Below are 141,842 nucleotides of genomic sequence, written 5' to 3' on the forward strand. Positions count from 1 at the left end.
ATGCGGATGACGTGAGTATGTTAGAAGAAAATTCATGAACTATTAGGAAAAACACGGGAATTTTACTTCAAGCAAGTAAAGAGATATGTTCCGAAGTAAATCCCGACAAGACAAAGTATATAATTGTGTTGGAAGACCTCAGGGAAAAAGATATTTGGGGAGGCCGATACATAGCTGGGGGATAATATTAAAATGGATTTGAGTGAAGTGGGATATGGTGGTAGGGATTAGATTAATGCTTCTCACGATAGGAACCGATGGCGGGCTTATTTGAGAGCGGTAATGAACCTTCGGGTTCTTTAAAAGCCAAGTGTACTTAGATAAACTAAGTATAAACATTGCAGATTTTGATTATTTGTTCAAAAAAGGAATTTCAGACGCCAAAGTTAGTCACAGATCGATTATTTAGTCCTGACAGCTCAGCGACGCGAAAGAAGGGAAGTAATAGGAGGAGTGGGGAGAGTTCCGGAGTAGAGATAGGGCGAGCGGTCGATAAAAGCAAGCGGGTGAATAACCCAAACACCCCTTGGCGTAACTAAATGGACCCGCCTGTCCCACGCGCACATCTCCAGCAACTGTCAGGACTAAATAATCGTACTGTATGTGGCTGTGGAAAACCGGTCATGCTCCAACCTGGGCACCTCAGATAGAATTAATTACACTCGCTAAGGTGAAGCAATAGGTGCTACTATTTACTCGTATGCACTGCAGCGTTCCTACATGTTGGATTTAATTTTCTCAAATAACTCAAATTTCTCAATATATGATAATAATAATAATAATAATAGTAATAATAATAATAATAATAATAATAATAATAATAATAATAATAATAATAATAATAATAATAAGTTTTTAACCTGACAGAATTAAGGCCAGAAGGCCTTGTCTTACACTTGATTACTGCATCAGATTTAAGTACCTAAAAATTTTTTAGTTGAAACGTTGCAAATATTATAATTTTAATGAAGTTATGTACCTTATGACAGACGGGTCCCGTTTCGATACCGGTGTGGTATCATCTTCAGTGTCTTTCCAACTACTGCACTGCTGCTTGGTGCCGAAACGGAACCCGTCTGTCGTAAGGTGCATAACCTCTTTAAAATTATAACACTTTTAACGTTTCAACTAAGAAATTTTTAAGTTTTGAACAAATGTTAACGTGAACAATAAACAACGAATGAGATTTAAGTAATAACATATTATTATCAAGTTAGAAACAAATACGATTTACATATTAAAATCAAAAAGACACAACTGAGTAAAATGTATGTAATAAAATAAAAATAATGCACTGTATCCCATAATATTTAAGTGTTTAAACTCATCACAAGATATTTTTCTAATTTATATTTAAAATAAATCGAAGTTCTGCAGCCCTTCACTTATGCGTCAAAAAATTCCAACGGCGAAAAGTAGCAATAGTGAGAGAGTTCACTACTACGACTTCAAAAATACTGATACACGAGATCATCCTGATGTAATTTTCGATAACGTCATGTCATGTACGCTATGATTTAATTCCAAAAAGAAACTCTCGGAACAACATGTCTATCAGAGTATCTTGAATCCCCTATTGTTTCACAGACCATTCATTAATAGCACGTCAATCAAACTTCAACTGTTGATTTAATCCTATCACAAGACAAACACAGTGTGATAGATTTTTAATGGCAGATTTATAAACGCCTGTACGGATTTGAGTTACAAAATTGACTTAAAACGGGATGGAATTTTGGATTTACTAAACAAGTCGTATACAATTCTCATTTTACTGAAGTCATTAAAATAGTCCATATTAGTGTATTGTGATGCATGTTGTTTATCGATGTATGCTGGATTGAAATATAAACTGCATGTAATTTCACAAACAGTAACAATAGAGGCTTGTAACACAGCCCTTGTTTTTCATTGTGAATATGTAGTAATACCGGAGATTCGAAAAAAATTACTACACTTCTAAATCGTATAGCAAAGCAGACAACTATAATAGATTTTCTGTAATAAAATTTAAATAAGTTATTAACTGTATTATTTATTTATTTGTTTATTTATCTATTTATTTATCTATGTATATATATATATATATATTTATTTATTTATTTATTTATTTATTTTGGTGTAGTTAAGGCCATCAGGCCTTCTCTTCCACAACACCAGGAATACAATTTATATACTTGCTGAAACATTAAGTCTTCTTAATATCAGACTTCTGTTCACTTCTTAAGTTCGAAAGCTTTCCCCACTTCCGTTATAAAAGTTAAAATATCAGCGTCATGAATGTGGCACATATTTTCTCATATGTTTTGTGATTTCTATGGCAATTGAAGAGTGCGCGGGAAAATATATGACTCATATTTCTGTTAATGGTGAGTTAATGACCTTATTCAGTATATTACCGCCAAATTTATTGTTGTTCCTACTGAAAATGAAGGAAAGGATACCTGTATCAGTGGTGATAATTCTCCTTTTCAATAGGTTTGATAAGAAAAACAATAAAGTATGGAGTACTGCATTAGATAATGACATCACAGAATTGTGATATCCATCTTTTTCCCATGTACCCTTCAATTATTTTCTTTTATCGTGTACCTAATGATAATTTCATTTCTTCAACTATATCTCAAGACACATACTTAAATTGAGTAACTTCTTGTATATGCAAAAAGTACGGTAAAACTTTGTTCTATTTTTAGCTGCATAATAATAGTTATTTTTTCAAGATCGTGTTTTTACAGCTATTTGGCAGAATTTGATAAGTGTACATATAAACTTTGATCTTAGAATTTGTAAAGTGGCAAACATTGATATGTTGACATAACATGTTTGCCATCTGCTATTCCGGAAACGTTCCGAGTTAAAACGTGTGTCTTTTCACTCTCATCAATGCAAAATAATGGTTAACAACTGTTTGAAATTTTAATTTGTTTTGTTGTTAGGCCTTGAAAATTATAAACTTGTTTATACGGAAATCTTCTTCATAACACAATACTATACTGAAATAGATCCATTACAGTATATTTATTGTTACTTAGTTTACATTACAGTGCAGTTTTGTGAAGGCTTTGGAATAATATTGCTTTAAATTTTCAATGTAAAATATATTTAATTTGAAATTTAAAAAATATGATCGTGCAAAAAATGTTATACAATATACGTTTGTGAAGTGCAATACAAAATCTCGAAAACTGAAAAAGTCGCTCTGCTCGTTTTTCAAACTTTTTCTCGATTTTGTAAAAAGCACTTCTAAACCTTGTATCGTAATATACTATTACGACAAAAGTGTTGAAAATGGCACTTCATTTTGTGAGTAGAGATGCTTCTGAAAAAAGGGACCGCAGGCCGAGTGTAGCAACCCTACGAAAAAAAAAATATATTTTTAACATGTGTGTCGGACATTACTTTTTAGACAGTCGTTCAGAATGCCTAAATACATTAGATATCTAATTTAATACTATATTTACATATGACACGTGTAGTTGCAAAATCAGATACATAACTTTTTTTTCGAAAATGAGTTAATGTTATATTTCATATCTTCATATTATTATACAACTCCTATAGCACTGTTATGCTCCAAAGCCAGATAAATCACATGGATTTGTATGATGAGAGAATAGTATTGGTTGCAAATCCTTGGTTCCTTGGAAACGTTTTTCCTTCATACTGAAAAATTATGTTTTAGTGATGTATCTGGTTTTGCAACTAAACGCCTCATATAGTAGTTGAAAGTCCAGAATATGCTAACTCACGTAAAATGTATGAACTACCGTTAGATATTGATCAATATGAAAAACGTTGTATTAAATACTGTCTAGTGATAAATTAGAATTGATATTAGAAATGTGGATGTGCACAGCATTTCCATATGAACTTTTGGGCGGATTTTGTTAATATTCAGTGAGCAGGGTTTATTCATATTTAGTGTGTACAAACGAAATTAACTTGGAATGGTTCACGTGAAATATAATCACATTCGTTAGAAATTAACGAGTTTCTACTGGACAGAACGCAAAACTGTTTAAAATCAATTTCTCGGTATCAGAAATATTGAAATCAAGTACTATTTTTGTGAAAATATTTTATAAAAGTCGACTATTATATGCATGTAGGTAGGAAACAAGTTAGCCGTGAATTTTGTAATTACTTAATTAGGAGAAAAACAATATAGGCCCTAACTATAACCAAAAAGCCAGAAACTAAACACACTAGAACAATACGAAATATACAAACACACACAAACACACACAAACACATCCAAATGAAATTCTCAACACACAACTCAATTTCAGAACACACATACTCTTTGACTCCACATTAAGCTACACAAACACACCCCCACAGGAAACAAAACAAAAGGCGCCAACACCAGCAACAACCAGTTCTGAAGAAGGTCAATAACAGACCGAAAGATGTTAACAAGGTACGATAGAATTTAACACGATACATATTCCGAAGTGATAGTGTTAAAAGTTGTATAATCAAAATGTATAAATAAGATATACTCGAAGCTATAATTGTTTTACCGCTACGTATGGTGTTAAGGTAACCCTATCTTCCTACTATTCTCTTCCTACGAGCAGGTCTTTAACTGCAAACCCAGCATTTCCCTCTCTTGCTTTCCTCTTAATCTCCCCATATAATACTTTCATGCTGTCTATCAACTGATATCTTTTACCCCGAACTCTTGCCCCGTTCACCATTCCTTAAGCATCGCAAATTAACAAATTAGGCCTACACCAAAATAATTAAAACAAAAAAATAGAGTAAAAAATAAAATAAAATAAAATAAAATAAATAAAAAGCCAATCACCGCACTCACACACCTACTGGCACTTATGCCAGAAATAGTGTCATATACAGTATGTATATATACTGTATATATATATATATATATAAATATATATTTATTATTATTTATGTACAATGGCTGGAGAGGGCATCCTGCGCGTATAAGACCCTAAAACGGCCTCTGGCTCAAAGTCAGTAAAGTCAATAAACATCAACACAACATCCTAGCTATGTCTGTACAGTGGAAATAAAAAAAAATAAATAAATAAGCGCCACTTATTTCAGTGACATTCAAATTATACAGAAAATGTATTATAATAAGCAACGTAATACAGTATTTATTATTTTTTCTCAATGGTAAATGGATCAGCTTTGCGCCAGAAATAGTAACGCCCTTCCTGCGAGTCCAAATTATATTTTTGGAACTGCAAGGATACCCACTGCTGGAGGCTTTGGATTCTCCTGTAATTGTAATGTTGTAAAAAATATACTACACTAATCCGATAATGTAAACCATATTATACACTCATGATTGTACTCGGAAAATATTAGACCTAAACATGCGGCGGACCAAATAATTGTCACTTTCAATAACAGAGAGTAAATTGCATAGTACAGACAATTTAAATTTTAACAATGTCATTAACACCCCATAAACTATTATTAAATCACACAAACAATATGCAGTTATAGAATCGTGCTTTTAGAAGTGAAGTAACAGTTTTGAATAACAATTACAATGCGAATATTAAAATGTTACAATGTATAAAAATAGAATGTCAGACACAAGTTTAATTTTGAAATTTAAAGAAGAGATTCAAAAGAAAACGAAACAAGGTTGACAAGTCACTTACCCGTTTTCCAACTGACTTACAACGAAGGCGACTAGCCCAAAGGGAATCTCACAAGGAAAGCTCACCAAGTGATAACGGATTTTCACAACGATTTTTCCCCCCAAACGTTCCATTTGAAACAAAAAACTTCCCAACAAATTAATTTATCTGGAAAGGACCTAGCTTTCTAAATATGATTTTTTTCAAAATGTTCAATCCAGAACTGTAACGGCTAATGCATACAGTGATATGAAGCGTTCAGAGCCATAGTGGGCCAAGCGCCATTTATTAAAAACGGAGAAAGCAAGGGTTAAAGTTAAGTGAATACCATAGTTTAATGACGATTGACATATCATTTAGTCTGAATGTGTATACTTTATATTACTTGCTATATATTTCCATTGAATTATGGTAATAACTTGTTTTCTACGGTTTTAGTAAATGGCGCTTGGCCCACTATGGTTCTGAACACTTCATATGTGCTAGACATATCAGGCAATAAATCTCATCTAGCTGCATATCGAACTGTCAAAATCTTCTTAATAAGTTATGAAAATGACATGACAGATACATGATATTCATGAAATTGACTTTAGAACAGTATATGAAGAAATTATAAGGAAATATAAGCCTACCCGAAATGACTCACTGTACTGATCACAGTCGTTGAAATCTTTTTAAAAATGCTCAACACACAGTGGAACTTTGCACCACAAACATTTCAGAAAAATACGTTTCTCCTGGCTTAATTGGTTCATAAGTGGTGCCTTATTGGTATCACTTGTAAGGTTCAGACCTGTCTTCGAACAGTTGACTAAACAACAACAGTCGGCTTTAGAGCTGTTCTATACATCAACGTGAAAACAGAATTCTATAGAAGTGACGAATTTATCAGGTTTGTAATCAAGGTACCCGATTTTATACAAGCCACATTTAAGCATAATTATTTATTAATTCTGGTAGCGTTAAGGCCAAGAGGCCTTCTCTTCCACACTAACAGAAGTGGAATATACATTGAAACAATAGGAATAACAAAATTAGTAAAACTAATGGTAATACTTAAATATAAAATCATTATCATGCAACATTAAGGAGCTTACATGTAATGAAACAGTGACTAAACATGATACATAATTAATTACAATTTATATCCTAATTCTACTTTATAATAGGCTGAATTGACAATTTATACAAACACACAGAATAACCTATAAAAATCAGCTAACACTCACGAATCAATTCCATGTAAAAGTAAGTAATTCTTAATTCTCAATTTACATATCTAGGAGATGTAAAACTTATTGCAATTTTATCACATTGTCTCTCTGATGCAATATAATATTCGTGCCTAGCAACAGAATACTATCAGAGAAATTCTGAATGAAATTTTTCCAAAGCCTAAAGCCATAAACATCAAGAGGCTGAGCAATCGAAGTTGTGTGCTTTGAAATTATTAACACTTGCACCGTTTTACCTTCTGGAGTTATTGTCTACCTTCCACATGTCTACCAAAAAAATGCTATGATCACTGTCAGATGGAAAGTACACTTCTTGAAACCACTTGAAGAGGTTCGTTTTCATAAGTTTCTTTACTTTTGAGGGCAATGCATAAACATTTGGGGTCTTAAACATTTTCTTCTTCACGATGACAATGTAGATATGAGACTTATGAATGTCAAGCGATTATTTTGAAAAAATCATATCTCGAAGACTAGGCCTTCTCCGGATGTAGAAATTTATAGAAAGGTTTCTTATTCCAAATGGAACTTATGGAGGAACAATCGTTGTGAAAATACATCACCACTTGGTCAACCATCCTTGTCAGTTAAAATTCAAATATCTTCAAACTTTGACAAGAAATAGTTAAGCGATAATTAAAATTGGAGAAAAGATAAAGTACAGCGACATCATTTTGCTTTTACTAACATTTTTAATATTAACCTGGCTATACCGATGGATCAACGCCGTTTGTTACCCCCTTCCACGACTGGAGTTCGATGATACAGGTGTAATATACAAACAAATCACTTTATTAGGTATAGGAGGGAAGAAAAGTAGTTCATCCATTTTACAATAAGAAATATCGCGTTTTTGAATTTGATCATTTTCATTAGGTTTTTGTTTAATCAAAATACAGTACAGTATTAACAATGAGTGTTTTCACTCATGAACTGAGCTGACCATGTGGACGTATTCATTATGCAGTGTATATTATACTGTCTACAACACATTAGCGTACAATATAGAGAATGAAGTTAAATTGAAAAATAATCATGATATGGATACTTAAACACATTTTTGAAAATGGTGGCCGTTCATTTCGATACAGACTTTAGTTCTAATGTGCATATGAACGCACTATAGACTACTGTACCTAATAACAATTACCAGTTTCGTCCTTCGTACTAGTAACTCATGTTGAAATAATTCTGTACCTACTCTATAAAAGAGTACCTTACGTACTGTAAATTCAATCTTCACTTCTGTCCGATCTCAAAAGATAAAATTACTCAGACATACTAGCTACTGTCCATCCAAGTGGTTATATTGTAGGGTCGTAGAAAGGGAGGAAATCATGTGACTGTTAATTACTTAACTCTTCTATTTAAGTGATTCTAAAAAGTTGCATAATATTACGCAGACGTCCAATTCCTAACAGAAATTAATGTTCTCAGAAAAGAGCTAAGACAGCCCAGCCACTAGCTGGCGAATAAAAGCTGGTGGGGGAAACCGGGATACGACGTAGGCAAATGGACGATAGTACCTGTGCGAAAATGATTCAATACTGAAAGCTCTTTCGTCACTGGAAAACGCGAACATACTTTTGGAACGTACTGTTTACTATGACCGTAAGGCTACTATGACTGTATATGCGGTCTTGGATCTGTGTGAAGGACGGTTGAACTTCATTGGTAGAAGGAGTGGGAGTGAAGTACATTAAAAAAACTCAGGTACAATAAAAATTGAAATAAAAATGAAATGATGGCCCTGTACATGAAGAGAGTAAATAGATTAGTGACCTAAAACGGTAAAAAAAAAGAAGAAAGTTTTAATACTTACTTACAAATGGCTTTTAAGGAACCCGAAGGTTCATTGCCGCCCTCACATAAGCCCGCCATCGGTCCCTATCCTGTGCAAGATTAATCCAGACTCTATCATCATACCCCACCTCCCTCAAATCCATTTTAATATTATCCTCCCATCTACGTCTCGGCCTCCCTAAAGGTCTTTTTCCCTCCCGTCTCCCAACTAACACTCTATATGCATTTCTGGATTCGCCCATACGTGCTACATGCCCTGCCCATCTCAAACGTCTGGATTTAATGTTCCTAATTATGTCAGGTGAAGAATACAATGCGTGCAGTTCTGCGTTGTGTAACTTTCTCCATTCTCCTGTAACTTCATCCCGCTTAGCCCCAAATATTTTCCTAAGCACTTTATTCTCAAACACCCTTAATCTATGTTCCTCTCTCAGAGTGAGAGTCCAAGTTTCACAACCATACAGAACAACCGGTAATATAAATGTTTTATGAATTCTAACTTTCAGATTTTTTGACAGCAGACTAGATGATAAAAGCTTCTCAACCGAATAATAGCACGCATTTCCCATATTTATTGTGCGTTTCATTTCCTCTCGAGTGTTACTTATATTTGTTACTGTTGCTCCAAGATATTTGAATTTTTCCACCTCTTCGAAGGATAAATCTCCAATTTTTATATTTCCATTTCGTACAATATTCTGGTCACGAGACATAATCATATACTTTGTCTTTTCGGGATTTACTTCCAAACCGATCGCTTTACTTGCTTCAAGTAAAATTTCCGTGTTTTCCCTAATCGTTTGTGTATTTTCTCCTAACATATTCACGTCATCCGCATAGACAAGAAGCTGATGTAACCCGTTCAATTCCAGACAATCCTGTTATCCTGAACTTTCCTAATAGCATATTCTAAAGCGAAGTTAAAAAGTAAAGGTGATAGTGCATCTCCCTGCTTTAGCCAGCAGTGAATTGGAAAAGCATCAGATAGAAACTGACCTATACGGACTCTGCTGTATGTTTCACTGAGACACATTTTAATTAATCGAACTAGTTTCTTGGGAATACCAAATTCAATAAGAATATCATATAATACTTCCCTCTTAACCGAGTCATATGCCTTTTTGAAATCTATGAATAACTATGTACTGTACCCTTATACTCCCATTTTTTCTCCATTATCTGTCGAATACAAAAAATCTGATCAATAGTCGATCTATTACGCCTAAAACCACACTGATGATCCCCAATAATTTCATCTACGTACGGAGCTAATCTTCTCAAAAGAATATTGGACAAAATTTTGTACGACGTCAACAAAAGTGATATTCCTCGAAAGTTACCACAGTTGGTTTTGTCCCCCTTCTTAAAAATAGGTACAATTATGGACTCCTTCCATTGTTCTGGTATAATTTCCTTTTCCCACATAGCAAGTACAAGTTTATAAATTTCGCTATATAATGCACTTCCACCCTCTTTTATTAATTCTGCTGGAATTTGATCGATACCTGGAGACTTATACTTTTTCAGATTTTCTATCGCAATTTCGACTTCTGAAATCGTGGGTTCGGGTATAAATGGCTCAGCAGTTTGTATTTCAATTTCGTCCCGATCATTTCTATTTGGCCTATGTACATTTAGTAGTTGCGCAAAATAGTTTTTCCATCTGTTTAGGACTGATGGAGAATCTGCAAGCAAGTCTCCATTCTCATCCTTGATCACGTTTACCCTTGGCTGATATCCGTTCTTAAATTCCTTTATACCCTGATATAAATCTCTAATGTTTTTATTCAGAAAGTTTTAATAGGTTATTTAATAACGCTGTATCAGCTGTGTGATTGTCTGGTGTCATTAGCCATTCTGATTGTGAAGAGATACTTTGGTGAGATGAGACAAAGATTTTCCGAAAAAAATTATTGTAATCATCACAGAAAAAACATCATTTCTTGGGTAGAATTTCTTGTAAATATTTCTATCTATTACGAAATCTTTACCTGAATGTTTTCTCATTCACTTGAGTGATGGAACGGTAATAAAGGAAGTGTGAGTGCTTCCAGAAAAAACTTCCCCTGACAGTATCCTGACCACACAAAATTCAATTTCACATTTTCGTATTAAATAGCGATTTTTATTCGAAATACTTTATACCTCAATAAATTGATGAGCATTCAATTCATATTATGAGATACAAGAGCAATTAACAGGTGCGATAGTCCTTTTGGAACACATTTCCTGATGTGTTATAAAATTAAGACTGTAAAATATAAACTTCAAATACTTTCAAATTTGTTAATTCTTCTGTCATTCAGTATTTCCAATGTCTTGGAATAATTATTGAGTGACGAATGTAGTCGAAAGTCTCTTTGTCTAATCCTAGACTTGTTCAATAGCCAATTCTCTATTTGTGAATGGGTTCCTAATGGATGAAGTGGGATGGGTTTGCGAGTCAGCCGTTTTATCTGTACGAGTAATTGGACCGAGTCTGTTGCTGGCAGTACAGTGTAAGGTATTATTTTACACTGGAAATACCTTAATTACTTTCACAGAACTGTAACCTCCCTTTAGATAAATAGAAATCCAATTAAATTAATTTTAGTTCGGTTTCGGCACGTGCAAGAGCCAACTTTTAGACCTAATTATTCTTTGTCTAAAACATAATTATAATTATTGAAAACACAAACACAGTAAAATTCTAATAAACTTCAAAACAAACTGTTTCGCTTTCTGCATTTCGAAATTCAGAAAGTAACGCATGCCTTTAAATAGTAATAATTATACATTATTGTACTTTTTAATACATAAGAAGGATATTTTCTTGTAAGATAATCAACGATTCCAGGTGTATATTTATTTACATGATTTAGAAATTAGTTCATTACTTGTAACATTATTATTGCAGTAATTTAAAGAAAACTCTTTATTTTATTATAAACATATTATGAAGGGTCCACGGAAACAACATGCTAAGTGACTTTTCTTAAATTCTTCAGGGGAGCATTTCTTAACTTTAATACACTGATAAGACACTACTAGTTTACCTATCATTCAGTTTAAGCTGCCATGTTACAATGCAGACTTTTTGCCATTCTGATTTACTTGAAAAACGGTTCACTTTATGAGCTAGCTGATGGGACCAAAAGACAAAAATAAACAAAAATTGACTTGGCATGTTCTTTCTGCGGACCTTTCATATTCATTTAACGTATTTATAAAGTAACATCGTGACATCATACCTTACACCAGTTACACAAATCATTTTACCACATAGTGATACAATGCTCTACGTCACACATTCCATATCACGCATTATAGACAAATTACATTTTACATGTCACATCATGTTTCACACACCACAATCCCATTAAATATCACATTATATCAAGTCACAATTGCATTACATGCCACACGTCACAATTACATCACATATCATACGATCCAATTATTTCACAAGTTATAAATCACAATTATACATGATTTATCACAAAATACAGTTATTTTACCTAACAATTATATCAAATATCACACGTCTCAATTTCATCGCATGCTATAGGTTATTCGATATCTCGCGAAACTTATCTGCTAGTCAGGGGAAGAAAAAAGTGGACTGAGAAGCTTCCCTTCCTCGCTACGTTCCTCTCGTAGCAAGCGTACTCACTTACCCCCACCATAAGATTCTTACTATATGCTACGGCACACGCAAACATTTGGTTTCACGTGATAACAAATGACCTATACATATCAAAATTTCACCAAATGTTGCACGTCGGAATTACATCGTCTGTCACAAATATGCTATATTTCATAGGCCTACATCACAAATATACATGATACACGTGCGAAATGTTACATACCATAATTAAACTCTTTGACGCATTTTACAATTACATCACGCATTAAATTATTATATCACATGTCACACTGTCACTATTATTACATCACAAGTGACAGTTGCAATATTTCACAGAGTAGGTCTCGTTATATTATGTCAAACCACATCACTCACTCATTTCAAGTTAGTGTTTGACCACCGGCGTAGCTCAGTGGGCTGAGGCGATTCGAAGTTGCGCTCGAGAGTGGGTTCGATTCACGCTTGGGCTGATTACCTGGTTGGCTTTTTCCGAGGTTTCCCCAACAGTAAGGCGAAAGTCAGGTAATCTATGGGAAATACTTGGCCTCATCTTGCCAAATACCATCTCGCTAGTTAATACAGTGTTGTTAAATAACCAAGTAAAAAAGAAAAAGAAATTTAGTGTTCGAGAAACAAAGTCACACTACGATTTTTCAATTCATTAGTGACATTTTTGTCTCTAAAAATAGTAAATTTGTTTCAATTCAAAATTAATTTTAAAATAATAAATCTCCGTATGTAATGTTGTTCAGTAAACAAATATTTACTTTAAATTCTCTGCGGTGGGCACTGTGAAATAAAAATTATTTTTTTTATGTAACACTGGAATTTATTCAAGGAAATTACAATCATAAGAATAATCAGTCAGTTGACAGTTTCTTACTGAAATATTCCTCTGCAGATGTGAATATACATTCCTGAAATGATTTTCTCTTGCCATATTATTTCTCCGTTGTTCAAATATCGATATATGTTGGTTTCACCATTTGGGATCAGTCTCTACTCTTTAATTATTTATGAGTAATTCCATATTTAACATATTTTATGTAACTCTGGAGATTACTTAAAGAAAGTGATGTGATAAGAAGCCAACAACGAAGCAATGATGGAAAGAGAAAAGCTGTGAAAACCAACGTACTTGAAATAAACCTATCACATATCGTTTAAAGATTAAAAAAACCACTAAAATGTGATCTAACATGTAAAAAGAATATAAAAAATAAACACTAATGTTTTTTGAAATAAAGTTTTCGAAGCGTGTAGTATAACTTGACAAATAGTCTCACGTATTTTCTGCTTTTGGAAGAGCAAAATGTATCCACATGCTACATTAATATTAAACGATATCATGTTTCTGGGCTGGTGCTGTACTGAAAGTTTAAAGGGGTTTCCAAGCATAAATGTAAGGTTTCAATGTTGGTTACGGCAGAGTTTCTAACAAAGTAGAAGTTCGCAGTTTATTGTAATGTGCAAGCAGGTATCATGTACCTTTATGCACTACTCGACTCATTGTGTTAGTGAAACCCAATAAGTTTCAGCCGCCATGAAACCCGAATGGTAGAGTCACTCAGATATCCTGGAGTGAACGAAGGTAACAAAGTCAAAATGTTGTCTAAATTCAGTAGGCTATATGAAGGGTTCAGAACCATAGTGGGCCATTTACTAAAACCGTAGAAAACAAGAGTTAAAATGAAGTTATTACCATAATTCAATGGAAATATATAGCAAGTAATATAAAGTATACACATTAAAACTAAATGATATGTCAATCTTCATTAAACTATGGTATTCACTTAACTTTAACCCTTTCTCCGTTTTTAATAAATGGCGCTTGGCCCACTATGGCTCTGAACCCTTCATATGGTGAAGTTACAGGTACACAAAACTAATCAATGATAAAATATTAAGGCTTCCAATTTTATTCTTTCATATTTTTCTGTCATGGTACTAAAATAACGTCAACAAAAGCTGTGCTTTATGTGGTAAGCTAAAGTATGAATAATGAAAAAATAGACGCTCAGGTAGGCGAAAAATTACGAGGGAGGATCGAAAAGTAATGCACAACAACTTTTTATGGCAACATATTTAATAAATAAGCAAAACGAAATAATGCAGAAAAAAGCTACAGGTTTTACCTATTTTTCAACACAGGAACCAAGTCTCTAGACGCATTTCCCTCATCGTGACACCAGATTCAGTACACATCTTTCATAAAACTCCGTTTTCTGGGCGTATAACCACCTGCGCACGACTGATTTCACTTCTTCATCCGAACCAAAGCGTTGGCCTCCTAGGAATTTTTTCATGGCTTCAGAAAATCAGCATCATACACCTCAAACATTTCCCTGTGGATTTCATTCGGACGTTTTTGTTTTGCTCAGAAAAAACGAACTATACCTCACTGGTCTTCACAAGTAGACAATGCTAGTACACATTCCATCTTTACTCAGTAGTTACCGCTCGTTCCGCCAGGGTGACACCTAATCGAGCCATTACTGTCTGTAGCGCAAGATTCAAACTATCTATCTGTCAACTTTGAACGTCCTAACTAAAATAGTATACCGTAAAGAAATTGTTGTGCGTTGCTTTCCGATCCTCCCTAGTATAACGTCGTGTTCAAATACCGGCAAATCCAAATGTAATTTGTTGTTGCTAGAGATAACATCTGGGTAGCTTTTGTGGGATTCTACTTTTTCTTGTCATCAGTCAATCATTTTTGTCGTAATAATTATTAACTTCTTGATGTACCGGTAACGTACACCGAATTAGTTCCCACTGTGTACCACAGGCAGTATATTGATTGATAAAATGTGATCTACTACTTCGACGAGTATTTACTTAAGGGAATTCTTGGATATCTAATCAAAATGAACGTAATCGAAGATGGATAAAACAGCATATGAAAAGTAATAAATGATTTTAAATGTCATACAATATGCATAACTCTCCGACTACATCATAAGTTTCCAAATAATGACGAAGTTAAGATAGTGAAAAGTGAAATAAATATTCGCGTTATAAATATTTATCATGGCACTGATTCTCCACGCCTTATTTATACTAACAAGATTTTGTTTTTTCTAAATCCTTTAAGAAAGAAAAAAGTTCTGATCTTTTGGCAAAGATCACATCTTCTTCTGAAATGTCCAATTCCAATTCTAGGAGAGATGCAAAATACAATTATTTTTTTCGTAAATATTTAATGGTATGAGTCAAGGATCGTTTTATTTGTTGCAAAGAGCTATATTTATGTAAAATCAATAGTAACAAGTATACTTACTTATTTACTTATGGCTTTTAAAGAACCCGGAGGTTCAATGTCGCTCTCAAATAAGCCCTCCTTCGGTCCCTATTCTGAGCAAGATTAATCCAGTCTCTACTGTCATATCTCATCTCCCACAAATTCATTTTAATATTATCCTCGGCTCCCCAAAGGTCTTTTTCCCTCTAGCATCTCAGCTAACACTCTATATGCATTTCTAGATTGGCCATTACGTGCTATATGCTCGGCCCATCTGAAACGTCTGGATGTAACGTTCTTAATTATGTCAGGTGAAAAATACAATGCGTGCAGTTCTGCGTTTTGTAACCTTCTCCATTCTCCTGTAACTTCATCCCTCTTAACCCCAAATATTTTCTAAGCACCTTATTCTCAAACACCAGTAACAAGTATACAACGATGACAATATGAGTTTGGTGACTCAGAAGTCATCAGACACAAACTTGTTCACCGCAAAGTCCATTATGACTAGGCTCCTGGATCGAAGTCGGCTAAGTCGTGACAGAATTTGTTGTGGACAAAGCTAACGTTTCAGAAGGTTCATTTTCCATTTTTTTTTTCTATTTCTCATTTCATTTATTGTATTCACAATACACAGCAAACAGATGAATTCAATTTACAAGCATAAGTTGAGCTTTACAAAATCGTACATTTCATATCGAGGGCGAGCTAAAGTTTTTCTGTATATATTATATTTTATGTTACAATTATTAGCAAAATAAGTCGACCTGGTTGGCGAATTGGTATAGCGCTGGCCTTATATGCCCAAGGTTGCGGGTTCGATCCCGGGCCAGGTCGATGGCATTTAAGTGTGCTTAAATGCGAGAGGCTCATGTCAGTAGATTTTCTGGCATGTAAAAGAACTCCTGAGGGACAAAATTCCGGCATATCCGGCGACGCTGATATAACCTCTGCAGTTGCGAGCGTCGTTAAATAAAACATAACATTTAACATTATCAAAATAAATAAATAACAAGCACAATAATTCAATTTACAAGTATAAACAATCCATCAGTTGTGTAGAAGGTACGAGTATATAGAAATTTGCTTAATTAACTCTCTCTTGGGACACTCTCTTTTCCTTCTATCATTCCAGCAACACTCGCCACCTTCCCCTCATTTCATCTATAATCTGAAATAGTAAAAATAGGCTGGGGTGAAGTCTTGGGTTTAGTGCTTGTTCCCGATGCTGATATAGTAAGGGCTTGGGGCTCCGGGTCCCTGGAACTTATCAGGCTACTTGTATGCGGATGGGACCTGACTACATCAGAGGCTGAGGCAGAATAACCCACTACTCAGCATCGGCTGATCAGGAAGGGCTTGCACTCCGGGCCCTTGAGACTTATTAAGCTACTCGTCTGCGAAATGGGACCTGGCTCTATAAGGAGTGAGGCAGAATGGCCCATAGCGGCGGTTTTACGAATGCCACTCAGGCCAGCTGTCGGACCAAAGTGTACCTAGGTGTACCCAGCTCTCGTAAAGCCAGGCCAATGACACTTGCTGTTTACTTACGAAAGGATTGCGGACACCTGTTTCCCAAGCTAACTACGCTACCCATTTCATTCTCAACATTAAACCAATATTCCTGCCAAACTGGTACTTGGAGTTAATTGAGAGAGAGAATTAGTTGACAAAGACATAGGATGTGTGGTTAAAACTGTTAAGGGGGGAAGTACACCATTGGCCTGTAAAAATTTAGTGAAATTCATTTGTTTTATATCTCACCTATTATAAAAGCTAAATGAACAAACCTTTTCATGCTTAATTTACATACACTACACTTTATAAAACACTAATCCGAATATGAAAATAGATAATAATAAAATTTTTTTAAACAATTCAACACTGAAGGTAAAGGCTAAGAAAAAAATATTTCTTCAAAGGAATAGGTAAAATATCCTAGACTATGTTGTAGATGTAGGTCTTTAATATCCCAGTAAAAAAAATCATGCAGATATTTAATTACTTGTAGATTTTATTATGTAAATGCTTTACGGTTGTAAAAAGAATTATGCAAATTTGACATTATTTTACAGGTAATTATTAGCTAGTTTTATATTCTGAATAGCGTTTTATAAAGTGTAATGCATGAAAAATTTTGTTCATTTAGCTTTTATAGTAGCTGAGATAAAAAAAATGAATTTCACTACATTTTTGCAGGCCAATAGTTTACCCCCCCCCTAATATAGCTCAGAGTTATCCTCCGACCCATTCGTCTTTTAGGAAAAATTAAGATAGAGAATATACTTCTATCATCCTTGTGCTTGTTTTCATGCGATCTATCACTCCCCGGCCTTCATTTGTAACTAGGGTTACCATGAGAAGAAATTCTATAGGAGGACATGGACTCTAAAACAAGAGGACATTTGCTGAAAAAGGAGTTTTTAAAAATTAGTATGAACAAAATTAAAGATAAAAACAATGGCTCACCTTAGTCAATTTTCTCACTAGTTGCTGGTTCAATATTACATCTGTACCCTAATTATCGTGGAGCCCACTTTGTGCACAAGAGCCTGAAGAGACAAACTTCTATCTTGTACCAAATAACTACGGAACATGTCGTTGAAATTATATTTCACCATGATGATACCTCTGCCTGTCTCCGTTAGAATGCGATTTCGTTCTTTTTTCCATTGAGCAGATATCAGGGAAAATACACACACACACACACACACACACATACACAAACACACACACACACACATATATATATATAATCTATCACAGAATAAATATTTTAATTATCTCATTGATGTTATTATTATTATTATTATTATTATTATTATTATTATTATTATTATTATCATCACTATTTCTTACCAATGTTTATTATTGTCACACTAACATTACTTATCCAACTTTCATTATTTACTTTCATGTTGTTTTATGGTCTAGATATTAATGTAATAACTATGTAACCAATTGTATTCTATTAGAATTAGAGTCTGATTGGGAGGAAGAGAAGGCCTACTGGCCTTAGCTCTGCCAGATTAAATAAATAAATAATTATTAATTATTATTATTGTGACTTGGAATAGATAAATAGAATAGACATACTTTTAAGAATTCTGAGACAGTTTCAGTGATCGCAGAATTATTGAAATTGAAGAATTTGCACCATTGTTCATATAAATTTAAATCTTTGTCCAAATTAACTTGATTGGCATATCTTTGTACACTAAAGAATGAAATTGATAAAATAGCTTATAATCATGAATAGTGACATTTTTAAAGTGTAAGAATTCAATGCATGTCAATAGCTAATCATATTTTATGTTTTTTATGTGCTCCAGCATCAACTACTGTAAGCAGTTAAATTTTTTCATAGGTTTTCACCATTTGTTTAGATATTCTATGCATAATATCGCACATTAATCAATATTCATATTAATTCTAGTTGAAATGCGAAATGCCGGACATTTAAATTTTTTAAATGTCTGCTGGACAGGATAAAATGATTAAAAAAGATGACATGTCCTCCTTTTGCCAGACGGATGGTAATCCTATTTGTAACATTTAATATCCGCTCTAGACATGTCATGTTTCCAAATTTCCATCCAACTTTTTAATGATCTTCCTCTATTAGGTGTTCTAGTGGACTTCGTTTTATTAACACATCTGTCATTACATTTTTCTTTAGTATATCTACGAATTGGTGAGGTAAGAACACAAATTCATATTGTATGTATTTATTCACACTGCAATGGGTATATACCCGGTGGCAGTGGTAACTAATTACACTCAATAAAGACAATAATAAACACAATTAATAAAAAATACAATTAATAATAATACTAATAATTAATACTAACAATAAATAATAATAATAATAATAATAATAATAATAATAATAATAATAATAATAATAATAACAGGGAACATCCTAAATTAAATGAAGCACGATCGGTTAAAATAACATTTAAAGTAAATCTAATTTGTACCTTAAACCTATGTTCGAACTAAAACCCACGAGTAAGATATGTTCATATCTGCACAAGTACCTTTCAACACTACACTCATTTCGATGTCAACTCACTCACTGCACTGGAACTACGACACATTTCACTGATTCTATCCTGATTTCACTAACACTTCAAAAACATTTCACTGTTCAAATACTTTGCACTGTCACTATAAACTATAAAGCTTCACTGACAGGAACACGTTTCACTTACTCAACACACTTCACTGACACAACATAATTCTTCACTGATAAAACACTTCAATAACAAAATATCAATTACACCCTTTAAATACTGTGTATAATTATCGACTATTAGTAAAGTCCTTAAGCCTATTTTTAAATACATTTTTGGTTGTTGGTAAAGCCTTTAGTAAGTCTGCAGGTAAAGCATTCCAGTCCCTGATAGTACGATTGGGAAAAGAAAACTTTCCAGTGTCCGTCCTCTGTCTTCTTTCCCTCAATTAAATTAAAAATTAAAAGAGACTATTATGTGTCATGGTGATTTACGTAGCCTATATTGTATTCAATAATTACTAGTTACTTCCTACGCTCTGTAAATCTCAATCCTTCGCATTAATATGTTGATTTAATGAAACGCCGGATTTCCCGCAATCAGTCCCTTGTCCTGCTGAAGGCATGGATGACACGTTCATTATAAGAGTTTCCGATGTTACCATGGAAGCGTTACTGCAACGCCAGTCGTTGATAATCTTCCTAGTGTTTGTGATTGATTATATATCAGTGAGATGGGTGTCATACATCACGTGAGCGACCAGTGATGTATGACAGCCACTCCGGCACCCACTCACTCACATAGCTAACTAGATAAAAGCGCATCCCTCCCTGCAACTGACGCCAACAAATACAAAATGTTACTAAAAGTTGGAACGTCTCTCCATTCCATTTCTTTTATTTCCTCTTTAACATTGTTTTGCAAAATAAATGGCCTGAAATGGTTTATTCGTAGTTCTGCGCCGAAGAGACAATGCTAACATAAAATGGATTTATTACACTAAACCCATCACCGTAAACACTGCATCCTTTACAAGACAAACACACATAAATTCGACACTCCATGCCAGAAACAAGCAAAAACCCTCGACGATGATCGTATGCATTATTTAAACCTGCTTACTTTCAATAAATTGGCTCAAATGGGTGAAATTAAAACATCTAAAAAATGAAGCAAGTTAAATACCAATGTATAATAAAACAGAAAAATTGATCACTGAATTGCAAGTAGAAGGCTGAAGAAACTTGTTTTTTACTAACGCCGTACATAATGACGTGTAGCCATTTACTGCACTACCTACACTTCTGTAGCTTTGACCTAGAAAATCGAGCACTAGTGCAGTATTTATCACCTACAGTAAGATTATTTAGTCTTGACAGTTGCCGGAGATGTACGCCTGGGGTCGACCTGGTTGGCGAGTTGGTATAGCGCTGGCCTTCTGTGCCCAAGGTTGCGGGTTCGATCCCGGGCCAGGTCGATGGCATTTAAGTGTGCTTAAATGCGACAGGCTCATGTCAGTAGATTTACTGGCATGTAAAAGAACTCCTGCGGGACAAAATTCCGGCACATCCAGCGACGCTGATATAACCTCTGCAGTTGCGAGCGTCGTTAAATAAAACATAACATTAACATCTTTGTACGCCTGGGTTAGGCGAGTCTATTTAGTTACGCCAACGGGTGTTTGGGTTAATCACTCGCTTGTCTTCGAAGCGATCGGATGTCATGCGTGCGGTAGAGCGGTATGTTTCTAGTACAATTAAGATTTACTGCATTCCTTTACCGACCACTCGCCCTTATCTCTACTCCAGAGCTCTCCCCACTACTCCTATTACTTTCCCTCTTTCGCGTCGCTGAGCTGTCAGGACTAAATAATCGGTCTGTACCAGCTGGGACATGGGAGTGCCAAGCTACTTGGAAATGGAGTACGAGTCTCATGATTCCGGCAGTTACTGTGTTGCCACGTCTGATGAAATCGTCATAAAGGATGGTGAAAACTATGTTACGTCGAGAGTAGGTGACAACACTGGAGACACCGGAGAGAAATTCACAAGGTGATAATGACGAGTTGGGACTTAGGGGCTGTGTGAAAGTCGGTCAGATGATGTCAGTCGATCTGCAGTAGTGGTTCGCATATTTTCCTCGTCATCAGAAGTTTTGGCGCATCAGTAATTCTGCTTACGGCGAAATGAATCTAGTGTCCGGTGGCGAAAGTTACCCATGAAAAATTTGGTTCTTGCCATGGAAATTAATGAACAGGAGAATCTCCGTTAGAAAATCATGGCAGTAGTACGAGTACAAACAAACTGGATAATCCAGAAATTATTTATGGAACGATTGTGACAATTCATAGTACGCCGCAGTGAGTTTTGTTTGCAGGTGAATGGAGAACAATTTGAAGAATTGTTGTAATTTAAGAAACCAAGTTCCAATGTCTTCCTTATCAGTTTTTACTAAGACAGTTTAATCACTGGTATAATGAGCATGTCATTGTCTGACATAAAATGTTTGCCTTGGCCTCTCAAATTACACTGGTCAACAATGATTTTGTTAAATGTACAATTTCCGCTATTTGTTATGTAATGTCACCTGCTAATTCCAAAAATAAAGTCAGAATTTTTCTACCACCCTCCATTTTTTCTTTTTTTTTTTTTGCAATTTTAGAAAAATTTATTTATTTTTATTGCTATATACAGTCCTTAATTTGCTAATGGAAAGACAATATTTCAAATATTTCATTTTATTGCTTTAACAATTTACCTATAACATTAGATTACTATTACCTGTGAAGTCAGAATTCATAAAAATGAATTTTATTCCACATAAGACTGCAAGAATTAGTATTAATTCTCAGTTGAGTTGGAACAAGTTTCATAACCCGTGTTTTCTTTGTCCTAATTTTAAAAGTATCTTATAAAGTGAAACATACCTAGAAATATTGTGTAAATCACAAATAATTTGGTTACGTTTGTGATTAATTAACTTTGAAAGTACACAGGCGAATTTTACTGCACTAGTTAAAAGAGCTTACGAGTGTTCTTTTGATTTCAAAATAGATGAGGACCCCTGAAATCTGTTGTGCTCCATGTAATTCTATTAGCCTAACTGGTTGGCTAAAAGGATCCCGTCATATGCCTCCTTCAGTTCCAGTTCAACAGACTGTTACTTTCTAGCAACCACAGATCCGAAGATTACAGAGAACTTGTAAGCGAGCTGATTCAGAACTACGAGTATAACGTGATGAGGTGTCATGTATCTTTCTAAATAACTTCTTGGATTCTCATCTACAGTCTTTTTTCTTTCCTGCAAACCTTTGGGTAGTGAGCGACGAACATGTGGAGCGTTTTCATCAGAATTTTTCTGAAATGGAAAGGCGCTACCAGGAAAAATGGAGCCCAAATATTCTGTTAGACTACTGCTGAACACTCAAAAGAGATGTTTCTCAGGCGAAGTATAGCCTAAAATCTATTTCACACACATTTTAGGTAAATAAATATGATTTTAGGTAAAATGTTACAAGGTATCAATGCTAGAATAGTCTGAAGTACATTTTCATATAATTACTCAAAAACCCTGAGTGATAGAAAAATTTTGAAAATAGAGCTGAAATCAGCACGAAAAATGCTATAATAATCGCCCATTCTTTATCTTTTAACAAAAAATATGTTTAATTTTGTTGACCAGTGTTATTTGTGTGTTGGATTCTGAAACATTCTGTTTATAACCAGTGTCAAAACATCTGTCGCAAAGAATTTAATCCCCCTTTAAAATCCATCGCCTTCGGTCGGACTAAACCCCGAAATACTAGGATACAACAGCAATAAGGACGACTAATAATAATTAATTGAAATCTATTACTAATTTTGACGAAGAGGCAATGTTAAGGGAATAGTGGAGTAATGGTAGAATGAAGATGAAAGGACAAACCAAATATATTTCCTGAAACCGTTTTTCCCAATTCAAAACTCACATGATCTGCTGAGAACCCAACTACGATCCCATTCGGACATAAGTCAAATGTTTGAGCTGCAGTTCAGTCTTTCGAAAATGTCGTGAACATATTTTCCACGAGAAGCTTCTCCGAAGACTCAAATATTTGCAAAGACTTAGAATAACAAGTTCCCATGTACGTAATTTAATAAACCATCACATAATACTAGTACAGTGACAATGACTTCATTATCCTAAAATACGATCATGTCAAAATAATTTACAACAGCAGTAAGTGGGGCGTAAAGAAACATTTTTTACTCAACCTAATCTCATTACTTATTCAACGGAATCTCAGCTTGGGGCAAAAAAATCGCTTTAGAGTCAGGATATCCAAACCTCTTCAAAAACAAACCATTTTGTTTAGCTTCTCTCTTCTTGGCTACTTAATGGCGTCGAGAGCATTCGCAGAGCGGTTAATGGAACACTGAAGACTAAATGAAAGTGGTATTCAAAATTCCTTTTGACTGCACCTATGCTATCCGGTCATGATCTGTTATTCATTTATTCTATTATTTTATATAGATATTTTCAATTTGGCATTTCACAATAACAAGTTCATAAAACAATGCACAAAGTGACAAGGCTTCATGGAATTTCTATAATTGCGTGAAATATTTTGGATATTCGTGATTATTATTGTGACCATGGTTGGCATTGTACGGATGTTTGGGATTTCTATTAAAATTTTGATATTTATTTTCGTTTCTCTCTTTATACACCCGCATTTGTATTTATATCTATATGACGCCAATGAGTTATTTGAAACTATAATAAATAATAATACAGTAAAACCTAGGTTGTACAGGAAGGGCAAAAAGTCTCGTTAACCCCTATAAATACCTCAAATATAGACTACACAATATTTATGTAATTCCGGTCATAATGTAGACGTGCATACACTTTATACTAATTGTGTGCCCTAAGTGTTCGAAGGGTCAGTATGTCCTCCATCATTTATAATAATTTATTTTAGCTGGCAGAGTTAAGGCCGTAAGTCCTTCTCTTCCACTCAACCAGCAAAAAATATTAATTAATTTATTTATTTATTTATTTATTTATTATTTTGCTAATAATTGTAACATAAAATATAATATATACAGAAAAACTTTAGCTCGCCCCTGAAAGAGTAAACTCGTGCTCAGGGGCACATTCCTGAATTGAAATTAATAATTATACAATTCAATTTGTCTTATGTCTGCTGTGCAATTATAGTATATAAATTTAAATTTACGATTTTTCAATTTTTATAAAATCCATACATAACTTTTTAAATTTAATACTAGAACTATTAGAATTGACAAGATTAGGATATTTAAATATAAATTTGTTATATATTCTTGGGCCTAAATTACTACTATGATTAAATACTGTAACAGTGTTGCATTTTGGTTCAAACAATCTTGAAGAATTCATACCGTTTGTTTTCATAACTATGGGAATACAATTCAAAATTATTTCGATTCTTATGTATGAAATTTTATTAATACAATATAATAAATTTGTCTTACGTTAAGTACATTAAAGTCTAGAAACAAATTTTGAGATGGAAAGTCAATAACTTTATGAAGACATATTTTAATTATTTTCTTCTGTAATAAATACAGTGGATTAAAATTGGATTTAAATGAGCTACTCCATACTATAATTCCATACATAATTACCGATTGAAATAAAGTTAAATATATTGTACGTAATAAACTTATTGACAAGTAATTCCTCAATAAAACAAAATAATATACTATTTTACGTAATTTACTTACAAGCTACAAAGAACACAACATTTTAATTTCGATAAAAGTTACGTGTATATAAGAGTTACTTATGAATTGAAGAGTAAAATACTATGATCTATTAATAAACAATGAAATACAAATTGTGTAGCAGAATGAACTGAAATACATAGAATGAGCCACTGGCGTGGCTCAGTCGGTTAAGGCGCTTGCCTGCCGGTCTGAAGTTGCGCTCGGGCACGGGTTCGATCCCCGCTTGGGCTGATTACCTGGTTGGTTTTTTCCGAGGTTTTCCCCAACCGTGAGGTGAATGCCAGGTAATCCATGGCGAATCCTCGGCTTCATCTCGCCAAATACCACCTCGCTATCACCAATTTTATCGACGCTAAATAGCCTCGTAGTTGATACAGCGTCGTTAAATAACCAACTACATAGAATGTTAATATATTTCAAATAATGTCAGATAATAGGAAGAGATTATTATGAGACAATAGTGAAAATATAGCGCTATCAGGATGCATGTCTAAAAAAAGAAGTTACCATGTAGTCAGTGACCGTTTAAGTCGGTATAATTAGAATGAATTGCTAAGAAAGTTATCCTTTAAGCTCTTTTTAAAAATGTTTATAGTCTCGGAAGCCCCTAATAATTTGTGACAAGGAATTCTATTGTCGCGAGACTGTAAAACAGTGGTCGTCAGCACTCGCTGAAATGTGCAAAGGGTAAGCGGTGCCGTTCCGTGTGCCCCGTCGTGCAGCAGGAAGAGATAGAGAGCATACTCGCTTGCAGCTACGAGTGCACCATGGTGCACTGTGTTTTCCGCGGGTAAGAGACGTTAGCCCCAGGCTGCTCTGCGCTGACGACCGCTGCTGTAAAAGATGAGGAGTAACAAGATGTTCTATGAAGAGGCATCTCCTCCCACAAAATAATGCGTCGTAAGGTTCAGTGTGACATTCGTCTCAGCATTGCTGGTGTATTCTGTTGGAAAGCGCGTCGTACGGCGTCGTAGCGTTCCTGCGCAACAATGCTCTTGATGAAACCCCACAGCGCATTATCACAGATTGTGAGGTCAGGACTGTGAGGTGGCCAGTAGAGAGGAGCTGGTAAGATGGGTGACTCACGGAAAATCCAGTGTTGTGTAAACCAGTGACAATGCGCTGTGGAGTTCCATCAAGAGCACTGTTGCACGGGAACGGTACGACACCATTGATGTGAAGGATTCCTTGCGACGCGCTTTCCAACAGATTACACTAATAATGCTGAGGCGAATGTCACACTGAACAAGTAAATGTCTTATAGGAAAGAGTATATCCTTGGAACACCACTAGATAGACACACATTGCGGGCTACCCTGGTTGTGCGAATTGATCATCATAGCACATGGTCACCGCTGAGAAAAACAGGATAATGTATTGTAAGGAGCAAACACGCAGTCCCGTGCCCACGCAGAATGAGAAGCGCGTACGCAACCCTCCTATACAAGGCGAACAAATTTCACAAATTTTTTTTATTTTATTGGGTTATTTTACGACGCTATATCAACATCTAGGTTATTTAACGTCTGAATGAAATGAAGGTGACAATGCCGGTGAAATGAGTCCGGGGTCCAGCACCGAAAGTTACCCAGCATTTCCTCGTATTGGGTTGAGGGAAAACCCGGAAAAACCTCAACCAGGTAACTTGCCCCGACCGGGACTCGAACCCGGGCCACCTGGTTTCGCGGCCAGACGCGCTGACCGTTACTCCACAGATGTGGACCACAAAAATTTATGTATGACAATGTCTTACAATAAATCTATAGTAATGGTGCTACTAAGACAACAATCACTAAAAAGTAAAATTGTAATTCAAGGCAGCTTTAAGAACAAGTCAATAGGCTATAGGCTATATGTTACCGTTAAAACCAGAAATCCGTCAAGACTATTTCAACCAGTAAAAACTAGTTTAAAAATATAGATAGAAAGCCAGTTTTCGTAAGATCTAAAATCAATGACAGGTTAGGTTTGGTTTATTTAGGGTTTTTGTTTGAAAAAAAGCCTAAACAAACCAAACCTAACCTGTCATTGATTCTAGAACTTACGAAAACTCGTTTTCTATCTACCTACAATTGCTTAAACTAGTTTTTACTAGTTGAAACTGGTTTTGACGGATTTCGGGTTTTAACGATAATATATGAGCCGTTCAGAGTAGAAGTGGTGTAAGTCAAAAATGGGTAATGAGGGTTAAAGTAAACATTCTGTAAAATACAGCCCAAAGTAGCAATTAATATTGAATTCACTTAAACTATTAGTAGTCAATGGATAGCATGAATGACATATTAATTGCTACTTTGCACTGTATTTTACAGAATTTTTACTTTAAACCTCATTACCCAATTTTGACTTACACCACTTCTGCTCTGAACGGCTCATATAAAAGCATCTTTGGTGTTGTATATTGTGTAAGAAGCATAAAGATATTCACATTCAAATCACAATATCTCTAAAGTTATTTGACTCGTAAAATTGAATATTTAAAACCAAATCATGTAAAACAAACTACCAAACTAGGCTGGTTATTCTTACAGACGAACCGAAACTTTAACTAGAGAAAACACAATGTATTTGCGGAGAAATTGCTGATATTTACGGCCATCATGCACTCAGCTGTGCGAGGAGCAAGGGCCGCATTCCCAGACATACATCACTCAATGATATCATTAAAAGATCACTGACTTCTTGTGGCATCCCGTCTCTTTTGGAACCACCAGGTAAGTTATTAGTCGAGCGGATGGTAAACGGCCCGATGGTCTCACCTTAATTCCATGGTCTAGAGGAAAATCTTTAATTTGGGACTCCACTTGCGTTGACACTCTAGCTCCATCTCACTATCCGAATACCTCCAGACGCGCAGCATCTGCTGCTGAATTAGCCGTGAAAAAAAAAGTCAATAAATATGCTCATCTTTTAGACAATATCTTTGTCCCCTTTGCTGTGGAGACTTTCGGTCCTTGGAGTCATGACGCTAAAGTTTTGGTATCTCAAATCGGCCAAATTTTGATCTCCATTACCGGTGATCGTCGTTGCACTACTTATTTGCGTCAACGTTTAAGTATTGCAATTCAACGCGGAAATGCAATGAGCGTTTTGGGTACTCTTCCCGAGTCCAGCCCTTTGGATGAACTCTTTCTCTTGTAAAATTTATTTAGTATTCCGTAAGTAAATATTTATATTTAGTTTTATATATGTATTATTATTAACGGGATGATAGTGTCAAAATTCAGTGTAGTGAATGTAAAATTTGTATAGTATTCTCTGTCATTTAGGCAAACTGCTGTGGCATAATAGTACATTATGCAACGAGGCTATAATGATAGTAATTAAGACGCAAGTATGGATATTTATGAAACGAGCGCAAGCGAGTTTCATAATATTCATACGAGCGTCTTAATTACCATTACAGCCAAGTTTCATACGACTTTTTATGCTCGACCATATTTCTAACTTGAAATTATTCAGACGTATACATTTTATTTGTATCTGACAAGATCGGAAGTGACCTTGTTCTAGGTCGTGAATTGTGAGATGTGCGCATACGCGAAAGTATTGATTTTTTCCGAGGAACAATAATGTCATTGACCTTGATGTAATCCCGTTAAACTTGATATAACCTTGATTATTGAATTCGACATTGAAAAACGAGATGACAAATTGAATTTGTTTGAGTATTATTTACAATTAACGCTAATTATTATAGTAACAGAACATAACCTTCTGCGACAGTATTGGATTTCCAGCCTCCGTGACTTTTCGCTAATTCTCTTTCGATTGCATATCCGAGAATAATCGATACTTGCGGTTTTATAACGGTACAAAGCTGACTTGTTATTGGCTGAACACCTGTAAGCTGAATTGTCATTGGCTGAACACCTGTACTTTAATGAGTAGGTGTACTTTAATGACATACATTAAAGGACTGCTACCAGGTGTATAATTACTACATTTCGGCATGGTCGAGCATAAAGAATGTTAAAACTAAAGTTATAAATTAGGAGTCTATCAGGAAAATGCCAAGTAATTAATGGATAAAATAATACTCGTATGTTATTTCTGTACTTATTAAATAAATTGTAGAGATTTGAACAGACTAAATTTAACACATTTGTGGCTGTTGGAGTATTTCTTAGGGGTTTCCTTTTCCGTTTGTTAAGCATGTATTATATCATTCCGTTATCACTATTCTTTCCATAGCATTTACTGCGATGTCGACTGACATCGCGGGGAGAGGGCTGGACTAGGGAAGAGCGAGTTATCTCTCGAATCCTGGATACTCAGAGAAGTTTAGTTCAGTCAGTTGGTGAGAGTTCGGAATGCGCCTGGCTTTGAAGGGGGGAGGCTAGTAGGCCTACAATAAACTGCAAACTAGTTGGCTCCCGGATGAAAGTTTCTGTCATGTAAACATAGTCGGCTCCCGGTTTTGGCGAAGATAAAAAAAGTTCCCTTTGCCTTCTTTCAGAGTTGTCCATCCGTCCATCCTAGTGTGGCTTACAAGTGATTACTAGCTAGTCATTTCGCGGACACCAGGTCGATTTCCGGAGTAGAATGGAATCACAATTCTGGTGGGAAAGGTCCAGGTCAGTCGCGGCTCGTGGTTTTAAAATTGAGGAAGGCTCTAGGCTGAAATTTAATGGCAAATTTTCAAGGTCTCGAGCATGAGTATTTGTTTATTTATTTATATTTGTTTAGTCGTGTATTTCCGTAACTGGGAATTTTTAACAATAAGTTATTATTATTATTATTATTATTATTATTATTATTATTATTATTATTATTATTATTATTATTATTATTATATACAGGGACATCATTTTATTTTTACTTACATTTTTATTATACCTGAATTTCTGAATGTACTTCACTCCGACCCCTTCACTAATGTCCTTGCTCCCGTCAGACACACAAACTTACGGCCGCTGTTGCATTCAAAGTCTTCAAGCAGTGAAGTAAACACTGCAGTGTATAGTGTGTTTCAGAAATATGGTTGCGTTTTCTATAGAAGAAAGAACCTATATTAATAATATCGTACTAAAAATTATATTCAAGAAGCGATAAATTCAATTTCATAGAATATGCTTCAAAATGTTTTTAATAATATGCGTAAAGAATTGAGGCCTGCATTGTAATGAACGGCAACCATTTTCAGCAACTTGTTTAAAAATTCAGATTAGCTTGTTTTGAATTGAGGTGGCTAGAAGCAAAGGAATGCTAGTGACATTTGTAATAACATGAGTTAAGTGCATCCAGTGTAAGCTAAAGTATCTAAAATTTTAGTGGCAAGGGGATATTTTAATCTCATCACACATTAAAATTTAAATAAAAATTTCACCGATTTTACGAAAGCTTAAATATTTAAACCCCATTTTCTCAAAAGTAACTTACAGTCCTTTACTTATGAGCCCCTCAATTTAAATGCACTCTCTATATTGTATGTTAACATCAATAATTAATATGCTAAATAAAGTAGACATTACATAACGAACATAGCCGCCTGAAAAGTTGAGTTTTTGAAAAAAAAATGTTACTACTCTACTGTATTTTGATAAATTCCATAAAAGTGATGATCAAACTGAAAATCGTAATATCGTATTTCCCTACAACATAAATGGATACACTACTTTTCTCTCCTCCTATAGCTAGTAAAATGATTTGTTTACATATTGCACTAGTAACATCAGACTCCTGTAATGGAAGGGGGCAACAGTGTTTCCGAGTATAGCCAGATTAATGTTAAAAATGTTGGTAAAAATAAAGTGATGTCCCTGTATATATAAATATAACGGGCACCTGACTTATCTTCATTTATTTGCTTGTAGACGAAATCGGCCCTTCTCTCTTTCGATATATTACACACAATTCAGTGTTCTCAAACACTCGCAAAAACGTTCTCACAACCACAAGTTTACAACCACATAAAATACTGATACGCAAGCCAAAACTAATTCCCACGTTAGAAATTCCGTTGTGTTGTTTTTCCTCCCCTGACGGAGGTTTGAAAAACTTTCACTTTATGGGATACCAATTGTATCAACGAATAACTAAACGACTCCTTCATCTTATCATCACAATGTTATCCTAAAATGCCAATTAGGCCTATGGCCTACCGTAAAATGAATGAGAGAGCAAACACGTAACCTCAAGAATGGAGTGTTAGACATCGTTTCTTTTCTCTTCTCCAGGAGAGTTTTTAAAACGCAGAGATAGAAAATGTTTGCAACGACTCAAAGCGTAGATCTCTACGCCTTAGCTGTACCCTTATTAGCCAAACTCCACTAGGAAACCTCCCCGTCCTGTTTCTATTGTGCTGAAGGGACAGTGAAAGTTTGAGCCTTTATTACTTATAACCTATCTCAAAAACATCTCTCGGTACCAACAGTTCCAAATATATTGACCGTTATTAACGAACGAACCGAGTAAAATTTCGATGTTTCTACTCTATTGAAAATCTTTATTCTATTATTAAACACAAATAAATGTGAAGATTTTTTAGGAGATTTTTATAGTAGCGGCTCCGCCTAAGAGCCTTTAACTACGAGCCGCTACTGGTTGAGGTATTATGATTTTCCCCCCATTTCGTATGCCAGTTAGATTAAACACTTGCAAAACTCTGATTTAACAGTAAGCGTCATGTTGAAAACTATCACAACGGTCTTACAATGTGTACCGAAAGGAAAACGAGAAAGCCCTCGGTAGAATGATGAATTTCTTGTGCCACCCTCTGGTAGAGTTAAATATTTTATTTTATGTCCGTTTGATGTGTGTGCACATTCTCCCTGTCAAACACACTCCCTATGGAAGAAAGATCAATCTCCGCTCTCCAGCTGGGAATGCAACCCGGTGATGCTGGATTTGTAACGGTGTCGATAAGAAAAACAGACAATTCTTACTAGCAACTACGACTATGGGTTCGCCTCTGATGGATGACTACACTGACAATATGATCTGCGGGGCTTTAGCAAGAAGTAACTCCGTTGTCATGCGATTCTCTAGGACAGTGATTACTGAACAAGTGATCTTTGACATCAAATATCGTCTCATTTTCACAATAGATCAACTATTGATCAGATATTTTGTATTCGACAGATAATGGAGAAAAAATGGGAGTATAAGGGTAGAGTACATCAGTTATTCATAGATTTCAAAAAGGCATATGACTCGGTTAAGAGAGAAGTTTTATATGATATTCTTATTGAATTTGGTATTCCCAAAAAACTAGTTCGATTAATTAAAATGAGTCTCAATGAAACACACAACAGTGTCCGTATAGGTCAGTTTCTGTCAGATGCGTTTCAACTCACTGTGGGCTAAAGCAAGGAGATGCACTATCACCTTTACCTTTTAACTTTGCTCTAGAGTATTCCATTAGGAAAGTCCAGGATAATAGAGAGGATTTGGAATTGAACGGGTTACATCAGCTGCTTGTCTATGCGGATGAAGTGAATATGTTAGGAGATAATCCACAAACGATTAGGGAAAACACGGAAATTTTACTTGAAGCAAGTAAATAGATAGGTTTGGAAGTAAATCCCGAAAAGACAAAGTATATCATTATGTCCCGTGACGAGAATATTGTACGAAATGGAAATATAAAAATTTGGAAATTTATCCTTTGAAGAGGTGGAAAAATTCAAATACTTAGGAACAACAGTTACAAATATACATGATACTCGGGAGGAAATTAAACACAGAATAAATATGGGAAATGCGTGTTATTAATCTGTCGAGAAGCTTTTATCATCCAGTCTGCTGTCAAAAAATTTGAACTTTTAATTTTGTTACGTTTTTGTTAGATTATGAAATTTTCAATGAATTATTGACAAAGTCTGGAAGAAAATGTCATATTACAGCCTGATCTATACTTACTTACTGGCTTTTAAGGAACCCGGAGGTTCATTGCCGCCCTCACATAAGCCTGCCATCGGTCCCTATCGTGAGCAAGATTAATCCAGTCTCTACCATCATACCCACCTCCCTCCCTCCAAACTACGACTCTGACTCCCCAAGGGTCTCTTTCCTTCAGGTCTTCCAACTAACACTCTATATGCATTTCTGGATCCACTCATGCCCGGCCCATCTCAAACATCTAGATTTAATGTTCCTAATTATAGATTATTAGATTCCGGATTTTAATGACTTTGCATCTATTTTATGATACAAGGGCAATGCTGTGTTGGAAATAAACGTGACTCATAACATCTCGAGTGAAATTAAAGCATTTTTATAGGTTATTTGTTTTGAATTTTTTTGCTATTTTTCTAGAATAAGGTATTTTTTGCAGTTTTTTGCAATTTTAAGATTATTTTTTTAGTAAAGATTAAAGTGTTTGTCATTTTTTGCTAGTTTAAACGCATTATCATCAAAATATTAGTGAAAACCAATTTCCAGAATATTTACATCTAGCATTGTGAGATGCTATTTCATATTTCACAAAAGCTTTACTGCTTTCCACATATTTGGAGACATAATTTCTTAAGGAAGTTTAGACATTAGCATTTGGCAAAAAAAAGTAACCACAGGACTATTCAAAGCATTAACAAACGAATGTATGGTGTACCTTTGATAGAAATGGGTGGGAGCATATTAAAAAGTACCATCAGCCAAAATCATGATGAATTCATTATTCATGAGAAAATTAGACTTGTTTTACAAGTTATTAAGACAATTTTACTGTTGCCGTCCACATAGGAACTGTGTGTAACTACATTGTCAGCGGAAGCATATTATAAGACTACTTCACTGGAAGAAGAAACGGGAGGAAGCATTTTACAAAGTATCCTATAAACTGTATGTTTTGAGGCTTTCTCGGTGTTGGTTCGCAAATATGTTTTCGCGGGATATCAGCCGAGTTAAGATTTTGGAATGCTCCAAGCTTTCGACTGCTATCTCTGCAGCCATCTTCAGGGAAGTGATGTCCGAACAGAAAGTCGAAAGGTAATATAGATGTTAGGCTGTCTCAGGTGAAACGGGATTGGTTGGCGGATCGGCTAATCCGGGGCCGGGAATTGTCATCTCTCGTAAGCTCCGCCCCTCCCGGAATTCCTGTGTGAAGTTTGGCGGGCGGCGAGCCCTGTTCCGCCGGTTGGAATCGGTTGCCGTCCTCGGTCCGTGATCTTCATGACCTTGATTGTAAGAGGGCCTAAGTTGATCCAAGGTATCCTATAAACTGCCTGCCTCAACGGACCAATTTCAGAAAAAAAATATTTAGAAAAAATCTCAGAATTATATTCTTCACGTTCGGCCCTAATCAAATTTAAGGGTTTTGTTTATAGCCTACTTAAATCAATTCTTCAATGATACGAGTATATGATATTTTTAAATGTATTAGTTATGATTAAATGCTTTCAAAATGCACACAGTTATGTAGAACTCTAAAAGAGCATTTGTTTATAAAATATTATTATGTTAAGGTCTTTAAAAGAGCATTTTTTTTAAATAAATTTGCTATAATGCTTTAGGTTTATATTGAAGCCACGCTAATTTCCTAACCACTACAAAAAAAAAAAAAATCAAAAGCGCTGCTGTACACTACCACTAAGACTAGACAAAGGCACTCTTTGCCTACGAGATAGGCTATAGTAGAGTACACCATACAGCGTTGCCAAGCCAAACATGTTGAATTCTGAACGTGTCAACACCAAAAGAAGAAGTGTGAAGAAATGAAACCTATGTCCTAAGGTGAAAAGCAACGAAATGAACTGCATCGAAAAAATTTACATCTAATGTTTATGCAATACGTGGTATGAAATATAAAATCAAAATATTTTATCAGTCATGGCATGTCGTGATAACGCGATGCGCATGTGCTGCATTCGTGTCCTTGGGACTGAGCAGCAAATGGATTTCTGTTTGCTTTAGATGGGAACTTATTTAGTTCAATAAGAAGTTCTGTTTCATTTCAATCTGTAATTATAAATAATGACACATAAAAATTTTGTTACCATAGCCATTATAGTCAGTTTTTTAATCAACCCCCCCCCCCCAGAACGAAATTCTGGCTGAGTCACTGATATTACCAATAATAATAAATCCGTGGCACTATAGCCCATGAAGGACCAAGACCGACCAGCCGGCTGCTGACCTCACATCCACATGCCGAAGCAGAGGTGGACGATCATCTAACCAGAATGGAGGTATCGTATGGTTACCACGATGATCCCCCCCTCCCCGGCCATTATAGCTGGTTTTCTAAACCGGATTTTCGCTACCTATCGTAGCTCCTCAAATGCATCACTATGCTGGGTGGGCACCGATCCCATACACTGGCCGAAATTTGATGAAAAAATTTCTTCCCCCATGAGGACTCGAACCAGCGCACATTCCGTAACGCGAGTCCTAGGCAGGATGCCTTAGACCACGACGTCACGGCGCGGAACACCAACAATAATGCTTATTATTATTATTATTAGGCCTACTACTACTATAGTCGCGACGCTGTTATTCCCGGCGTGACTCCTCTTCTTTGCTTACACCTTAGGAAGTGAAGGCTCTATAAAGTCTAGGTAGATAATATCGTTCGTCATTTTTGTTCTTTCTTTGCCTAGATACCAGACGATGAATCTATTTGCCACACCGTTAAACATTATCATGTCGTAGCTCCTATGATAATAAATCAAACACATTGTAATTGAGCAAATAATTGAGCGGCAAATAACGTCCTCGTGTGCTTTCTGCGAACGCCAACGAAAGAGCCAAAATGGCGGGCGATTATATTAAGTATTTATCGAGCCTTAAGAAATGAATAACGTCTTCATCAGCGAATCACAAGACGCACACGTTTAAATATAGCCGACCTGCAACGCGATTGGCTGCCGGAAATTAGAACGACGGGACTTTACATTATTGTATTTCACGTAGCGGGAGTCGCACACCCTGTGTTCCCTTAGTGTCAGGTTAGATGCTTCTCAAAATTGGGTAGCGAACAATCACCCAAGTATACCCCATTAAACCTGTATAGGTGAATTAATTTTTCCAGCCGTTGGCGTAATTAAAGACTTCATTTTGCGTTCGCTTTATGTGTTAAAATCTGCTTTCTATCAGAAAGGCGAAACATGCCTGGACCTAGCGGTCCTGCGTTCGGTCCCTGGCGACGACTACAAAACAAAACTCTGCTCTGAATCGAGTCAGGTATGAAACATTGGAACAGCTCAACATTACCAGGTGGTAGTGGTGGTGGGTGACCTTTGGCCTACTGCACGTGAGGGGGTAAGAGAGGGAAGTGGAAAGAGAGAGCAGCGCCTCCGCGGATCGAAGCGCCGGCGCCTGGAACTAAATTTCCTAGTGGTCCAGCCGAGGTTCTCCAGCAGCCGTTATGCTCGCTGGATGGTGCTGGAATATCTCAGAGTACAGTGACGATTGTTGGGTCGACGAGTCGAGAGGGGGTTAGAGCGCCGACGGGAACCTATCAACCCCAGCACAGGACTATCCCCACCCACCCACTCACTCACTAACTAACCGCGGGAAGGGGAATGTTACAGGTGGTTCTTTTTCCTCAGCTTTTAAAGTCCTATTGTAATTCGTAGCTGAAGTTCTTTTAGATCGGAATATTGGAGAGATTTATCGGATCGTTATGGAACCTTGCTTACATTTCGAGCGGCCGTTAAGTGTGTTTAAAGGTGTTGAGACAATTTCAGTGGACTTGAACGGTTTTGGTTTTCTATCAGTTTTGTTCTACGGTTAAAGTGTTGCATAAGTGATTCCGGTTCAAATGTGTAGAAACAGGTAGAAAATAAATATAAAGAGAGTGGGGTTACTTCAAAAGTTAATACTTTGAGTGTACGACCCGCCTGTGCATATTTGATGCGTATTTTATTGCATTTATTGAAGCAATTTTTACAGAGTGATTAACAGACCTTTAAAATGTGTTTGTCATGTAATCTATTCACGAACGGCATCTTTTGTTTCATATGGTAAGTTTATAGCTATATCCAATACTAATTAATTCGTTAAGGGTTGTAATATAAAAGTAATATGTTAATTATCTTTTATACATTTTATGATTTATATAAATATGAAAATATGTATTACCTCGGGTTGGAATTTGGTACTGCAACTAAATTAAAGCATCCTCTTAAAATAAAAAAATACATCCATTAAATCATCAGACGGCGAGGAAAACACATTCCTACCTTATTTCGCGAATAATCTTAAATTGAGGTATCAAGTGTATGCATTTGGGAAACTAAGTTTTAGCTTTGTTCAGTAGACTACACTTTAGTATCTGAAAATTATAAAATTTAATTTCATAATTTTAAATACTGAAACTGATATAGATTCTACGAACAAATTTAAGTTATTTCCCGAAGTTTTATGGACTCGAGTATACTTATCTTGATTTTTTTTAAAATGTTGATTCATCTTCGTAAAAACTGTATTGTCCTGCGCTCAATTGATAACATATTAATAATTATTATAAACAAAGTGAAAATTGTACCGAAAACCAATGTTGGGTAAGGTTATTTTTATGAAATACATTTAGTCTTAGTCTCCAGGTGGTACTTTCAAATAATAGCAGCTTATTGCAAAAGTATGTCTTCACTCGAAATTTTTATTAATAAGCATTCTTGTACATAATATTGTACTACTCATTTCTAAATGAAATATTTCTCCACAAAATCGGTTTTATCTTCTTCTACTTCTTCACGAGTTTAAAATATATACTGAAGTTTAGCATAACAAGAAGCTATTATATAAAATACGATACTATTAAATATTTGTGTAAAAATAGTTGAATATTTAATTCTTAAATAAACTGAAATATATATTAGGCTGTATTTAGTCATGTATTCTCTTACGTGATTGAAAAACCAATTCTTTAAAATCACCAAAATTATGTTACCAAAATTTAAATTTTTCTTTATGCAAACATGCAATTACAGAAATATTTAAAAATGAAAAAGAAAGCACGGACAAATTAATACAAAATTCAACTGCTTGTTTCTAAATGCAGTATTGAATTGTTCGCGGTATCATAAACTATATGACAGGAATGGACACCTCATCTGCCCACACTTTTCCACAATTGTCTGGGCGGGATGGACTGACGGATTGGCGGGGGGGGGGGCAGGGTTTGGTGCGGTGACGTCATCTGTCAGATGTGGCCGTTTTATTGGATCTCGGATTCTCTGAATGGCGGCAAAATGCGGACGAGAGGGTCTCTGTGGCAAAGTTGTGTTAAGTACACAAATACTTATCTAATTGTTTACATGTCTGCCTCAAAAGGTTCTCTGGAGGAGATTCTTACAGTTCCTTCATTAAAGTTCAGCTGAACTGTATTGGTTCACCGTAGAATAAATCCACGAACGCTACCTCTTTGTTCTTCAACAGTTTCGAGTATGACTAAAATATCCCAAGTTTCGTAGCATGTTATTCATTCATACTTAGGGTACCCACAGACCCTTGAGACGGTACTTTCCACTAAAATAACAGATTTTAACATTTTAGTATTTTATTATTCCTTTGGTATCTATAGCTTCCAAAGACGTTCAGTTTATAAACAATATTTTATATTAAGAGAACAGAATTCGAATTTAGGAAACTGGAGGCATATGCCTCTTCACAACATTAGCTACCAAAAATTCATTTTAGCTTTCCTCAATGATTGATTTTTTTGCAATTTCATAAAATAAACACTAAAATTTACTTATAAAACTGTGAGATACGAAAATTAAGGCTGGTAAAAGTATATACGTTCCCAATCGAAGAAACGTACAGTTATAGCAACGGTGCAACTAATAACATTGTGAATAATAAAAACTTTTTATACTTTAAGCTTAGATACGTCTGAAATAATTTTTGTAAGTTCTAGAGCGTGTATTACAAAGTTTCAAACATTCTTTACATATATACATCTTGATAATACAACTTTTAACACTATATCACTTCGGAAAACGTATTATGTGTCTTTCACGTGTTAAATTTTACATTACCTCGTTAACATGTTTCAGCCTGCTACTGGCCATCTTCAGAACTGGTTGTTGCTGTTCTTGGCGCCTTTTGTTTGTGTTTCCTGTGAGGTGTGTATACGTACGCACAACACACCCTCACAGTAAACACAAACAAAATAAAACAAAATGCGCCAAGACCAGCAACAACCAGTTCTAAAGATGGCCAATAGCAGGCTGAAACATGTTAACGAGGTAATGTAAAATTTAACATGTGAAAGACACATAACACATTTTCCGAAATTTTTTGCATATTTAAGGACTTACCAACTTACAGTAAATCTGTAATAATAAAGTTAAGTTATTTCCAATTTTGAAACGTTTTATTAAACATTTTACGTACCCTCTATGATGTTGATCTAATTTCTTTCGCGAATTTTTAATTATTTAACCATGGGTAGCTCATTATAATTTTCAATAGAATTAGCCACTAGTATATGTTATGTCGACTGTTGTAATTTTCTCAAAAGATTTTATTAAGCGAAAATTATTATGTCATTAAAAATTTTCATTATATTGTTCTATATATAACTCGTGATGAAACATGGAGTGGACCAAATTTGCATTTCTATTTTCTTACCTTAATAATTCACGAATATATGACAGCAATCGCGTATTATTAGATCAACACGAGGTCAAGTATCTACTTAAAGCAACAAAATAAACAGGGTTTCCGAGAATGAATGGTGGGGTTTTATGATCTCTCTGTGAAGTATGCATTATGTGTAATGGATTGAAGGTGCTTGTAATAAGTTCAGTAACTCAGTTTGCTTTCACGTCATTGCTGCGTATCTTACCAGATTTCTGTCATAATAAGTCATTCTTAAGTATTCCTAAGACAACACAGCACAGTGTCGGAAGAGATTGAAATTATATTCCTATAACATTCAACGCTTGCTATAAAATCACAAGATAAGTTTCTTAGGGCTGAATTAACTGCTACCATGCTACAAAGAATTGATAATGAACCAGAATTTCTAGAGAATATTCTCTTCTCCGATGAGGCCACGTTCCATGTAAGTTCCTGTGTTAATCGGCATAATCGTATAATTTGGTGCTCGGAAAAACCACATGTGATACACGAACACAACCGAGATTCTCCTGAGGTCAACGTTTGGTGTGACCTAACGTACGACAAGATTTTTGGTCAAATCTTTTATGTTTGAGACAAACATCAACTCCATTGCATACATGGACATGCTACAGAATTTCCTACGAGTATTTCTTCAAATCGAGCAAATGCAAATAGAGTTGCAAATCATCTTTAAACAAGATGGAGCACCGTCTCATTTCGCAAACCATGTCCGAGAAGAGTTAAATCATCGATTTCCAGACCGATGGATTGGCAGAAATGGGCTCATTCCAGATGACAATCGAGAGGAAATTAAACGCAGAATAAATATGGGAAATGCGTGTTATTATTCGGTTGAGAAGCTTTTGTCATCTAGTCTGCTGTCAAAAAATCTGAAAGTTTAATTTATAAAACAGTTATACCGGTTCTTCTGTATGGTTGTGAAACTTCGACTCTCACTTTGAGAGAGGAACAGAGATTAAGGGTGCTTGAGATTAACGTTCTTAGGGAAATATCTGGGGCTAAGAGGGATGAAGTTACAGGAGAATGGAGAAAGTTACGCAGAACTGCACGCATTGTATTCTTCACCTGACATACTTACGAACATTGAATCCAGATGTTTGAGATGGGCAGGGCATGTAGCACGTATGGGCGAATCCAGAAATGCACATAGAGTGTTAGTTGGGAGACCGGAGGGAAAAAGACATTTGGGGAGGCCGAGGCGTAGATGGGAGGGTAATATTAAAATGAATTTGGGGAGATGGAATATGATGATAGAGACTGGATTATTCTTGCTGAGGATAGGGACCGATGGGGGGCTTATGTGAGAGAGGCAATGAATTTGCGGGTTCCTTAAAAGCCATAAGTAAGTAATTAGCCAATAATTCATTTATTTTCGCGGTATTAATTAATATTGTCAATAGGGAGGGAGTGAAAGAGATTGATTAAATTAGATTTCACAGTCTGCAATCTCGGTGTACTGTTTTTGAGCGGAGTTCAAAATTAGCGCCAGCGAGGCAGATGTCACGCACTACAATCTTATAAACTGTTCCAAAGGACAAGATAATTCGTGGAACCGTGTAGAACAAGAAATTCTGTTTGGAACTTTCATCTACTTGGAACTATTGGAACAGGTTTCATTTCGAAACAGTTAATTTGTGTAACAGTTTCGAAGTAACAGTTCCAGGATTTTTTACCTCTCTCTATAAAATACTGTCTTTACTCTTCTTCATCCTCACATATCACAATTTTTCATCATCATCATTATCATCAACAATGTCGTCATATTCTTAGTCATCTTTATTGTTATCATTATTCTCGTACTAATAAAAATCTACTGGAACTAAAGAAGAGACTAGTGAAGTACTTTATGTGGAGTTTGGAATTGTATGGGGCAGAAACATGGATATTACAACAAAGTGAAGAGAAGCATTTGAAATGTTGGAGAAGCTACGTATTTTTTTCTGTTTTCTCTCTTTTTTCTGAACCAGTATAGTAGCACTCCACCCGTTACATTTTCCCCCCACGGAGGAAGTAGTACTAAAATTTTTATCGCCCCTGAAAATAAAGCACCCTAACCAAGTTCGAAACCGGAAACCGCGAATTCAGATACAAGCTTTACTGCAAGTAACGCTACCCGAGTGAAACAGTGGCCGGAGTGGAGTATACGGAGAAGTGGAGTTTTCTTTGTCTTTTCAGAAACGAGATCTCACGCGACTGAAGTGTGTAACATGTAATGTTCTCATCACCGCAGTCAATTTCCGTCATCAAGGCTATCTCGGAACTGTGAAGGCATACAGCACCGCGCTCGGCAGTAAAATAAGGAGGGATTTTTTTACGTCTTATCGATAGGAGAGAATTCTATTTTCATATACTGAGAATACATATCCCATTTCACATGCAGTCTCCCTTCAAAATTAAATTTAAAATACATGACGGCTTAAAATAATGTATATTTCCAAATGGAATACGATAAACATTTAAAGACTATTATTTAATAAATTTAGATAGTATTATTTATTGACATGTCACATATGAAATACAAAAAAACGCCTGTTTATTGCATCCAAAAATAAATGTATTTCGGCTATTGTGATACGAAAATTGAGCAAAAATTATTATTATTATTATTATTATTATTATTATTATTATTATTATTATTATTATCATCATCATCGTTGTAATCATCATAATTATAACAATAAACCTTCACGATTCTAGACCAGGTGGTCCATTTCGTCACACAAAATAAAATCACCATGCATTTTAAAAATATTCCTAGTCCTCCCTTTCCTCCAGGTCGGTAATTAAACATTTGTAAATAATTCTGTAGTCATTTATTTTTTAAGATATTGTATCTAATTTTGCTTGTAATTTCTGATTCTTTCTAAAATGTATCTAATTTATAATTCTTGTAAAATTTCTTAATTCCTTTCATGCTCTAACAAAGTGTACCCAACTGTTTTCCTAAACAATTTCATCTCTCTAGCATTTATTCACATTAAATCTTGTTTACTAAATGTCTAACTATCGCCATCATATAGAAAACTTGAAACTGCAAAGGTTTTGCAAACTTTATATCTCGTTCTTTTATGAACCTGATTCGTTTAGAATATTTTATTCAATATGCTCAATAATTATTGGAATTTAATTAGCTCTGTGTGGAATCATTTTAACTTTCACACGGCGAACGAACGAACGAACGAACGAACGAACGAACGAACGAAGTTAATTTATTGTTACACAATTATACAAACTCACGCACACAAGATCCTTCGCACGAGCCTATACGGCTATAACTATGCACAGTTTCACACGACAACTGACAACCTAGATGTCCTAGATAGTCAAATCCATTTACTTGTTCCAATATTGTATTCTGTACTTCTATGTTACTTCATATAGGTTGCTTACCTAAAAATGTTATGGTTTTAGATTTCAAGGATGAAATATTCACATCAAAATCATTTTTAAAATTGTTTAAAAAGATAGGTCTCTAAATCATCTTCCAAATTACACAGCATGGCCATATTGTCTGCATATATTTAATAATATCTTCAACTTTTTCTTATAGCTTATTATAATCCCTTTAATATATATTTACTGCATTCGGAAACTATTACATTATTAAAAGCAATTTTACTTCCAACATCTTACTTTGCACTAGTGAGATAGAAACTGGAATATGTGTTGATAGAGTATCTGTAGTTTGGAATTCTCATAAATGATCTGGCTCCAGGAAGACTTATGAGAAAAATTGCTGTTTCTTCAGTGTCACAGTAAGTTTATTCCCGACATAAAAAAATCTTGACGCTCTCTTTTGAGTCAAGGTCTTCAAAGAAATACAACTTGTGATTACTGACGAAGAATGTTACTTTAAGAGTTCCCATGAAAGTCACTAGAAGTGTCAATCTTCAATGCAACACAATTTTTAATCTCTTTTCCCGATACCTAGGTGCTTTAATACTTTAACTTATACAGTAATAATTATGATTCCTACACATCTTAAATACAAAATTTTCTTAATATAATAGCAATTAGTTGCTTATTAATCACTGAATGTACAGGGACATCATTTTATTTCTACTTCAATTTTTATTGTACCTGAGTTTTTGAATGTACTTCACTCCCACCCCGTCTACTAATGAAGTTCCAACTCCACACAGAACCAAGACCGCAGATAGTAAGCAGTACTGAGTTACTGAGTATAGTACGTTCCAGAAATATGTTCGCGTTTTCCAGTGACGAAAGAGCTTTCAGTATTGAATCATATTTTCGCACAGGTACTGTCCGTTTGCCAACGTCGCATCCCGATTTCCCCCACCTGCTTCTGCTCGCCCCTCTGTAAAAGCTGGGCTGTCTTAGCTCTTTTCTGAAAACATTAATTTCTCTTAGGAATTGGTCGTTTACGTAATATTATACAGCTGTTTAATTTAACTTAAATAAAAGGGCCTCGTTAAGTAATTAACTGTCACGTGATTTCCTCCCTTTCTACAATTCTGCGGCATAACCACTTGGACGGACAGTAGATAGCATGTCTGAGTAATTTTATATTTTCGGGTCGGGCAGAAGTGAAGATTGAATTTACAGTACTTAGAGTAGGTACAGAATTATTTCAACATGAGTTACTAGTACGAAGGACGAAACTGGCAATTGGAATTAGATGCAATAGTCTATATTGCGATAATATGCACAAAAGAACTGAAGCCTATATCGAAATGAACGGCCACCATTTTCAAAATTGTGTTTAAATATTCATATTATGATTATTTTTCAATTTAACTTCTTTCTCTATATTGTACGCTAATGTGCTGTAGACAGTATAATATACACCGCATAATGAATACGTTCGCATGGATAACTCACTTCGTGAGTAAAAACACTTATTCTTAATACAGTACTGTACTTTGATTAAAGAAAAACCTAATGAAAATTATCAAACTCAAAATCGCGATATTTCCTAGTTTACGTAAATGGATGAACTACTTTTCTTCCTTCCTATACCTAGTAGAGTGATTTGTGTTTTACGCCAGTATCATCGAACTCCAGTCTTGGAGGGGGGAGCAAGCAGTGTTTCCGGTTCTCTAAAGGTATAGACAGATTAATATTAAAAATGTTAGTAAAAATAAAATGATGTCCCTGTATTTTGTTGCTACTGTAACAATCTGTACTATCTTAAACCTACAGATAAATTTGCCTAAAGACTTCTGTCAAAGACAAGATTATTTTACGTGCCGTACATCTACGATACGGGCCTCCCAGCTTTATTTCCCTCCCGAATGAAGCCTTGTTAATTATTTTATCGTCCTTTAAAATATGTCACTCCGGACCAGGTTTAAAACCGTGAGACTCGAATCCAACGGTTGTCATGGTAATTGCGAAGCCATCGAGGACCACCATACTAATTACAGAAATAATAGTAAGATAAAAAAGGTCTATGTGCATGGACACTTTTCTATCCTTTCTAACAACTTCTATCTTTTTATTTAATTTCTCCAACATTTGTTAAAATACTCGTATGTAACAAGTCATTAGATGTTGTTTACGTAAGGAGTGATTTTTAGTGGGTTATTTTACAACGCTGTATCAACATCTTAGGTTAATTAGCGTCTGAATGAAATGAAGGTGATAATGCCGGTGAAATGAGTCAAGGGTTCAGCACCGATAGTTACCCAGAATTTACTCACATTTGATTGAGGTAAACCCCGAAAAAAAAAAAACAAGGTAACTTGCTCCGACCTGGATTCGAACCTGGGCCACCTGGTTCCGTAGTCAGACGGCTAACAGTTACTCCACAGGTGTGGATAACCCAACGTTTAAATAGGCATATACTGAGGAAATGAAGACGAATTTGAAGTTTCTTTTTATGTTCGTTCTAAAAAAAAAAAAATGAAAGGAGCAATGGAGGTTCTTACAGGAGATAATAGTTTGTTGTCTTTCCATTGCTTGTGATGAATATCAACCGTCCCGAAGAGTGATTCTACATTCGTCTACACGTGAACAAAAAACGAGGGCCTAGAAGACCATGTTGCTCGTTGGGATCGTTACAACTGATTAAACCCAGGATCACTTTTTTGCTCGGCTGAAGACTAAAGTAGAACTAAACTCCGAAATGTTGTGAGATATTCAACACTAGAAATGATAGAAGTCCAAGTTAAACCTTATCTGTTCTTTATTATTTTATTGACTTAGTTCTACAGAACAATTTCAAGGTAAAGATTGTTCCGGGGCCGGGTATCGACCCCGGGACATCGCATAGTGCACGAATGCTGTACCGACTGAGCTACCCCAGGAACTATACACGACACCGTCACAATTATTCCCTTTATATCCACACAGCTCAAATGGGCTGACAAGACGCCAGAAACCCAACTTTGAGTGCATACAATTCTGTGTGACTTAAATTGTGTCTTTCTGTTAACGTACCTACAGTCAAGAATATAATATGCAAATCTGGCTTTCAGATAGAAGCTTCTGTGAAGCAGGCTTGAATAATTTCAAGGAAAAAACTGTTCCGGTGCGGATATCGATCCCGGGACCTTTCGCTTAGAGCACGAATGCTCTACCGACTGAGCTACAGATTTCTACAGAGTTTGTGATTTCTATTTTCAAGAGTCAATTAGAAAAGAAAAGTAGTTTCTTTCATACGGTTAACATAATATAGGGCCTACTTGTTATTTTTATATTCACATTTAATTTAGATATTCAATCATTAGTGCCCAGTAGTTGATACAGCGTCGTTAAATAACCAACTAAAATAAGTCATTATTATTTATTACCTATTATTATCATTATTATTATTATTATTATTATTATTATTATTATTATTATTATTATTACTATCGATCGTACAGTGAACAAACATTTTTGGCATAATTTATAATTATGAAGCTCCATGATAGCTGTCGTTGTAGTTTAATGTACCACCTACGAAAATTACATTTATCTATGCTAATGTGATCCCATGGTCTTAGGTAACAGATCTTGATGTCATAGAGATCTTAAGTCTCAGGGGTTCCACCGAGAAAACATAATATCACGACAAAAATATTAAATTGTAACAACACACGTTAAATGTTATATGTAATATACTGTATATATATTCTACGATCCCATTCTTCCAGATTTTTTAATTTTGAAAAGTCACAAGACTCCCACTTTCGATGATATCTCTAACTGCCCTAATACCTGACCCACGAATATAAAATACACTGTCATACATAATCACTACTACAAATCCCAATGCAGTACTTTGGCATAATATTGCAGATGTGTCCGACAGAAATTACTGGAGAATTATGTTATTCTTCCAATCAGTGTCGTTGCGATAGTCATCGATAGTCCTTTCAAAGTGGTAGGGGCCCTATTAGAAGGAACCCTATATTTCCATAATTTCATCATCATCAATAACTTCAAGGTTTAGGCCGATGGCCTGTTCCGCCTGCAGAATTTTATCCATCAAACTGGTCTCTCCAACGTCTCTTTGGTCTTCCCACTCGTCTTCTTCGTGTAGGTCTATAACACCATGTTCTGAAAGGTATCCTGTCGTTGGGCATTCTTGTTATATGGTCGTACCAATTATTTCTATATTTTTCAATTATAGTTATTACACTCTCGATATTCAGTTCTCGACGTATATCTTCGTTTCTCTTATGGTCCTGTAGTCTAAATTCTGCTAGTGGCCTTAAGAGTCTCATATTTCCATAATTTAATTTTATTAATGTTTTTATTAAACTTGGACTCACATTTTGTGAGAGGAACAGAGGTTAAGGGTGTTCGACAGTAAGGTGCTTATGAAAATATTTGGGGCTAAGAGGGATGAAGTTACAGGAGAAGGAGAATGGAGAAAGTTTTATTGGTTATGTATTGATAGATGGATTTATTGAGTAATATTATACATACAAATTTTATATTATCATAATTTTGTCTAATCCAATGCACGGGTCTTCTGACCGTACGTGCTTTGTACCCGAAACAAGTTCTCCTTTGTAGGTTACACAACACAGAACTGCACGCATTGTATTCTTCACCTCACATAATTAGGAACATTAAATCCAGACGTTTGAGATAAGCAGGACATGTAGCACGTATGGGCGAATCTATAAATGCATACAGAGTTAGTTGGAGGGGAAAAGACCTTTGGGAAGGCCGAGATTTAGAATGGGGGATAATATTAAAATGGATTTGAGCGAGGTGGGATATGAACTTAGGGACTGGATTAATCTTGCTCAGGATAGGGACCGATGGCGGGCGTAAGTGAGGGAGGCAATGAACCTTCTTGTTCTTTAAAATTCATTTGTAAGTAAATAATGTTTTTATTAAAATTGATATTTATCTGCATGATTTAAGGAAGAGGTCACTTGGATTTGTGTACTTGTTAATAAATCAAGAGATTTCAAATGGTGACTGCGGGACTTTCCAAAAATCCATATATATCGCTGTAAACAGTACAGCACAAAATAATATCGAACAAAATCCACTTCGAGCTCTACATCTGCAATGGAGAAAGTTGCCTTCATTGTTCAATTCTCTGCTCCCTATCTGTCTCACACACACGCACACAAAATGTAATATCCTTATGCCCTAAGAATTCACATTTGAAAGATTCACACACAATACCACTTCATTTGTCAATGTATAAAAAGAAAGATAGAAACTCCTAAGGCTGGTGGCAGGATACAGTCTTCCAGGTCATAAACGAGATACTAAGGTAAAAGTTAAGGTAGAAATGTAGGATACACCACTTCGCAGCATTTGTAGCCTACAATCACTGAAATACCCTCCTGGCTATAGGAGTATATCACAAACCTCGGGGCTGTCTGTTACAAGTCTCGAGGTTCTATGTGCCATAGAACTCGGCCTGTCACTTAGCTAAATCCTCATCAAACCCTTTCTAACCTTATTATGAACTTCGGTGTACCACCTGATTGTTGTCAATTAGTGTAATTATAATGGTACACCTGAACTTAATATTAAGAAATACAGATCTCCTGGTAACAGAAGAGAAACTTTTGTGCGAAGATACGTAATATAAACAGGCCTATGTGTTCAGAATTTCACCAACATGTTTATCGCAAATACTTCATAAATATAAACTGGAAGAAGATGAAGTGTTGCAGACCAAGAAGGAAATGGAGTCACCAATTTTAAACCATCTTAAACTTCCCGATATAGTAGAAAGAATAGGCGTAATGGCGTAGACAGAGATGTTAATGATGATAATGGAGAAAGAAAATATCGCAAGAACTCATGTTAAGTCGAGCATTTTGTGTTTTTCTAATTAAAAAACTAACAATATTTCAAAAAAATAATTACGTTTCATGGATATCATTCCAGGATGAATTGACTCGTAGGTAATTAATATGAAAAGAAATTAAGAAACAGCTGTATGCAAATGGTCAGTCAATGAAACAATCTTAGAAACTAATTTCTAAGGCTGAAAATGTGTATTTTCTTTTAAATGAACAGTATATTTATGCAGTGTCACAATACTAATTTAAAGTCAAAACTATAATAATTTTGTATAATTCCATTGTTCGATCTAAATTAGAGTATGCTGCGGTTATCTGAAACCCAGTTACTAACAAATATATTGTTACTAGACAAAATTAAAAATAAATTTCTAAACTGGTTATATTATAGACTTTATAATAATTATCCTACTGATGAGAGCTATGCTACAATTCTTCAACATTTCCATTTTACTAGTTTGCAAAATAGTCGAAATTGTCAATCTTTAAACTTTCTTTATAAAATTATTAACAATAACCTGGACTGTGTTGGTTCATTTTATTATATAACATTATATACACCTAAGTTTAATAAAAAATTTCGAAATTTATTTTTCATACCAAGGACAAATACTGAATCGTACAAAAATTCCTCAGCTTTCCAAATGTTAACGATAATTATACAATAAACTACATCGTCATCCAAATGTTGATATTTTCAATATGAATTTCTCTAAATACAGAATTTATTTGTTATCATATTTTACAGAATATTGTTGTTAGTTAATTTGAAGCTACTTTCACACCTTATTTTCAATTTATCTTTCCTTTCTTTGCTTTTTTCTATTTTGTTTCAATTTTTAATAAGAGTATATTTCCTTTTCCTTGTTTATGTTTTATAAATTATATCAATTGTCAGTCTTGAACATTGTAATTGGGCTTTGCCTGTTATATTCAATGAATGAATGAATGAATGAATAAGTGAATAAATGAATGAAAATGAATAAATGAATGAAAAATGAATAAATGAATGAATCCATTAATAAATAAATAAGTAAATAAATAAATAAATAAATAAATAAATAAATAAATAAATAAATAAATAAATGCTGGCTGTTTATATTTAGTATAAAGAGGATACAAAAATATGGAAGGAATTTTGCTTGAACTTCATATGTAGGTATAATGATGACCGTTCTAAATCATCATCATCATCATCATCATCATCATCATCATCACTTTTGCCACAATAACTATTTTCTATTTTCTTGAATGTTACTATGACTTTCGTCATTTCACTCTTGCTTCATACGTTATAGTAGGTACAGTAAAGGTACATTTAATTGAAAAATAAACATGTTTAAATAGAGTAAGAAAGTGTCCTAATATTGTACTGTTAATATTTTCATTCCGATTCGTTATGAGATAATTCCCCAACGTACTGAAACCGCGAAACAATTCAGCATTGCGACATAATGGATGCTAATTTATCCGGCAGAAAGCGTACAAACGTGGAACGAAAATGAAACCGGAAGATTAATATTTCAAATTATTCCACGCCACTAATACTCAGCTACTTGAAATGAACAACGTCAAAATATAAATAGCATTAAGCCTCGGAAATATACAGCTTGTCATTTGTTTGCCCAGCTTCTACATTTTATGTTCCGTCTGGAAAAAAATAAATCATTTCGAAATTAACTTATAAAATAATAGTCTATCAGAACAGTCATCTTAATAAATACAGTTAGTTATTTTACGACGTCTTAATGAATACAGACTATTCAGTTTAGTCTTGTGTGTTGGAATCGACTAAATAATGCACTCCTTCCAATGTAACAAACTCAAGATCTAACAGTATAAATATACCACCGGCATAGCTCTTTCGGCTAAGGCGCTTGCCTGCTGATCAAGAGTTGCGGCCGGGAGCGGGTTCCATTCCCGCTTGGGCCGATTACAGGGTTGGGTTTTTTCCGAGGTTTTTCCCAACCGTTAGACAATGTCAAGTAGGCGAATCCTCGGCCTCATCTCACTTACTGAATAAAGAATCCACATACAACTTTCCCTGCTGAGAATCTATAAGTTATGAATTTTAATTCGAAAATCTATTAAAGTATTTTATTGTAAACTTGGTAACCTAGAAATATATTCGACTGTAGGAGTATAAATATCTTCAACTACTTGTAAAAGGTTCGAAAATAAAAGAGAATACTAAAATTAATAAGGAAGAAATCTCAGCGCCGAGAATTTTGAACCATTTTTACTCATCCCGCAACTTCCTCGACTTAATTTTTATTCACACTTCTTTTTTTCTTTCTCGGGTAATCGCAAGGACAAATATTTCAATCAATGGACATGCCATGAATATTTATGAGAGAATTAATCCAAGTTCCACCGAGAGTGAGAACAGAGTTGCCTGCTGATACTTCACTGGAGAGGTATTACACGATCTTATGGAAGGATATAAAACAACGTGTGTCACATTTAATGTATTCATTTGTTAATTTTCAGGTGATTATACCAGTTGTTAATTTGCATATCGGATGGATTAAATAATTTGAAAGTTGTGTATATAAAAAATTTAATTACGGAATTTGTGGCAAAATTATTATAAAGCTTAAGCAACTCTGGTCTAACAGTTCTGAATATCTATCGCTCACATGGACATGTCAATTTGGTTTTCTCCTAATATTAAACAAGTATGTAATTCTGGCAGATGTTTCATCGTGTGTTCTTTTACTGTTTATTTTTGTTCTTCTTGTCCTTCTCCATTTTTTTGTATTTCTTCCTACTTACTAGGTGGCTTAAACATTTTACTATTTTGGGTTCACATGAAATCTCTCAATCCCTTTGTAAATTTTCGAACACATCACATGCCTGATCATTCGTATTAAAACTCGACTTTAAATGCCCAGGTTTTTATTTTAGTACGAGGTGAAGCTATTTTCCTTTCGGAGATTTTAGAAAATATCGCAGCATACTTAATACTATAGATCCGTCGCTCTTATTTCCGGCAGCCAATCACGTTGCAGGTCGGCTACATTTAAACGTGTGCGTTTTGTGATTCGCTGATGATGACGTTATGGATTTCCTAAGGCTCGATAAATACTTAATATAATCCCCCGCCATTTTGGTTCTTTCGTTGGCGTTCGCAGAAAGCACTCGAGAACGTTATTTGCCGCTCAATTATTTGCTGAATTACGGTGCGTTTGATTTATTATCATAGGAGCTACGACATGATAATGTTTAACGGTGTGGCAAATTCATTCCTCGTCTGATAGCTCTGCAACGAAAGAACAAAAATGGCGAACGATACTACCTACCTAGACTTTATAGAGCCTTCACTTCCTAAGACGTAAGCAAAGAGGAGGAGTCACGCCGGGAATAACAGCGTTTCGACTATAGGTTGCCACTACACAGACAATGACAAAATATCCCCTAAAATTTAAAAATATAACTGCAAGTTACACGTTTCATTACATCATGTCTAATAACTTCCATCTAAAGCAGCGGTTATCAGCAAAATGCATCCTCGGGCTAGCGTCTCTTACCCGCGGGTATGATTTCTTCCTCTCCCTTCTGCACGACAGTGCATATTCCGATACACTCCTTATCCGTTACCGATTTCAGCGAGTGCTGACGACCACTGTTATAAAGGATTTCACTGCTCGTTTGTCTTTATCGGTTACTTTGCATAGCTTCATCAAATGCACGGTTGTATGGAGCCGACGGAATAACTAATAGCGAGATGGTATTTCGGCAAGAAAAACACGATTGCAAACTAGTTACATGATTCCAAATGATAACTCGTACACCACACTTGCTTTTAATCGGTTATTTAACAACGCTGTACCATTTACAAAGTTGTCTAGCGTCTCAGTAGTATTGGTGATAGAGAAATGGTATTTGGAAAAATGAGCCCAAGGACTATGTATGTATGTATGTATGCATTTTTAAGTTAGTTATTTAACGACGCTGTATCAACTACTAGGTTATTTAGCGTCGATGAGGTTGGTGATAGCGAGATGGTATTTGGCGAGATGAGGCCGAGGATTCGCCATAGATTACCTGGCATTCACCTTGCGGTTGGGGAAATCCTCGGAAAAAACTCAACCAGGTAATCAGCCCAAGCGGGGATCGAACCCGCGTCCGAGCGTAACATCAGACCGGCAGGCAAGCGCCTAAACCGACTGAGCCACGCCAATGTATGTACTGTACTCCAACCACGAGAAAGTCTCCAGGGAATGAGAGGGAGTGGGGTGATGCTGTGAATGAATGTTGGTGTCATAAGATGTCATAAGGTCACACACGTGGGTACTCGTATCTCTATTGGCTAAGTCTCACAGCACAAACAATAACACTGATATACACATTTTTATACTATCCTAGTTACAAAATTCGATCACGGTTAATTTCCTAGTCTTTAATCCCTCCATACAGGAAATAACATATGCAGGAGAGTACATGATTTTTAAACTGACGTTATAACGGTAATATTATCTATCTACTTCGCTCCAATAGATGACGCAATAGTAAGCACATTCCTTTCACGGTGTATCTCCTGGTTGGAGAACAGTATGTATGTATGTATGTATGTATGTATGTATGTATGTATGTATGTATGTATGTATGTATGTATGTATGTATGTATGTATGTATGTATGTATGTATGTATGTATGTATGTATTTATGTATGTATGTATGTATGTATGTATAGTATTGAAAATGATTAACAGTATGCTCTGACGAGGATAGGAGTAGTTAAGAAAAGAAAGGGTGAGGAAGAGGAACATATATAAATATTCATAATAATTCAATTTATATTAATGTTGCTAAATGAATATAAACTACCTACAAAATTCCACACAATAATGCTTTACTTTGACAATTTGTAAGTTTTTGTGTCACCTTTGGTAGTTGTATATACGTGCGTTTTGTTCTTATTCCATACAAATAGTAGATCTAACAACAAAAATAACTTAAGTATTCCAACAAATCTAATTTTCATACTCGATTGTATGTGTTCTCCCAATGTCTGCAGCTCTTGACCTCTATAAAGTACGACTTCTTATTGACTTTGACGTGACGTGAGAAGATTTATGCATTTTCGTGCAAGAATTGAGGTAGTTGGAATAGTCAATACATGAAGTCTGAGACTAGTTCTTCGGCAGCAAGAGACTGTACATCTTTAAAACAGTTACACATTTATCTGTCCAAATTAAATTATACCAAAAAGAAATAGATTTATCCTATTTATTAACAATTCGCTGTAATTGTTACAAGTTAATTTTAACTACAGTATTATAACATTTACAGAAGTACAGAGATATGTCGAAAAAATACTTTATTTCTTGAATAATAAATCTGAATTCATACACTTCATAGATTAATAGAAGATGTACAATAGGGTGGAACTAAAGAACTCTGTAAAGTTGTTAAAACATAAAATCGTACAAAAATTTTTTAATGTCTTGATACAAAATAAAATAAAGTTAACAGACTACATATAACAGTTTACGACGAAATATTAAGACTTATCCACTAGGGTGAAGAATGCTACAAGACAAAACGTTAAGAAGAACAAATGGTAAAGAATTCAAAATGAATACGGATGGGATAAAATAGGAGGCTAAATACATTATTTGTGACGAAAATGAATTACTTCCAAAAAATGTAAAACTCTTCACTAGAATTAGATAAAAGTTGCATTAACGTATGTTCTAATAACAAAATGCTTGACAACCAGGTAAACGCTAATCAGATATAAATTAAAAAATGGGAAAATGGCATTCATTGAATATTATGGACTATAATTACTTAGTCAATGATGCTAGCAATCAATGCTAATTAGAACAAAAAAAAACCAATGACAGAACAAAGGTTAATAAAACCGATGTATATTTAAACGCTGTTATCATGAAAACAGGTGGCTTAACAAAGTTAAAAACTTCTAAACGAAAGCGTGATTTCTATTATAGGATTAAAGATTGGCACTGGAAACAAGACAATAGAATTGCTGAAAATGAAAATTATACGCAAAATTGTTGACACTACAAAATTAAATTAAATTAAAAGTGAAAATGCATAACGATGATACTGAATCCCAAAATACAGCTGAAAATAATTGGATACTAAAAGGTAGAAGACAATGACCGATGTATACAATATGAGTGGAAGCAGATTAGTAAAAATGACAGGAGCCAATTAACTCGAATTACAATAAAAGAAATGTACGTCGATAAAAAACTAATGATTCTCTTTAACTGGTAAGAAAGATGTAACACCAACTGTAATGAAAAAGAAGCAATGCATTTTGTTTTCATGCTATGTGAAATTGGCAGTCATGGTTCAAATACCATCTATGCCATTGATGTACTTACACTCTCATCATCGTCTCCAGTTGTCTTGTTAGGAGCTTAGGAGTCGTGTCGTTTCAGTTGGTCCTACTATTGCTGTCCGTCAAATATGTAAAGTCAAAATTACTATAGCGCTCGAGGAATTGTAAGTATAGCAAAAAATTGATTTGATTTTAATTTTCATTCGTTAAACATTAAAAAAAAACAACATTAATCCCTTTCTAACATCTATTTGTAAATAATCTTTGAATCATCATAGCAATTTAAGTTTCGTAATATATAATTGTAGTTCTTCTCTTTTTAATTATAAATGTCTTCCTTAAAAAGCATCTGCAGTTGTGAAATATCTGGGTATCGGCATTTGACATGGTATCCTCATGTTTCTCATCTATGTAGCAGATTGCATAAAACAAATTATAAATTTGTCATTCTTCGCCGTATTTTATCAATCAGTATCTTGCGTACAGTTTATTTACCTCTTTTTCAGTCCACCGTCCAATATGACATATTGCGTGAGGTGGAACTTCAAAATTTCTTTAGATCCTCTAATTTTTTTTTTTTTTTTACAAAAAGAGAATATACGTAAAGATTAATTTTTGGTCCTACAGAATATATCTGTTATGGTAACAATGATTATTAGAAGAGAAAAGTTCGCTCCGTTGCCGGGGATCGAACCCGGGTCCTTGGTTCTACGCACCAAGTGCTCTAATCACTGAGCTACGCCGAAGTTCAATCCACAGCGCCGGATCGAATCCCTTTCCTCTTGTGTTTTTCCCTTTGTGGCCTGACTCCAAGTTCGACATATATGTTGACACATATTAAGTCAACTGACATTAAACAAGGAGCGCACTCAAATGAATGACTTGGTGGCCGAGAACCTAATAATCATTGTTACCATAACAGATATATTCTGTAAGACCAAAAACTAATCTTTACGTAGATTCTTCGCCCAACAGTGCATATTAATGTGCAATCCCGGATACAAGCTTAGTCAGCCATTAATGCAAAAATTTATTATTATAAGTAAATTCTGTGAAATTACTTTTTCCACCTACATCACATATTTCAAGAAACTGATGTCACATCCTTTTTCCGGGGAGATCTTCAATTATACGAGTAAAATATTCGGAGGTTACAGATCGATGATGACGCACTGTCGCCGACAATTCGAATATGTCTGGTGCGCGTGTTGCCGGCTTGAGCCGAACTGTACGCTCTGCGATATCAAATAATACCAAGATAATTTGAGTATAAATAAATCATCTTGTTGGGAACAAATTATAATTTAATTTTTTGCTCAAAATGATCTTCCTTAATTGCATTTCGAAACAACAACAACATCATCATCATCATCATCATCATCATCATCATCATCATCATCATCATCATCATCATCATCATCATCATCAATACCATACGACTAAGATAAACTGTTATGCCCTTAAAATTCTGCTATTCGAAATAGTACCTTTATCTATTCATTGATTAACGTACGGATCATCTATTCATTGATAGATATGTTGTGCAGTCAATATAGAACTCCGAAATTATTATTTAAATTAAAAGACTCGCTAAAAATTGTGAGGTACATATTTCCACCTGATTTCGAAGGGAACACATAGGCTGTTTTTCCTCTGCTATTTGGAGCGTTCTCCCTGGAACGCTGACACGTCAAAGCAATTAATACTGGTCACTTTCCGTCCCACGGAGTAGAATGTTCACATTACATCAGCATCGACAATAAAAAAATAATTGATTTTAGAGGCACCGTTAATGCAATCAACAGAACATCCGATTGCCACTTCAGCTTCTTTCATCGCAGGTTGCACTGAATATTAAAGCAGGAGCATTAAACGTCAGCTTGAAATAGGCCACTATCTTGCAAACTGGCTGCACTCTAAGCTTTCAGTCCACAAAGCTTCCGCATGTGCTAGCATAATTATTGGTAAAATTCTAACAAGCATGAGTCCCAAATTGGTGCGTTGAATTTCAGATCACCAGGATCATTTTCTGTGAAGAACTTTTGCTAAATTTTAAGATCTCCAACTTCATAAAACAATTCACGAATTCCATAATCAAGACTATACAGAGACTACTTTTATTGTCTCTGCTTGTATTGATATATACTTCATATTAGACTTTCTACACTTTCGAAGCAAGGAGTAATTATTATGAAATTACAGGTAGACCTTTTTTTTATATTTCCTGTTTGGGTTTCTACAAGCGAATGCCGAGATAGTACGGGAAGAATCAAACCTAATTTACCGGCATTTTTACCGAGTAGCGATTTTGCTGTGTAACAGGCAGTGCCTTGGATTTCCTCTGCATCTTGTTTACTTTAAGCTCGAAAAAAGGACACAGTGCGTGGATTTTCCTTATCAGTTGTTGCATTAAGTCAGCAATAATATTACGAGGCGCATCCAGAAAGTAAGTTTCCCTATTTTTTAAAGAACACACACTTTCAGGAAAACATTTATTGGCAACAGGTACAGGAATGTTTCAGCTATTTTTCAACATAGCCATCATCAGAATTGAGACACTTTTCGTATTGTGGGATCAACTTTTGTATCCCTCTGTCGTAGAACTCTGCCGCCTGTGAATAGAACCAGCGTGTGACAGACGTCTTCAGCTCTTCGTCGTTGCCAAAACGCTCACCGGAGGACAGGAATTTCTTGAGGTGCAAGAAAACGTGAAAATCGATGGGAGCAAGATCAGGACTGTAGGGTGGTTGATCAAACAACTCCCAGCCAAATTCCGTCACAACAGCTGCTGTGCGTCGAGCCGTATGTGGACGAGCATTGTCATGGAGGAGCACAACACCTGCAGTAAGCATTCCACGCCTCTTGTTTTGAATGCCACGTCGCAATTTTCGCAGTGTTTCACAGTAACGGTCAGCGTTCACTGTTTCACTTCTTGGAAGGAAGTCAATGAGCAGAACGCCCTTCCTGTCCCAGAACACCGTGCACAACACTTTCCGTACCGACAGCGTCTGTTTGAATTTCGTCCTGACCGGAGATCCGCTATGCCGCCAATGCATTGACTGCTGCTTGGTTTCCGGGGTTAAGTGCGAAATCCAAGTCTCATCGCCGTGACGATCCTGTCAAGAACTCGTCGCCGTCATCGTGATACCGTTGCAGAAATGTCAGTGCTGCTCCTGAACGTTGCATTTTGTGTTCGGTTGTCAGGTTTTTCGGCACCCACCTGGCACACACTTTTTTGAACAGCAGGTGCTTAGTGACAATCTCATGCAACAAGGATCGCGATATCTGCGGAAAATGGCTGCTCAACTCCGTAATCGTGAAGCGACGGTTCTCCATGATGCACTGCTGCACCAGCTCAACACGATCATCATTGATGAGGGACGATCGCCCACTGCGCTCTTCATCATGGACACTTTGACGATCTTCGGAAAACTGCCTACACCAGCGACGCACCATCTGCTTACTCATGATGTTCGGCCCATAGTCCTGACAGAGCTGCCGATGAATTTCAATTGGCGCAATGCTTTGTGCATTAAAGAAATTTATCACCGACCGAACCTCGCAGGCGGCGGGAGAAGGAATAAGAGCTGCCACGCTACTGGCACCAGGCGGGATCTGTCCGGCTGGCATATGATTGATACGTCATAGATCTGTTACGCATGCGCAATTGACACGGCTAATTACGTTCACTTTCAAGGGGAAAAATCGGGAAACTTACTTTCTGGATGCGCCTCGTATGTTGTAACTTTGCATTGTCAATTTCAGTTAGTCACTTGCCTGAACTGTAATGAGAAACACGAATTTTTAACCATGGTTAAATACATGGTGTAATAATAATAATAATAATAATAATAATAATAATAATAATAATAATAATAATAATAATGCTCGACACAATTTATTTTACTGTCCTTGTTTCTCAATACTGATTCGTTGTCACGGTTGCGGTGCAGAAAAATGTAGACCCTCTCTTTTATCGTTAGGGATTTCCAGCTACTGCATAACTCCGTATTTGAAGCAAGCAATAAAATAAGTTCTCTGTCTCTGTCCCTCATCTCTATTTCCCTCTCTCTCTCATTCAGCCGATCTCAGTGATTGTTGAACCATTGATTAACTCCAACGAAATAATCACTCGACGTCCATGCCGTCTCTCCAACCCCTTCCTCAACGCCAGATGCTGGAACTAAAGCCTCTAATGACGATTGAGCTCTTCTTCAAGAGGAATGGCGAGCGAGACTGCCTAATCCCTACAAGCTGTCTAATAGCCTCTTCAAATGCTTTGTACAATCCATGCTGTTTGGGGTAGAAGTGGACGCTATAGAATTTCTGAGTGTCTCTCTCTGTAAGAACCGCTTCATGACACCTTAAGTTCACCCAGTTGTAGCTCAGTCAGCTGACGACTTCTCATCAAAGGCACTGGAGTTCTGTCTTATGCAAATATGTGTGATTATGGATGGAGGAAACGAATGTAAACTAGTTTCACTTAAGAGTATTGCGGTTGGTCGCCATTTCTTATTTCTCCGTTTCATTCCATTTTAACTTGGATTAACAGTAGCTCAATAAGCTGAAGGCTTTCCATCACGCATGATCAGGGTTCGATTCGTGATAGACCTTTGAACATTTTGTTGGCATTATTGTTACAGAGAAGGAAATAAAAGGAAGGATTTCTCTCGCGTGGAAGGCAGTCTGGACTCTCAAGTTCATCGTACTGGAGAGAACACTCAGAAAGAAACTCAGAATAGAAATATTGGAGACCTGCGTAACTCCTATACTGTTATATGGGTGTCAGACATGGTCTCTCACTGCCAAACTTCGTAACAGTCTCCAAATATGCCAAAGGAAGATGCTGAGAAGGATACTAGGCTTATCACTGAGGGACAGAGTTCCAAACGAAGTGCTACAAATATGTCAGCAATTAAAGATCCAGCACTACAAGCCACCAACACCAAATGGAAGTGGGGAGGCCATGTTGCACGACTTATTGAGACGGAAGATGGACGCAGATAGTCACACTATGGGATCCCCGCATTGGCAAGAGATCACGCGGAAGACCAAGAAGAAGATGGACCGACCTCTTCAGTGAACGTGTAGGAAGCCATTGGTCAAGCAGAGCAAGACATAGGGAAGACTGGAAAAACCTAAGAAGACAAGTGAACAACGACTAAAACCAGTGCGACAGAAACAAGCGAACAATATCCAACAGTGCAAAATGTGAACCAAGTGAACAATTCCAAAATTATAAACATCTCTTATGTGGAGTAGCTCACCGCGTGAGACAAATAGAGCTCTCCCTCTATAGGAGGAGGCCTTTGCCTTTAACGGGACACTTTTAGGCTCATCATTTCATTTCATTTCACTGTTACATTACACAGAGACAAATAAAAAATTAAAATCCCAAACAGCAGTACATCTAGTCACGGTTATTATTTCACTGACAAGTCCCTAACTTTTCACATTCTATGAAAATCTATACTTCTCAAATTTTCAGGGAATATTCTATAATTAATATTACATATTTTAGTAGATTTATGGTCTTTCCAATTTCCTTTTAACAAGTTTTAAGATCCGTATAAAAAGAACTTCTGTAGAGAACATATATTTTTTAGAAAACTAAAAAATCTTTCTTCTTTTCTACAATAATTACAAAAATATGTTTTAAGATATGTACTGCCATAATAAACAGTATAGCTGTTTCAAAAAGTTATTTTTTTATTCGACCATACTACAATACGCTCATTACACGTGACGTAACTATACCTTAATGACAGAGGAGAGAGCTGGATAGTAACGGACATCGGGTAGTATCGAACAGTGCGTTGCTTTCATCTACCACCATATGGTAATACCTGAATGACATGGTTACGTTTCTCTATGCGACATCATAGAAACGTAACCATGTCAATCAGGTACTATCATCGTGTGGTAGATGAAAGAAACTCACTGTCCGATATTACGCGATGTCCGATACTATCCGACTCTCCCTTACACTAAAGTACTGCTATTCATTATGTTATTCTAACTATCGATTTCCAACTAAGCATATGCGATAATGATTAATATAGTACGCGCAACAACCCGCAAGCCTTGAAAGCAGCAATCCAAAATGGCAGACGCAAGTTTTGAAAGTCACATTGATCGAATCACTCAAATAAACATTAACCCATGGAATGGAATTTAAGTGAGGGGGACACGGATAGCCCAGCACTGAACCTGTTGAGATCTATTGCGCTAATCCTCGATATGGAATGAGCTGCGTACTTTAAACATTACACTGGGAGCAATTTCCCAGATAAATTTCATAAACTGCATAAACAATAATGTGTATTTAAAATAAAGTTAATTCTGTTTATGTTAATTTTAATATTCTAATAAACTGAGTTCATTTCCTGTGTTTTAATGTGCGTTGCTATGAGGTTAAAATCTCGAATCGTTGTAAAAACTCAATAAATAAAATACGGCTCCGTGCCTGTTATCTGTTGCATTAGTTGGCAAAACGTTCAAGAACACTCACGGTTCGTGCCTGCCATCTATTGCAATAGTCAAGAACACGCTGAAAATACACTCATAGTCACAGTTTCATTGTCAGTAAAGTGACAAGGTAAGATATCTTTAAAAACTCAAAACTTAGACATTTAATTAAATTAAAACGCTCGTCTGAAAATTATTAAATACTCACATTTTAATTACTACCATTATGGGCTCGTTTTTAAATACTCGCATTTTAATTACTACCATTATGGGCTCGTTTTTAAATACTCGCATTTTAATTACTACCATTATGGGCTCGTTTCATAATATACTATTAAGACCTAGAAATGTATCTTCTCTGTGAGTCAAGCTCTTTGTGAATAGACTTATATTTTTACTATATAATGATAATTTATTTTACTTCTTTAAATAAGGTTTAATAGAAACTATTATAAAGGGGTTGTAACAAAAATTAAGTCAATATTTTCATTAATGTTGATCCAAATGAGGGGTTGGAAAGCAATGGTGGATTGTTAATGTTTAGGTGAGGAGTTTGGACTTTTTCCATTGCTGGTTGTCACAATCAAAAAATTAAGACACAACGTTTCGAAGGGTGGTTCTCCCTTCGTCTTCAGGTGGAAGGGAGGAGAGAAGAGAAAAAACCTACTGTTGGGATCGTTACGTACAGCTATTCTATATGACAGAATGTATGTATGACAGTCATACAGAATAGCTGTACGTAACGATCCCAACAGTAGATTTTTTCTCTTCTCTCCTTCCTTCCACCTGAAGACGAAGGGAGAACCACCCTTCGAAACGTTGTGTCTTAATTTTTTGATTGTGACAACCAGCAATGGAAAAAGTCCAAACTCCTCACCTAAACATTTTCATTAATATTATTATAATCCAAAATTATACACAGCATGAATGAAAATTAATATTTGATTTAATCATCATGTTCGTTTGTAGTACATATTAAGAAGTTGGCCAGTTCATATCCCGATAGAATTTTCAAGTTTCGTGAGGTAGCCTACAACAGGAACGAGTCTTGTGATGTATCATATTTTTGCTGGCTTCACAAGTATCTTATCCATAGAATAAGCAATGGAAGATGAGAATATAAGTTTCATTTTTCCAGTATGTGGTTTTACATTTTATTTTATTGCCTATTTCTCTTTTGGCTTGGTAACTATGAATAAGTTGGCTCATTAGTTGATGTGTTTCACGTACGGGAACTTCTGAACCTGGCAACTTTATCTCGTTTGTCACGAAGTTTTTCGCCTGATAAAGCTAATTTTCGTAATAGTTCTACTCCTCCATCATTAATACCGAGAGACAAAAATGCATTGCAACATACCTAGTCCCCGTATTCCCCGTTATTACATGGCAAGTAAAAACTTTTTTTCCCTCTTTTTTGCGTTCTTTTCCTTCCGAAGTAGACATCGTTGAGCATAATGATTATCGATTAGTGACTGTATGAGCACGGCTTGCGGGCTTGCTCCTTCTTTGTTGGCATGTTATGCAGTTTTTAAAAATGTTCATTTTGTCATGTGTACCCTTGTAGTCGGGAGTATTCCTGTCCTTCGAACTTTGCTAATTTTGATTTGTTCCTTTTTTATTCTGAATGATTTTTTCTCTTATTTTTTATTTTCCTCGTACTGATATAGAAAAATTATTAAAATATTGGTCCTTCTTATAGAGAAATCTCTTAAAAATGAGAACTTTTGTTGCCATGTTCACAAAAAACTGCTAGAAAAAAAAACAACAATTTTATGTTTCTCTCCAAATTGATGTACAGTAGTGGCAAAAAAAATCCGGACCGACCCTTGTAGCTGATTTCAGAGCCTTGTTCATTCCAGAGCATGATAGACTGGTAACTAAGACTTTTGTTGTTCGAATCCTGCCTGGGAAGGAAACTTTTTTTTTGTTCTTTATTCAAATTTACTCCCAATACTTTTCGATTGCGGGTAAAATTCATGTTCTGGGAATAATAAATTAATTAAGTAGTAAAATACCGCTGCAATCCAAAAATATTGGGAATAAATTTGAATAAACAAGAAAAAAAGTTTCCTTCCCTGGCAGGATTCGAACCACGAAAGTCTTAGTTACCAGTCTATCGTGCTCTGGAGTGAACAAGGCTCTGAAATCAACTACAAGGGTCGGTCCGGTTTTTTTGCCACTACTGTATATTTGTGATTTAGTGGAGTGTAAGAGAAGTGCCTATGGCCTTAACTCCGTCAAAATGAATAAATAAATAAATAAATAAATAAATGGATAACTGAATAAATAAATTAGTAAATAAGTAAATAAAGAAACTAATATATAAATAATAATTTTTTCACTATTGGAAGGTATTTGACAGTTGGTCATTAATCCATATGAAGCCAGTTGTGTAGACCAATTTACCAACAGAGTCACTGCGCCACAGAAGGCTGGTCTACGCTACACCTGATGAGATGACAATGGAGACTTGCTGGAATGCCAGAGGGGAACCGGAGCTTCCGGAGAAAATCCCTGTGTTACCTGCACCACTGACTTGCCTAACACAAGTTATAATTCGGTGTTATTCCGGGATAGAACCAGATACCACAGGATTATAAGTCCAATGTTCTAGCTACTAGATCATTATGGCGACAAATAATAATAATAATAATAATAATAATAATAATAATAATAATAACTAGGTGAGCCAACATAACTATTATATTATTGCTTTATTACTTGCAACATAAACATAATCTATTATAGGGCTATACCCCGCTTGAAATCAGAAAAGACATCAGTTCATGCCTACAGTACTTTCTGCATGGAATAAGAAATTATATCCCTCTTTCAGACTTCAAAAAATCTAACTTCACAGAATGTTAGAACTAGTAGTTGAAACATTATTAGCACCACTATAATTCATTTTGATAAATTACAATACAGCTGTTCAGATGTTTCAGACATTGCTAATGCTACTGGTCCTATGTTTCGGTTAAAGTGGTAATGTTTCCGACTACAAGCAATTCATCGCACTCAGGTTCTGCTCTAGCAGAGAAGTGAGAATTTAACTTTCTTCCTTAGTGATTGGATGTATATTCGAGATCTTGTGTTGGTGCTGTGTTGCGTTCAGGAGTGACCTTGTGCCATTATAAGTAAATGGCCAGGGAATCCATTAACTTGTTAACCGCATTCACGACGTAAGGAATAATGGAGGTGGGTTTTGCGCAGAGTAGTTTGTAATCCCTACAGAGATTTAATCAGTATGTGAGCTTGTTTCCATTAAATACACAATAATGCGGTAGCAATTAAGTTTAATAATGTAACAGAATAACCCTAATACTTCCAACTGGGCATGTAATTGAATTAGGGAGAGAATACTAAATGTATGCAGCTAATAAAACTAATACAATTTTCTTGAAGAGTATATGCATAAAACAATTAAAATTTTCCACTGACTCTAGAAATTAAAGTATACAAACGGTTCATTTATTAATATGTACATATGTCCAAGCGATTTCCAAGTAGTTTAGTCCTTCGACATGCCATGTAGATTGCCCGGGTTATAATCCCGCTAGGAGTTGAATTTATCAATCTAAACATTCCCCAATCGCCGGCTGGTGACGCACGAAGGGGGTTGGTTGGACTAGGGATGAGTGGAATTGCCTGCTCAGAGCCTAGAATCATGGATGAATATATAATAGGATGCGAAACTTACTGAGTTTTCCGTAACACATACTAGAGGCGCTGTTGTAGAAATTGATCTTGCTGCCACCTGTTGGGGGGAGGGGCGTTATTACATCTAGCAGCGCACCAAGTGGCGAAAAGAGTAATTACTCCATACATTTAGCAGCGCACCTGGTGACGAAAATGTTAAACTGTACAGAAAGTATTCCCTCCCACCCTCATCGATATTCAAAACTAACCCAATTTAAAATAAAACATTTACATTTTTATTCCTCACAGCATCTTCTACTGAAAATTCTTACCGGAGCCAGCAGGAAGATAAAAGAGACGATCTATTTTACATTACCCGATTAAAATATAACCAGACAGAGACAAAAAAATAAAGCAAAAAGTTAGATAATTGGGATTGTATTGTTGGGTATTTAGTATAAAGCGCAATGGAAAAGTCTGCAAGAACTAATTATATAGTTCAATTTATTATATTACTATTACTTTACAATGCATTCAACAACACTATTTTTATAACTTACATAAACATCACTGTTTAACATACACTGCTTATACACACACGTATCACTTTATGTTCACTTATTAGCAAGTTTCTGTCTGCCATCTCGTCTCGAGCAATATCTCGAACGAATAAATAGAGAACTCTGGGTAACGTACCCATCACGTAGTTCTAATGTTTACCACCTACGACGTTTGGCGGTGATCATCTTATTTCAGCCCCGCGCCGCCAGATGGTGCTGACCGCAGTTTCGCATCCTATTATATATTTATCCATGCTAGAATCTTACACTAGTCAGCTGGTATGGATTGAGAAAACGCCTAGCTGAGGGTGAAAGTAAAAGTTCACTGAGATGGATACTGCTCTAAGTTTCGCTCTGCCGCTTTATAACACACATAACATGCATATACCAGATGAAAGGGTTCTTTTGAAAGATTAATCAGGGAGAAGAGTTATACATCATCATCATCATCATCAGCAGCAGCAGCAGCCGCAAGATATAGGCCACTTGCCCTGTTCAGTCGTTAGAGGATATAATACATTCATGTATTTTTAAAATCGTCTTCCCATCTTCTTCTCGGTCTTCCAATCTCTCTTGTTCCAGTAAGTCTAGAATACAATAGTTTCTAGGAAATTCTGTTGTCAAACATAAAACTCTAATTTTATTGTGGTTGTTTGTGAAATTCGATATATGAAAGAGAGGGGAAAGTCAGTGGATTTTTCTACCATCTTCTAGAATAATAGTAGTAGCAGTAATAATAATAATAATAATAATAATAATAATAATAATAATAATAATAATAATAAAGTGTTAATTGATATGTTCTGTTATACACATAATCATTAAACAAATTTAAAACATTACGGAATATGTATTAGGCCTATATTATGTCTTTCTTGTGTTAAATTCTATCGCACCTGGTTAACATGTGTCGGTCTGTTCTTCAGAACTGGTTGTTGCTGGTCTTGGCGCCTTTTGTTTTGTTTTATTGTGGAGGTATGTTTGTGTAATGTGGAGTCAAAGAGTGTGTGTGTTCTGAAATTGAGTTGTGTGTTGAGAATTTCATTTGGATGTGTGTTTGTGTGTCTGTATATTTCGTATTGTTCTAGTGTGTTTAGTTTCTGGCTTTTGGTTGGATGTGTAGAATTTCCATGTCTGTGTTGATGTCTCTGTAGGTGTGGTTAGCATTTGTGATGTGTTCTGCATATGTGGAAATGTTTTGTAATTTTGTTATGGCTGTGATGTGTTCTTTGTAACGTGTTTGAAATGATCTGCCTGTCTGTCCTATATAGAAGTTATTGCAGGTGTTACATTTGAGTTTGTATAGGCCTGTATGGTTGTATTCGTTTGTTTGTGTTGTTTGTGTATTGAGATGTTTTTGTAAAGTATTATTTGTTCTGTATGCGATGTTGTAATTTAATTTCTTGAATGAGGTTGCAATCTTGTGTGTGTGTTTTTTTTCGTATGTTAGTGAGATGTATTTTTTGTGTTCTTGTGTTTGTGTTGTGTTCTTATGTTTTTTGTGATTATGTTTTGTCTTTCGTTTATGTTGTCTATTATGTTGGGATTGTATCCGTTTTCTTGTGCTGTATATTTTATTGTGTTTAGCTCTTCTTTGTAATCTTGATGATTCATTGGTATGTTGAGTAGTCTGTGTACCACTGTTCGGAATGCAGGTTGTTTGTGTTGTGTTGGGTGGTTGGATGTGTTGTTGTTGTTGTTGTGGGTTTCTGTAGACTTTCAATGTGTGTGTTGTTGTGTAATCAAGATGTATATTAAAACATTACTATTGATAACGAGAATTAACTTTTAAATAATTCCGTACTTTAAGTTAGACTTAAATTCATTTGATGACTGAGTCTTTCATATTACTCGGTAGGGAATTAAAAAGTCGAGGAACAGTTATAGTGAAAAAAGATGAGTATGAGGATGTTCAGTGGAAGGATATGGTTAACATTGAGGAGCGCTGTGATCGTGTGTCTAGATTATGGTAGGTGGATAAATTTTGAAAACGGAATCGAAATAGAGAGGAGTGGAGAAATGCATTTCATGAAAGAGGTCGGGAAGGCAGTGAATTTTTCTATAATCTTCTAGAATAATAATAATAATAATAATAATAATAATAATAATAATAATAATAATAATAATAATAATATCTGTTAAGTGATTAATTCAACAAAAGAGATCCTGCTCACGTCTCTTCCGTCCCTCGGAATGGTGTTGAAAGCGAGTTCACTAATGTATAATCAGAACTCGGTGGTTTGTTTGCTGGATATTGCGTTAGTTTGAATGCGAGTTGTACTCGAGTTTACACATTGTGCGAAGTAGATGTCTCCGACAGGATGTTTTCAAACTCTTGCGAGGTGTAGAAAGGAAGAACACGGACGGGAGAGAATGATTTTATCACATTTATTAGCAGTTGTACACGCTGAACAATAGTATTAAGGTGCTAAGATTCCAGGTTCTAGAACTGTCGTCTTATTTCCCAACGTGAACTGATTCACTTCTCTTCACTAGAATTTATAGGTTTCAGGAATTTTGGTACCTTACATTAAGTTGTGTGAAAGGCAGACGCACTGAATTCACTCAAACTTCTTAAATAACGAAGTCAACTGCGAAGTGCCACGAGGTTGCCTATTGTCATCACTGAACATAGACGATACCATACAAGAGCGGTGAGATAATCTCAAATAATATTTCAGAATTACGTTGACAGACGATTCTTTAATTGATACATTCACAACGGAACTATTAATGTGCTCATGTCTAAACCTCCACTGATAAGACAAATACACCGTGTTCACAAAATCCATTAAGCATTACAAACGGTTATATTTTCACAGCGAGACATAGACACGCGATTGAATGCTTACAAAATGAAATGAATTTGTGTGTAGTAAATAATAAGAAAGAACTATTGTAATTAAAAACTTATGGATGAAAGATTTAATGACATTCGAATTCGGTTGAAATTTCGACCCCAAAAATCTTTGGAAGTGGAGGATGATCACTTTTAGCAATACATCTCAATTTTATAAGTAGGCTTAATGTCATTTCATTTCGTGTTCTGCCCAAGGCTAGATCTTTCACTGCAAATCCAGCTTTCTCCAATCTTCCCTATTTCCTGCCTTCCTCTTTGTTTCCTCATATGATCCATATATGAGCCGTTCAGAGCAGAAGTGGTGTAAGTCAAGAATGGGTAATGAGGGTTGAAGTAAACATTCTGTAAAATACAGCGCAAAGTAGCAATTAATATTCACTTTATTTAAACTATTAGTAGTCAGTGGATAGCAAGAACGACATATTAATTGCTACTTTGCGCTGTATTTTACAGAATTTTTACTTTAAACCTCATTATCAAATTTTGACTTACATTACTTTTGCTCTGAACGGCTCATATCTTAATGTCGTCTCTATTATCTGATATCTTTTTCTACCCCGAACTCTTCTCTCGTTCACCATTCCTTCCACTGCATCCTTCAGTAGGCAGTTTCTTCTCAGCCAGTGATCCAACCAATATTATCATCATCATTATCATCATCATCATCATCATCATCATCATCATCATCATCAGTAGCAGCCTTCAAGTGTTAGACCCCAGTCGATCTGTTACGGTCTCTTGCCAGCGTTTCCTAGGTCTTCCTAAATTTCTTCGACCTCTTGGGACGTGCGACAAAATTTGCCTGGGCCATCTAGAGCGATCCATCCTCTTGACATGTGTCTGCCACTGAAGCCTGTATTGCTGCAGATAATGGACAACAGAGTCAATTTTTAATTCCTTCAGAATATCTATGTTTCGATGATGGTCGAGAAGAGAGTATCCAGCAGTTTTTCGCATGAATCTCATTTCGGCAGTTGTTAGCCGTCTTTCGTCGCACTTTCTTAGTGTCCAAGCTTCACTACCATAAGCCAAAACTGGTCGTGCGAGAGTTTTGTAGATTTTCAGCCTTATATGTCTTTCTACTTGGGAAGGTTTGAATACACTGTTGATAGTTCCAGAAATTTTTAGAAATTTTGAGATTTTGTTGTCTATATCATTATCAGTGATGTATAGATTATAACCTAAATAGTTGAATGAATTCACACGTTCCATTAATGTGCCATTTATAATGATTTTGAACGGAACTGGCTCTTTCTTAAAAAGGCCATGTTTTTGGTTTTTCGGTTGATATTTCCATATTAAATTTTGAAGCAGTTATTTGTAAGTTGTGGACGGCTCGTTGCAGTTCATCTTCTGATGTTATCCCCTGGCATGAGATTCTCAATGACATTTGAGGAAACTGTATATGTCAATAATTATAACCATGTCGCTGTGGACCTCGACACTCTTGATTACTCTGGTCTGAAACTGGAGTTATATAAACTCAAAGCTCAATAGATTGTCATGGAGATGAACGGTGTGGGGCATAGTGGCAGTCCCCTGGGTTTGTTGGCTAATATTGTTGCGGCAGAGTGGCAGAAGTCTCTAGAGTCCGGGACTCTTCAGTAACGGCTCTCAGTCATCGGTATACTGTGTACTATGTATCCGAACAATAATATTTCATTCAATTGCTTATTTAATTGTTACTAAATATAGAATAAAATCATACCGCAGTATATTCGCATAACAGGACGTTATTTTTTCTTAATTAAAAATAATTACAAATATCAAAACAAAAGTGTTATACTTTTAAAATATATTTTAGAAGTCATGATAAAAGTTAAATGTTGCGGGATTACAGAAAAATATCCGAAAAAACACAAAGTTACGAGATAAAAACAAAACAGAAAGTGGTATATTAGAATTATTAATATACTAAATTTGAAAACATAACATGTATTCCAGAGATAAATTTTTAAGAATACCCTAATTAAAATTTCAGGCCTGATCTCGACTCGAACTCGGACTGGCTTATTTTACAATAAAATAACGAACAAAAATTAAAATAGTAATACTATGAAACAAGTTTATAATGTTTTAGTTTATTACGTGAGCATACGTTATTAAACGAACGTAGTGAGTTTCATATTTTTCGAATGTAATAATTGTATAATATTATGAACGAATTTCATACGCTATTCTTTTGTACGATAGCATTATAAAACATTATTAATAAAGAAATAATATCAGATTTGTAGTGATGTATAGTCTGATATCGTGTTCTATGAAGAAAGAGCTTGCCATGAAAAATTTGATATATTAAATACACACGTATTATAGCACTGGTAAATCATTTCATAATGTTAACTTTATGACAAGTTGTGCCTTCTTAATAGACGTCCTGACGTTTTGGTTGCCATGGTAATATTTTTACGGCACTAGTACAATAATGTGGCATATTAAGCACGATTTTCATCACAAGAAAAGATAATTCTTCATTAACTGACGTAACTGTATCACGTTTGAAGGAAGCTGGTGTAAATGTACTTCTGTCTACCTAACAGTATATCACCTTTCTTTATTTGGCAGACTAGTGTCTCATAGTAGCTTCAGGTCTCTCCTAGACTTTTATAAACAAGCTTGTAACAGCTGCTTCAAAGAAAGATCCACATGTCATGATTTTGGTACAGGAGGGATGGTATTTTTTAAAAGGAGGGAGGATATTGTTTAAGAGTCTACTTGTAATGTCCTTTGTACAATTCTTTAAAGGATTACAACTTTGTGATAACTTGTATTAAACTTTCACATTTGGAGAGTAATTTGAAGGCAATTAAAATATTGGTGTCCACACCTGTGGTGTAACGGTTAGCGCGTCTGGCTGCGAAACTAGGTGGCCCGGGTTCGATCCCTGATAGTCGACCTGGTTGGCGAGTTGGTGTAGCGCTGGCCTTCTATGCCCAAGGTTGCGGGTTCGATCCCGGGCCAGGTCGATGGCATTTAAGTGTGCTTAAATGCGACAGGCTCATGTCAGAAGATTTACTGGCATGTAAAAGAACTCCTGCGGGACAAAATTCCGGCACTTCCGGCGACGCTGATATAACCTCTGCAGTTGCGAGGGTCGTTAAATAAAACATAACATTTAATATCGATCCCTGGTAGGGTCAACTTACCTGGTTGAGGTTTTTTCCGCGGTTTTCCCTCAACCCAATATGAGCAAATGGTTCATAACTTTCGGTGCTGGATCCCTGACTCATTTCACCGGCATTATCACCGTCATCTCATTCAGACGCTAAATAACCTAAGATGTTGATAAAGCGGAGTAAAATAACCTACTAAAATAGATAAAATATTGATTGTTAAAATAACATAAAAAGAACGTATAAATAGCATTTAAATTTGTTTTTAGAAGCCGAAACAGGAAAGAAAAACTTTGAAAATAAGCAGCATAAACTTAAATAGAAAAAATAGGCAAAATAAATATATATCCTATTATTCATAAATACTCCCAAAAGCGTTTAAATCTATAAAACTTTGACATATTATGTAAACCGAGAAACAATAGGCTTCAACGCTCCTCTTATAACCGACAGACTTATCCAGTTTCGGTAGAGGAAAAGATTTTGTGGTGAGCTAATGGATTGTTAATATTTCAACAAACTAAAAGTTAAAAATAATTTCTAAAGTTTTGCGCAGATTATCTTAGAACACGCATAATTATGGTGAACAGATATTTTTACATAAAACCTACAACGAACTCGTCTTCAACTTGCAACGTGGATGGTATCAGCAATCATTTTATACGACGCACTGTTACTATATTGTATTGAACTTTTGTTCGGAAGTAAAATACATAAAGAACGAAATTCCATAAACATTCTAAATTATAAGCATAAAGCGGTCGTTAGGAATTCTTAACAAGAGACTTTGCTAGATGACGGAGAAAATAGAACATTGTAGATAAGTTATATTTCGCTCTCAAAATATAGCCTAATGCATTGTTGTCGTACTCGCGTCACAAGCATCCAGAGTAGGAGCTGAAGTCTGTGATATGATGACAGAGACTCTGGTTAGGGAGAAGAACAATGTGAGACGGTGAACAAGGAATTCAGAGATTGTGGAATGCGTCCCTCCATCTGCTAGCAAGGAGATATGGACGTCTGTTCCAGACTAAGAAGGAAGTGGGTTTCTTACAAACAGCAAGTGGAGATAAACAAAAACGGAACTTTGGAATTCTAGACCAAAATTTATTATTAATATCTATACATAATACGTTCCTACGTCTACTTACAGTAAATACATATTTTTGTTTAAATGAATAATTTTGTTTTTCTACTACTTATAAATATGTAAAGAAGGCTTTGTTTAGTCAATTTGTATTTTTTTTTTCATTTAATTCTTTAACACAATATTCAAGATCCAAGAATAATTAGTGAGAGATCAATCATATAAATACAAATTAAATTAAAAAATGACAGTAAAATACCTGTACTTAAACATAAATAAAGATAAATAAAAGTATCTTAAGTAAGTTTATACTGAACCAAAGTACTTCAGGCATATCAACGAGAGGCACAGCTGAGAAATAAATATTTTGTTTCATGAGAACAGTGTCTTATGGTCATTAAGAAAGTAACAATTAACTCTACCAAAATTCCTGGATTCAATTTTGCACTGCTGAATCCAATGATTAATTATAAATTCAAGGAAACGACTATTAAAATAAGAAATGCATTTATTTTACGGTAATGGAGTCGCTATGCTATTCAGTCATAATCCCAGTGCGGTAAGAACATTCCTTGTGTACATGTGAGACATACAGTATTTACGTTAAGGGTTAGGGACAACTTACAGCAGTAAAATTTTTGAAAATATTCAACATTTTTTCCTCCATTACTGTATCTTGTACAATGATGAAAATTGGTATGTGTAAAAAATTGTCCTTCTGCTATATGGAAAAAAAAAAACATTTTTACAATATCAAAAATTATTTATATATATATTTTTTAATTTAAAATGATGGCAGTTCACTGTGCAGTGATGAAGCGTTTCCCTCATAACTCACAAACTGCTTAACTTTTCATTCTCTCTCTTTTATTTTATTGCTGAAACTCATGTTTACAATATCTTGATCTTTCAACTACATGCCTTAATAAATAATATTTTTTTTTTAATTTTGTGTTAGAAGAAAATACTGATATTTGACCATTTTAAAAATGAATTTATTTTTATCAGACAATCTATCAAAGGTAGAGAAGTGATTTTGCATCAAATTATAGATATGACATGCATAAATACATAGAAAAAATTTCATCACAGAATGTTGGATAGTTTTTTAGTTATGTGAGAAAAGCTTCATCGCCGCACAGTGAACTGAATTTTGAAAAAAAAAAAATGTAAATAATTTTTTTTAATCGCAAAAATGTTTTTTTTTTTTTCATATAACAGAAGGACAGTGTTTTACACATACTAATTTTCATTACTGCACAAGATACAGTAATGGAGAAAAAAATGTTGAATATTTCCAAAATGTTACTGCTGTAAGCTGTACCTAACCCCTTAAAAGCTTCAAACGAATATGTAAATGATCATGTTCCCTCTAGTTACAAAGCACCACATCAATTAGGTGCTGATATATCACACTAGTTTGTAAATGACTACAAAATGAAAACAGAAACATTACATTTATGTAAACAGCGAGAGAAACAACTTCATAACAGTACAACGGAACTAAAGCTATGAATAGAATGCGAATAGGAAACAATTTGAATCACAACGTAATTTCATAATAATCACCTCGGCTAGAAATGTAGTCAAAGATTAAGAACACAGAAAATCATACGCAACGATACTAAATGTTATGAAAATGGAATACAAATTATTTAAATAGAAGAATACCCGCAGTACTTCATTGTTTTCTAACCGCCACTGAAATAAAGAGCAATAAAAAAATGAATGAGACGAAATAGGGTGGCGTTTAAGTTACGGTAAGCGACTACAGTACCTCCAAAAATGACTTAAATAATTCCAGTTACAAATAATATTAGTCATGAGCATTACAAACAAACCTCCAAAAATCGGCATATAAACTGAAAATATGAAAATAGGACTGGTAGGCCTAAGAAAACTAAACTTAAACAGTGAATATTATAGCTACGATGAATGAAAAGTATATGAGACTTTCCTTTTATTGACTCACGCGTAAAAATATATTTATGATAGATAATGCCAATCGTGCAATAACAAGACCTTCTATCGATGGCTAAAAAGTGATACCTTGAAGCGTTCATTTAGTTTAACTACATTATTAGTATGTTCACAAAATTGGACAGTTAACTAATATTTTGTCCTCGAGTAGAAGGTCTTGCAAAGCAGAAACATATATAACAAATTGGTCTATTTAAGACAAATTAATTTTTGCAAATCAAGCTTTCAGGTATAACTCCCTGTAAAGTTGATTTGAATAATTTTGAGGGAAAAATTGTTCCGGGGCAGGGTATCGAACCCGGGACCTTTGGTTTAACGTACCAACGCTCTACCAACTGAGCTACCCGGGAACTCTACCGATTATTCAAATCAACTTTACAGGGAGTTATACCTGAAAGCTTGATTTGCATAATACACGTCACTGTTCGTTAACAGAAAGCCACAATTTAAGTCACACAGCGTTAGTGTGCACTCAACTTTGGTTGCTTGACAGTTGTCAGCCCACTTTGAGGTCTGTGGATATAGAGGGAAAAATTGGATCGGTATCTGGTAGAGTTACCGGGTAGCTCAGTTGGTAGAGCGTTGGTACGTTAAACCAAAGGTCCCGGGTTCGATACCCGGCCCCGGAACAATTTTTCCCTCAAAATTATTCAAATTAATTTTTAAAACATTTTTTATTCACCTTCTCATTTACAGATACGAGTTATCACCTTTTGGTCATCGATATATTAATTAATTTTTATGTAAAAAAATGAAAATCAATCGTCAGATAGATTTTTATTCTATATCTGTTTTGTGTTTTCGGTTTGGAATTTAAACGTATAAATTTTTGTTAACACTATTCTAATCGATAATAATAATTGGAACTTTAAATTTTCTCTCTAAACAGTAATTTTAATTGATGTTTTAAAATAAGAAGCGTTAGCAAATTGTTTGGAAATTTAGCTATTATCTTGTTCTAAAGCCTTGGACCGAAGTTGCTACTGTGATTATAGCCTACAGTTGTGGTACATTTAGGTTCTGTCAAGCATATGTTGTCTCATCTTTCGGTTCTATATTTCTGTGAATACAAATTAAACATATTTCGGTTTTATGTACGGAATTCAATAAGACATTATTATAAATCTGATGAATATCAAATAGGCTTAATTTAAATTCTGAATACAACACTTCTGAGAGATAACCAAGAGGCCACATTCCAGACTTATCTTGAAGTTGGATGGAGGAAGGATACTTCAGACCGCTCATCTTGAAGATAAGCATGTGTTGTGGCCACTACCATTGGTTGAAGGAAGACGATGAAAGAGGATTCTGGTCTACACGATGGCAATCGTAGAATGCAAAGACTATAACGAAATGAAAAGAGTATCCGAAAGAAGAGAAGAATGCTTTAATTGACAAGGCATTGTTTTTAAATAAAAGAAAGATATCTAAAAAGTAATTTGGATATGCCGTCAGGATCCAACGATTTCTTCTAACCATTGGTCGGATTTTGTTCAAATTCAGTAGCGTACGTACAATTTAATTTATCATTCCATTATTTTTCTGTGCAATACATTAAGAAATATTATTCACTATTTTGTTATCCTACGAAATTACTTGATTGTCCATACTTTACGACTGATTTACCTCGCATTAGTACAAGCTATATTACAATATGGTATTTAAAAATAGGCTTAATGACCTTACTAATAGACGGTAATTATACACAGTATTTAAAGGGTATAAATGATATGTTTTTATTGAAGTGTTGTATCAGTGAAGTGTGTTGTATCAGTGAAGAAGTATGTCGTGTCAGTGAAGTGTGCTGTGTAAGTTAAACGTGTTCCTGTCAGTGAAGTTTTATAGTTTATAGTGGCAGTGCATAGTATTTGAACAGTGAAATGTTTTTGAAGTGTTAGTGAAATCAGGATAGAATCAGTGAAATGTGTCGTAGTTCCATTGCAGTGAGTGAGTTGACAGCGAAATGAGTGTAATTTGAAAGGTACTTGTGCAGATATAAACATATCATACTCGTGGGTTTTAGTTCGATCTTAGTTTTAAGATACAAATTAGATTTATTTCAAATGTTATTTTAAGTGATCGTTTCATTTAATTTAGTATATTCCCTGTTGTTGTTGTTGTTATTATTATTATTATTATTATTATTATTATTATTATTATTATTATTATTAATTATTGTTAGTATTAATTATTAGTATTATTATTAATTTTATTTTTAATTAATAAGTTTATTATTGTCATTATTGAGTGTAATTAGTTACCACTGCCGCCGGGTATACATATACCCACTTCAGTGTGTATAAATACATACAATTATCTTTCACTCTTCCTCTGCAGGCAATTTTTACTTTGCCTGTCAGACAGACAGAAGACAGGTCTGCATCCCACAAGTGACACCAATAAGGCATCGCTCATGAGGCAACTAGGCCAGGAGATAATGGAGTAGGGTGGCAGTTCCTTTCCCCTTCTATTGTATACATCGCCAATTAGCTGCATATTACACTCATCAGACTTCAGACCCTTACAAACAATTTGTTCTTCCTCTGACACATATCGTCAAGTGAGGTAGAGAAATAAAAAATTTTATACAGGGGCATCATTTTATTTTTACTAACATTTCTAATATTAACCTGACTGTACCTTTGGATTAACGGTTGAGAACCGGAAACACCGTTTGCTACCCCTTTCTAGGACTAGAGTTCGATGGTGGACTACTGGCGTAAAATAAACAAATCACTTTACTAGGTATAGGAGGGAAGAAAAGTAGTTCATCCATTTACGTAAAGTAGAAAATATCGCGATTTTGAGTTTGATAATTTTCATTAGGTTTTTCTTTAATCAAAATATAGTACTGTATTAACAATAAGTGTTTTTACTCACGAATTGAGTTATCCGTTCGGACGTATTCATTATGAAGTGTACATTATACTGTCTACAGCACATTAGCGTACAATATAGAAAATTAACTTAAATTGAAAAATAATCATAATATGGATATTTAAACACAATTTTGAAAATGGTGGCCGTTCATTTCGATACAGACTTCAGTTCTTTTTTGCATATTATAGCACTATACACTATTGTACCTAATTCCAATTACCAGTTTCGTCCTTCGTACTAGTAACTCATGTTGAAATAATACTGTACCTACTCCATAAAAGAGCACCTTACGTACTGTAAATTCAGTCTTCACTTCTGCCCGATCTGAAAAAGATAAAATTACTCAGACATGCTATCTATTGTCCGTCCAAGTGGTTTTGTAGCAGAGTAGTAGGAAAGAGGGAAATCACGTGACAATTAATTAACGAGGACCTTTTATTTAAGTTATTTTATACAGTTGTATAATATTACGTAGACGTCCAATTTCTAACAGAAATTAATGTTTTCAGAAAAGAGCTAAGACAGCCCAGCCACTAGCCTTTACAGACGGGCGAGCAGAAGCGGGTGGGGGAAACCGGGATGCGACGTAGGGAAACGGACGACAGTACCTGTGCGAAAATATGATTCAATATTGAAAGCGCTTTCGTCACTGGAAGACGAGAATATATTTCTGAAACATACTATACTCTCTAACTCAGTACTGTCTGTGTTTAGGCGACTTTGACTGTATACTCTTGGTTCTGTGTGGAGAATGGTTGCAAGTTTACCAGTAGAGGCGATGAGAGTGAAGTACACAATAAAAATTGAAGTAAAAATAAAATGATGTCCTTGTATCTACAAGGGTTCGGGAATGCTTGGTTGCAGCATTATAGGGGTTACAAGTACACTAAAGAATGTTTTTTTATTGGAATTAGTTTATTAATAATGCAGTCTGTGTACATTTGCTTACAGTAACTGTTCAAAATGTCCTCCTCCTGGCTGAATACAGCCCAAAGCACGTTGTCTCATTGACATCCGGACATTCTCCCAAATACCTAGCATAGCTCGTATCGACTGACAGCGTTCCGGATATACTGACTAAGAGCTTCTACATCATTCACAGCTGTTGAATACACAAGCGCCTTCAAGTACCTCCATAGGTAGAAGTCCAGTGGGTTGAGATGTGGTGAGCGTGGGGGCCAAGCAATTGATCCACCTTGCCCTATCCATCGACCAGGGTAACGTGCATCAAGATGTCTGCGTACACGAAGAATGAAATGTGAGGGAGGATCATCAACACGTGTCGTGCATTTAATTCCAGCAAACAAAAGTTCTGAAGTGCACAATGGTTCTCCTTATCACAGCTAATAACGCGGCAACCAAGCATTTCAGGATCCATGTTGATATAACCTTTTTTTCTTCTCTACATATGAGAATTCCATACCTGAAGTTATGTTCAACATTTTCGTTACATCCTGTATAATAGTTGATATAATTTGAACTTTTATCAACCCTGAAGTTAATCCTTTGCTGTCGACGTCATTATCAATGTTGAATTATGTGACTTGCTATATTAGACGTGCTGGATTATGACATAAAATGTACATGAGAGCCTGAAATAATCATAATGGATAAAATATCGAATTAGAGATCAAATTACCTAAGCTTTTCTAATCAGACTCTCTCATGTGAACATACACAGGTCGATAATACAGGTTGCATGTGGCAAGGGAGGGTGCATTAATATGGACCATTAAATGTTGCATGTAGGAGCACAAAACACACAAGCGATACGGAACAATGTTTACTAGATGCATGGACACGGGTTGCTCGAACAAAGCACCAAGCCAGTAATGGGAGGAGAGGCTGTTAGGAGCAACTATGGGTGTAACACTACTTTGTACGAAGTTTGTTAAAAGCATATTACCAGGTGCTTAAGGAATTCGTTCACAATGAACATTCTCATAGAAACGTATCATAGCGCACGTCAGTCGAACGGCTAGTGTCAACTTTCCACGTTGGGTTAAAATTTTGGAGAGAAGTTAAATTTGTGCTGATTGCACTCACAAGCAAACATTCTTTATGGGGGTAGACAGAAAAGTTAATTTTTTTCTTCCACTATGTTAATAATGTCAAAACAAGTACTTATACAAATTTTGGCCACTCGAGCGCAATTACGAGCACCGTCCAGAAAGTAAGATTCCCTGAGGCCGTTTACAGAAAGAAAACACAATTTCATGGAAAGATTTATTGGAACAGATACGGCAATTATTGAGCCACTTTTTTCAACTTATTTCCCGCCGGATGAGACATTTGTCATACCGTGGCATCAACAGAGAGGTGCAGACGATTATCACAAACTGGTTACGATCCCGAGCGGCAGACTTCTATGACACAGAGATACAAATGTTGATCCCATGGTATGACAAATGTCTCAATTCCGGTGGAGAATATGTTGAAAAATAGCCCAACGATTGTTGTGTCTGCTCCAATAAATCTTTCCATGAAATTGTTTTCTTTCTGTAAGCGGCCTCAGAGAAACTTACTTTCCGGGCGTCCCTCATAATTGCGCTTGTGTGGCCAAAATTTGTAATAAGCACATGTTTTGACATTATTAACATGGCGGAAAAAGAAATGTTGACTCTTTATATCTGTCCCCATGAGAATGTTGCTTGTCAGTGCAGAATTGCGTTGGGTATCCCTGTATCGTATGTGGCTATAGTATTTTATAATACTGTACATGCCGGAACATAACACACAACGGAATTTTTAAAGAAAAAATAATAAAATTAACACATTGTATAATATATTCACTGAAATTAGTATAAGTTCTAAAAAAATTTCACCGAACAGGAGATATTAAATTGGTATCTCTTAGTTGGGAAAATTTTCACCCAACTGGAAAGCGGCAACGTTCCTAACCCCCTCTTTTCTGAGCATTTTAAATTAATTTGGTAATATATCTATATACTTTCTATACATTTTTCAATCGTTAGCTATTAAATGTGTAAGGACTTATTCTCAAACTACAGATAACTAATATAAACTCTTTAAAACAATGCTAACGCACTCAGGAGAGTGAGTAGAAATGAGATCAGCTTGTTTCAAACGTTGCAATATTTGTACGAAAGTAAAAACTTAGTAATTTGTAATATTAATACGTTATAGTAGGTAGTTCAGTGTATATCGTAGTCTATATATTTACATAAATTACAGGGCCAACGAGGAAACTTCAGAGGTGTAAGAAAGATAACATCTGGCTTGCTATGCACTTAGTAACACCATTATGTACACATGTTACCAGGTTATACAGACCTGCACAGATTAAAGGCTGAAGTTTCTGTTTAGTTTCTTAGCTTATCGAGTTTCACATTATTATGAATTATAAGGACTTGAGGCGAAGTTCGAAGAGATCTAATGAACTTGGAAAATATTGCATAGTGCAAATAAATGAGAAAATTAACTCTAAACATTTTATTGAAGAACATGAAATAAATTTAAAATTGGAAAAGTTTAAAACAAAATGTTTTTAAAATATAGGGGCTACTGACGTGGTCCAGGGGTCAGCGAGCGGAAATCACGTTCCGGGCTGCTCTCGGACATGGGTTCGATTTTCAGATGCACTTGTTATCCGGTTGAGATTTTTATTGGGTCTGTCCCTAACTCTGAAGGCAACTCTATGGAAAGTCCTCGAACTGTCTCTTTGTCATTAACTCCACCAACAATACTGCACTCCTCTTTTGTTTCCTCATATGATCATTGTCTTAATGTCGTCTATCATGTGATACTAGCTTTCTCTACCCCGAACTCTTCTGTTCACTATATACAGTAGAGTCTCGTTAATCCGAACTTCGTTAATCCGAAAATCTGGTTAATCCGAACAAAATTATTTTATGAAAAAACCAAATTCATTGTAATAGCACAAAGTAGCGAAAAGAAAAAATGTAAGTTATAAATTCACTCAATCTCTTTTACTTTAAAAATTATGAAAATAGCACATTAAAGGGTACTTACAACAATTAGTGATTTCTGTACATAATTTACACATCTGTCATGCTCATAAAATCAGTAATTTTCTATTGTCGTAATGAAGTGAACCTGTAGGTGGTTGTTCTAAAAATAGCAACAGGATACTCCCACCACCTCACCACCGTCTCTCAGCGCTCGTGAATAGCATGCATTACATTACAATAAATACATATTTCGGTTAATAAGAAAATCCTGTAATCCGAATAGGTCTTGGTCCCAATTAGTTCCGATTAACGAGACTCTACTGTATATACATACTGTATATAATTTTTTTCGAGTAATTACACAATTACAAGGTTCTTTGCTCTCCGATTTCACATGGAATGTCCCACATATACATAACCTAGTTAGAGAGTTTATTATAATCCGTGGAGATGTTGCAGTATATTTAAAAATAATGTCATTCGGTTTTGCTTTAAGGACACTTGGTAGAGATTGGCAGCCATTCCGTAGAATAATTTTTCATATTTGCAGAATATTGTTTCTTAGTTAATTTGAAGTTACTTTCACACCTTATTTTCAATTTCTTTTTTCCTTTCTCTATTTTCCATTTCAATCTGTTTTTAATAAGGGCATAGTTTATTTTACTTGTTTATATATTATATATTATGTAAATTAAGTCATGAACATTGTAATTTGGCATTGCCTATTATGTTCATTAACAAATAAAATAAAAAATTTAAAAAATAATAAAAATACTGGCAATTATAGTAGAAAATAAACGTCAGTGGATACAGTCTAAATATGCTGAACAGAATCAAAAGTTAAATATTGGGTTCACCAACCATTACAAGATGTTCTTTTATTTATTCACTGAATTCTCCGTCAAACAATAAAAACGTACTCGGATATAAAAGTTTACTGCGATTTCCAATGAACGCCAATGTACTAGCCGTCTTTCTAGATGTATCTTAACAGCGTTGTCAAGCGAAGTTAAAATACGAAGTAACATTCCACGAAGACAATGAATTACAATTGGATAGGGGACATGCACGCTAACTACCGTGCAATTGACACAATGAAAACATGTAAACAGATGTTCGACTCTACAAAATGGCAACGAACACAATACAACAAAAACGAATTAAAGTAACTGTTGCCAAAAGCCTTTAGTATTCCCAATTCCTCACTTTAATGATTGTAATGACAACATTGTAATACATAATCATTAAAAATGTCCGTGGCGAGTTGAATGTGCCATGGGAAATTGTAACCTTTGTTCAACACTCGGTATCATTCTTGTTACAAATTATTGCTTCATCTCTTTGGTGATTTCATTCAGACAGCTGTTTGTCCGTTGGGGGACTGCTTTTATACTCAAATAAAGGAAAAGAGAGACTTTTCACTGTTTGCATTAAAGCGATACCCGGTTTTTGGACTTTGAACTTTCACTAATGAGTATACCGTGTGTTTCAGAAGTTAGCTGACAAACTTAAAATAACTCAAATGGTTGATAAAGACTCACATTTTATTAAAATTGAAATCAGTTGTGATATAATATTAAATTACAATGACGATCTGATTTTTTCATAACTGTGAGAGCGTTTTAATTTCAAAATGGTTATAATTAGAGTAAAAAGAAATGATAACTTCCTACAACTTTAATGTTGACATCGATATAATTGAAGGGCTTGGGGCAACATAATGACGAGTCACATATGAACTTAATTTCTTTATGAATATTTTATAATAATCACAATAATTCTCTGTAACAGAATTTGTGATAGACTTTTCAAAGTCCAATACGTCATGCCATCTTAACCCCTTCAGACCTGAAATTATATTAAACAAAATTTAAAAAAAAAACTGGTCACATAATCATTCTGGGGATCGAAAATTCCCAAATCAAGTCTTCACAGAAAATCAAAATTTGAGAATAATTTTGACCCCTGGAGCCCCAAAATTTTAAATTTTATTTTTAATTCAGGTACAGAAATGTTTCAAAAATAATATTCTCCATTTCTATCATATTGAATTTTTCAAAATATTTAAAAGTATCGAAGACATTCAAAAAAAGAAAAAAAAAACAATGTACACTATATACCTGAAGGAGTTAAATTTAAAGATCAGGCTTATTAATTGTTATAATTTTAAAATTTAAGAGTTGATTTCTCGTGAAATTTGAATGTGACTTGTCATTCATTATGTTGCCCCAAGCTCTTCAATTATTTCTCCTCATATTCGCTCTGGCGATCAACTCATCTCTCCCAACGGAAGACCAGTTTCTTGATACCGTCACTGTAGAATATTTCACTTTGACAACAGAATCACAACCTCACTTCTATCTGCACTGCATCGTCAGAATCAAGGGACGGTTCTCTCAAGTGTTCTATAAGTTTTGAGAACAGATGAAAATCTGATGGCACCAGTTCGGGACTATTTCGAGGATGATCAAACAGTGAAACCAAGTGCATTGTAAGAATAAAGTTGCAGTCCTCTCAGGTATTCTTTAAATCTTGGAAACTGATGAAAATCTGATGGTGCTAGATCAGGACTGTATGGAGCATGATCAAAGACAGTGAAACCAAGTCCCATGGTCCACAAAGTTTTCGGAATCCTAGTTCTGCGATTATCGCCTCCGTTCTTTGTCACACAAATTGAGAGTCGCACCAGGTTCATTATAAGCAAAAACAGACCAACGTCGCACAGTAGGCCCTACTGATGTCTGCACATTCATCTCCATAAACAGCCTTCATTCTCCCGATGAATGTCAATCGGGGCCACAGTTTCTGTCGTCAGGAAAGACGCACCGACATAAATATGCCGCCATGTTTCAGACTATAATTCAGAGCTCTCTAGCGGTAGAAGTACGAAACCTACGTCAGTGAAGCAGAAAAGTTAACTGAGTAGAATGCATGACAGCTAGTGCTCCGAAATTTGTTAACAATAACACGAGAAATTAGGAGGCATTACTTTTCAAAACGTCCTGGTATATTTATAGCGCTTCAAGTTTTTATAAATGTAGTTATTTTATTGGGAATATCACGGTCATAAATGTAAATATACTATTGTCAGTTTTACTCTTAATAATAATAATAATAATAATAATAATAATAATAATAATAATAATAATAATAATATTATTATTATTATTATTATTATTATCAACATCACCATCATCAATATCATCATTCCTACTACTGTTATTCCAACTTCCTTTTTTTTTTAATTTCATCAGCTTAATAAGTGTTCTATAGTTTTCTTTGACCATGCTGATCATCTATTGGACTTTAATTTAATTTCTACTATTTTTGTCACTATTTGTGTTTGTTGTATTTGTATGTTCTATCTGGTAGGACGGAAGAGAAGGCTCTATGGCCTTAATCCTGCGAAATTAAAAAAATATAAATGATAAAGAATATACATTATAATCAAAGTTATTAACCTTTCATAATAAATTGTCCACGTATACTGTATTTCGGTGGATTTGGGTTCCTGTCTCTTGAAGGCAAGCAATATAGGTTTGTGTAATGGAGTTTCCGTACTATAATTCTTGACTGTTTTATCCGATGATATATTAATATTTTTTTACAATCTTCAGAGTTCACAAACACTGCCTTGTCTCGGTATATAAAATAGTACGTTACCCTATTAAAAATAAATCTACTTATGATTGATGTACTGTCATGAGGTAATTGTTGCCAGTCTTCTATTATGTTGTTTATGTATTTGGGTTAAGAATGAAAGGGGAAAAATCCAAGTCTCCATAAATCTCCTTGGTTAAACGGTTTCCTATTTAATAGAACATTATTCACTTTAACAAATACAACGTTATTTCTGTATATTTTAGATATTTTGTTGATTTATTTGTTGTTATAATCCATTATTTCAATTGTAAAGAGTTTTCTGCTTAGCTTTATCAAATGCCTTTAAATATTCTACAAATACAAATTGTGTTGTCGTATTACATTTCCTTCGCTTTTTCCAATAAAAATGTTGAGATTGAAAAAGCATGAGTGCATTCTCTATCTTTCCGAAAACCATTCTGTCCTTCTCTTGGGATATATGTAAAAATTCACAGTAATTTATTATTTAATTTATAGTAAATTTTTCATATCCTGAATTCAGTAATGAATTACAGTACAACAACCATAAATAATTCTTGCGTATATGTAAGGAAGAGGTACGACCAAAGTTGTGATCAGTGAAACAGATTATTATGTTCTTAGTCTGGGGCGCTCATTAAACTGTTGCTATAGTCATGGCTGGTGAACGAGGACGAGGTGTACTGGTCCCCAACGGACGAATGTTGGCTCGAGTTCCGGGCTCCGGGACTATAGCTGCCTGCCCTGCTTTATAATTCATAAAGCATTGTCCAGTACCCTCCGCTCGCTGCGTTGCATTAGTCGAGGCGACCTCTTGCAAAACAATACACATCGAGGTTACCAAGTCAAAAGTTCCTCTACTCACTCCCAAACCATTTTAGTTGGCCACATATGGAATCGGTCTCCGCTGTTGAAATTTTTATCCCCTTTTCATAGCCATTAATAAAATAATAGAGTTTGTAAAAATGTGCTCTATCATTGTAACGGTGGATCCCGCTATGTACTTAGAGGATTACAATTTCTCTAATGGTGATTTTTAATTTTTTAAATGATTTTTCCATTTCCCTAATATGGGATCCTTTCATAGCGTCAAGCCGAAACTATCCTCGAAAGATTGCACAAGGGTAAATACTTTAAAGCAGTGTTTCCAAAAATGAGCGATAGCGCCCGGCAAGGACGTTTCTGGTTTTCAGGAGATGTAGGGGATGTCGGTTATTTTACTACGCTTTATTTATCAACATCTTAGGTTATTTAGCGTCTGAATGAGATGAAGGTGATAATGCCGGTGAAATGAGTCCGGGATCCAGCACCGATAGTTACCCAGCATTTGCTCATATTGGGTTGAGGGAAAACCCCAGAAAATCCTCAACCAGGTAACTTGTTCCGACCAGGATTCGAACCCGGGTCACCTGGCCACACGCGCTAACGGTTACTCCACAGGTGTGGACCTGGTTTTCAGGAGGGACGGTCAATTCTAAGAGGGACAGTAAGGGGTGAGTTTGAGTTTTACTGACATTACTGATATAATTTTACGTTAATAATATTTTACAACAAACTATTTAATAAAAGAGTTTTGAATTTATTTAAAATAAACATTGTAAAATTTTGACAGTACGTTTTAATTAGTCTACTTATTAAGACATATAAATATATTTTAACGTGTTTCATTGACAGGAATTGCAAGTGAATCCACGAAAAAAGTACTTATTTTGTGGTAATATTTTTCTTTAAAACGGAAATGTATAGCAATGGCACGAGAGTGTTTCAGCAGCCTGCCACTGATTAGAACTATGGGCAGATTTGTGACCTTTGACAGTTTATAAAATTATATTTTTTCTTGTAATCTGTTGCTTTAATAAAATTGTATGAATTGTTTTTAATTATTTAAATTTAGCTCTGAAATATTTAAATATGAAAGTACAATACAACATGAATTTAAGGTCACTATCGCCGACTTCAACATACTGTTTATGTTTTTCTTTGAGGGATGAGAGTGATAGCCAGCTTTCAATTCTTAGAAGCGAGTGATAGCTAAAAAAATTGGGAACATTTTGAGATGGGGAACTTGGGGTCTGCGAAGACAAATTAAGGAAACATGATCTTAAACATGTCTATCGCTATGGGTTACTCTTTTCCATAGGCCTATTACTTACATTTATTATTCAGATGTATATTATTATTATTATTATTATTATTATTATTATTATTATTATTTGGCTCTTTTACTACTCTTTATCTACTGCAATGATTATCTAGCGTCTGAGTAAAATGAAAGTGACAGTGCCAGCGAAATCATCCAACATCCAGCACCGAAAGTTACGTAGCATTTGCTTTTAGTGAGGTGAGAGAAAACCCCTGAAAATAATCAACAAGGTAACTTGTTCCAACTAGGATTTGAACCCGGGCGCGCTCGTTTCACGGTCAAGCATGCTAACCGTTATTCCACAGCGTACTTATTGTTTACATTTATTTAAAACTATTATTTAGATTAACACCTATTTACATTTTAAAATTGTCATATCATTTACATATCTGTGTTAACATCGTACTATACGTACTTGATTAACAATTCTTCGGAAGGTATGAAAGGGTCTGTCGTTGACTGGTCATGTTCTGTAATGTGACAATGTAAATGCGATACACAGAGCCACTTTGTGTACTTTAGATCAACAAACAAAACATGATGGATTGCCTACATGTAAATAATAAATGTAAACAGTAAATGTAAATGCCAACAGTAAATTTAAATGTAGGGCCTATACTAAATGTAAATAATAAATGTAAACACTTAACTTTGGTTACAATCATTTCAAGCATCTGTTGTGAGGTATAAATTGATTCGTTATTTACTTAGATTTGTAAATGATATGAAAATAATTTTAAAATGTGTGTGTATGTATGTATGTATGTATGTATGTATGCATGTCTGCATGTATGTATTTATAGAGAGAGATGTTATGTTTTATTTAACGACGCTCGCAACAGCAGAGGTTATATCAGCGTCGCCGGTGTGCAGAAATTTTGTCCCGTAGAAGTTTTTTACATACCAGTAAATCTACTGACATGTGCCTGTCGCATTTAAGCACACTTAAATGCCATCGACCTGGCCCGGGATCGAACCCGCAACCTCGGGCACAGAAGGCCAGCGCTATACCAAATGCGCCAACCAGGTCGTTCGTTTATACGTACGTATGTAATTTTTTAGTAGGTTATTTTACTACGCTTTATCAACATCTTAGGTCATTTAGCGTCTGAATGAGATGACGGTGATAATGCAGGTGAAATGAGTCTGGGGTCCAGCATCGAAAGTTACCCAGCATTTGCTCATATTAGGTTGAGGGTAAACCCCGGAAAAAACCTCAACCAGGTAACTTGTCCCGACTAGGAATCGAACCCGGGCTACCTAGTTTCGCAGCCAGACGCCCTAGCCGTTACTCCACAGATGTGGACTGTATGTATGTATGTATGTATGTATGTATGTATGTAAATGAAAATAACAGAAGTAGATAATACATAAAATATATAGCAACAGACTTGTTCAAACTCACTTCCTCTAAATCTGACTTCGCAGACCCCTAGTTCCCTACCATAAAATGTTTTATAGAGTATTCTCTATTTTCTGTTTAATTCTTGCACGGTTTTACTCAATCACCCGGTATAGGTCTAATTAATGACGGAACATGAGAGATTGTGAATGGTAGTATCAAGCACTTTTTTCGTGAGTCTGACACAGAGACTTCTCAATTGAAGGTTTATGCTACTTCCCGAAGTTTTTACTTGTATCTTAGAGCTAATAGTGCCCCTTATTTTTATGTATAATATTTCCTTGAGGAACCTTATCTTTCAAAGTGATGTCGTGCACAAGATTTTATAGTCTTTAAGAACCATCATTCTCAGCGAATTTTGAACTCTAATACTTCGAATGTAATATCAGGTATGGTACTAGGAAACCTAATTTTTACAAGCAACGATAAATTGTTCACGAAAACATATAAATAAGCAAACATTTCATGTTAGTTAATATGTTTTCGCGGGATATCAGCCGAGTTAAGATTTTGGAATGCTCCAAGCTTTCGACTGCTATCTCTGCAGCCATCTTCAGGGAAGTGATGTCCGAACAGAAAGACGAAAGGTTATATAGATGTTAGGCTGTCTCAGGTGAAACGGGATTGGTTGGCGAATCGGCCAATCCGGGGCCGGGAATTGTCATCGCTCGTAAGCTCCGCCCCTCCCGGGATTCCTGCGTGAAGTTTGGCGGGCGGCGAGCCCTGTTCCGCCGGTTGGAATCGGTTGCCGTCCTCGGTCCGTGATCTTCATGACCTTGATTGACAGTGGACTCCAGCTCAGTCAGGCATGGACACCGGCCTTAGACCAACTCAGGCCCTCTTACAATCAAGGTCATGAAGATCACGGACCGAGGACGGCAACCGATTCCAACCGGCGGAACAGGGCTCGCCGCCCGCCAAACTTCACGCAGGAATCCCGGGAGGGGCGGAGCTTACGAGCGATGACAATTCCCGGCCCCGGATTGGCCGATCCGCCAACCAATCCCGTTTCACCTGAGACAGCCTAACATCTATATAACCTTTCGTCTTTCTGTTCGGACATCACTTCCCTGAAGATGGCTGCAGAGATAGCAGTCGAAAGCTTGGAGCATTCCAAAATCTTAACTCGGCTGATATCCCGCGAAAACATATTAGCGAACCAACGCCGAGAAAGCCTCAAATCATACATTTCATGTTAGTGTTTTTCCATTTCTTCCTTTCAACTTACTACATATCGCCTTAATAATCATTGTGAACGTATCCGGTAAATATTAAAACCCGTCAATTCAAAATATCTATATGTCTCGTCTTCTGTGTAGCTTGTATAACTCAAGTTACCGGTGTACGTGCACATAGATGATAGATTTGAAATGGATGTAAAGAAAATATATACTGGTATGGAAAATCGAATGACTTAAATCTGTTTTTATACAATGGGAAGGTTCCATATAGTGAGTTATTGACGTGCTTTCGAATTCTTGGAATTCTCTTGGATCGTCTATATAAGGTGATTCAAAAATACGTTTCCTGCCAGATATTATATGTCAGAATACCTGCCTTCAGTGACTGACGCTGCTTCCGACTCAAAGTTTGCAATAGCTTTATTTGTTAAACCCTACTAAAATCTCTACCTGCATGGACATATTAATAATTGGCATACTGTTGTAATTGCCAGTAATGTCCACGATACAGTTTAGTGGATAAAAGTGAGGAGAGGAGAACATAACCTATGAAAGAATGAATCTTTTGAAAATATTAAAAAGCTATCGTTGGAACAGAAAGAGAAGCCAATGGAGGTAAAAAAAGATACGAGATACGGACATCCCTCCAAGTCTAATCTTCTGATTGATATAAACAAGTTTGATGCATTAAAGTCTAAAAAGGCAGAAAGAAAACAATTTTTGCTTCAGAACTTTAATTAAATGTATCTCTAACTCAAAATTAGAACAATTCAATGTCATGACTATGGAAAGTAATACAAAGTGTGCTGTGAGGAATCTATGCTCAATTTGGGAACTTACGCGTAATAAATATACTCGACGTGATTTGTACACAGAATTCTAGAGTGGATGTGCCGTTGAATTCTCCATACAGCTCAGATTTGGCCTACAAGGTGCAATCAACATAGGCCTATTTCCGAACTGCATTAGTATTTATTATACCGTTAAACATTCATGCACGTGTCACTGAAGATCACTGCTTCATGCCTGTTAAGTCAGTATATCAAACACCATCAAATTGTCATTAAGAGGTGAGCTTCTACATGTGATTTTATGCAAATAGACCTATGTCAAGCGAATTTTCCAGGAATCTCTCCATATACGCCTTACGGCTAGTCTTCTTCTCTGTCTTTCAAGTGATGCATTTAGTATAGATTCCAGGCGTTTCCCTGATTCAAGATAACTTTTCTGTTTCCTAGTTTCCTATGTCCTGTGTGTTGCCTACATTCAGGGCAGTCCTGAAACTGATTGATTGCTCCTCGTAGTACCTCCACAACATTATTTCAATGTGCCCTTAAAAAAACTTCTTTACGGAAATAATTTCGATATGGATGAAGCTCATTAGTTGATTCGATGGTGAGCAGTGTTGGTACTGTTAAATTCGTTAATCTTTTAGACCAAAGATCAGATATGTAAATGTGATATATAACACAATTTAACAAAGTGTAACAATAATAATAATAATAATAATAATAATAATAATAATAATAATAATAATAATAATAATAATGTATTTCAGTCTTAATCATACTCACAATCCACTGCCACTTCTTTATTTTATTATTTTTTTATTTTTCCCGTATTTAAAAACCCCCCGTTTAATGACATGTCTATTTATTTATATTTTTATATAATAGGAATGTATATTTATAGAATTTGTATTGATTTTACGACGCCTAATGAACTGCGATTGTTATCTAGCGTCTGAAGGAAATGAAGGTGACAATTCTAGCGAAATGAGTTCAGGCTCCAGCGCCGAAAGATACCTAGCACTTTGGCCTTAATGCGTTGAGGAAAAACCCAGGAAAAATCTCAACCAGATTACTTCTACCAACCAGAATTTGAACTTGGGCCCGCTCATTCCACGGTCAGACATGCTGTTACTTCACAGCAGTGGACTTTCCGAATTATTGTATCTGAATCATTTATGTAATCCTAAATTTGTGTATCCAGTGAAACAACGCTGGCGAGTGTTACCTCATAATAATAACTATTTGTGATTGTTTGATAGGTCGCACCTTGTTCAACTTCATACGTGCCAAACCGTCACGTGCTGTCCCTTACGAGTATAATTAGACTATCGATTAACTGTCACACAGACGTATGCAGACTTGCTGTATAGGTAACAGAAAATGATCTGTTCAGTGGAACATGGGCACATGGAACAATCGCGGCATGTAATATACCAAATAAACGGTAGGCCTACTATGTAACTGGTGTTCTTCGTTGGTTCAGTGGTAGTATTACAAGTTAAAAATTCATTTCTCTTCAGTTCGGTTTTCAGTAAGAGAAAAAGGATTTATTTCTCTTCCAAAAGGACCGAATACGTGTCTGTAGTGTTAGTCCTCTATAGTTTTCAGAGATGTCTTTGCGTAATGGATCATGTGACTTAAATGATTCCGATAATTGTATCTAATAACGGTTCAAATTCTCAAGGAAATGTATGTATTTATTTACACTGCAAGTGGGCAAGCACCCGGTGGCAGTGGTATACACAATATAAACAATACACAAAAAATTGATAAGCAATACACAATAAATTTACAATACACAATACAATTACACAATACACAATACAATAAGAATACACAATATAAATTAACACAATAATAATAATAAAACATAAATAAAATACATAATTTTACATTACAACCTACATAATTATGTATAGGCCCTACATAAGTTTCAATAGTCTTTCACTTTATTCTCATCTCATTCACTGTAGTGGTACTATGACGCATTTCACTGACACTTTAGGACACATTTCACTGACACACTATAACACATTTCACTGACACTATAGAACACATTTCATTGACGCTATAAATTATCACTGATCGGAACTATTCACTGCACTGTAAAACCATAACTCCACTGACTCACCTCGCTTCACTGATAAAACAGTTCAAATAAGTCAAATAATTACACCCTTATGCATACTGTACTTATAAAAAGAACTACATTTAAACTAAATATTTCTAGTCTAAGGCCCTCTTACACGCTATTTTTAAATAATTTACAATTTAAACCAAGAAGTAACTCGTCAGGCTAAATAAATACATGTCACCTTAAAAAATTAAATGTTAAATGTCACCTTCATTTTAATTTGCACTTGATACACAACTTTTTAAATTATTCTTGAAACTCTTTAAGGAAGGACAGCCCTCAAAGACCGCTGCAGGTAGGTCATTCCAATCATTTATAGTTCTATTTAAAAATGAGAATTTACCTACATCCGTTTTCTGCTTCCTACATTTGATTTTAAAATCATGATCGTTCCTACCATAGTACGTTGGCTTTTCTAATCGAGCCGTTATCTCTACCCATGCTTTCTGACCTAGATGTGCTCTATACAATGATGTTATTCTAGTTTTCCTACGTCTGTTTTCCAAAGTTTCCCATTTAAGTTCTTTTATCGTATCGTTTCCATCTTCTCTTTTACTTTTAACAAATTTAGCTGCCCTATACTGGATTCTTTCTAAGAAATTTATTTGATATATTCTATAGGGATCCCAACATGTAGTTCCGTATTCCATTAACGCTCGCACTGAAGTTAGATATGCTATTTCCCTCGATTTGGGGCTAGCCTTTCTCAAGATTCTCATAATAAAATGAAGTGCCCTCCATGCTCTCCCCAAGAAAGTTTAGAGTTTAAATACACTCCTAGGTATTTACAACATTGTACTTGCGGAATTACAACAACACTGAATTCGTAATTAAGACTAGTTTCCTCTCGGGTTTTACAAAAAGTTATAGATTTACTTTTAGAACCATTTATTTTCATCCTATGCATTAACGCCCAGTTATAAATTTTATTCAAGTCTGTTTGAATAGCATCTACATCTGAATTATTTCTAATCTTCCTATAGATAATGCAGTCATCTGCAAATAGCCTCACATTTGATGTAATATTCTGGCATAGATCATTTACGTATATTATAAAGAGTAATGGACCCAGAACGCTGTCCTGTGGCACCCCTGAACTTATATTTCCAATTTCCGATATTTCATGACCTACTCTAACTCTCTAGATTCTACCTTTTAAGAATTCTTGGATCCATAGCACCACTCTTATCTATTCCTAGCCTACTTAACTTATCTATTAATATGTCATGTGGCACCAAATCAAATGCTTTCGAAAAATCAATCACAACTGCATCGATTCTTCCGCCTCTATCTACCTCTTCAGCTAGATCCTGAACCAGCGACGTAATTTGACTATCACATGAGAAACCTTCCCTAAAACCATGCTGGCGGTAGTAAAAGCAGTCTTTCGCATTTAGAACTTGACGAAATAAAGAAGGAAAGATAAATATTTCGAATATATAAAAGCTATGTTATTATTACCATTATAATAGACTATGAACCTATCAATACTTTGGATAAAGACTAAATTTAATTTAATAATAAATAATTATTGAACTTTTTATACATAATTTAAAAATTATTTATTTATAATTATCTCTACCTATGACTGAGGTTCTGGCTGATACGTACATCTATTATCAGGTAGTACAGTAGTGGCAAAAGAAACCGGATCGACCCTTGTTCACTCCAGAGCACGATAGACTGGTAACTAAGACTTTGGTAGTTCAAATCCTGCCTGGGAAGGAAACGTTTTTTTGTTTCTTATTCAAATTTATTCCCAATACTTTTCGATTGCTGGTAAAATTCATGTTCTAGGGATTAATAAGTTAATTCAGTAGTAAAATATCGCTGCAATCGGAAAAGTATTAGGAATAAATTTGAATAAGGAACAAAAAAAAGTTTCCTTCCCAGGCAGGATTCGAACCACCAAAGTCTTAGTTACCAGACTATCGTACTCTGGAGTGAACAACGCTCTGAAATCAGCTACAAGGGTCGGTCCGGTTTTTTTTTTGTCACTACTGTACATCTCACCTGACGATATGTGTCGGAGGAAGAACAATATTGTTTGTATACATCTCAAGTCTGAGTAGTGTAATATGTAGGCAGTTGGCGATGTATGCAATTGAGGGGGAAAGGATCTCCATTATCTCCTGGTTTAGTTATCTCATGAGTGGTACCTTGTTGGTATCACTTGTGAGGTTCAGACCTGTCTTCGGACAGTTGACTAAACAAACATAATTAGCTCTCTCTCCAAAAAGACAAAACTCGTATATGGAGTGTTCTTGAAAACATAAAAGTAAAATTATATGCATTAAGCACATTGAGATAATATACAGTACACATATAAAACAGCATACATGACAAAATGAAATGAGATTATAACATAAAAATACTGGAAATGTTCTTAAGAGTCCATTTTTCTGTTAAATAAAAATTTGCATACTTTATTTTTATACTTCCTTTATAAATCCAAACTCAATAATTAATGTTAGTGAGGATAATTACGAGGTCATTTCATAAATAATGCACAGGTTGGTAGAGCTGTGAATTGGATGATGCAACTTACTTACTGGCTTTTAAGGAACCCGCAGGTTCATAGCCTCCCTCACATAAGCCCGCCATCGGTCCCTATCCTGAGCAAGATTAATCCATTCTCTACCATCACATCCTACCTCCCTCAAATCCATTTTAATATTATCTTCCTATCTACGTCTCGGCCTCCCCAAAGGTCTTTTTCCCGCCGGCCTCCCAACTAACACTCTATATGGGATGATGCAACACCAATAAAAATTACGTCAGTTGAAGTTGAAGGCTTAAGGAAGAATGACGTGTGTTCGTTTCGTCCATAGCATACTCTGTGTTTAGGTAACGAGAGCTAGAAATGGAGCGTAACGTATCTTAGTGTTGTGTAATCCACTTCACAGTTCTACCAACCTATGCATTATTTATGAAATTACCCTCGTATTAATAAAGGAATTTTATAGTCTTGCGTCGAAATTAGATCTATGCTTCAGACCAGATTCGGCGTTAGGTTTAGGTTCAATTAGTAGGAGAGAAATAGCATATATTTTTGTAGAATAAGCTTAATAATTTGACGAGTAGGCCTACTTAGTTTTATTTTTGTGATAATATGTTAATAATATATTCGTAATAATTTTTATGTCTAAAACAATTAAATCTTTATATATACAGGATGGTTCACGAGGATTTACCGTCACGGAACTTATTTCCGAAGACATTCTGAGCAAAAAATGTCATATAAACATTTGTCGTAATCTCAATATATTCAGAGCTACACTAATTTGAAATTGTTTATAAAATACCGTTGTTCTTGAGTTTTAAGGGTAAAAGAATATTACAGATAAAGAATGAACTATTCAGGAGTATAATTTCTTTAATTAGCTAGTATTTTGAAACTAAAATGTGTTGTGAATTCTACAGTTGCTTCGTACAGAATTTCTTTTCCTACTTTTAACTATAAAAATACATTTTCTTACACATTTATCACAATTGTTACAAATCACGTCACTCTGGTAAATTCTTTAAGACTGTACATTAGGATGCATAATTAAACTGTAAAGAATCAAGTTCCTAAAGTCGTATGATTTGTAACAATGATTGTGATAAGTGCGTAAGAAAGATGTAATTTTTAGTTAAAACTTCAAAAACAAAATCTGTGCAAAGCAATTAACAACTTATTTTTAGTTTCAGAACACTAACAAATTAAAGAATGATACTTCTGAATAGTTCATTCTATATTTGTAATATTATTTTATCCTTAAAACAAAAGAAAAAGGGTATTTTACTAACAACTTGAAATTAGTATAACGTTGAAAATATTGAGATTAGCACAAATGCTTACATGACATTTCTTACCTAGAATGTCTTCGGAAATAAGCTCCTTAAGTGACGGTAAATCCTCGTGAATCACTCTGTATATGTGAGATTTGTTGGGTAATCTAAAAGTTTATTTGAATAAACTTCAATTACTCTCTTATTAAGCTCATTCAGGGGGGACAGAACAGATTTTGTTATAACTCTCCAATCTATTACTCCATACTAATTAACCGACTGGATTAAAGCTAAATAAATAGACCGCATTATATTATATGTCAAAAAGGATCTAAAAATCTAAATTAAACTTAACTAAATATATCAGATTAATTACTCATACAACTGTCCCTAAGAGGATATAGTTCATTGCTTCTTACAAATACAGGGTAGCTATAAATTAAAATAAATAATTCTGCACATAAATGTATCACACAGAACTACGTAAATACCTGAAGCCCTACTCTTAAATGGCTGCTTATATTTATTGCGTTTTAACACGTTATCTTCTTACAGTGCGAACTTCATTTCACATTCATTTAAATGAAATAGGGATTTAAATTTAGAGTAGGCAATGAGACCCACTCATAGTTAAGAGGATTATGTATGCTTCAACGGGAAAATTTAAAGCAAAGCACTTCAAGGATTATTTCCTTTTTATCTCGTTTCAATACAGTCAATGCAATAAAATATATGTCCTGCCTTCGTTTTTATACCATCAGATGCCTTTGTGATTTTCTATAAATAGAAAGATTTGAGTCGTATATAGTCATAAGAGTTCAAGGAAAGAGGAAGATGGAGTCGTCTGCTTTTTAAAAGTTGACACGATGAGACGGTTGAATAGTCAGGATTACCAACTCTCGTAACTACCCTTGTGACCACAAAGGCATTTGTCAGACGTATAGTAGAAAGAGGGGCAGGTACAGGCTGAACAGTATATGTCACCATTAGCAAAAGGTATCCATATTCTCCCACTCTCACTTGTTTATAAAATTGTAGAAACTGCACTTTTGTGGTTACCTGAAAGAACTAAGAGAAATGAAGAGTGAAAAACTCTGCTAAATAGCGGAAAATAGTAGTCATAAATTCACTTCTTATTATCTACTGTCATTTTATACTCGATGACAGTTGTGAGCAGTTTGGATAAAGACAAAACTAAGACCACGGTTATCGGAAGAAAAATAAAGAGGGTAAACGTGCGAATTCTGAATGAGGCGGTAGAGCAAGTGGACAGCTTAAAATATTTTGGGTGTACTATAAGCAGTAACATGAGCTGCTGCTACTAACTGAAAAGGAGGATAGCAATGACAAAGGAAGCTTTTAATAGAAAAAGGAGCATCTTCTGCGGACCTCTGAAAAAGAACTAAGGAAGAGATTATTAAAGTGCTTTGTGGGGGTCAGAAACACGGACATTATGACGAAGTAAAGAGAAGCGACTAGAAGTTAGAAATTAATCAGTAATATAATAGTTATCTTACATTATCTATGACTCTCTGTCAACGCTGGGGCATTTTTTTCGATTCCGCGTCTGAAGATTTGGAGTTAAAGAAGTCGTCAAGGCAAGTTTGTAAAGTACCTTCGTCATCAAAGGAGTTCTCTTGAAGATTGTTGCATAGAGAACGGGAAAAGGTGGAAATCTGAGGACATAAGATCAGGAGAATATGGGGGATGTGGAACCACCCCAACCAACAACAGCTACTTTTGTCATGTTAGCGGAATACGGGTGTGCATTATCGTATGGCAGCAGCACTTGATGTAGTCTTCCAGGTCGTTTTTCTTCAATTGCGGCAGCAAGGCGTCTGATTTGTTAACTTTAAATGCCAGCAGTGTTGGCTACATTTCTGGGAAGCAGTTCATAGTACACGATGCCCTCTTTATCCCAGCAGACGCATAACGTCATCTTCTGTGTATGAACACTAACTTTTGTACGGGGTGCTGTGTGTTGAAACGACAGAATCATTTTCTTGCAGTTCTTTCACCGATGGCATTCTCCTCGTAAACAGCACACATTTTTCGAGCCGCCTCGCTGTTCTTGCTACTCTATTAAACTCGAACAGAAGAAATGTTCGTTTTTTCTACGTGACAATCCATTTTCTTTAGCCCACAAATAACACAAACTTTTTTAAAATCCGCATAATTTGTTGCGTATTTACAAGCAAAATATTCCAAATAACAAATTACAAATGGCAAACGATAAACAATCTTCTAACAACAAAGTGACGTGATGACTAGAGACGAAAATTTCATGCACTATAAAATCCCAAAATATGCATGCATTCATGCACTATCAAACTATGAAACACGCACGAACAAGAGAAAAATACATTAAAATATGCACTTTAAATTTTGTTCCAAATTTCTTATTTCAATAAACTCCTTTTTTTGCACAGTTAACAACTAACAACATTTCTAAATTGGTTTCTACTAGGTACCTGCAGCCACCGGCGTGGCTCAGTCGGTTAAGGCGCTTGCCTGCCGGTCTGAAGTTGCGTTCGGGCGCGGATTCGATCCCCGCTTGGGCTGATCATCTGGTTGGGTTTTTTCCGAGTTTTTCCCAGCCGTAATGTGAATGCAAGTTAATCCATGGCGAATCCTCGGCATCATCTCGCTATCACTAATTGAATTGGAAAATTTTGTCTTAGTTAATGTTTTTTTAGGTATTGCTAGAAGTATTGATTTGTGTTCTTTTTCTTTATCTTTTTTAATCTAGATTAAAATTGCAAGTTTCTTGTTTATGTTAGTTAATTAGTTAGGATACAATTAAATATGATACTTAATCACTCATTTAAAGTTTGTGTGACTGCAACCTGTGTATATTTTTGTGTGGCTTTACTTTGTTTATAGTGTTTTTTTTTTCTCTCCTTTTATTTATTGTGTAGCTTTACTTTGTATATAGTGAATTTTTTCTGTTTATTTCTATTATTTTATTTGTATTCCTGGTATTGTGGAAGAGAAGGTCTGATGTCCTTAACTGCACCAGAATAAATAAATAAATAAATAAATAAATCTCATCGACGCTAAATAGCCTAGTAGTTGATACAACATCGTTAAATAACCTACTAAAACAAAAAAAAATAAAATAAAAAATAATGATGATGACGATGATACTAGTAGTGATAATGATAACGATAATAATAAATAACAATAATAATAATAATTATCCATCATCATAAGGAGAAGAAAATACTGTTATCATAGGTATCATAATCTCATATCAGATAAAGTCTGCAAAAATATGTGTTGGAAAATGGAGAGAGAAAATGGGAAGACCTGAAGAAAGGAAATAACGATGTTGCGAGAAAGGAATCGGATATAACCCTAACACAATAGACAACATAATACGTAAGACAAAACATAATCACAAAATACATAAGAATACAACACAAACACAAGAACACAAAAAATACATCACACTAACATACGAAAACAAAAACACACACAAAATTGCAACCTCATTCAAGAAATTAAATTACAACATCGCATACAGAACACATAACACTCTACAAAAACATCTCAACACACAAACAAAACGAACAAACAAATACAATCACACAGGCGTATACAAACCCAAATGTAACACCTGCAACAACTTCTACATAGGACAGACAGGCAGATCGTTTCAAACGCGTTACAAAGAACACATCACAGCCATAACAAAATTACAAAACACCTCCACATATGCAGAACACATCACAAATGCTAACCACACCCACAGAGACATCAACACAGACATGGAAATACTGCACATCCAACCAAAAAGCCAGAAATTAAACACACTAGAGCAATATGAAATAGCTATACAGACACACAAAAACACACCCCAACGAAATTCTCCACACACAACTCAACTTCAAAACACACACACTCTTTGACTCTACACTATACCACAGGAATACACCCTCACAGGAAACAGAACAAGTGGCGCCAAGACCAACAACGACCAGTTCTGAAGATGACCCATAAATAAGTCGAAATATGTAAACGAGGTACGTTGAAATTTAACACATGAAAGTCTTACCATACATATTCCGAAGTGATACAGTGTTAAAAGTTGTGTAATCAAGGTGTATAAGGAAATAAAGACGTCGAGGAAAAGAAAGAAGAGGATCAAGGAAAAAAAAAAAAGAAGTAAGGAGTGAGTAGGAATAGTGAGAAGTCGAGGATTAGTAAAAAGAACATTCTAACGATATAACTGAGTCGCGAAAGAAATTAAACTGCCTACTAACATTATTATATCAATATGCAGAAAGCAACATCTCTGTTCACAAACTACACTAATGGCACTAGTTAAATTTGTTGCAACATTCGTGAAATTATTTCATGGGAATTCATGTTAAGTGAAACCTAATGTAAGTTACAATATAACTTTATTCCACATTATATAAAAGATGACATGATTTTATAAACATGATGGCAAATTTTAAGAAAGATAGCTACATCCTGTAACATTCAGAGTGCTGTACACGATGATAGTTCAGTGCTTTCTGTAATGATCCAAAGATGTGATATGGCAAGAGGATTAGACAAGAGGAGGGGGTCGAATTTCTCCCGACATACAAATTCTGTGCCAAATAATAATTGGCACTGATCCCTAAATGTAAATTACCTCAGTGTAATTTGGCTTTGTGTTGGGATGTTGTGTCAGCTGTTCTCAATTTTCTAGTGACCGTTCATAAGAATAAGTTTATCGAAAATACTACCGCCTGTCCCTGACTGAATTATAAAACAGCAGAAAATAGTGTCATAGGTCCTTACACTCACCGTACAAATATTTCAAGGCCCAACGATATAGAAATTTTAAGTTGGCTGTACTTTTTCTAATGTTCTCTTAATATTTCGAAGTACTGAGAATACGTTTCATTCATTCTCTCAAAAAATGATGCTCATGGAAATATTTTCTGCATGATAAATATTTAAATGTTTTAATTTATAAAAACTTTTTATACTTACATAAACCTAATTATGAAGACTAAGTGAAACTTGTATAGCAATACCTATTAATTTTAACTTACATTTTTATTTGAGAACTAATTTGTATAGAGTTTTGATTGGAATAAACCAATCAATTTTAAACAAGTGTGTAAAACAAGAGTTTCTCATTTTGTACAGGATGTTTGAAAGAATGTTTTTTTTTATTTCAGTTTGTATTTACTTTCTTATTTTTGTATTCTCTAGGTCCTGGAATATAATAAACCTTTAGTATTTTTATTTATTTACATGCTACGATTGTATGGGCTAGAAAACAGGAAGGGCACCTGAATATAACTTTATCACTGCTGAAAACAAAGATGTTCATGAATCTGGTAATCATAGACAAAATCAACGAAATACAATATTGAATAATAACAGTTCTTTAATTCTTAAGTCATCTATAGTTGATCAATGTGGCAAATTTTACAGGAAAGAAGATGATCTGTTATATAATAATAGCCGACTCCTCATTGTAACCCTTGTAGGACATCTGGCTTGTTTGGGTAGACCCACCCATTCAAATAATATAATAAGAAAAAAACCCTCTGAGAGACATTCAAACTTTTCTACTCTATGAGTAGATAAATGTACATTATCTTCAACATAATAGGTCCTAATATATGAAGAGGTTTCACCATATGTAACTTTTTTGGTTTTCCAAATTCGGACTTAATTTTAACACTTATAGTATTATTAAAATTTAAATTCTAGACACTATAGAGCACAATATTTCTTTCCGCATGCACTTCATGAAATTAGATTGTTACCTCCTGTTGGGCCCTCTACCTATCATCACAACTATTCATCATTAGAATTTCAATTCTCTATTTTCCAGTAAGAATTTCTAAGTTGATCAACTTTAGAAATATAAAAATTTGAGAATAAAGGAACCATTATTATTCAGTTATTTTCTATTGGCTTCCGTCAATGATTGCTGGATTCATAGGGATCTTTATTCTTAATAGTGATACAAATGCACTTATTTTTGTGCCAATAAATAGTAACGTGTAAATAAATAAAAATGTTTATTATTTCGTAAGGCCTGGAGAATATAAAAATAAAAGAGTAAGATATAAACTATCATTTCAAAGATACAATCTTTTGCACAGTCTGTACAAAATGAAGAACGCCAGTTTCACAAACATGTGTATAATTTATTGCTTTACTAAAAATAATTCATTTATTTATATGTATACATACCGAGTGTGTAAAGAGGTACGCCCGATTGTAAATGTAAGAATTATTATTTCTTTGTGTCAATGTCATGGTTACCTGAAACGAACCTAAGTATAATCACGACACAGTAGTTCTACTAACACTCAACAACAGCTTTACAAAATCATAATAATATTAATAATACTAACCCTTGCATGTGGGATATGCTTGTATGAATAGAAATGGGGCGTAACTTTGTACACACCCGGTATATACATAACTCCTCGATTAGAAACTATACACGTATCTTCGATATGACAAAAATAAATAGGTAAGCTTATTATCTACCGATGCCTAATGTTTCTAAAACTAATTTCTTGCCGGTAGAAATAACGAGCGGCAATATCTGTACCGTGGACGGTAAGAGATAATCACCAAAAGAATTAAATACACCTGTTGTAAAAACTGTATATTTTCTTAATGTCAGTTCCTCCAATAATTTCTCATAGCACTTCCACTAAATGTGTTACAGTTGTAGAAAAAGCTTCAATTAAAGAAAAACAATGCTTCAAACATTCTATTGAGAACAAGATAAAATTACTGAAAAAGATTAAAAAACGACAGAATATATAGAACAAAAATATATGTTGAAATAGTATTTAAAACTACTTACCATTTTGTTCGGAGAAAATTTACGATCACCATTTGATACCCAACATCTGAAAGCAGAAAATATATTCTTAGAAGATGATAATTTACCCGAAAATCCCAATTACTTGAACATAATATAAGAAATGTAGTTCTCTTTTCTATGCCACATGTTTTTTGTTGGGAAAACCTACTAAAACAAAGCTAAGTTTTGACAGAATGGAGATGAGATGTAGTCCAAGTATCTGATATGAAAACATGATTTTGGACACTAAGTATACCGATTTGTTTTGAACAAATGTTTAGAATAGCTCATATGCTTTTACTTCATCTACGATTCGATTTATCCGTGAAGATACACATAAAACTCTTTTGGTAGTAAATTAATAAATCTTAACCTGAATTCATAATTATACACACTGATTATTCACTCTAAAAATTAAACCAGGCAATTTTATTTACAAGTTTATTATTTACATTCGAACCACGAAAGTCTTAGTTACCAGTCTATCGTGCTCTGGAGTGAACAAGGCTCTGAAATCAGCTACAAGGGTCGGTCCGGTTTTTTTTGCCACTACTGTACATTTCATTTGGGGCAAGCGTGGCAAAGAAAAATATTCAACTCGGCCTTTCAAAACAGTTTGCTGATGGTGAAGGTGAAGTTGGGAAATGGTTGAATTATGTTTACGGCCTACTATTTCTCTGTCCTGACGATGTGAGTGATTGTTTCGTTGAGGACTTCATGTCAATAAAGCCTAATGACAGTGCTGTGGATAAATATAGTGATTATTTATCAGACACTTATATAAGTGAAGATAGCACATTCCCGCTGGAAATGTGGTCACGTTTCTCGTCACATTCACTGCACACTACTAGTGCCTGCGAATCTTTCCAATCGGATTTTAACTCTAACTTTTACCATAATCACCCCCATATATTTAAATTTATAGAAGTCCTAAGACATTGCAGACCAACACTTACGTAAAAGTTAGAAGTGCTACACAACAAATAACTACATCCAGGAAAAAAACGCACTTGTTGAAAAAACAAGTTTTCTTAGATAATAATAACAATAATAATAATAATAATAATAATAATAATAATAATAATAATAATAATGATGATGATTTATTGATTTTTTTTAATCTGACAGAGCTAGTAGGCTTTCCCACAGAATAATATTCCTGTGGACAAATCACGCGATTTGAATTTATAAAGAAAGTTTCATGTAGGAACAAGGCATTAAAACGCAGAAGTAAGACTTTCTCACTTTTTTAACTTTTAACATTAATTCGTGACAGAAAAACTAAATATAAGTTTTTTTCCATGGTATTTAACTTTTTTAGCTTTTGGCAAAGAGCAGAACATTTTTAACCACATCAACCATGCTGGTTGCCCAGTCCCAAGTCTGTACAAGGTGGGAGGGAAAATCTTGTATCGGAAAGTTGTATATCTTCGTGGCAATTCGCATAACTCACACTCACCCAACCATAATTTTGTGGCAACTCACCGTTCCCGGTATTTCATTTCTGATACAGTGCAGAATTTTTATTTTTTTTAAGGACCAAATTTGGGCTCCATGTAAAAATATAAAAGGGTGCTAGAAAGATTTTGTTCATTTCTTTTCTTTTGTTGCTAATGACATAACTCTGAGATTCCAAAATTTTATAATGATTCTGATATCTGCTGGAGGATGTTGTATGGGAAAGTTGTATGCCTTTGTGGCAATTTACATACACGTATGTCTTTGTGGCAATTCACTGACACAACCACAATTTTGTGGCAATTCACCGTTCCCGGTATTTCATTTCTGATACAGCGCAGATTTTTTTTTAAGGACTAGATTTGGGCTCCATATAAAAATATAAAATATAAATATATAATATAAAAGGATGATAGAAATATTTTGTTCATTTTTTTTCTTTTTTGCTAATGACGTAACTTTGGGACTCCAATGTTTTGCCAATGATTCTGATATCCGCTGGAGAATTTCCCGTATTTGCCCTAGCCTTGGGTTTTCCTACTGAACTTCAAAATCGCTAATAAATAATTAACATCGTTCACTCTCGCTATAGTAGGTTATTTAGCGTCTGAATGAGATGAAGGTGATAATGACGGTGAAATGAGTCCGGGGTCCAGCACCGAAAGTTACCCAGCATTTGCTCATATTGGGTTGAGGGAAAACCCCAGAAAAAACCTCAAGCACGTAATCTGCCCCGACCGGAAATCGAACCCGGGCCACCTGGTTTCGCGGCCAGACGCGCTAGCCGTTATTCCACACGTGTGGACCTATCGCTATAATTTGATAGCAATTTTACCAAATTGTCTCATTAATGTATAAACATTGAAACAAAATATTTAATCACATATTTTCTCTTTAGACGTTAATGAATTCCATTGTATGCAATGTGGTCAGTTATAATTATTAAAATACTTAATACATTCCCATAAAAGTGAGATAATTATGTTCGCAAATTAGAGTTCCACCAATGTCGCCCGAACAGTTCATGAATTTGCGTAACGGGCCCGAGGAAAAAAACAGCATTCTGAAAATTAATAATGTGAGAACTAATGACGCTACAGGCATGAAATTGTCATCGTTCGGGATTCAAACTACTATTTTTGTGTACTCTAATAACTTCGCCCAGAGCTCTATTAGCAGTCAATACAATGCCCCATATATGAATGCCCGCAAGTCATTTTAAACACAGAAGCAGTATATAACTTGCGTTTTGTGCGCAAAAATGTTAACAATTTGTATACTCGACCGCATCCATAGATGCTCGAAATGTTTAGTTCTCTCTTTCAGCTCCTAGTAGGCCTACTTTCTGCGAACATCATAAAATCTGTAGTGTAATTATTTCCAGGCAAAGAATTATTAACTACTGGAATGTAAATTTTATTTCAGACATCTGTCTGATTTTTTTAATCATCTGTACTGGCTTCAATCATGAAATTTACTAAATAACTGGAAACCTGATAATGAGCAGGATATAAATGTGAGATAGGCCTAAGCATTATTTTATCGATAGATTAATTTTCAATCATTTATTTATTAAATACAACTATTTCATTTATTTATTACATATTAATTTATTCTTACTTATCTCCTTTTTAACGTCTATAAATATATCTATGTATTTTCCTGTTTACTCTACAATTTATTCCCTTAGCCATTTTCTTGTTTACCTTTTAACTATTTATCTAATTATCATACATAATATTACAAAGAAGTTTTCGTTTTATCGATGAATTCAAGAGCGTCGAGTTCGTGAACATATCAGCAATAATCTCACTAGAGGTTTTGATTTATATAGAGAAAATTAAAACGACTGGGATTTAATTCACTATTACACGATTAGAAGAAAGTATATGAAGATTAGAAGTAACGAAGTACTCTAATGCAATAAAATATATAGCCTATTAATTGACTTACTAAAACTCTATTTCACTAATGTTACCTTCACCAAAATGTTTGAACAGAGCCGCCATTTTCAGTCGACTATCTATGCGGGAAACAAATTATGATCGAAAAGCATGTTTTATAGTACCGTAAAGAATTTGCAGTTGTCTTGTAAACAAGCGTTTGAAATTCGAGTGTTAAGTTCAGTAAATACGAATTAAGATTTCCATTAGTTCCAATTCTTCACCTTCTAGATAAATTCCAATATTCTATCACAATAAAGTTTGACAAATCATTATCATCGTCATCGTCATAGGCATCATCATCATCGTCATCACTATTTTTATTACACTTGATTAATTGTATTGTATTGTGTTGTACTGCAGTGTATTCATGCTATGTTATTAATATTATTAAGCTTGATTTAAAAAAAATCATCGTCATCATAGCAGTTATGTCCATTAGATTATATTTTATTATTATTATTATTATTATTATTATTATTATTATTATTAAATTTCATTAACGTTCATGCTCTTCATTTGAAATTCCATATAAAAGTAAAGTAAAAGTAAATCAGTGGCGTCCACACCTGTGGAGTAACGGTTAGCGCGTCTGGCAGCGAAACCAGGTGGCCCGGGTTCGATTCCCGTCGGGGCAAGTTACCTGGTTGAGGTTTTTTCCGGGGTTTTCCCTCAACCCAATATGAGAAAATGCTGGGTAACATCTCATTCAGACGCTAAATAACCTAAGCTGTTGATAAAGCGTCGTAAAATAACCTACTAAAATAAAATAAATCCGTGGCGATACAGCCCATGAAGAGCCAAGACCGACCAGCCGGCTGCTGGCTTCACGTCCACATGCCGAAGCATAGGTGGACGATCATCCAACCAGAATGGACGTATCGTGTGGTTAGCACGTTAGCCGTTATAGCAAAATTCCATATAGTTTTCATAAATATTGATTTGTGCACATCTTTGACATATGTGTAAATATGTATTTCTTACACTTTCGAGATCACATTACATGGCTCCTTTAGTAGAACAAAAAAAATGCACTTACTTAATTTGATAAAAATGCAATACCAGAAGATACACAGTTTGTGTATTTTTTACTTCAGTATATTGTTGTTGAATGTCATGAAAGTGTTATGTTCAATGATAACTTACATTTAACGTCTATTTTCAACCATGGAAGCTATTGGATTCAATAAGATGATGATACGGCGAAAATGGATCTATGGAGAGATGATAATGAAAGTTTAATCCAAAGCAGGGTATAATAAACAAACGAATAAACCTTTCTCTTAGCCTCTTTGTCCGCTACAAGTCAGCTCGGAAGGATTCAACTTAAAATATTTCGTCTGCTCAATCACAACTGAACTTGATATGAAGAAATGTTCAAATAAATTACTGATATATTACAATAAAATAAAGTAAAATATCTTATTGGGTTACTTTTACATTATTTCAATACTAAGACTACAATTCATCTAAAAGAACAATCCCCTAGTATAGTTTAACCGTCATTCAAATTTAATTTGTTGTAACATCTAAAAATATTACTGACTATAAACGTATAAACAACTGAGCTACTAAAGTTTATAGCAACATGAAGATTCTAATGTTTGTTTACAATGAGAACACACTTCACTTTAGAAACAATATGCTCCCATCTGGGTACATTGTGTTCAATCATAATAAAAAATTGACCTTTAGTTACGTTATATGAGTAAAAAGTGATTTATGCCGTTGCCTGTACGATGTGGAAGGCCAAGAGAGAGGGAAGCTAATTCTGACATAAAGAAATCAATCCTTCCGCACCATATTCAATGTATGGCCAATAGATAGCATGATGTTAACTTATAGTGACATAGTGATAAGTGATGTTTTATTGTTATACTAGCCGTACCCGTGCGCTCCTCTGCACCCGTTAGAAATAAATATAAAGTAATTACATAATTAAAATAGGACGTTTGATCCAGGGAACATTCGTGTTTGATAGAAGGATAAATCGTTTAATATGTTACTTAATTTAAATTGTATTAACAAATTTAAAATGCGATCATTTTGATCCAGAGACCATTCATTTGGTCATAAAAATTATTTTAGGAAATACAGGAAACGAATGTACAGAATAGCCTATCAAGTTTTCTGTGCATAAGAAGCTATTTTAATCTTACCTGTCCTCGATTCACTCAGAAGTTACTGTAATAACATTATAGCATTATGTCCATCTAGAGAAACTACACTTTCCAATGGTGAATTAATAATTAATTATACAAATCGGTTAATTTAGCTTTCGATATTACTTCATACAAACACAGAAACATTCTCTGTAGGCTACCGTATGTTTCATAGCTTTCGATTGTTGTTGTCCAAGGCCCCTTATAGACGAAGTCATTTGCTTTTTATTTCATTACACCGCCTTAGATGGCGTTGTTATTGTAATTTTGAAACTCATTTATCTAATTAAATATGAGTCCTATAAAAAATTTTGCATAGCATAAAACTTATCGGAAATTAGTTTTAAAGAAACTTTTGTAATGTAATATTTTTCATGATAATTAATAATAAGGGAGATATTTCGATTTATTTAATTCAAGCCCCCTTATAACCCCCCTTTTAAATAAAATATTTTGAATGCCATATAGCCTAAATTCTAAGTTACAACGAACTTAATTTATATTCCAATTTTCATATAAATCAGTTCAGCCATTATCGCGTGAAAAGGTAACAAACATCCAGACAGACAGACAAACAAAAATGTCAAAAAAGCGATTTTCGGTTTCAGGGCGATTAATTATATACGTTAGGACCAATTATTTTTGGAAAATCGAAAATTACCAGAAAAATTTCGGCTACAGATTTATTGTTAGTATAGATTTGTATGAAGTTTTCGTTTAGTTTAATTGTTATAAATAAATTTCATTCAAATTCAGAATTATAAGCTAGTGGTGTTTTTAACATATTTTATGTCTGTTCCTACCAAAAGGGAAGAAAATGTTCGCTTTTTTTTTAATATATTAGTTCCATAAATAAGGTAAAAAAGAAGAAAGTTACTTGGAGCCACAGTAACAAGCTGGGCTTTCTTCCGTTGCTTAATAAATCACATACATTTTATAATTTATATTTTTGAGAACATGATTTTATTGCAATCAGGACAAGACGGCAATTATTCCTTTCAAGCAAAGTGTCTCACTAAGATGAAAGACCGAGGAGCATTGTTACCTGCCATAAAAATTCCTTTCATTTTTTGGAACATAACACAAAATGACAATTCGTTAAAAAAATCATGCGACTTCTTTAAAAATCATGTTACACAAATTAATTTAATCAATTAAACTGATGGAATGTGCCTCTAAAAATTCTTATTCAGATAATAAAAACATCAAGAGATATTATTTTTTAAATTAAAACATTCTAGCTCTGACGGAAAAATCGCAAACAGAATGTCACTGTCTGATAATTGAATATTATGTCTCTCTACATATTCCTTCAATTGAATTTTTTTCCATCTTTGGTGCCTTTTTTATAAAATGTAAGATTCCTAGAAATGCTATCGTTCCCCAATATATTCGTACAATTATTTACATCTATTTCTGTTCTTAACGTGTTCTGTTTGCTTAAACATGAAGACATAATAAGCAATATCACTTATAACTCATTTATGAGCTTTTCCCTAAAATCTTCATTTCTGCAAATTGAATTATATACTGTGTCGCAAATTTTTACTTACAGAAGGTACCAATGGTCAAAACTAGAAAACAATTTATATAAACATGTGTCCGGAAAAAATGTATGTTGAGATATGGGCCATGCTGTATTGTGGCCTACGATACCCACCTGTCTGTTACGTAGACACTACAGAAGGTTCTCTATGTGGTTACAGCATACACCAATGATTTAAATGTCTCCATAGTCATAAATTCAAAGGATTTAGGTCAGGTGATCGGGGAGGCTATGCGACTGGACCTCCTCGACCAATTCATCGCCCATTAAACCTCCAAGTTAGGTATTGTCGCATGAAGTGTAGAAAATGGGATGGTGCTTCGTCGTGCATAAACAGAAAGACAGCCTACACCACTGAATACTGTATGTAGGCACTTACTAACACAAGTAAAATGATAGACTCCATAGTGGTTAGACCTTTGCTTTCTACTGTATTCTCTGTTTACTTCTATTGACAGATGCTATCCACCCTCAACAGATATTTGTTTCCAGACACTTGTTTATAGGAACTTTTTTTCTAGTTTCAACCTATGCATGTTACCTCCTGTAAAAATATGCGACAGATTTTTTAAACACCTTGTGTGTAATATATTCCTACTCTGCTCACGTACCCGACAAGCGTTGCTAGACATTAAATATTACATACTTTAATTAGCTTCACTCTTCCTAATTTTTCGACACAAAATTCTTTGTGCTGGTACATACTTTGTTTTAAATATAGGCTACGTACTTTGTTACTAATATGATGTAATATCGTGTAGGCCTATATATCAGATAAGGAATACGTTCTGTCTAAGGTAATGTTATTACTGCCGGTTCTAATTAACTTATTTACTTTTCATTTTCTTAAGAACACTTATTCTTAATCATTGACATGCCCAAACGAAATCACGAGAAAAATCACAAGTCAGAAATATTAATATGTTAGAATGTTAGAGTAATTGTTATGAAAAGTGTTTGTCAATACTGACACCAGTGATTTGTAAGTGAAATACGAGGCGCTGAATAGCATAGGATTGCAAGCTTCGAAATGTATTGCATTCATACTCCGGTTCTCACGTGTCTACGTGGTCCAGTGTCGGTTCCGAACCTTCGTATGACGTAATAAGCCATATCCGGTACCGGAGAGGAAGCGAGTCAGCAGAGATGAAAATCGAACTCTCGTTCCAAAAACGCATGTAGATGCTGCAGACGGTGGAGATACTAACTTCATTAACGCCGCGAGCAGTGTAATCGCTGTCTGCAAATGACGATGCTCCAAATTGACCGTCGTCACTCGGTCTGTGACGATGTACACGGACACTACGAATAGCCATTTTCAATTGCTGCAGAATCCTAAATGGCACATATAGATCAAAACTGCTACAAAGCGTAAGTTTACTTCTTAAGAACTCTACATGAGCTAGTCCAGTAATTTAAATTTATTACGTTACTAAATGAAGGATTCAGAGCCAGAGTGGGCCAAGCGCCATTTATTAAAAAACGGAGAAAGCAAGGGTTAAAATTAAGTGAATACCACAGTTTAATGAATATTGACATAGGCATTTAGTTTGAATGTGTATACTTTATACTACTTACTGTATGTTTCCTTTGAATTATGGAATAACTTCATTTTAACCCTTGTTTTCTACGGTATTAGTAAATGGCGCTTGGCCCACTATGGTTCTGAACCCTTCAAATATTAAAGATTATTTCGTTGATGCAATCCGTGACCAATACCGTATAAGAATTCGTTCAGTTTCAACCAATCACAGGCATCAATCATTGTAATTCATTCATAATGTTCTGCCCAAGGTAGGGTGACCAGACGTCCTCTTTTGTCCGGACATGTCCTCATTTTTAGGCCTTTGTCCGGGGTCCGGGCGGATTTTTAAAAAATCGAGAAATGTCCTCCTTTTCGTAACTTTATGACTGATGTTTTGAAACTATTTGATTTGAGGCCGTTTTCAAGTAATTTGCCTATAGGTGCCAGCAGCATCGACGGAATATTCTGTTTGCCAACGATCATAACCCTCTTTGCTCCTCCTTCTTATGGTCGTTGCTCACAGGTGCTAGTAACTCGAGAGATCGAAATAAATATTGACGTAATTTTTAAAGTATAATTAATATAGTCCAAGTCTAAGTGTAAGTTCATATTTTCCGTCCTCATTTTTCGAACAATGTCCTTCTTTTTGAAGCTTTGTGTCATCTTTTTTTTATCGATGTGAATCTGGTCACCCTAGCCCGAGAGCAGATCTTTCATTGCAAACTCAGCATTCTCCAGTCTTTCCTATTTTCTGCCTTCCTCTTTGTACCTATATTTACTGAATGTCAAAAAAGTGAATCTGATCTAAGCACATAATTGTAAGGTATTCATTGTAATGTTGTCGAAATAATCTTGACGCAAAAGATTCGCAATTATCTGCATTTGTCGACCTAATGCGCAGTTTATTGTTCCTGGTCAGTACTAGGAATGAATAGAAGGTAGTGAAAGCTCATCCTCACAGAAACCCTATGTACAAATTAACGAGGAACATCCTAACCTCATTATAAACAAACTATGAAACAACCAATTAACATTCTCATCATCAAATGCTTTTTCTTTTAAAGGATGCCAATTCCATAATTGTAGCTACTTTCTATTGGAAGATACAAGTGTGTATTAATACCCATATTACAAAGTTTCAAACTTTAGTTAGAATTAACGTAGGTTAAATGACAACTTTCATTGTGTTTAGATTATATTCACTTTAATGACATTCAGTATAGGTACTTCGCATCATTCCGATGTTCACTTACAGGCTAGAGATAAGGTTAAGTATTGATTATCGAACTTAATTTTAAATGCATTGCATTACACCACTTGCTTTCAATGAATCTGAATTTTAATATTCGAGTAGAATTGGAGCAAGCAACCGAGTCTTACACAAAATGAAATCTATACGTATTTTTTCCACCAATAAGTGTCTTATTTAGCTACTATTCAACATAGTATTAGCGCAAGAAGAAACTAAATAGCGTAAGTCAGAATTTCTAATGATTACGGAATTCCTATTTTTACGAGTTATTTACAGTAACTCAAGAATTCCAACACATTTATTTGTAAGCACCAAAACCACCTGGAGGCTGAAAGACATAACTTGAATAAAACATTAGATATGTTTAAAGCGTTCCTTCTCTAACACAATTTATTTACATCCTTTCCTAACTCTTAATAAAGTCTCAATTTTAATATTTAGTAGTATTATTACTGTCGCTATAATTTTTACTTAGAATATGTTTTAAATCGGTGTGAACGTTTTTAGACTAAATTTACGTCCTTTAAGTGTTTTTGTAAGAAAAATCTATAATTATAAACAATTATAAATTAATTATTATAAATTAATTTACTACACTACGTATTCAAATTATTCTATTAACGAAATAAATCAAATACAGTAGGAAATAGTGGCATAAGTAAGCTCCTTACCCGTTTATCGTATTTAGTCACATTCAAACCATTTATCTTTCGTCATAACTTTTTTAACTTTTTAACAGGATACTAACCTCACTGAAAATACACGGTCCATTATAAAAGAAATTAAAGTAACATAATAAAATCAACTAAAATTAAAGCGTTAAGAACCTGATAAAATGTTAACATGACAACAGATTCAAGCTATGCTTAGCAAGCATGATAATACATTAATATGCTGATAAATAAGTATAAAATTGTGGTATACTTCACCCATAAAGAAATTTAAAGTGACTTGTAGGTTAACGTATGAAAAATTCATTGTAAATCTGTTAATATTTAAGCTGCAATTGTACATAACGTTGTAATCATAATTTAATGTATTTATACAGCTTTATGATGGATGATTTATTAATATTTTAAGGGATGTGTTGTAGGCTTTAGGTTCAAAGTATTTTCTTTACTCAATATTGCATACTATGTTAAAAAAAATGTTTAATTTGCATGTGAGTATATGAGTGTAAGTGTATGTATTTCTAAAAAAATTCAACAAGAAGCTTGATACTTTTATTAGTAGCTTTAGCAAAATAATCTTTAAATTATAACGGCATAATTATTTGTAACGAATAATATCATTTGATTACCATAAAACACTAATTCAAGTTCATATTTCAGTAAATAAAATATTTCAGATTCCTGCATTGATATCATAATTGTCCAGTTTAATGGATTTGAGTTCTGGAAGTGTACAAAAATATCAACTTTCTAACATAATTTTGTTTTTGAGATGTGTGCACTGTACGTAGAATTAAGAATTTTACTTTACACTTAAGTAGTATGTAGTACTGAGTAAAGAAAAACTACGAATCTAAAATGTATCCCTCATACCTTAAAATATTCCCAAATTATCTATATTATAACGGCTACAAAATTACATTAAACTATGACTGCACCTTTTTGTGCATCTAAAATTTAAATATTAGAGAATATACTACGTATAATGATATTTTTTCGTATAAGTACAAGTACAAGTCCCTTTAAGTGCTATTTTTTAATAAGAGTCTACTTAACGAAACCAACAAAGATTAAAAGTAAAGAAAATTTGTAATAATAAATTTAAGACCATGTGCCAAAAACCTCACACGTATAGCTATAAATTCAATACTACAAATATGTAAAAATTAAAGCACATTGTCAATGTAACTTATTCCTTTCCGCTTATCTCATTTTGCTCCGACTTTTAAATATTTTACTTCACTCAACAACAATTACACAAAAATTTAATAAAATATAGTCTAATGTACTTCAAAACACTCAACAGGAAAGGAGTAAAATCATAAAACAATTTATTTATAACTGCATGTTAATGGGAAGAAAATATGCATAAATGTAAGTTTCATATTTTCTAAACGTGTCAATACGATGTGAATTGTTCACAACCCATAACGAACGCCATTACATTAATTTTAAGTGCCAAGACCATCTGAAGTTGATGACGATGTAAAATGTGTTACTTGTGTTTAAAGCGGTCGGCACGGGAGGAGTACCGGAGAACATCACAGCTGGTAATGGTCTACAAAATGGAAGCTATGACCGCAGCTCTCTTCGTGGAGATGTAGCGAGCCATCTTGGCTCGGAAACAAGAATCGACAGAGACAATCAGAGCTTCATCCAACATGTTTAACAGAAGATAGTACTCATCCGGCTGCCGACAAGAAACATTTTGTGCTTCGAAAGGACTAATTTCAGTGCTTTGTCTGGATTTCGCCGCTATTTCAACTAAATAGTAAGGTCTATTTTGGCGACTTTCGTATAAATATTTTGGTAGAGCCAATTTCCTCAGGAATATGCAGTAAGTGGATTTAATTGGTGAATTTTCTTCTGTATGTTACACTTTAACACGCTGCTGAGTTAGTGATCCACGCTGAAGCATTGTTTGGAGATCGTCTGAAGAAATAATTTAACTTTAAGGTCATTGTGGTTTATTCTGAAGGTCTCTTAAACTCGCACGTGTGGGACGTGCTAGAATATCTTATAAATCTTAACATAAATATCATCGAACACTGCTATTATGAAAATTTTGTTCATAATTAATATCTGTTGAAATTAAATCATTATAGGTTGTAGATGTCCAGAATACTTCCAGTATGATTTGGATAATATACAACATTATAAAATTATTTGCAAACCTTGGCACGAAAAGCTTTCATTAGTCTGCATATATTCACTTCTTTGCGAAGCATTCTTGAACTATGTAGCCCTTTTGAGTCTTTTTACTTCTCTGCCACTTAGGTCTGTGCTGCTGTTAGTTTCTAGATTCTTATCCGGGTTTCTTGATAAGTAAATCACACAATGCTTTGTTTTAAAGTTGTGATCTCAAATGTTAAAAATTTGAATTCATGCTGTGATTACTTAATCAGGAACTGGGTCTAGTTAATTTGCCTAAATTTTCTGGAATATTTATAAAAATTTCTTAATCTAAAGAATTTCATAGAATAGATATTAGGGACAATCTATTTTCAATGCTATGAATTGATATATTTGGATAAAATCAGAAAGCAACAAGTAGCGTTGCATTTTTCTTACAGAAAATTAATCTAATATTTTTGTTTCGACAAGATCTTGGAAACAATATTATGATCTTACTCAAAAAATAACAATTCATGATTTCTAATTCCGGGAAATAATATAACCAACTTCCAACGTTATACAACTTAAAATATTGACGTCACCAATTGAAAATTGAGATAATCAACATTTTTGCAGGACATATTTTATCTTTACATGGTGAGTGAGAAACACTTTGTCACCAACGAAAAATTAATCTAAGAACGTTGCCTTCTGAAGTAACCAGCAAACAAATCTACCAGTACAATTTTCTGACAATCTCCTACTTCAAGGGAATAGCTCACTTAGATAAAATTATATTAGTCCCTGTTAAAGAGTTAATACAAACCTTCAAAATACGAGTCAATCGTTCACTTTGCTTCAATGTTAAATTAATTCACTAGATATTTACTGCTCAAATATTGCCTCCCACAACAAAAGTTACGGCCAGCTTGTCGTAGTGAATAAGTAGTAATTGTTGGAAACTATACAGATTCTTCTTTGTTTTTTTTATAGTTACAAGCCATATGGCTTGGAGATGAGAAAACCTAACACTTGCCAAAAAATAGTTAAAATACAAGAATTATTTCAAGGGGTGTCAATGTGTCTGCGTACATAATTACGTTGGAACCGATGCAGGAGGGCAGGTTATACGCTCAAAATAACTTTTAATTTCTACTAGGATAGTCATTCAACGGTTGTCGGGAACAACAACGTTTTTGCACAGGTGTTCTCGACGTGGTATTTAAGTGGTGACAAATTTTTATATAAAAGTGAGGTGACTTGAATACTGCAATCAAAGCTAACACGTTATCCTGTTATTGCAAAACGCTGAAGAATTGAGGGGCATCATTTTAATTATTGTGAATTGTTTCATAATCTATCTAATCTCTATCGTTAATTAAAGCGCTACAATTAGTGGTACTAGTTTACGTTTATCAGTGTTAAAGATAACGGACTCTGATTATTTAAGAGACATGTGAATCCGAGAGCTTTCAGACATTTTGTAGAAAGAAGAAACAAAGTTTAATGCAAGTGCGATATCATGTAGAATTGTATATTTGCTTCCTTTACAGCAATGTAAGCAAAATGACATTGTATATGCTAACGTGAATTTACAGTGCTCTTAACGTCGGTTGTGGTGAAGTGTCAAATATTGTACTTGAGGAATCTCTCACGTGACGTCTCGTCGGGCGGAATCATGTCGGAGGAAGGAGTGCACCGGGATCTGCACTGGAGGCGTCCAGACCGCCCTCGCCGCCGGACCGCGACGGCAATTCCAAGATGAAGCCGAGTTGCCAGGTCGCCGACAAGGCCGTGTCCACCGAGGACCTCGAGCGAACCCTCGTCGTCAAGCAGGGCAACGAAGAAGAAGACGATGAAGAAGAAGAGAAGAAGAAAAAGAAAGAGGTGCCTTCAGTCGGTGGAAACAGCACCGCCTTGGAACTGATCCGCCTGGAGGCCGTTCTTGCGGCCCTCGTGGAGAGCAAGGTGGTGGCCATCAAGGCGGCGTCGTCCAACAAGAAGTCCGCCATCAACAACATCCTGCGGCCCAGAAGCCAGTCCACGACGCACGGACTCCGGCAGCAGCGCCTCACGTCCACGTCGACGACAGCGTCCTCGTCGCACAAGGAGAACAACCACCAGCCCCACTACCACCATCACCACCACCACCGCCACCACCATCACCACCGGAAGAGGCAATCGGACAGCGCGCTCCTAGCCTCGGGTCTGTTCCCGAAGAAGCGCCACCGGCACCACCATCACCATCACCACCACCACCATCACCACCATATACGCGACGACGACGAGGCGGCGGAGAGGGGAGGACGGCCGCAGCCCACGCTGGACGAGGAGGCCGGCTGCGGGCTGCTGCAGCAGGAGACGGCGTTTGGCGAGAGCACCACGACCCTGTCGCCCCCGACGGCCGGGCCCTCCGGCAGCTGCCAGAACGGGTCCGCGCCCCACCACAGCGGCTACCACAACTACACCTACAGCCCGCGCAGACAGAGGCAGATGGTGACTTCCTGCTGCCCCAGCCCGACGCCCAGCATGCAATCGCAAGTAGTCTTGTGCACTCCTCGTTCGTGTCGCATGGACGGCTATGCATGTTATTATTAGACCCCGGATTTTTGCATGATTCTAGATATAGGATGTTTAGGAAGATGTCCATCTTTAAGGGTGCTATGCATAGACATTTCGCTAGCCCGCGCTACGAGCGTGCTAAACTAGCCCCGGCTATCGACTGATTATTTGTACAGGATTCATATTATATCATATCGCTAACACTGGCTTATGAATACGAAAAACTTTAGTTCGCTGATCATCCACCGGAAGCCCGCGCTAAAAATGTCTATGAATATGGCCCTAAAAGACTAACAGGCAATTTCAGTGTTAGTGTAAAGTTTAAAACCACAGTGAAATATTAGCGCCTATGAAACAACAGCTCAAATTTAAGGGTGTGCACTACTGAGTTTAAAATTTACACAATTTTTGTCAGATATCAATGAAATTTCAATCACTAGTTGCTTTTATTAAGATTAGATAATGTTAAAATTCTCAGACTTTTTTGTTTCTAAATTTGGTCCATAAAAATAAATAGAAAAATGCTTATCTTACCAAAAAACCGAATTAAACACGGATTATGTTTTGTTCTAATAGCTTAATTTGTGGCTGAATAATCGAGTAATGAAATTTTGTATTTGTTTTATTATCACTTGTGGTTTGGAATAAAAAATTGTTGAATGATTTTTTTAAATTTGTTTCTTAAGATTAGGCATAACAATTGTACTACCTGCATTTTTAAAGTTACATTAAAAATAATATCCTCTTCGACAGAATACAGTGTTGGTGAAAATGTAATTATATTATTTAGTTTTTGAATAATCTGATTTTCTAAGTTCAACGGAGTAAAAAATTTCATAACCGGCAAACTGCATTTGAAGATAGCACTACCTGACGATCAGTTACCTTAAGGCCCTTTAAAAGAATTGATATTTAGATTACCTACAATTCTAATAATGAAATGAAATTTTGCACAAATATTTCTTACACGCCATGATTTTTGGTGCGAAAATTTTAAAATGGTAAAAATCGGAAATTTTCACTAGAATTCAGTAGAGCGTATCCTTAAACTTTTGCGCAAGAGCTCTGTGATTTTTTCCGAACACTTACAGGTGTTAGTATACGAGTACACTTTGCTAGATCTCATTTGTTTACGCCACAAGCTGGCGTATGATCTCGTAAAATTCACTAAAGGCAGGTTCCGTTGGCTCGCTCAGCAATCTCGAGGCTGATGTCAGAAAAAGATAGAAAAGATTACATTTTTATTAGCTCATGTTTGACAAATATATACAAAAACCACAGCAAATTTTCGGAATATTTGTTTCTGTACTACTGTGATATCCATCTATTACTACGCGTTCATTACCAAATAATTTTGGTGAGAATATTTTCAACGGTTGAGAACATTAGCCTAAGTTCATTATACTTACTCGGTTCAAAACGTTTCCGGAATATATTTTTTCCTCCGACATGAATAATGTTATATGGAATGTTTCTGTTTCTGGTGTTGACATCATCATGACGTCACTTCCGTAGAAGTTTCATGATAATAGCCATTGTTGTTTTTGTGTGTCTACTGGCTATTGCAGTTTGTGGTATTCGTTCGTCGCATTTCAGAATGTGGGATACAGAGCAACGTGTAATATCAAATTTTGTGTTTTTTTTTTTCGCATAAATCTCATTTACAGACATTAAGAATGTTTCAAGAAGCATATGGTAAAGCAGCAATGAAAAAATGCAGGTCTATGCCTGGCATAAACGTTTCTTCTAAAGGTCGACCGGAGCGCTGGTCGTCTTTGATACTCATACGGCCTTTTTTCTGAAATGCGACAAATGAATATTTCACACAAACGACAACAACCAGTTGCCAAACAACAACAACGACTATGATCTTGAAACTTCTACGAGGCTTCGGCACAAATCGGAGTCACGTGGTTATCATGGTCTGGTCATGGTCATCTTGACAATATAAGTACATGTTGAAAGTTCTAAAAAGAAAGTAATAAACTCATGTTAAACGTGCATTTATATGCAAACTTGTTCAATGTTGGCCATGTTAGGAGTAAGAATGTGACGTCGCGCAGTAGCCTGTCTTCTCGTTAGCCACGCTTCTACGGAAGTGAAGTCATGAATGATACCAACGCCAGAAACAAAAATATACCACATAAAATTGTTTATTTCACAGAAAAAAATATACTTCGGAAAATTTTTGAACCGAGTAGCATGTCTCAAACTTGTAATTTTTGGTGTGGTCTTAAAATATTAAACAACTCATAACTTCTACAGTAGGGCTACATGCCTAACAAATAAATTCTAGCGAAGTATTTATATTAATAACTGTGAGTGCTCAGAAAATATTTCACGGGCACAAGTTAAAGTTCTAGGCTAAGTATTATTACATGATATTTCACTTTGATCTTAAACTTTAGATCGATACTGTATACAGAAAACTTGACACATGAAACAATCTAATAACGTTTTCCCCTTTTGGTTATCAATTTTCTTTTTGTTATAACTTTATACATTTTGGCACTGAAGTATCAAATTACTGAAAGCTTAAATCTAAGAAAATATAAATCCGAAAAAAACAGTTTTGAGCTTTCCGTCCGTCTAGCTGTCGGTCTGTTTGTGTACAGTAATTTCTGCTGAAATATTGGTTAAATCTTGTACATGTTGAGTATTTACGAGTCAATTAATCTCAGAACGGTGTACATGAAATATAACTTCAGTAAAAAGTGACAGGAATCAGGGTAATGGAATTAAGATAAATAAATACAATTTTCTGCAAGATTTAAGTGTGTCTAACGAACGGAATTAAATAGACTATGTATAACAAACAATAATAATAATAATAATAATAATAATAATAATAATAATAATAATAATAATAATAATAATAACAATAACAGAAATATGGAATGTGCTATTCAGAGGGCAAGTAAATAACTGTTTTTGAGTCACAAACATCTAATAATTAGGCCCTAATTGTTACACTGTATAGGGCCTATAAGTACATGCCAGTATCCCGTAAAATAATATTTTTCTATCTGTATATAATGCCAACCTTGTATTAACTTTCTATAGTTACTTATGTATTGTGTACGCGTCTGTTTCGCGTCCATGTCAAAGCACAACTCAGTAAAATTATTTTTTAAATTATATTACAACCTCCTCAATTGATTATAATGAAATATTTCAACCAGATTATGTATATACGCGGACTCCTCTGGTGTACAGAAATGGAATCAGTCACATTGTAATTTTATCAGATACAAAGTAAGCATTTCCAATACAACCGAAGTTTAATCTGAGTTCCACAAAATACTTTTTTTTTTCTATTAGTGCAAGTCAAATATATACATTGCACATAAAAATTGTGGTAGGAGTCAGGAGTGACTTATATATTCCTAGACACTCTATATTAAGTTACTTATATCAGTTTGAAAGATAATTTTATAAGCAATTGGTATATATTTTAAATTATGATCAAAACTTTATCAAATTTAAGTTTAAATTCTCCGAGGCTTATAGAGTGCTAGTTGGGAGACCGGAGGGAAAAAGACCTTTGGGAAGGCCGAGACGTAGATGGGAGGATGATATTAAAATAGATTTGAGGAAGGTAAGATATGATGATAGAGACTGGATTAATCTTGCACACGATAGGGACCGATGACGGGTTTATGTGAGGGCAGCAATGAACCTTCGGGTTCTTTAAAAGCCATTTGTAAGTAAGTAAGTTTAAATTCTCAGAGTGAAATAATAACCGTTTAAATTGTGAAAATATAATAATTGTAGTTTAAAACAACATATTAAATTCCTACCCGATTGGTTCCATTTAAAATAAAACCTGCTTTACACAGTTCCACAAATTTATTAAATAAATAAGCTTTTGTTAGCGCTGAAGTTTTACAGAGTAAAAAATTCAATGCATGCAATATAAAAATGACTTTATAACCTAGCAAGGCGTACACAGAATCTTGCCAAGGGTGGGAGGTTATTATTAAAATTTTTTACAGTTTACATTACTGGTATCTTAAATGTTTTGTATTATTATTATTATTATTATTATTATTATTATTATTATTATTATTATTATTATTATTATTGTTATTAAAAATATGAAATGTCAAATACACAAAATTTTAAACGAATGTATCGCAATAAAGTCAGAACTCGAACTAACGAACGGACGAATAGCGTTCTTAAAATGAGTTTAAAATCGACAATTTAACATCTGCACCGCAAAACTATCAAAACAACCTTTTCAATATGTTTCACAACAATTTAAATTTCATATTGTGTCGGCTTCATTTTATTACAAGGTTGGTACTAGGCAGTAGATCTCCCTATAATAAAGTTAGCATTGTTATAATTCGAACGTGCCGCAGAATCAAGCACAGGGATTATATTGAAGGCTGGGTAGGAGGATAATGCCTTATGTCGATGTAAATTTAGTTACTCTGACAGTGGAAAATTAGAGAAGGGAAAACGATTATGAATAAAAAAAATATTCGAATCTAACTACGTATTATTTTACGTTCAAGGGAGGGTTCAAACCCGGTAACCCCACCTTGCCTACACTCCTGTTAAACATAGAAACCATCAAATATTTTCTATAAATAATTATATTGTGACTTGAAAGTTATTAATTCTGAGTTGCAATGGCTAATACATATCTTACGTAGACATGAAAGTGGAAATTATCTATATTCAGTCACCAGAAATTTATACATAGAAATGTTCCTACTTCCAGTAAAGGAGCGCACTTAATGTAAAGAATTTCACTTGAGTGCAATTCTGAGTTGTCACAAAGAGAAAAATTCACCCCTACTTAAATCTTTTCAGTAGAACACAATGCCCATACCCTTTACTTTTTAACACTTTCTCAAAAGAAAATTGTGACTTATTGCTCTAAAATCCAAGAGCTAAAAAAAAAAAAAAAAAAAAAAAAAAAAAAAAAAAAAAAAAAAAAAACTGAACTAGCGCAGAAGTACGCGAAAGAAATTGAACTCGGCTAAATGTAAAGGCTATCCCAACAAGAACGCCGGATTTAATAATATGAATAAATGCAACAAAACAGATAACAGAATAGTTAAGTGTTATCAAACCATCAACAAGACAATGGCGCAGTGTTCCACAACATCTTGTTATTGCTGAGTTCGCGGCACTGCTATCTGCTTTGTAATGTGATTTTGTTGCATATATTCACATTATTAAATTCAGCGTTCTTGTTGGGACACCTTACATAAAGATTTATTTTAGTCTTTCAGAAAGCGAAATAAATGCAGAACAGGATAGAAATTAATTTTAAAGTGATACATTACACAATAACTTTGCTGTAAAAATACAAAACAATATAATTTTATGGTATTAACATTATTTTTCATTTTAGTACGTTTGTGTACTTTTGAAATTTCTTTACAAAACATACATTTAAACTTCTATATAAGATAAAAAATGTCTTCCTCCGTCTTCTTTACCTATTTTTTTAAGAAATAAGATTCTTGTTAGCAGTCGTGAATTGCAGAAACCCTACATGTCCAGGCAATTGAGAATTTTTCCAGAATATACTAAAGAAAAAATTGAAATTCATGTATGTGAAACAGTACACTTCTTACAGTTGTATATCAGAAAATATCAGTTGCATTTCAGATTTGTCATTTGTATTTCAGATTAGTCAATTGAATTTCAGATAGTATCAATTGTATTTCAGAAAATATCAATTATATTTCAGATTTGTCAATTTAATTTCAGATAGTATCATTTATATTTCAGATTAGTCAATTCATTTTCAGATAGTATCAATTGTATTTCAGAAAACATCAATTGTGTTTCAGATTTGTCAATTGTATTTCAGAAACTATCATTTATATTTCAGAAGTTACGGTTGGCACCTTATTCTCCAATGTTAAATCCAATCGAGATCATTTGGTGAAGATTTACGTAAAAACCCATCTTAAAATTCATGAAGTCATAGCTCCTGGTGTTTTAGGCTAATTTGCCTACTGCAGAGAATAAAATTGATGAAGCTTCACACAATATTGTTAGTGGTGAGTGTGCAGTACAACACAGTACAATTCATGAAGCTGCAGCTTTAGTAATGGTGAATATGCCAGTCGGACGCTAAAAAGCAATAAAGTTGAGGATTTTTAAATCCATTTTCCATTTTTTAAAATATATGTTAAAATTCTCAAGTAGGCCTACATTTGTTATTTTGCGAAATAAAAGTCACTATGTAATCTTAAATGCATTGTTTATTTTCTGAAATACATTTGATACCATCTGAAATACAATTGACAAAATAATCTGAAATACATTTGATACCATCTGAAATACAATTGACATATCTGAAATACATTTGATACCATCTGAAATACAATTGATAAATCTGAAATACAATTGATACTATCTGAAATTGAATTGACAAATCAGAAATACAATTGATAATTTCTGAAATTAAGTTGACTAATCTGAAATATATTTGATAATTTCTGAAATACAATTTATATTTTCTGAAATTCAACTGGAAAAGGTGTAGAATTTATTGTTAAGCTTTAATAAAAAAAATGCACTTCAAAATACCAAAAGACTTTGAAGATATTCAGTTTTGTGTACCTCCTAATATTTACTCAAATGGACATATGCTGTTTCTGCAAAGCACGGTTCATTTTTTATAGGTTGAGTGAACCCCAGTACGGCCGTAAGTATCAGGTCAATAGAAAAATCCACGAACCCATAGGGAATCGAACTCGGACCTTCCGTCTTTCAGCCAAGCTCGTTAAAAAATCATACATTTTAAAAGTATTTACTTTTGAGTATTATGTAACTGCTTTAGTTTGCGTTAAAATATCTCACTCTTAATGAAATGCCACAATTTCAGTAACAGTTCTTCAAAATTTACACAAAAGTAATAAAGTACGAACAATTTCTTGAGAAAACCTAATGATGCTTTTTTTTGGTCCATTAATTCTGTCACAGGCATACGACCTGTAGTGCACTCAGTGATCGCAAATGTAAGACATTTGCCGCCACAAGGGAGGAAATTCGACATTTGCTGAATCAGTAGTCGTGAACTAGGTGACAAAGAGTAATGTTCCCCTCCGAGGATAGAGGAATGTAGCCATAAACACCTCATATGTTTGGAGGAAGCGGTTCCCCTGATATTACCCCGACACGTTTTGAAGACAAGATTCCAACATGAAATGAATGTGTTGTAATGTAACACATCCTTGCTTTTCTAGCTTTGTATTATGTAGCATATAATCCTTCTTTCTTTCTTTCTTTCTTTCTTTCTTTCTTTCTTTCTTTCTTTCTTTCTTTCTTTCTTTCTTTCTTTCTTTCTTTCTTTCTTTCTCTCTCTTCTGCTCATTATTATTAGTATTATTATTATTATTATTACTATTATTATTATTATTATTATTATTATTATTATTATTATTATTATTATTATTATTTTTCTACAAAGTAGTAGTAGTTATCGTTCACCCAAAGAAATTTTCCTCTATCTCTATCCTCAGCATATTCTTCGGTAAAATTTCTTTTAGTCATACTTCTTCTGACGCCATCCACACATTGTTCTCTTGGTCTTCCTCTTCTTCTCCTTACCTCCGCAGTTCACTCAACGTCATCTTCGGTATTCTTCCATATTTCATCCTCTTCACGTGTTCAAACCATTTTAATCTTCTTTCTTCAACCACTTCAATAGCGTTCTTTCCTACCTCCATAATTTCTCTAATTCTTTGATTTCTAATTATTTCCCTTCCTGATTTTCTTGCCGCTCTCCGCCAGAAGTCCATTTCAGTAGACAATAATTTGTTTTCATGTATTCTATTTAACGTCCAAGATTCTGTCCCGTACAACATAACACTTTGTACTAATGACCTATAACTTACAGTAGCATATATACCTTTCAAAATTTTATTGTTTATGCAAATAAATACATGTGCAAACAAATAAATGAATAGTGAGTGAGTGAGCGAGTGAGTGAGTGAGCGAATAAAGCCTTCTGATTGGTGTACTGCGACTGGTCACACTGTAACTCAATTCTCATTCAAAAGAAACTTTTTGAAATCGGTTTTAGGCTTATTAAGATACAAACTTCACTGAAAATATACAAGCCACCTTAAAAAAGAATTTGAATAAAAATAATATTGGAACAAAGCTTAAACCCCTTTAAAAAGCTGATACTAATGACTTTTACAGAATCCGGAGGTTCATTGCCGCCCTCGCATGAGTCCGCCATCAGTCCCTAACCTGAGCAACATTAATCTAGTCTCTATCATCATATCCCACCTCCCTCAAATCCATTTTAATATTATCCTCCCATCTACGTCTCGGCCTCCCCAAAGGTTTTTTTTCCTCCGGCCTCCCAACTAACACTCCATATGCATTTCTGAATTAACCCGTACGTGCTACATGCCAGGCTCATCTCAAACGTCTAGATTTAATGTTCCTAATTATGTCAGGTGAAGAATACAATGCGTGCAGTTCTCCATTGTGTAACTTTCCCCATTCTCCTGTAACTTCATCTCCCTTATCCCCAAATATTTTCCTAAGCACCATATTCTCGAACACTCTTAACCTCTCAAAGTGAGAGTCCAAGTTTCACAACCATACAGAACAATCGGTAATATAACTGTTTTATAAATTCTAGCTTTCAGATTTTTTGAGAGCAGACTTTTTTTTTAAAGATTACAAGATTGTTTATAATTGTAAGGAAAAATTACATAGGTACATTAACAAAGATAAATGGATGACAAAAGCTTCTCAACCGAATAATAACAGACATTTCCTATATTTAGTCTGTGTTTAATTTCCTCCCGAGTGTCATTTATATGTTTTACTGTTGCTCGAAGATATTTGAATTTTTCCACCTCTTAAAGGGATAAATGTTCAATTTTTTTTTTTCATTTCGTTATAGGTATGTTCTGGTAACGAGACATAATCATATACTTTGTCGTTTCGGAATTAACTTCCAAACCTATCTCTTTACTTGCTTCAAGTAAAATTCTCGTGTTTTCCCTAATACTTTATGTATTTTCTCCTAACATATTCACGTCATCCGCTGATGTAACCCGTTCATTTCCAAACTCTCCTTAAAAAGCTGATGAGAATTTTAAATCGTAGTAAAGAAATAAAAACCGTGAGCGAGAGCTTTTCATACTGAATTTATATGATAATTAAATGGAAATGCATACTAAGCACTTACTGAAGTCAGGTATAATTTGATCAATAAAAATTTAAAGCTAAATTGTTCATTCTTCGCCGAAAAATGTGCCTTATTTTAACAGTATTAGCACTTCTAAAAAACCACGGTGGCTTATTGACTACAGCGCTGGACTTATAATCTTGTGAAGCCTGGTTCGATCCCCGACCCATTAACGATTTAAAACTTGTGTTCGGCAAACGTCAGGTAACACAAGGTTTTTCTCCGGGAGATCCGTTCCCCTTTGGCATCCCAGCAAATCCTCATCAACATCTCATCTCTATATGGGTGGAGCGTAGCCCAGCTTCCTATAGCGCACCCTGAGCAACAACTCTTACTTAAATTGATCTACACAGCTGGTTTCGTATGGGTGAATGACTAACAGCCACGTACCTGCCATTACTAAAAAAAAAAAATATTTCTGAAAATCTCTTACTCCATAAAAATGTATCACGTTATGCGTAGCGTACACTGCACTATTTATTTATAGGATATATATTTTCAAAAAGAAAAAGATTTTATCTTGAAAATCAAAATCATTGGAGATTAGTTTATTTTTGGAATGAAAAATTCTTTTAACGTCACAAAAGAAAAAAAAGAAGTTAAAATATCTACCGACTCTGTTACAACTCAGCTGTCAATATCCCACGGTATATAACATCTGTGTGATTGGGTTATTATCGGACTTCAATGTAGAACTTTTTCCTCAGTCTAACTCTCTCTCTCTCTCTTTCTCTCTCTCTCTCCATCTCGTTCTGTTACCAATCCTCTCTTCGCCAAAACTTTGTGTAACTGTTACTACTGAATGAACAAGAAAAAGGACGATGGCGAGAGAAGAGAGAAAATAAGTAACGTGAGAGGCACTCTTAATGAAATCCATTCTCCGTTCTATTTCCACTTTGCGCCAGCTGTTGGTTAAAATTTTGCATTCTCGTGGCGAAGCACCATTGTGTACCTTCTGCGTCAAAGTTTTAGAGCTACCGCACCACGAATACACCAGTCGGAAATCACAAGAAACCGAACTGAAGTCTTACAAATCTATTGTTCGGAAGCAATAAAGAAGACTTTTACAATATGTTCCCTTAAAACTCCTACTTCCTTTAAGAGAGGAACTATATCTAGATAGAGATGTAGGCCTATATCTGTCCACACAATCTTTTTATACATTAAAACATCTATATTTTAATTTGGCTATCAAGGATGAAAAATAACATTACAGTAACTAAATAATACAATTTCTAGGTATATGTTACAAAGAAACAAATTTCACTTGTTTCACAGGTGATGCCTTAGCAGATATACTTTATTTAAGGGGTTAGGTACAACTTACAGCAGTAAAATTTTGGAAATATTCAACATTTTTTTCCTCCATTACTGTATCTTGTACAATAATGAAAATTAGTATGTGTAAAACATTGTCCTTCTGTTATATAAAAAATATTTTTACGATTTAAAAAATTATTTACATTTTTTCTTTTTCAAAATTCAGTTCACTGTGCAGTGATGAAACGTTTCCCTCATAACTCATAAACGTGTTAACTTTTCATGTTCTCTCTCTCTTTTATGTTATTACTGAAACTCATGTTTACAATATCTTACTCTTTCAACTACATTCCTTAATAAATAATATTTTTTTTTTATTTTGTGTTGACCATTTTGTAAAATGAAATTTTTTTTTATCAGACAATCTATCAAAAATAGAGAAGTGATCTTGCATCATATTGTAGATATAACATACACTAATACACACAAAAAATTTCATCACAGAATGTTGGATAGTTTTTGAGTTATGTGGGAAAAGCTTCATCACTGCACAGTGAACTGAATTTTGAAAACAAAAATGTAAATATTTTTTTTAAATCGTAAAAATATTTTTTCATATAGCAGAAGGACAGTGTTTTACACATACTAATTCTCATGATTGTAAAAGATACAGTAATGGAGGAAAAAAATGTTGAATATTTCCAAAATTTTACTGTTGTAAGCTGTACCTAACCCCTTAAATCAGCAATTTATTCTTTTTCAGGTTGGTAGTATTTTCAATTTTGAAAGTGGGAGTCATTTATTCAGATTATAAACCGTTGTTTTATTATGTTACTCTAAAGCTTTTTTTTTAATATTGTTGTTAACCTAAAAGTAGATAATAACGATCAATAGAATGTTTATAGTTTTGGAAAAAACAATATTGACTAGAATAGTATAAAATATACAAAACGAAAAATCACACAAACACTTCAACTTTCATAATATCATCCAGACTTGCAAGGATTCTCGCTGAAGAAGAGCGCCAATCGCATGGGATCTAGATCATATGCGCCAGTCCTTGGTGCGTCGTTACACAGTTTGTAGAGATCCTGGCGGTCGACATTTTGAACAGCTGCTCTAAACGAAGTGAAGAGTACAGTGAGGTGTTTAGCAAACAAGTATGAGTCTGGTTCTAAGATTTGTTTCATTACTCATGTAACTTTTGTATTGTTTGAATTACAGTTTATGATATTACAGTACCTACTTCAAAACTTAGTTCATTACTTTTTAATTTTTCCTTGTAATCTATCATCTTTGGCATTACGATCCTTGCAGTTTAACCATTGCTTCCCTAATGACAGCCATCCACTCAATCCGATCCAAAGCTCTCATTCTTTATATCTTAATTGCCCACTTTCACAACGACCTACTATACATCGCCCAAGTAACGATCGCGTATCTGGCCGCGAAACCAGGTGGCCCGGGTTCGAATCCCGGTCAGGGCAAGTTACCTAGTTGAGGTTTTTTCCGGGGTTTTCCCTCAACCCAATACGAGCAAATGCTGGGTAACTTTCGGTGCTTGATCCCGCACTCATTTCACCGGCATTATCACCTTCATTTCATTCACACGCTAAATAACCTAGATGTTGATACAGTGACGTAAAATAACCCAATAAAATAAAAAAAAAACATCGCCCAACCATCTTTTTCTTTTTGGGATTTCTATTCTCCTTTTAGCTCCTGGATTTGAACCTAGTATAGTAGATCTTGATATTCAACACTACATGACTCGCATAAAAATCTAATTTTATTTTAGAATTTGTAACATTTAACTATCTTTAATATCTGAACAGAATTTGTATTGCAGACTAGGAAGTCTTGATTAACTTACGAAATTAATACCTGACTAGCAAATTGTGTGTGTACCTTACTACACAACCTGTACTTCAAAATTAATACTTTATACTTAGTTACGATACAAGTTTCTTCACTTAGGCTCTAAACTTTCGCGAAGTTGAAAATGAAAAACGTTAATGATAGAAAGTTTAAGCACTCTAACATTCAAACTATTTTAACGTAAGGCCGGAGACAGCTTAAAGCCTCCCACTTACCTCTTAACGTAAGTTGTCATTAAAACAAAGTTTCCTTCCTCACAGAGTTTGTACTTGGATTTCGTCTGAGTAGCTTTATGTCATCATCATCATCATCATTATTATTAACATAATAGCGAACAGATGCTGTTATACAAAGAGCAACCAGAATCCGTCATGTTACTCCGCAACAAACATGACATTCAAGAACGCTTGAAAACACGTTTTACACTCTGTGACAAATTAAGTTTAAAAGTGAGATTTAGCAAGAAACGAAAGAGAAAAGTAATTGTCTTCTTTCTTTTCTTAAGTTCGAAGATGAAGTTATTATTCTTGCGTCCCATTTCAAAATCGTATTGTAACCTATATTTTAGCACACAGATAAGGCTGTTAATGCAGTATCTACAAAGGTTTGAAATAAGGCTATGAAATAAATACAATTAGACGACTAAATAATAATAGTAATAGATGTAAGCTAGTTTTACATAACAGAGTGGCAGAAAAAGTAAGACATTTTAATTATTTAGACTCCAACATTCAGACTACAAAAATACAGATTTGGATAGTAAACAAAATGAATTTGAAATGATTTGCGGAACAATAAGAACCCCGATACATAAAACTCGGAAAGAAACTTTATTACAATGTTAAAATTTGTAGCTTTCCCTACACTCACCTATACTTGTAAAAACTGGATCAGAAATAGAGCCAGTAACAAAAATTCAAGAAGCAGAAATGGAATTTTTAGTTCTTTAAATGAATTCGTTCAAATTTTTAGAAATGCAAAGTAATACTTACATAAACCTAAACCAAAAAAAAAAAATTGAGAAACAAAAACAACAACGTGTTATCATATCGACAGAAGGAGTGAAGAGAGGTTGCCAAAGCCTATGTTACTACGTACACATAGTAACCCTCAAGGAAGAAATTAATAAATTAGTTTAATTATGTTTTATCTAACGACGGTCGCAACTCCCGAGGTTATATCAGCGTCGCCAGTGTTCCGCAGAAATTCTTTTATATGCCAATAAATCTACTGACATGAGTCTGTGGCAATTAAACACACTTAAATGCTCTCGACCTCGACCGAGATCGAACCCGCAACCTCGGGCACAGAAGGTCACACTCTGCCAACTGCGCCACCCAGGCCGCCAGAATGAAGAAGAAACCGAGGAAAACCAAGACAATAATGACGAGATATCTTCTGTAATCACAACAGGCCATTAAGTCTGAGCCTTGAAATTGGCTCGGTGGTGGTAGTGGTGGTGGTGGTGGTGGTGGTGGTGGTGGTGGTAGTGGTGGTGGTAGTGATGGTGATGATGATGATAATGACGATGATGATGATAATGATAATATGAGTTAAATTTTCTAGCAGTCTAAAATACGGTACTTATGAATACTTAAGACCTTTCTAAATTTACAAGGGATGAAACGAACAGTAAAACTTAAGACGAAGATTTCGACTTACTGCGACATACGAAATATTGAATAAGGAACAAAAAAAAAAAAGTTTCCTTCACAGACAGGATTCGAACCACGAAAGTCTTAGTTACCAATCTATCGTGCTCTGGAGTGAACAAGGTTCTGAAATCAGCTACAAGGGTCGGTCCTGTTTTTTTTTTTTTGCCACTACTGTACATTATTTCAAATGTTATAATTAATACTATTAAATCTCATCAAAATAAAATACAGCCCTAGTTATTTTCAGTTCATCTGTATTTATTTCTAAATTTCTTCTTTAAGTTTCGTGTTTTTATAGTTTTCATCTCGTGTATCATACATACAAGCCTACGGGTAACATCGTACAAGTTCGATAAGTTTCTGACTGTAATTATCAGCCATCATTCCTCATTTTCAATAAATATAATACAATTCACCACCACGTGTGATATTACTTCATCTTTTTCTATATTTAATCGTCATAAAGAGTATAAATGTCTAACATCTTTGGTAAATATGTCGAGAAATTTCGCTGAGCTACTAATTCCAGCGAGAAACTCGCTCGAGGTTTTCGCATAGAACGAGAATCTCTTCCAGTGTGTGCACGTCCGTTTGAAGCCATGTTATCAATCTTTCATTTTTCTCACAACACATTTCTCGCCAGCGAGATATCTTCAAGTGTGTAACGGGCCTAACTGAGCTACTACCGCGCTCACAGTGGTATAATTTTCATTCAAATAAAGCGTTTTCTATTCGATATATTCCTTAGTCACTCAGTCTCTAGCAGATCCTGAGACAGTTAATTAATAAAATTGTGTTGCTAATGAAAGTAGAAAACAAATTAAATAAGCTACAGTATATAATTCCTTAAGCAACAATACATTAAATATCCTGCTCAGTTCCCATTTCCGACTTACATTAAAGTGGAGGGAAATATGGGTAGAACAGGGAAGTATTACCTATTTAGGTTTACATTGATTCTCTTCTTCTGTCTCTCTCTCCCTCTCTTGCTCTCTCACTCTCTCCAGAGACTCGCGAAACTATATTCAAATCACTCGTCTCCAATAAACAAAAAGGGAAAACGATGTGCAATTTCATGTGAATCGTACTCTGTGATTAATGTTTGCAATCACTGAACAAACATGTCCCCACAGTAACGTTAACATAATTCATTGCTCCTCTATGAACACACACAAGCGTAACATTCTCGCGGTTTTAAATGTATTCAATCTGCGAATCCTTCCAACTTATTCAAACATATATATTGGAAATCAATGTGAAATAACATGTCCGTATTTCAGCCCTCAATTATATTGGATGATACTTGCTAATATCCTAGATTGGTCCTCTTCATTATTATTATTATTATTATTATTATTATTATTATTATTATTATTATATTAATATTATTAGAAAGCGCCACGGTGGCTTACTGCTAGAGTGATGAGCTTATAAGCCAGGGGGCTGCGTTCAAATCCCGCTCTACCCTGGAATTGTAATTTGTGTTAGGCAAATCCGGTGACAAAGCAAAATAGGATTCTTCTCCGAATACTCCTGTTCCTTTGTGACATCCCAACAATTCTCTGTCATCATTCATTATGAGTCTAGTGTGGACGCACCGCCTGTGGTGCACTCTGGATAGTCTCTGACGAAAGAAGTAGTCTACGCTTCTCTGCACTAGCGACATCTGTGAACCGCTCATAGAGTCGGAGAGAAAAACTAGAAGTTAAGGCCTTGCCAATGGACAAAAATACTGTTAAAAATCTAATAAATAATAATAATTATCGTCAATTGCGGTTGCTGAGTTAGATTGTGGATAGTGTCCCATCCTGTGGAAATAATTTCAGACATTCATTATACTCGTATGTGTTATGTAAAAATGCAAATAAAACTTGTTTTCACGTTGCACAAATAAAATATAAGATATAAGATAGCCAGATCCACGTTAAACCAATCCATGAAAGATGTTATCTAGTGTTTTTCTCTAATTATCTGGCTATAAATGTTATCAATTAGATAATACTAGTTATTAATAATATTTTAGACGTTCATATCTCTTTCTGTACACTGTTCACTATAGAATTTCTAACTGTACAAATAGTTTTATCTTCTATAACAATATATACAGTCTATTTTCATAAATAACCTTTTCTAATTTTTCAAAGATCTTATTTTTCCTGACGAGCCACTTCGTAACTAACCGCCATGAGTAACCATGTTGTGTGTATGAACTATGTGGCAAATTATGTGAAAGGTACCACTATGATAAGTGCTTAAAGCGCAAAAACACTTAAAGTGAACACAGCAAGGAAAAGTGTTAGACTATTATAATATCTCATGCACATTCGTGTGCTTTCCCCTACATGAGTACCTGATTATACCATTACCACATGAGAGAAAAATAATTCAACCTTAATGCAAAATATTAAGTCTTCAAACACATAATGTAACTTCGTTTCCATTCTGAACAAACATACCTATGTATCGCATTTCAGTATCACAACATGTAATACAAGATTTTCCATGGTTTTTCATTATTAAACTGTTACACACTCTATTTAACTTTTATTTTACAAAGCACGCTTCATTAACGCGCTATATGGCTCGTTTTATTGTGCAACAGTAATTTGTAAACTGTAGTTTACAACATTGGATATTCCACAGCACGAGTTTTCAGACTAAGCACTAACAAATAGTTAACCACACACAGTAATTTGAAATGCTTTTTATCCCGTACCACATAGGTAGATTTCATTTCATGCATTTAGCATACCTTGTGTACTACCTGCAAGCTTTCTATTCTGTACAATTTCGTTCAAAATGTAATATGTATAAATACATTGCACTTAATTCCTGGACAATTTTCAACATCTGGAAGTGATAGGTCTTTTAATTGGGTTTCGAAATATTGTTCCAATTTTTTTTTAACTTTTCAGGAAACAATTTGGACTACCCAACTCACTAATAGACGAAATTTTAGTTACAGTTCTTAAAAAATCTTGTCAAATATTAAGTCATCACATCCATCATATTTATTAAACGTACTTATTTTATTTAGTATCATATCTCTACTTTTCCTAACGAAATTTTAATTTTATTGGATGGGTGGGTAGGTAGGTAGGTAGGATAGACAGATAGATAGATAGATAGATAGATAGATAGATAGATAGATAGATAGATAGATAGATAGATAGATAGATAGATAGATAGATAGATAGATAGATAGATAGATAGATAGATGGATGGATGGATGGATGGATGGATGGATGGATGGATGGATGGATGGATGGATGGATGGATGGATGGATGGATGGATGGATGGATGGATGGATGGATGGATGGATGGATGGATGGATGGATGGATGGATGGATGGATGGATGGATGGATGGATGGATAGATAGGCAGGCAGGCAGGCAGGCAGGCAGGCAGGCAGGCAGGCAGGCAGGCAGGCAGGCAGGCAGGCAGGCAGGCAGGCAGACAGGCAGACAGACAGACAGACAGACAGACAGACAGACAGACAGACAGACAGACAGACAGACAGACAGACAGACAGACAGACAGACAGACAGACAGATAGATAGATAGACAGATAGATAGATAGATAGATAGATAGATAGATAGATAGATAGATAGATAGATAGATAGATAGATAGATAGATTTATTCGTTATATAATATTCTTACATTTGCTTTATAGCATAGAATAAAGAGCATATCCAATTCTTACGTTTAACAATAAAATGCAATACATATAAAATGCAAATATGAAATATGTACTAGAATGAATACCTTAATATCAATAATATTTTATACAATGTAATATGTTTACCATTTAATAGTATTATAATATTTACACAGTACTGTGAAATGTCCAGAATTCATCTACAGAATAGAAAGTGTGAGATATTAAGTAATTTTTTAGTTTTACCTTAAATAATGCAAGGTTTTGGCTATGATTCTTAATGTCTTCAGGAAGACTATTGAACATTTTTATCGCCATGTAACGTACTCCCCTTTGAAAGCATGATAAATTTGATGATGGCGTATGAAAATCATTCCTTCTGCGGGTATTTATACTATGTATGGCTGAGTTAGTTGGAAAATATTCTTTATTACATAAGAGGAAATTTATTGTAGAGTATATGTATTGATTTGTTAAGGTTAGAATCTCTAATTAAAAAAAATAATCTACATGATTCTCTAGCCTTTGCTCCAACTATTATTTTAATGGCTCTTTTTTGTAATAAGAATATATTTTTACTATCTGCAGAATTTCCCCATAATATTATTCCGTAGGACATAATGGAATGAAAATAGTCAAAATATATTTTCTTTAAGATACTGCTGTTTAGAAATTGTTGTAACGACCTAATTGCGAAGCATGCTGAGCTAAGTTTGGGGGTTATTTCTTTGATATGATTTTTCCAATTTATTGTATTATTAATATGCAAACCAAGAAATTTGGTTGTTGATGTTTCTAGTAGAGGTATATTGTTGATAGTTGTGTCCAATGTTTCAGAGATTAAATTTTAAATGGCTTTAAATTGAATTATGTTAGTTTTATTAATGTTTAATGCTAGTTTATTAGTTGTAAACCAGTCATAAATTTTAAGGAGAATTATTTCTGTTTTATATTTGAATGTGGAAAATGATACCTGTACTAAATTGTGTTAGTATACTGAGTTCTATGAAAGTAGGCCTATACGATTATGTCTCGTGACCAGAATATGGAAATGGAAATATAAAAATTGGATATTTATCCTTTGAAGAGGTGGAAAAATGCAAATATCTTGCAGCAACAATAAGAAATATAAATGTCACTCGAGAGAAAATTAAACGCTGAATAAATATGGGAAATGTTATATTTTCGGTTGAGAAGCTTTTGTCATCCAGTCTGCTCTCAAAAAAGCTGGAAGTTAGAATTTGAAAAACAGTTATATTACCGGTTGTTCTGTATGGTTGTGAGACTTGGACTCTCACTTTAATAGAACAGAGGTTAAGATTGCTTGAGAAACAAGATTCTTAGAAAAATATTTGGGGCTAAGAAGGATGAAGTTAGGGAGAAAGAAGAAAATTACACAACGCAGAACTGCACGCATTGTATTCTTTAGCTGACATAATTAGGAACATTAAATCCAGACGTTTGAGATGGGAAGGCCATGTAGCACGTGTGGGCGAATCCAGAAACGCATGTAGAGTATTAGATGGGAGGCCGGAGGGAATAAACCTTTGGGAAGGTCGAGACGTAGATGGGAGAATAATATTAAAATGTATTTGAGGGAGGTGGGATATGATACTACGGGCTGGATTAATCTTGCTTAGAATAGAGACAGATGACGGGCTTTTGTGAGGGCGGCAATGAACCTCGGGTTCTTTAAAAGTCATTTGTAAGTAGGCCTAAGTAGGGGAAGGTTGCCTATATTGGACCAGTTTTTTGTTTTTTAATCCCATGTCTAAAATAATGATTAAATTAAGTCAAAATATGTTCTAGTACATTCTACATTCTATGTACTTTCATCCTATAGTTTTATATTTTAAATTACACAATTCCTAATAAATATAAAAAGGTAAAACCAAAATCATGGAAATGGTCCAAATTGGGAAACCGGTTGCCTAATTTGGACTCATAGTGTCCCAATTTGGACCTCGCAAAAATACATTAGTAATAGTAAACAAATAAGTAGAAGAAGGGTATTTATTATAAATATCTTTAATTCACCAAATTTTACGTTAAAAATGTATCAGATATTAACATTTGGTGAATAAGTTACACAATTCTCTGAACTTTGATAAAAAAATTAAAAAAAAAACAAGATAAATTAAATTACAGAAGCAGTATTCCATTCAAGCTGATTGTTACACTCAGAATATTTCTCCTTGCACTGAATTAGTTTTATATTAGTTCCTTGTCCCGGTTACATAGCCTATTTCAAAATTACAGGAAGACTCATAGAAAAGTAAAAAAAAGAAAAATGCAAAAATGTTATATAGAATTGGAAAGTCCCTGTTTGGCTAGGAAACTCCTGTGATTAAGGAAACGTAGACATAAAAAATAAAAAGGTGACATGATTTCCTCTTGCGTTTGAAAGTTACCAAATGGCAGTATAAAGAACCTCGCCGCTTTAATACAGACTACTGTGGTATTTACACCTCTTTCACCACTTACGGCTCCAACTTGGTGTTTCTCTTTGTGACTATAACTTTCTGTTGCCTCTTTTGCACCGTTGTAAATCCAGATTCGTCAACGTTGAACACAGTAGTTGCTGTGATACCATTCTCATCGACAGTTTTCTTTTCAGCAGGTCGGAAAACTGGATAACACTGTCCCTATTGAACTCCTTAGCTCGGGCCATCTGGGTAACGGAAAGAAAATTTGAGTTTCGCTTCATAGAAGCACACAACCACTTCTTTCCGGTCATTTTTTCTCCTTGTTAAAAGTATAGGGATCATCATATTTTCCTGCGACATCAAAACCAAGCTTTGATTGTCAACCCATAAAAGCTTTCTTCAAACAAGAGAATGTGGTCGGAAATAATTTGTTCCATATCTCAATTGAAGGTTGCTTGCCTTCCGAAGGACTTCATTGGAAAGCGTTTTCGCAATCAGCATATATCTTTGCTGTAGTCTATGGCACTCCATATACGCGATCACACTCGTTGAGTCCATAGTCACCATTTCTTTATGCTGCTACCGCCATCTTCAAAGTATCATTTCATTTCCGGTAGGTTCCCCTTTTTGACATCTTGGAAACATAAAGACACAGAATCCCCCAATACATTACTTTTTCTTAACGTTGACCATAATATAATGCTTTATATTCATTTTGAAAAAAAATACTAACAACAGTTTCCTAAATTGGACCAGTCCAATCCAGGCAACGCGCTGAGGTCCAACCTAGGCAACTTGTTCACTTATGCAGATAGACGACACTAAACAAACACATGAAATTAAAAACTAGTTTTAATACACGCAGATAGTAGCTAATGAAAAATACTTGTAACGTATAGTATAGAAATTGTTATTACTTACTCCTACTGTATATAGAAGCTTAAGATCCGTACCGTAAAAATTGTAAGAGAAAACACCAAAAAACATTAACGGCAATCCTATTCGCTAAGATGGTTGCAGCTCACTGAACTTCAAGATGAGTACCTTAGGCAGCGTTAGCAAGCAGTGGTGTCAACCGAAATGTTTGAAATACTTCTATATACGGAAATATAACTGCGGTCCAATTTAGGCAACGGTCCAAATTCGGCAACTCTCCCCTATAGATTAATATGCGAAATTTTAATTATCTTATAAAACTTCTTTTGCTTTAATGCCAGTTCGTAATATTAGTGTTTTTATTTTTAAAGCATGGAAGCACCTTTTGAATTGTATAAATTTATACCATATTATAGAGTCGATAATAAATTCCGAAAGCGAATATAAGTATGTGATAGAAAACATAGTAATGAATAAACTGAGTATAGGGAATCTCATGCTAATATTAATAGTCATGGAGGTAGAAATGAATTACTCCGCAGTTAAATGGTGTGAGAGGTACTTTAATCTAAAGCACGATGTAATTAGAGATAAAGCGCAAGAAACGTAAGTAGTTAACTGCTAAACAGAATTAGCCTTTGAGCTGTTATAACAATCCACTGCGTTCCTTAACGATAATCAAAACCATTTATCACTTTTCGAACATTAAGAATCATAGAACAGTAACTTAATGTAGGTGTGGTAAATTATTAAGTTAAAAATGGTGTTATATTTGAAATTGCATAAAACTAGTATGAACATATGTCACACAATCCGCTATCACTATTTTTAAGGTAATTTATATTCTGAATTTTTATTTTTGGTACCACGAATGCATTTCATTAATTCACGAAATAAGACAAAAAAATTTACATAAATGTGTTCAGTTTTCCGTTCTACTTTTCGTGCTGTTGATCTATTTATAATATACTGTACACTAACGAGTGATTTAAAGTTCATCCATAAATAATTTTCATTAATTTTGCTTCAATAGATATGGACTTTAAATTATATTATATTCATTATTTCCTGCATACCTCAATACAGAACATGAACCATCACTCCTAGCTTTTAAGCTAGAAGTTCATTTGAAACTACGTCTGCAAAAACGTTGAGTTCCAACAAAATACAAAGTTGTAAATAGAGTATTTATTTCTGGAATAGCTAGAGTTAGGTAAGTTTTTGAACTAATCTGTGCAAACACTTGTAAGTTCCAGAATTATTTTCTGATCTTTCCAATTACACGAGTAATTCTGTAGGTAAAATTTAACAGTAAAATAAAGCTGTTTCTTTGTCCTACATCCCTAAAAGCAAGATTTTCGTTGGTTCTTAAGAGAAAACCTTATATATGACTTCAAGCCTCAAAATTTTCTTCTAAATGATACCAACTATAAGATAAAGTTTTGTAATGCTGCAGAAATTACATTTAGAAATTTTCGTACCAATACAAATTTTCAAAATAACTAATACTGAAATACTTATTTAGGATATAGGCCTAAGTGTTAAAAACTGTAATATTTTAAAATTACTTTTCAGAACGAAAAATTACATTTGTTCAGATCAAGTTTCTGCACATTTAAAGAACAAATCTAAAGTCCTTTCAATCGTGTCATATACACTGCTCTTTTAAATTGATTGAACATATTGGAAATTAAATCAATGGATATCCCAAAGAATGTTATGAAATATTTTATATAAAACAATTTGTATCTTGAAAATGAAGCAAGAACGAGCAAAACTATATTAAAACTTTTCTTTGTTTGAACTATCTCAAAGAATAACCCCCTGAAATTAATGACATTACTTACACTTCAATGTGAGTGTGTGTGTGTGTGTGTT

At 34.8% G+C, this 141,842-nt stretch overlaps 1 protein-coding gene across 1 annotated transcript; it reads left to right on the forward strand.

Moving 5' to 3' along the window:
* The first annotated feature begins 36,623 nt into the window (after positions 1–36,623).
* On the forward strand, positions 36,624–119,057 carry LOC138695205 (lateral signaling target protein 2 homolog). Its single transcript, XM_069819665.1, has 2 exons — positions 36,624–37,206; positions 115,856–119,057. Exon 2 carries the CDS (start codon positions 118,221–118,223, stop codon positions 119,055–119,057), a length of 837 nt encoding a protein of 278 aa, XP_069675766.1. The 5' UTR covers positions 36,624–37,206; positions 115,856–118,220.
* Positions 119,058–141,842: the final 22,785 nt, after the last annotated feature.

Source organism: Periplaneta americana, chromosome 2, assembly GCF_040183065.1.
Source record: "Periplaneta americana isolate PAMFEO1 chromosome 2, P.americana_PAMFEO1_priV1, whole genome shotgun sequence".
In the NCBI taxonomy this organism is placed as follows: Eukaryota; Metazoa; Arthropoda; class Insecta; order Blattodea; family Blattidae; genus Periplaneta; species Periplaneta americana.

Coding starts and splice junctions, on each gene's coding strand:
- LOC138695205 (XM_069819665.1), top strand. CDS start 118,221: ATGAAGCCGAGTTGCCAGGTCGCCGACAAGGCCGTGTCCACCGAGGAC.